Source organism: Sycon ciliatum, chromosome 1, assembly GCF_964019385.1.
Source record: "Sycon ciliatum chromosome 1, ocSycCili1.1, whole genome shotgun sequence".
NCBI classification, from domain to species: Eukaryota; Metazoa; Porifera; class Calcarea; order Leucosolenida; family Sycettidae; genus Sycon; species Sycon ciliatum.
Window position 1 is genome coordinate 81,121,949 of NC_088643.1, and position 129,178 is coordinate 81,251,126.

General features: G+C 46.0%; 9 protein-coding genes across 17 annotated transcripts; 4 read left to right on the top strand and 5 right to left on the bottom strand.

The window, feature by feature from the left end:
* Nucleotides 1-11,373: 11,373 nt before the first annotated feature.
* On the bottom strand, nucleotides 11,374-28,160 carry LOC135805806 (uncharacterized). Its single transcript, XM_065319908.1, has 6 exons — nucleotides 27,545-28,160; nucleotides 17,130-17,282; nucleotides 16,589-16,711; nucleotides 15,125-15,224; nucleotides 13,418-13,485; nucleotides 11,374-13,011 (listed from the first exon to the last, which is right to left on the bottom strand). Exons 1-6 carry the CDS (start codon nucleotides 27,605-27,607, stop codon nucleotides 12,781-12,783), a joined length of 738 nt encoding a protein of 245 aa, XP_065175980.1. The 5' UTR covers nucleotides 27,608-28,160; the 3' UTR covers nucleotides 11,374-12,780.
* A 41-nt stretch (nucleotides 28,161-28,201) lies between these two features.
* Nucleotides 28,202-32,870, top strand: LOC135805805 (protein bicaudal C homolog 1-like). The gene has a single exon (XM_065319907.1). It carries the CDS (start codon nucleotides 28,685-28,687, stop codon nucleotides 32,096-32,098), a length of 3,414 nt encoding a protein of 1,137 aa, XP_065175979.1. The 5' UTR covers nucleotides 28,202-28,684; the 3' UTR covers nucleotides 32,099-32,870.
* A 1,376-nt stretch (nucleotides 32,871-34,246) lies between these two features.
* Nucleotides 34,247-46,755, bottom strand: LOC135805807 (ribosome biogenesis regulatory protein homolog). Its single transcript, XM_065319909.1, has 12 exons — nucleotides 46,587-46,755; nucleotides 46,020-46,092; nucleotides 45,211-45,288; nucleotides 43,979-44,029; nucleotides 43,523-43,573; nucleotides 42,275-42,353; nucleotides 41,896-42,021; nucleotides 41,277-41,335; nucleotides 40,824-40,892; nucleotides 39,682-39,714; nucleotides 38,804-38,902; nucleotides 34,247-34,495 (listed from the first exon to the last, which is right to left on the bottom strand). Exons 1-12 carry the CDS (start codon nucleotides 46,679-46,681, stop codon nucleotides 34,346-34,348), a joined length of 963 nt encoding a protein of 320 aa, XP_065175981.1. The 5' UTR covers nucleotides 46,682-46,755; the 3' UTR covers nucleotides 34,247-34,345.
* Nucleotides 46,756-46,933: 178 nt separating this feature from the next.
* LOC135805808 (endosome-associated-trafficking regulator 1-like) lies at nucleotides 46,934-56,101 on the top strand. The gene is made up of 8 exons (XM_065319910.1): nucleotides 46,934-47,301; nucleotides 48,561-48,655; nucleotides 49,253-49,504; nucleotides 50,629-50,702; nucleotides 51,963-52,074; nucleotides 52,564-52,626; nucleotides 52,790-52,914; nucleotides 55,657-56,101. The coding sequence occupies exons 1-8, from the start codon at nucleotides 47,019-47,021 to the stop codon at nucleotides 55,748-55,750; spliced, it is 1,098 nt and encodes a 365-aa protein (XP_065175982.1). The 5' UTR covers nucleotides 46,934-47,018; the 3' UTR covers nucleotides 55,751-56,101.
* Nucleotides 56,102-58,017: 1,916 nt separating this feature from the next.
* On the bottom strand, nucleotides 58,018-62,348 carry LOC135805810 (small ribosomal subunit protein uS3-like). The gene is made up of 5 exons (XM_065319920.1): nucleotides 62,230-62,348; nucleotides 61,847-62,071; nucleotides 61,678-61,772; nucleotides 59,500-59,687; nucleotides 58,018-58,267 (listed from the first exon to the last, which is right to left on the bottom strand). Exons 1-5 carry the CDS (start codon nucleotides 62,257-62,259, stop codon nucleotides 58,059-58,061), a joined length of 747 nt encoding a protein of 248 aa, XP_065175992.1. The 5' UTR covers nucleotides 62,260-62,348; the 3' UTR covers nucleotides 58,018-58,058.
* A 163-nt stretch (nucleotides 62,349-62,511) lies between these two features.
* Nucleotides 62,512-66,196, top strand: LOC135805811 (uncharacterized). Its single transcript, XM_065319921.1, has 4 exons — nucleotides 62,512-62,835; nucleotides 64,122-64,276; nucleotides 65,029-65,100; nucleotides 65,326-66,196. The coding sequence occupies exons 1-4, from the start codon at nucleotides 62,738-62,740 to the stop codon at nucleotides 65,661-65,663; spliced, it is 663 nt and encodes a 220-aa protein (XP_065175993.1). The 5' UTR covers nucleotides 62,512-62,737; the 3' UTR covers nucleotides 65,664-66,196.
* Nucleotides 66,197-66,456: 260 nt separating this feature from the next.
* Nucleotides 66,457-72,054, bottom strand: LOC135805812 (uncharacterized). The gene is made up of 4 exons (XM_065319922.1): nucleotides 71,805-72,054; nucleotides 69,172-69,320; nucleotides 67,917-68,015; nucleotides 66,457-67,023 (listed from the first exon to the last, which is right to left on the bottom strand). The coding sequence occupies exons 1-4, from the start codon at nucleotides 71,852-71,854 to the stop codon at nucleotides 66,953-66,955; spliced, it is 369 nt and encodes a 122-aa protein (XP_065175994.1). The 5' UTR covers nucleotides 71,855-72,054; the 3' UTR covers nucleotides 66,457-66,952.
* Nucleotides 72,055-79,541: 7,487 nt separating this feature from the next.
* LOC135805809 (unconventional myosin-IXb-like) lies at nucleotides 79,542-128,569 on the bottom strand. Of its 9 annotated transcripts, XM_065319911.1 has the most exons (47): nucleotides 127,725-128,567; nucleotides 126,103-126,197; nucleotides 125,259-125,321; nucleotides 124,882-124,990; nucleotides 124,507-124,613; nucleotides 124,163-124,214; nucleotides 123,735-123,806; nucleotides 123,043-123,132; nucleotides 122,829-122,897; nucleotides 122,245-122,286; nucleotides 121,975-122,109; nucleotides 121,659-121,780; nucleotides 120,774-120,912; nucleotides 120,205-120,295; nucleotides 119,854-119,961; nucleotides 119,612-119,660; nucleotides 118,970-119,009; nucleotides 118,008-118,088; nucleotides 116,749-116,829; nucleotides 116,303-116,413; nucleotides 115,835-115,960; nucleotides 115,469-115,585; nucleotides 114,074-114,142; nucleotides 111,851-111,904; nucleotides 108,134-108,181; nucleotides 107,554-107,628; nucleotides 106,934-106,987; nucleotides 106,505-106,558; nucleotides 104,447-104,539; nucleotides 102,632-102,721; nucleotides 101,468-102,128; nucleotides 100,332-100,468; nucleotides 99,637-99,759; nucleotides 98,087-98,235; nucleotides 93,316-93,355; nucleotides 91,622-91,657; nucleotides 90,522-90,560; nucleotides 89,999-90,107; nucleotides 89,097-89,176; nucleotides 88,196-88,301; nucleotides 87,935-88,021; nucleotides 87,280-87,405; nucleotides 86,695-86,797; nucleotides 86,276-86,407; nucleotides 85,650-86,009; nucleotides 84,958-85,226; nucleotides 79,542-80,637 (listed from the first exon to the last, which is right to left on the bottom strand). In XM_065319911.1, exons 1-47 carry the CDS (start codon nucleotides 128,202-128,204, stop codon nucleotides 80,516-80,518), a joined length of 5,595 nt encoding a protein of 1,864 aa, XP_065175983.1. In that variant the 5' UTR covers nucleotides 128,205-128,567; the 3' UTR covers nucleotides 79,542-80,515. The 9 variants fall into 9 exon arrangements, with proteins under 9 accessions (XP_065175983.1, XP_065175985.1, XP_065175984.1 ...); XM_065319913.1 differs by lacking the exon at nucleotides 114,074-114,142 and having other exon boundaries at nucleotides 127,725-128,569; XM_065319912.1 differs by lacking the exon at nucleotides 106,505-106,558.
* LOC135806754 (uncharacterized) lies at nucleotides 108,866-111,070 on the top strand. The gene is made up of 3 exons (XM_065320978.1): nucleotides 108,866-109,422; nucleotides 109,668-109,900; nucleotides 110,103-111,070. The coding sequence occupies exons 1-3, from the start codon at nucleotides 108,866-108,868 to the stop codon at nucleotides 110,687-110,689; spliced, it is 1,377 nt and encodes a 458-aa protein (XP_065177050.1). The 3' UTR covers nucleotides 110,690-111,070.
* Nucleotides 128,570-129,178: the final 609 nt, after the last annotated feature.

Consider the following 129,178-nt stretch of genomic DNA (forward strand, 5'->3'; position numbering starts at 1 on the left):
CAGCTCAGCTCTAAAATTGTGAGACCATGACTGTATTAGTTTCAACAATAGCACTCATGTACATGTCATTGTTTACTTATCAAAAGACCTTTGGAACTTCTGAGTGTATTTCCAGGCTTGCATGTCTACATGTGCACGTTAGTCGTAACATCAAGACTACAGACTACACCGTCTACAAGTGACTTCTTGCACTTTGTTTCTTCGCTATTAAAAAGAACATGGGATCATATCCGTGGTCAGGTTATTGCGACGTTCCATTCTCCTTTCCGTTTCTTTTTGTCTTTGCACCCCAGGGCAGTTGTGGTACCCACACGCACACACTGAGTTTGATGATCCTAATGAGACTCGTCTCCCGTTATGAAGTACATGTACCAGACTGAGGAATGTACAATCCTACCCAGGACGTGTGCGATTTTGAGATTATTGTTCGATCCAGGCAGTGTGGAATTCCAAAAACGCGTCACCCTTCGTGGTTTCTCTAGCTCGGCACTGTGCTCGTGTGATGTCGATAATAGCAAGAATACTAGTATTACACTCAAGCTGTGTGCGTACACGCTTTAATCTACTTGTCCGTGCACAGGAATGCACACTGTCATGTGCATAGTAACACATGCGGTCACTCTTAGGACTGGCCTTCCTCCCCGGACTTTATTGCTAGAGTAAAATATCTGCGCGAGAATTCCTGAAGGGAATGTGACAAGCTGAGAAATTTGGCCTTGGCAGGCTAGCTTGCTAGCTGGACATGACGAATAACTATGAATGCGTGCTATTTGCCAGAGAGCGATTTGTAGGCTGAACGATGTCATAAGGTGAGCACCGCGGGTCTAAAACAGAGGCTGGCCGAATGGGACTAGCAACACTGCCGTGAATACCAGAAGCAAAACAAGATGGTCTCTGGCGAAAGCAGAGGCTCGACAGCAAGGACAGAAGCAGAACAGTCTCCACATTCATGTAAAGCATTGAAGATAACAGTCTGGCTCTGCCTAAACTCTGGAATCTATCTGGTCCCCAGTGGGCAGTTGATAGCAGAGAGAGGCACATGTATGTAGTCAATACAATGTACATGTGCCAGGTATTAAATATTGCTCTATTCCCTTGTTGAACAAATCTATTGCTGAATATGAAAAGACTGACAGCACCGCGGCTGTAAATCATTTAGCCTGGTCTGCCGCAGCGTGGCCTAGGTAATGGTGGCACAGACATGATTTTTAATCATGTCCAAGGCTAGGCTAGGCTTGGATGGAGCTCGGCGGACCAGGATCGTGGACAGGAGATCTTGGCTTCAAGCTACTGCTTGATCACTCACTGCTCAATCTACATGTACATGACTGTACATGTACATGTACGTGTTGTGTTACCATGCGTGTACGTGTATGTATGCCATGAAAGAACGTGATGAGTGTCTATGACTATTGATATAAAATTGAAGCAGCTTTCTCACTACAGTGCGTTTACGGGTATGAATGTGTTAGCGAGTCATTTTGGTTGGAGTGTTGAACTGATTGTGAAACGCCCGTACAAATGAAGGGGTAAAGTGGTCATACATGTAGTACATAGTCATTATGCAAGGAAATCATTGTCCCATGGAATCAGGGAGCAGAGTATGGAATACTCCCACGTGCTTGTGCCACTGACTACACGCACATGCAAACGTTGCATGCAGAATGTGATTTCATCATTTCCCTTGATCAGTCGTGAAACATCCCAACAGCATCAGCAATAGCCCTTCCCAAAGATGCTAAAATATTTCGCAACTAACTACTTGTGCTTTCGCAACCGTGCCAAAACAAGTGAAAGTTGCTGAAATCGCAACTCAAAATGAGCGAGTTCTTGTGCATAATGATACCAAAAACAAGCAAAAGCTAAGCAGCGGAAATAGACAACACTGCAGGCCACTGTGGCGCTACTGGCGCAGCATAACCATGACAGAGTAAAACATGATAGCTTTGGAAAATGAACAGACTTGGAATGAGTTTTGCTGGCGCTTCGCACACAGCATTCGCCTTTATATCATTGGGCCTAGTTCCCGTTTATTGTGCGAATTAAAATGAACCAACCCACCAACCATTTCATACATGTATTATCATACTTCAGCATTGCTCAGTTCTACCACATAATTTTACTTATGTAATGTTTATACAAAAGAGAAAGGACCAAGGAACTACAAGTTACGCTATACTGTCCACTAACACCACCAGTTGCTAAACAATCAGCTCACGCGATAACATAATGCACGACACTGACCGTCGTGCATTATGTTATCGCGTGAGCTGATTGTTTAGCAACTAACTGGTGGTGTTAGTGGATAGTATAGCGTAACTTGTAGTTCCTTGGTCCTTTCTCTTTTGTATAAATTAATTTGTTTTTTTGCAGATTCTCAACAGTTTATTGACATCATACAAATCCGAGAAGAAAGAAAAAGGCCCAACCCTGCCCTGCCAGTTATTTGGACTTACGGGGGTCGCCAATGACTCGCCATGGCAAATAATAAAAAAGAAAATTAATTTTTGATTACTGCTTGGGCTGGAGTTTCCACAACCCGTGCTGAAAAGCTCGAAATTCAGCACAAAAGAGTTCTAAAAATCCTCCTCCGGAAACTCCGCATGCTCCCATCTTCCACCCTTTATGCCCTTGCTCACACTACCCCTTTGTCTAAGAGACGTAATTCACATCTTGTCACCCTTATCCATTCTCTCAAACTCAATCTGTGTCCACCTCACCTCCACTGTTTCAACTGGTTTCTTCCCGTAGCACGAGAAACTCCCTTTCCCTTCCGAAACCCAAGTCCTCCTTTCTACTTCACTCTCCCCTTTTCACTGCGTACTCTGCGTGGCTGGCACTTCCCCAAGAAGCTAAGGACCTTTCTTCCCTCCGCCTTTTTAAGAGCCTTGTCGCGCCTTGACTTTGATTTTGCGTTTCTCATTTTGTTGCAATCACTACTTATCCATGCCGGTTCCTTTTTTCTTCTCCTCCCCTTCTCCCTTCCTTGCCGTGGTTGGCTAACACCCTCTCTCTTTGTATTGGCCGGTGTTCTCACTGTGCTATGAGATGCTGCAATAAATAAATAAATAAATAAAATAAAATTCTTGGCTCTAAATCCGAGTCCAAATATGTAATGTTACATGTACATGTACATGTTCTTCGAGAAGTACATGTACACTTGACTCTTGATGGGTTGATGCAATGTTTCAGCGCTTCTTGATGAAGCAGAGCATCACGGACACTTCAATGGTCTCCTCCAAGACGTTTCTCTGCTTACGGTTGCGGACGGGGGAGTTGCGATTTCTTCCAAAACAACCAAAAGTTGCGAAAAAAGGGGGCGACTCCCGGGCGAGCATCTTTGGGAAAGGGCTAATCAGCAACGGATCTCTGAAGTCGAGCCCTGCAATGGCGAAGGCAAATAGCTGTTAGTGTTAGGATGCACCCCATTTTTATAACGGGGTACGATCGTGGTTAAACGTGCCTGCTTCCAAAGCGGTATGATCTATCACAGCTCTTTGCCAAGTGGCAACGACTGGAGGTGCAAGGCCTAATATGTGCAATGGCTCATTGGTGCTTACTGCCTTACTCCACGCCACTCCTGTGCCAGCTCTCACCTTGGTAAAGAACAGGTCAATATGGCATATCACAGGCTACTGTGCGCGCTCTTCAGTTCACAACATGAACATATTTGACAAGTGTAGCTGCGATTTGCGCACTGACTGTTGTAGCCACTGGCTAATACATGGCTGCTGACCAATCATGCTGCCAGTGCGCTAGTGATCAATGTCAAAACATGTTGATATCGACTCCACCGATGTCATCTCGCCTATCACCTGGCCTGTCAAAGAGGCATGTGCGAATCCACATCTACATTACCACGTAATGTCGTTGTGGTGCTACGCGCTTACGTGTGCGTGTACATGTACTAGTATGTTCCAGGAAAGTGCCTCAAAAAATAGTAGCAGGAGTCCATTGATAGCTCTACATGTATCTCCAAGACCTACATGTACATTGTACACGTAAGCAGCAGCGCAGGCATGCGGACGACCACAAAGGCACAGTGTTGCAGTGACATGTCAGAGCCACACGTACAGTACACAGGCAGTCCTGCAAAGCAAAGGTACATGATCCAGACATAGGGCTTTCGGCACATCGTCCATCCACGCACCCGCAGTCCCGGACTGACGGACCTTTGCTTTGGACTGATGGACCTTTGCTTTGGACTGATGGACTTTGGTCAATTTGGATAGTATCATCATAATCATACCCATATTACTACCGGTAGTACAGTCATGTATGTAAGGCCAAGCTAGCCGGGCACCGATCGGTCATGACCGTAGAGTCTATGATGCCTTGCCATGTAGATCTACCATCAATACGTTGTAGTAGTAGATACACGTAATCAGAGTAGCCACTACTAGTGCACTGCTAGGCTGACGTCTAGCCAGATCAGCAGATGGTGTTTACCAGTGTGTGGTGGGGACTAGCGCCGTAGTGGGAGTAGATCTACTCTGCTAACTGTTATGTACTACAGTCTACAGTTCAATGACAATGACCAGTGCTGTCATTGAAATGATAATCAGCCGGTAAGGCATAATGGAAGGCTTTCACATTCCCTCGCCTAATTATACCTTTTGTCCTCACTGCTGTCGAGGGTCTTGGGAAACAAAGGAGGTTGAAGAAGGATCTACACGAAAACCATCTGCCAGACAAGCCACTATACTAGCTCTATGCACATGATAATGCACTCTGCACATGATGGTGCACAGTGCTATTAATAATTATTATCACCCGTAAAGCCATTCGTACATGTACAGTCATGTAAAGACGTGACGTGTATTCAGTGGTATGGCATGTGAGAGATGCTTCTTGGTCGTCTTGAACTTGAAGCACTCAGTTAGGCTGGAATGCAAACCTGTGCACCTGTGCTGCTACATGTATGCTCACATCAGACAAATGCGTGGGCCCTGGACATGAGTGCCTATTACGTACGCAAATCATGAAATGATCTCTAAAAATCAATCAATATTCACATTCCTTCTTGCAGAATACCCCATAATGGGCCAGCATGGTTGTCTGGGTCTAGCAATACGTACGAGCAAGAGAAGAAGAAGGCATCATGATCAGTCATAGGGAATGCTATTGATGGAGCGCATTACCGGTAGTCACGCATTGTATTGTGTATTTTCGAGGAACTTTCTTCCCCTATATCCCCTATATCCCTGATAACCTGATAAGCCTCCCCTGGGTGACTGATACAACCGATGGCCAGCGTGTTTCATGTAGATGTAGATCTACATGTACTGAAGTACCTGTACATGTACATGTACATAAAGTCATTGTATGTTACGCAACTTCGCAAGTATGGTTATGTGCTTCAGAAGCAGTTCAAAAGTATTGAGATAGTCAGGACCATGGTAATCATCATCCACCAATTAATATCACTGGTGGAAACCTACAGAGCCACTACCGGTACTGGCAATACCGGCAATAGGAATATTTTGAACTGAGAGTAATACACTGTACATGTACATGTAGGTATCAAAATTAAATTACATTGAACATGTATTTGGGGTTGGGATCTGTGATAATTGCACGGCAGTGCCAGTAGTCCCACACCCTCTTCCCGCCTTGGCATAGTGTTTCATACACATGATTCATTCATTGAGGTGTGGATGGTCATGAGAGCAAGGTGTGGTTGTTGCCCCGCTGCAAATTCTTGCATCTACACTTTTATAATTATTATATTATACTAAGAAAAGAAAAGGACCAAGGAACTACAAGTTACGCTATAATGTCCACTAACACCACCAGCAGCTACTAAACAATCAGCTCATGCGCAACTAATTACTTGTAGTTCCTTGGTCCTTTTCTTTTCTATAAATAAATTTATCCTTGGCTCTCCATCCGAGTCCATACTGGTATGACCATTGTGCTGGTACATTCTGACCTATGCAGCATACAGCATACAGTATTACAGCATACAGTCCTGTAATTGTTCCAACAGCTTGTGCATGCGGTATGTCGACACTGTATAATAGTGTATTCCAAGCAGCATGCCATGGTCTAAACTATTACATGTACAAGCCTGGTTTTGCTGTCACTACACAGTCACAGCATGACACTGACAGGGAAACCTCTCTCCAGCTCCCTCTTTTCACCTTGTCTGAGAGTGTGTGACAGTATGTCGATGTGTTGACAGGCAGCAGTCGACACCCTGTGATTGAGTATCACCACACCCTGACCCAGACCCAGAGGCCCATACATAATCATTGGTTACAAAAAATTAATAATAACATCCCTGGAGTCCGCACTTGCAGTTACTGTTTGCTACTCGAGCCGCTGTACTGTTCTCACTACAAGAAAAAAGATACAGATGTTGTCTGCGCTGGTCAAGCCGTACCCAAAAATTTACCAAGAACCCCTTAGTGGTTATGGACTGTTGAACTGGCTGATAGAAGTTTGTCAAATCGTCATACATGCATGCACATGTACAACACTACTACTACTAGGATCGGGGCAGACGTCGATGCACACAATGGCATCTATTATCATGTACTTCTTGTTCGAAGTACAATCATGTACACGTACACGTAGCTCTGTTGACATTGTGTTACAACTCTTCACATTGTCATTGGTGATAGAGAAAATTGACAGCATTGCCACTGCATGCATCCTAAGGGACCGATTTGGGGTGAAGAAGAAACGAAATCCGTCATTGGTGCCAAGTAATGGCCGCTTCGTATTGTAGTGTTTTCCACACCCCTGCTGATGACCGTGTGATCTCGGGCAGCAACGTTACATCCAACAGAATGCTGGTATCTTTGCAGACTCAGCGAAGTCAATGCGTTCACGTGGACAAGTTGATGCAGGATACAATACTGGATTCCAGGAAGTGCTATCGTTTGTAACTAACTGTCAATTATCGACCTACTGTGGAGAAGTAACAGATGATGTGCAATAGATACATGACTTTGTAGCGTCGGCTCCACCTGCTTCAAAGACAGTCAGTTGTTTGATAAGTTACTCTACGCAAAACATGCGGTGGGTTTCCAAGCCAAGGTGTTGGACTGTAATCAAGTACAATGCAATATCAGAGTGTCGGTGGATTTCGTCTTGCGCAAATGTACCAGTTTCCGAACAGCTGTTTCGGGCGCGAGAACTCTCCCAAAGCCAAGAGCTGCAGGGTGTTAAAATCTCACGCGGAGCTGTAGAGGCCAGGACGGCTGTTGTCGATAATCATCATTGTGCTCAGCATTGATCATATCAATTACCGTGGGGAAAGACTACGCCTTGAAGGCCCTTTTCTCTTCTTCTATACATGTACATGTACAAGGCTGATAAGTGATGTTAGCAAGAGTGCACAACCATGGCCCCAGGGGTTATCATGGTTTTGCACTCTTGATTCTAGTGTAGATAGAGTGGGAATTTCAATTTTGTAATCCACGACTTCTCACCCCAATCTCCAAACCATGGCATTGCCATTGGCATTGGCTCCCGAGTCACCGTGGCATGGCAACGACTTGCAATAACGACGCAAGTTACTTGAAGATCACCATGGAGACCTAGGGTCACTAGTATCCAGTGTCAGTGCCAGTGGGTGAGATGAATGACTGTAGTACCAGGAGTCCATTATGGACTCTTGATAATGATAGTACATTGCCGTGGTCATGACTCATGGGAAGCCTAGCTGGGAAACAGATTTCTCAACCAGTCCTATTTCTGTATTGAGCGTTTGTGGTCAGAGGTATTAGGTGACACATTCGTTGATCTTGTTCTCTGGGATTGTCTCACGAAGAACTTGTGGCTGTGGGTTACAGCTGTCGAGATAGTGAATAACCTCCTGCAGGTTATTCGTAGCGAATCGGGCAGGCATGGTGAAGAAGGGGGCGAGCGTCGCACGATTGGTAAAAAAGAAGAAGAGGTAAACAAGTACTGATTATCATGGGTAACTTGCCAGAGAGCTGTAATACCCTCTAATTACACACGAGTGAACAACTATCCTGTACGAATAGATAAACGTGATAAAAGCTTTCATTCCCCCCGTTGTGTGTGCCAATTGCCAAGGCAATCCTGAGGCAACATCGACAAGAGTGGTAAGTACTAAAGTAGCTGGTAACGTGCCCTTGCAGTTTGTTGACACTGCGCTGAATCAATCTGCCTTGACCGTGCACCACCCCGCGGGCCGTGGTACCTCACCTTGATCGGCGAACAGCGCTGATAGCTGCTGTCTTTTCACCTTCACACGCCCTCTCCTATATTTACAGTCTGCCGTGCAACTTTAGAAAAAGTAATTGTGTTTGTGATAAGTCAGAGCACCTGATATCTGCGTCTGATTATATCCCTCGCTAGCGTTTCCTGGCAGAATACCCGTCGAAACCCAGGCCAGAGGCCAGACTGCTGCCGTGCTGGTTGGACCCACTGCCAATCACATGCCCAGTACAAATCCATCCGTGGAATATGATTCGTCATCGACAAATACTTACGTTGATGGTCTCCTACATGTCAGTTGTATTCGAGGACATGTACAATGTACGTGAGGAAGAAAAGAATGATAATGCCTAGCAGGGACTGGAATGATTCAATCGGCCCCAGGCCTGCACGATCTCAAATTTAAATGTTCATTGGCTACAGTAATACAATGTTAGTCCAGGCCGTCGCGTCGCGGAGGTCTCAGCGATAACCATGATAACGGATTAGAAAATATTATGAATGGTAACTGATAGTACGATGGGGACGGTGAGAACTTTGGCCTGAGACACGTTGCCGCAAGCTAAGGCAGTAAGGGTATTGATAGGGGAACTGGCCACTGGAAACTACAACTAGTAGTACTGGACAAGTACAAGTAGGCACCCCCAGTCTACGGCTGCGTCACCAAATACAGCCACAGACCCGTCCATAGCCGGCCATGGCATATGCGCCTTGTCTTGCTCATATATTTGAGGATTTCCCAAAGACGTAGTCTAAATTGAAGGGAGTTCCATTATAATGGGAGGCTGTAGGGTTGAGATAGCAGACAGTGAAGGGCTAATGATTCGTCATGAACAGCCTAGCTAGAGAAATACATAATACAATTATGCTGAATGTTCCTTGGCCGAAGATAACTCTGCTCCAACATGACCCTGTCTGACATCGACAGCGTCCAACATCATGCATGTCTCCACTTTCCCAGCAGCACTCGAGGGTACTCAGAGACAGAAGTGCAGAGTGCGTGGTGCCGCTTCAGCGTCAACATAATAGTACTGTAGACCATATTGACCCGGGTAGGGGGGTAGAGTTTCCATAGCTCACTGGATTGATATCGGTTCGTTAAAACCAACCTTCACCTTCTTTCTTTTTTTCTCCTCTACTCACCCCCCCCCCCCCCCCCCCCGCTTAATTTATTCCCATTGGGCCCATTGTTATTAGGTGTATGCCTGTTTTGATTCCCACAATAAAGTATACAACAACAACAACAACAACGACAACCCGGGAGGATCTCGGAAAGCTCCATCGTCATGACTACCAGTTGAATATCGATGGTAACGGCAATGACTATGTAGGGTACTCCTGCTACCAGTGATAGACTTTCGTGCATATTGGGAGAACTTCGCAACTACGTAATTAAATAGGATAATCTCGCCGTGCGGTGACTCTACAATACATCCAAGTAAGGCTGTGCAACATGATGTGTATTCAGAATACCTGAACTGAAGCCTCCGTTATCGTTGCTTCAAGCTTGACATCCCCGCCTCAACCGACATGCCACTCCACGAGCCTCCCACTGCGATGGCTGTCTGTGGGCAGGCCTTGGCAGAAGATAATGTTTTGACGTCAACGGTGCAGCATCAGCTGTTCACACGTGCCCTAGGCCTCAATATGACTGTGTCGTGGAGTGTTTTGCTCCGCACCTCCCCTGCCGCGACCGGCACACCAGTAGGTGGCAGTGCATGAAGTGGTGATGTCCATAGACTCAGTGTACATGGTGTACATGGTGTATGAGCCTACTAAATTATACTATGAGGCCAGCCTGCAGGGATTTAGGCAGGGATATAAGCCGGGAATGGCAGGAGGAAAATAATAATAAGGTGTCATGTACATGTACATCAAGTTCAAGCTGTGACTGTACAATAACATCATACAGCTGTCCAGGTCTGGTTTGCAGTCTGGTAGACCAGTGTCCTGAGTGACCATCGACGAAGGACTGCGTTGTTTACCAACTCTGTGTTGTTGGGTGAGGACAGATGTTCGCAGACACACTTGGAACACCTTCTTTTGCGCTGCTTTCAAGTTTGGGTGGAGTTCCTGGGTGTTCAGGAGCAATGCAGATGATAGGCGGATAATCCGATTGCCAGCGTCGATGCACAGGGACGATGCGAAGAAGAACATATAAGGCTCTGCGGGCTCGTCTCCCCCCTCATAGTATCATAGTCATGTTCTGTCCCAATGGTCAACACCGTGCACAACGATTATCTCCGATTCTCGTCTCTCTCGTCTCTTTCTCTCTCTGCTGTCTCCAGACTCCGCACCGACCCTGTCATTCACTGATCGCGCATACAGTACTTTTAGCATTACAAAGGACCATGGTGACGTACCGAGCCGCTTGAAAGACAATTACAATGTATGTCCCAGCCACACTGATCTAGCTATGTCTCTTGTATGCCAGCTAAGGGCCGGATGCTGTGCGCTATCGGCACATTACCGGTCCTGTATGCAGGAATCGTCCACCCACAGGAAAGCCCAGCTTCAAGTGGCACCTTTGCCTGACTGACGGCTACTGTCTGTAGTGCATGTACTTCATGTACAGTACAATGTGCATACTAGTAATGGAAGAGAGAGAGAGGATCCAAGTGGGGAAACATTGTGACTCAAAGTTTCATGCGGAAGCAATCATCAGACAGTGATTTTGGCTGTTCACATCATCAGACAGTGATTTTGGCTGTTCACATCATCAGACAGCTGTTGTGGGTATACAGTATACGGTACAATCATGTAGACCTACTAGTTAATAGTACTAGTATGCCCTGATGATGCCCAATGGGCGAAATATTAGCGAAGTTATTTATTTGGTGCAGCTGAGAGCCTGTTGCCGGAATGGCAGTGTTTCCAAGTGCAAGAAATACGCTGCAATGGAGTTTGGGGAATTCTGAAGAAACGTTAGTATACAGACTTTACAGTATACAGTTTTGTAATGTAGGCCGCAACGCAGAACATGAATCAAGACTGTAGTGTGAATCTGCAAAACCTACAACATACATCTATAAAATAATCCAAGAGGGTAGTGACGGGTGCACTGACAGGGATACATACATGTACATGCACTAGCAAGAGTCCATGAGACCATGATAACACCCCGGGTTATGCCTCATGGACTCTTGATACTACGTTAGTGTCTCCCATTGAATGGATCTGTGACATTTTAAAATGCTTTTTTCTGTCTTCCTGATATCCAGAGAACCCTTATTTTGTTGGTGAACTGATACTGAATTATGCGAAGGATCATTCAAGGATGCATGGAAAATGCACATGAAGGAGCACAATGCATATACAGCAACATTGTGTTCTTGTGCCCACTCAGCGGCATGTTGCGTGTGATTTTTTTATGCAGCATGCATTGATTCAATTTGATTGTCACCGTATCGAAAGTAGGACATAATAATTATTATATTGCAGTCCAGTCATGCATTCAACGGCGGGTATTCATCATACGTGCGCGTGTACTTGTACACGTATCAGCCTTTGCTTGTAAAAAGTAGCTGGCGACGAGCAAGTTTGGCAAAAACATTGAATGCGTCACTGGAACAGTGGGGGGGGGGGGGGGGGGAGGGGGGGGGTGCTGTGAGTGGCGGCAGGGTATGAATGAAAGCCGCGGCTACACCTCTGCACCAAGCAGAATGGAGCAGTGCAGCGTCTCCAATCGCTATTTCATTGTATCAGGGTAGGCTAGGATAATGGTAGCACAGCAACACAATCATACTGCTGTGATGGCCAGTGAAATCTGCACTCACTCGGCCACAGTGTCATGCATACACTGTGCAGCTCACCGTAATCCAATGCAGTAACATGTATGGTGGCTGTGCATGCAAGCCACGTTCTCGTGTTTCATTGGACAGAGCTGTGGTGCTATATACTACTAGAGTAGTCATGTAGCTATGGGCAGCAGAAAGCAGTAAACCCAGTCGCTTGAAGACCCAAGGACGACAGTGCAGAGCATGGCCACCAGCAGCAGTAGAGACACTGTCCCAAATCAAACAAGACTGTGTCCGTGTGTACTGTACATTCCTGAAAGGCCGGTTGTGATCTGTTTGTTGATTCCAGTAACAATACTGTTGTGTTGTAGCGTGCGCTGCTTCACAGCAACATGACACATAATACGCACTGACAACCATAGGCCGGGTTCCTGGCCAGCATAGTATATAGTCCACCACCATTACCACCAACGTGACTTGCACCATGGCATCACCAACGCGACTTGCACCATGGCATCACCAGCGCGACTTGCTCCATCACCTCCAGCTCGACTTCCAGCACACGGAAAAAAAGATGGAAACTAGCCTTGCTCACGCGACTTGGCAACATTGCAGTGCAGAAAACTGATATGCAAATACCCCCTGCGATCAGTACACTGAAAGTGCTGGGGTACCACTGCTGTGCTAACATTACTACCAGTTACTCCATCACTGCAGTAGACTTCTGATGTAGCGGCGAGTGATGGCACCAAAATGCGAGCATAACGGCACATCTGATGATGGGTGATGGAAGATAGAACGCCTAAGTAATAGGCTTATGCTGCTTGGGTAGTGAATGTGAATCAGGACTTCAGGACACTCCTGCTGCTGTTTCAGATTCTGTCTGCAGACGCCGCCATTGTTCGTCTTCCTGCAGAGCGTCATCGCCAGCTGCAGGGCTTGCTTGCTGGAGACGAACGGGCTGAATCATTGGCGGCAGGTCATGTCCGTCGAGTCGTTGCAGTGGGATCTCCTCGGGGCTAGCCGGATGACTGGCTTCTGGCGTCTCTGGTCCCGGCCAGATCATCCACACTGAGCCAGACTGTAAGCGCAAGAAGGAGGAAACCACAATACAACACACGTGTCGGTCCCAACACACGTGTCGGTCCCAAATCACACAACATGTTCCATACTCCTTTTAGTCAGCTGCTTAGTGTGGAGATCCTGATAAAGCTGGAAACTGTAATTGGTAATGGCACCCCCGGAATGAAGACACACATTTTTTCATTTAAATATGATTCAATGTACATCACTGGCATACGGGAATGGTAGATTAGTTACTCGTTCGTTGAATTTGTAATTTTGTATTCAAGAAAACAATCTTTGGAAATTGCAGTATATTATCACTTTTCTGCATACCCGTCAAGACATTTGTGGATCAATAAAAGATTTACACTGTCAGACGCAACCGACAAAAGACAGTCACAGAACCAATCGGAAAACCTCACCGTTGCTATAAAAGCGCTGGCAACATAACCAAAGAACACGCCGGGGACGATGGAATATGTTGTCGGGTCTACACAGAAATGCCAAGCAAGTAACAATACACCACCGACTTTAAAAACCAGACTGACGACGAGACAGCACTCAGTGCAAGCAGCTAGTTCTAAGGCACGGATCTCCATCAAGCAGTCAGTTCTAAGGCACGGATCTCCATCAAGCAGTCAGTTCTAAGGCACGGATCTCCATCAAGCAGTCACAGTGACTGAAAGCTGGACAGCTACACTCATCACTGGCCAAGAGTTAGTAACATCAGTTTGAGTCGTGATTTATGCCAGCAGTTTTCCTTTATTTTAAGCTACAATAAAGCAAAGTATATTATTACGTGTCTTCCTGGCAGGGACTTGCACTGAACAACCAGTCCATCCCAGGCACTGATTAATCTTTTCAGACATCAATCCTGAATGGCATAAGCGAAAGTGGCACCCCCACCACCTTCGCGGATATGCTTTTAATAATAATAATATACTAGTTGAGGGAATGGAAAGCTGAAAAGTCTGAAGAAAAATTGACTGCCACCACCAGGAGTATTAAAATCTTTGCTCCGAATTAGGTCTGCAATATACAGACCTTTTTCATCATGGAGCTTTCGTTTGGCAGATTTGGCAGAAATATGATGGATGAACGGGGGTTCTGGGTTAACAAACATCCAAACGCAATGCCGCCAGTAGGCCCGCCACACATGCCAAGTATACATATACTTGAGCTCTTGCTATCAGAGGGGACTATACTTGGTACTACAGTTCTGCCGGTTGCCATAGAGCTCAGCCTCCTAGCCTAGACCGTTCTTATTTTAATGCATGACAGTTGTTGTCTCTAAACAGTTGAGTCACCGTGTATATATTGGTATGCTGTGCTTGGTAAAATTCTAGCCTGGCCGTTCTTAGACGCTCCGTTCTTCGGCGCCCGACAGTACTGTAGTCTCATACAATGTACATGCTTGAATGACAACAACAACAACAACAACAACAACAACAACAACAACAACAACAACAACAACAACAACAACAACAACAACAACAACAACAACAACAACAACAACAACAACAACAACAACAACAACAACAACAACAACATTTAATACAAACCTTTAATCTAAGTACAAGTACTAGTATACAGTAGTGAGTGCACGGTGGCGCACAGTTCTGAAGTTGGTTGTTCCAACTAGGAATACACGCTTCTTGCCGAACTTGACACTTGACTGCTAAGTTCGGGTGCTTTAACTGTAGACTGTAGTGCACATGTTTTTAACATGCATGGGCGCAGAATAAAAGAGCTTGACGCAACAGTCAACTTTTTGGAGAAATCCTGCCAGAAATCAAGGGTACTGGATTAAAGAAGCTCAGACTAAACTGGCCCTTTTAACAATTTGGAGTCACTAGGAAAACCCAGCAGAATTGAGAGCAGTATTCCATGCATTTTCGTTTGTTGTATTTATTGATGTGACTACGATTACGCCGCGATTTCAGTACAGTTAGATCGCATCAGCAGGGCTCGGAGTGGCCAAACTGATCGTGAATAAGTCTAGGGAACAATTTTTTTTAAAATTGGCATACATTTGACCCTTCTGATATCGAAGGCAATGGGAAGAAATTCAAGAAACTACCCTCATCCCCAAACAAAACGAACTAGAGTGCCAGCGTTGCCTTGCTTACATGAATATTGCCGCAGTTGCATATTGACCAGTGTCGATTTGAGGAGGCAGCCAATGGCAACGGTCAACAGTAGAAGGCCAATGATTGTCATCTCTGGAATCTAAAACCATGATTGTATAAACCAGACGGAGTGCAGAGCGGTTAGAAAAGAAAACTACTGCAGTGTTCCTTACAGCCATTGCCCAGTTCAGGTATGGTCTTGCCATGCTGACAACATCGGCTCTTGCGAGGAGGGAATTTCCACTGACAAATTATTCCCATTCATAAGGAGGAAACAGCAGCTGCAACAAACAGCCTGGCTCATTTTAAAAAAACACTATTCAAAGTTCTCGAGGCCTGTTTTCACAAGGCTCAATCAAACGCACATGGAGCGGAATAGACTGAGCAGATCTGTCATCAGCGAACTGTCCCGACGTCGTCCATTGCTCTGATACGGCCAGCCGTATACCCTGGTGCCACGCGGGGAAAAAACTGGCGGAATTGGAAAGTTGTCGTGGCAAAACTTGATGACCATGCGTTGTTAGCCTTGGCAGCATAGCATGAAAGGTCTTTCATGGCAGTGTGAGTGGCGTTACCGGTCATCAGTCCGACTGAACACGTCCTTACAGGGGGAGCTCGCAGCTTGGATCCTGTTCAATACGCATCCTGTACCAAGCCTTCTACAATTGAGGGGGGAGGGGGGGGGGGGGTATACGAGGAGTAGGGAGGGTGTGTGTGTGTGGGGGGGGGGGGGGTAACAGTTACATGAGGAGTCCGGAGGGTATGTGTGTGTGGTGGAGGGGGGGGGGGGGGGTACATCATGAGTAGGGAGGGTGTGCGTGGGGGGGGGGGTACATGATGAGTAGGGAGGATGTGTGTGGGGGGGGGGGGGTACATGAGGAGCAGGGAGGGTGTATAATTATTATTTATATGTGTATGGGGGGGGGGGGGGGGGAGGGCTGCTCCAGCGGCTGTAGCCCACACCCTATTGCACGTAGACACACTTGCAACAATAGCGCTTACCGGGTGCAAAACAAATCCAGAGGTGTCCACACACCATGGACAACACGAAGGATGGGCATCTCAGATACGCTTTCGGTTTTTCGGCTTGAAACAGAGTCATAACAACTGCCGCATCTTCCGGGGTGTTATCCGCACCGAAGGCTAACCCCCACCCCCTTTTGGGCCCAAACATGGTATTTTTGTTAACATTCAGAGCATAAGCCGCACGTCAGACTTCAAAGTTTTGGTAACCTAACTTAATGGGTACCAGTGCATTCAAGACCTTACCAAAAGCAAAAGTTTCCTAGTTTGTCCTTCACTCAGAACGGACAACATGTAGAAGCTACATGCTAGAGCAATGATGGGTTGCAGCGCATGAAATGTAGTCGAATGACACCATACATGTATGGCGTGCTGTACCGCTGGTTAAGTTAATGCCCGAGTGTACCCTATATTCCAAGCCGACACACCTGTGGTATTTACCTTTTTCGGATTCTTCTTGAAAACCAGCTGTGACAGCAGTGACACAAGAAGCAAGATAGTAGCTGGAAGAGTGATGACCACAGCATCCACCAAGGCAGGATTGAAAACGTCAAATGTCGAGTTCTGTGAATACACTTTGTAAGGAGAATCGACTTTCCAACAAACTCTCAAAGAGAGAACTGTGTGTCTGTGCCTGTTGGATACACTGACTCGCTATTTGAAGTATAATAATGCAGTTAAATCTCACTGGAAGACATGTATGCCCCTCTGGTCTGTGTACCAGTAGAGCATCACAATGAAATAGACTGCAAAGCCGTCTACACGTATAACCAAGAAGAAACTTGTGACACACACACACACACACACACACACACACACACACGCACGCACGCACGCACGCACGCACACACGCTCGCATGCACGCGGCACATACACACAGCCCCCACCACCACCACCACCACCATACACCATGCACCACCACCATACACTGTGCACCACCGCCACCATGCACCACAAGCACAATGCAGCAGAGACAGGATACACATACTGCAGATGTCGCCCAGTTCTTAGCCAGTGTTGACTGGTCGTGCATAGCTGTGTACCAAGGCTCGCCCTGTAACTCTGAACTGTGCGCTGCCTCGGAATAACATGTTTGAAAGAAGATCACAAGACCTGTGGACGCAATCAAGAGAACCTGGCAACAAACAAACAAACAATACAGTCGGTACCGCATTTCTATGCAGGAAATTGTTTTTGACGCACTATGTCATGAGGGGTGTGAGGGTTCTTCCACATGCTGTGGACCGTACGATCGGACGCAGGATGGTTCTGCTGTACACGAATCTCATCGGTCCCTCGATTGAATACAAGGATAACATGGACTCGAGAGTTGTGAAAACGTTTCTCGTGCAAACCCTGAGCGGTGTGAACAACCATGTGTTCTCACAGAGCGACAGACGGATCATGCTTCAAAACGAAAGTGTGCGCCAGATGACCTTCTGGCTCAAATTCAACACCGGTGAGCTCATCACACCAGGCTATCCTATCTACCTGGACATGCGAGTCGAAAAGATTTCCTCCGTACAGTAACAGACGACTGCAGAGATGAAAATGAACTTCATATCAGGCGTTCATCACTCATGACTTTGACGAGGTCCTGATCGGCTCCTTGGCGGAACAGTACTGAGGGGGCAAGCGAGGATTCCACTCCACCTCTTGTCGCACAGCACAGCAAGGCGCCCAGCGCACAGTCATGACCGTGCTCGCTGAAGAGCAGCCAAACGGATGATGACCTGCTCTCCCATTTTCTCATCCAAAATGCTTGCCAAATCTTCCATGGAGTTTGTAGTGGATGGTGTTGTGAAAGGCCTGCAAACCAGGCACAAGTCAAGGGGTAGGACTTACCCTGACCTATCCGCAGGCTCTAGGTTTCATTATTGAAGGCCCAATCGCGTGTATCAAAGTAAAAGGCACGGCTAGAAAAGGGAAGTACGGTCAAGTCGTCGTCAAGCTCACGAGGGAGCTCAGGGATATGGTCGCCGTGCGCTTCTATGAGTATCACCGGCAATAAGGCGAGTGCTCCAGTCAGAAAGAGTGGAGCGCATCGCAACTAACTTTTACCCCACGAAGCTGACGAGTGGCCAGGGTCCTGCTAAGAACGATGGCGACATTTACGTGAAAGGAAGCTCGACAATCCATGACCAAGGGCATTTGGGCATCACTGATGCACCGGGTATCCGATAGTAGTACTGATACCAAGCCTGAGCACCACTTTTGTCCAACTGGAACTGAGAGCTGGTGCAAGTGGCAGCAGGAGCCGTGTGGTGGGGAGATATACTCACCATGATGCTATACCAGACGCCATTTTTTAAAGCGATCAAGCCTATCTACTTGCGCCTCACTGAGCGTAGTCTCCTGGAAAGGTGTTTACGTGGAGCCACGCAGAATAGGAATGGAAGTTTGAACGGACTGGTGTGGCAGATGTGTCCCAAAACAGGCTTCGGCTCACGGCAATGGGCTTGCCAGAGGGCGAATTCACTGCAGCAGCACTCGCCCAGCTTGATGAGGAAAGGCAGAAGGATGCAAAGAGAAATAGATCCATTGGGGCAAAGCCAGCAGCGGAAGGAAGAAGCGAAGAACAGTACGAAAGGGTATACAGGAAGACACATTGGATGATGAAGGTGTCACATGCGAGGCAGGCGGATTCTAAAGTATGTACTCTGTGTTGAGATCAGTGCTCCGGACACCAAAAAGTGAGCTTTTTCTTCCATTTTTTTAGGTGAAAACGGAACTCTTAACCAAGCTACTAGTGCAGGAATGGACTCAGATGGAGAGCCATGGTTTAATTTATACAAAAGAGAAAGACCAAGGAACTACAAGTTACGCTATACTGTCCACTAACACCACCAGTTACTAAACAATCAGCTCATGCGATAACATTGCACGACACTGACCGACGGCAATGTTATCGCATGAGCTGATTGTTTAGTACCTGGTGGTGTTAGTGGACAGTATAGCGTAACTTGTAGTTCCTTGGTCTTTCTCTTTTGTACACGCTACTAGTGTTGTGCTTATTTGTAGACCCCACAAAGTATATCTTTTTGGATTCTGTACTGCATTAGCTACGCATTGAATTAACTTTTGTTCTGCTTACTGGATGTACATGTATATGCGCAGCGTCTCTAAGGTTTTCTAAGGTTTTCTAAGGTTCTCTAAGGTTTTCTAATGCCGTATTGTAAGTATCTCTTTTTCAGTCTGTTAATTGTATACTTCTGTGAATCCTGGTTAAGAGTTGCTCATGCGTTAAATTTGCGCGAAGGTTTCAAATAGATATTTCTGATCTCTTTCTTTAGTTGAAGGGAACCCTCCATCTCTTTGCAACCTTCACAGAAAATTTGAAGTGATTCTGCCAAGGTACAGAAGTGTTACGTTAATTTTAGTTCCGCATTATGCCGGAAGTCTTAGTGTCCGCTGTACAGTACGTGGAAGGGCTGTGTGTGTGGGGGGAGGGGGTGATGTGTGCGCGCGCGCGCGCGCGTGTGTGTGTGTGTGTGTGTGTGTGTGTGTGTGTGTGTGTGTGTGTGTGTGAATAGTGACGGTCAATTCTTCCGCCTTGCAAGCTGTTGAATGGTGCAATCCCAGCACAAGTTGCTATGGCTTCTGCCGTAGCATTGCTATTATCGCCTCCGGCGATGGGCGTCAAAGGTCAGGTCAGGTCAGGTGTGTGTGTGTGTGTGTGTGTGTGTGTGTGTGTGTGATGTATGTTTGTGATGTGTACGCGGAATGCGTATGCATCATCGGTAACTTTATTTTTCAGTGTGTGTGCGTGCGCATGTGTGTGTGTGTGTGTGTGTGTGTGTGTGTGTGTGTGTGTGTGTGTGTGTGTGTGTGTGTGTGTATGGGGCCGAACCTGATAGCCATGAAAAACAGATCTTCCAAAGCCAGATTTAAAGCAGGCCCAAAAGTACCTTGCCAGAGTGCTCAAACTGACAAGTCTGTGAGCTCTGCGTAATGCAAACAGTGAAGGGCCTGAAGGCACTACCTCACACGAGAGTACTCAACTAGTACAAGAGCAGGAGCGAAATACTCAATCTGCGTATGTATTTTTTTTAATTGAATTCGCAAGTACTGTAAAGTCCGCTGCAAACGCCCACCCCATTTTTGCAAGATCTGCTGGCCTGTACACACACTGACACCCCTACTGTACGAAAGTGTATCTCACACCGTAACGTGAAGAGCGCTTTGCTACGGTAAACTATGTCCACTGTCCTGGTTTCAAAATCTCTTTAGGCACTAGCCACGAGCTAGCTCGTAGTGATTTTATGATGATGGTTGTTTTATTTCGCAAATCCAAACGGGAGTTTCTTCTGAATAACAAGGTAGCGAAGAACAGAGTATTGCAGGAACCAAATACACTTCTGACGGTGTTTCAAGCCATCATTTCCAAATCACACAACGCTCAAAGGCAAGTGTTTTTCTCGAGCACTTCAGAGTTTTCAACAAGTTAGCAGCGACTTTGTAGGTGTAGCTTCTGTGACATGCATGTACCCTGTTCGACTTGCAACTGCAATACTGCGACCAGTCAAGTCGTTGAATGACGCTTCGTCAGAACAATCACTGTTCCATTCTGAAAGCGCGACATCGTGGCACTGCAGAAATTTCATGAACACCAGATGGATTCTACGGCATTACCACATGGAGAGCGAACTACCACAAAGACGACTCATTTATCGAATGAAAGGAAATCTCGACAGAAGTTTTTCTTTGCAGCAAGATAATGACAATCGCTTTGGCAGAGCCTCCTGGTAAGACATAGGCAGTTTGTAGGTATTACAGCCGTTTTCGTACGCATTCGACCTTCATGCCAGTTTTCTACAACTATATTGACCTGAAAAAGACGAAAATAGTATGGACCCGCTGGGGTGGGTGTTTGCTGCGAAGTGGGCGTTTGCTGCGAAGTGGGCGTTTGCTGCGAAGTGGGCGTTTGCTGCGAAGTGGGCGTTTGCGGCGGACTTTACGGTACACACGGGCTACAAGCCCAATTACATGGAAGCGAAGGTGAGCGGAATGGAATGAAATAAGAGGGTTAAGGAGGAGGAGGAGAAAGGTCCATGCTGTATTCATCACAGGGTAGTTGTGCAGCACTTGGCTTCCTTGCTACGTTCCGCCATGATCCATTGCTGCTGCTGGGTCCCATGTGTGTCGCACAGATGGTGTCACTCTCACGTATTGCATTTTTTGCCACCTATTACTAGTCACACCTCAGAGTTCTCAGACCCTGCTGCTGTGCGCATCACTATTCCAGTTTTCTAGCACAGCTCACCGATATACATGTACCTAGGTAAGTAAAGTAAAGTTCGCACGTCCGCGTTACAACTGGCTATACAATTGTATTGAGAAACACAACCAGCTTAGGAAGTTTCGCATGTGCCAGGCCACCACCATGCCTGTGAGTGTGACACCAAGGTGGCAGATGCAGCGGCTAACGGCGAGGGTGAGATGGTAAGTCTCACAACCAATGCCCGACAAGGGGGCTAACCTCGTTAGCTGCATCCATGTTACCCTCACTCCGAGTAGTGAGTACCCAGTTGACCGTGGCTGTAGGTACTGTAAGATAATAATAAAATTAATCCCGAGTAGGTACTAGGTATCGGTTATAGCGTGGGTGTTTGAAAACAACTTTCTATTCTTATTTCCGATATTTCTTACACACGATAATTTCGATAAATCAAGTGTGGGAACGGACCACGCTTTTCCGCTCCAAACAGGAGTTGACGCTGATATTCACTGATTTTTTTCATCTCGATATCGAGGAGCTAATTGGCCACGGACAACGACAAAACTCATAAGGATGGTTGCAAGGATTGCACTGAAGGTGTTGGTGATCCCCAAGGTGAAGGAATTCGACGTCGTTTGTGGAGATTACCACTTGACGCTCGAAATGAATTTTGAATTTTCATTCTCCCCACATGTGCAGTGTGATCGCGATTCAAATTCTGGACGCTTTTCTTTTTTCGTCAGGCACTGGAAAGTTGCCGCAGTCTGACCAGGCCCTTAGGGGCCGGTCACACTGAGGGAAAATTTGAAAAAATCCGTGGTTACCATGGATAGTTGCCGCTGAGCGGGAGATTTGAGAGATTTAATCCACTCGGTGAAAATCAGCTCGAGGCCTCGCTTTTCCGCCGAAGATTATAATCATCCGCGGCTTCCACTGGATTTCTTTGAGTTGCCTTGTTTTTTATTGCGTTCTGAAGTGGAGCGATACTATAGAGGCTGTGCTGATGCAGCTCTGGCCCAGGAGCGGAGTTGATAGACTGCCAGAAGCGGACGGTGACAAAAAATGTAGCTCGTGTAGGTACTAGGTGAGATTATTTTCATTGTGCGTATCCAGTGTGACCGTGATGAAAAGCAGAAAAGATTATTCCCGGTTTAGAATCTGAGGATTGTTCCCTCAATGTGACCGGCCCCTTAGTGGTCAATAATAAGTGGTCAATATATGCTGATATTTGACCCAGGGGCGTAGGAGGGGTTTTGGAAGTGGTACGACCAAAGGTCGGCGCGGCCGAAGGCCGTTTTGGAGGGGGGTCCGGGGGAGCTCCCGCGGGAATTTTTTTGTAAAAAAGACACAAAATCCTGCGTTCTGGGAACCTCTGGCACAGTTTATAAGTCATAGAAATATTTCACGGGCAGAAGAGACGTGCATGGACATGCACAGATGCATGGCAGATCTACGAGTAGATCTACGAGTCTAGAAAATGGTCAAAGTCTGATGCGCATAATTATGATATGCATCGATGGATCCTGATTTTTTTATTACGGTTTTGCACGTTCCGGACGGACCACACTTTTCGAAAAGTGGTACGGCCATGGTCGTACCAGTCGTAGCGGGTGCTACGCCCCTGTTTGACCGCTTAGAGATCACAAGTTTCTGTGGGGGTCAATAATAAGAGAGTGATAAGTATATAATACAACCCAGCAGTACGCTTGTACGTGAAATATAAACCGACATACAAACCGAGGCGAAGCCGAGGTTTGTATGATGGTTTATATTTCACGTACAAGCGTACTAGTGGGATGTATTATACTTATGCTGACCTTCATAAAAACTGAGTCAACTTCTTCCTGTTTCTATGGTGGCGGTCTATATGGGGTTTGTATGGGGTTTGTATGAGGTATGAGGCTTATATGCCCAGTATAAGCCGCCAGCATGATGGGCAAGTTGACTGGAAGTTTGTATGAAAGGTCAGCATAAACTGTAATTTAGAAAAGCGATCCTGTCAGCTTTTCTATTATTGTGTTCACATGGCAAGAAAAACGACACCGCTATGCTACGTAACTTTCTACGTAAGGTGCTCGGTATTTCACTTAGGCTACGTAAGTCTCTACGTAAGGTGCTCGGTATTAGATCTACCAACGGTACGGGTGCCGGTTGTAGCCGCGTGCTTGTGCACGTGCACGGCAGACATTGTGTTGCAGTGCAGTCCGTGTTCGGATGTGCATGCGCGAGGAACTTCCTTCTTTGGAACTGCTTCTTGTATGAGCTGTTTCGGATATTTCGTCTCCTGGCCTGGCTTATTTCGTTTCGGCGCTGCTGAGACCTCCTTTCGCGGAATATTACTGACAGGTGAGTTGACCAGTTCCCTTTGATTCATTTGCTTGTGTTCACTCTTTCATTTACGAAAAGTGTGCTGATTTTGGGCGGAATGCAATAAATAATGGAAAAGCTGACAGGATCTCTTTTCTAAATTTAGCTTTTCCGCTGCCGAGGCCTCCTTTTACGGAATACTCGATGACAGGTGATCTCTGAGTTGACCGGTTTCCTTCGATTATTATTTATTATTATTATTAAATTTTGAATAGGGCAGTCCCACAGGCCTAGGGCCTTTTTACAGGGTACCTTATGAATTGTTGAATAGATGAACGGAAGTTTCTGAGCAAGGGGATTGTGCGAATATCAGATTCATTATTTTGCTTATGCTCACCCTTTCATTTACGGAAACGTGTGCTGATTTTATTCGGATTTAGATCCATTTTATCTCTTTGCCCTTGTCTACAGTGTACGAAGAACGCGAGTTCACCTTCTTGACGGTAAGGCTTATGTTAGATGTGTTGTCGAAATACTCATATTCATTGTACATTGGTACGTTACAAATAAGGCACTGGTCAGTGGCATACTATCGTTGGCAGTTCCCAATCTGGAGGGAAAGGTTCAAGGACCCATTGACCGAGTTTGCAAAATAAATTCGCATATCAGGGAAAGTCTCCATTGTGGAGAGGTTCAGTAAACTTGTTTGCTTCATACGAAACAAGGCAATGGGTGCAGTCTCGTCTCGTGAAGATCTCGTACTTGTATGATTGGATTTGTTTACTCGAGTCTGGGCTGTTTGATTTATTATTTGTGAGTACCGCCGAGATTGCACTGCCCCAAATAAAGTTTCGTGCCGCCAAAGCAAGAATTACAATCTGCAATCTGTTTGTAGTACCTGCAAGAAGGTGCTGTACATGTATCGTACTTTCTCTGTTGCTGTTTCAGTTGCCGTCATGTTGCTAAAGAAAGGTTCAGTAGAGAGGTTCTGCAAAACGAAAATTCGAACGAAGTTTCCCGACAGTCCTTGCGAAAGTGTGTACGAATTTTTGCACGAACTTTGCGTTCTGCACATTTTCGTAGTTTGCGCGGGCCAAGTGCACGTAGATCTACGCCATGACCCGATCTCACGAAATGTCCTACGACAGTTCATTTCGCGTTCCCTGCAAGTTTCGCGTCCAAAGTTGCGAAAGTTCGTGCGAAGTTTTGCACTTCATGAAAATGAACGAAAGTTTGTACGCATTTTCGTTTTGCAAAACCGCTCTAGTGACTCATTTGTTTCATACGAGACGAGTCAATGAGTTGGTGTGGCTTAGAATCTTTCGCTGTAGAAGAAATCTATTCGTATGTCTATTGGAGAAATAATTGTATTCACTGGTTATAAAATAGGTTAAGACAAACTCACAGAATAAATACCATTGGTCCCTTGGTGTTCGTCCTAAAGAGGTTCGACTGGATATCATTCATACTCACCAAAAGATGTGTAAGATTTTATTATTATGGAGTGCCTTGTTTATCTCTCAGTACCTCCAACCATAGCCTTGCCTCTTTTATCCTCAGGATCAGTGTAGTTGTTGGAACGAGGTGGCGGACTGCGCAATGTATTTGTTTACATTTTAATACATGTTTATTGTTCCTCCTTTGCTGTGTTGTTTTAGAAAATCGTGGACTTCCAGTTTGAAGTCATTGAACTACTTCCAAAAGTTGTATCGACATCAACAGGATTACGATTTCAGTGCAATATGATGCAGGATGACCTTATCACGATAACCCATGATTATAAACCATTATAAACACAGAATCAACAAAAACATCTGCGACACGCACCTGGTTACATTTCTCAAATAAATCTGATCGAGGGTGGGGAAATCTGAAATATCTGAAAGGCAAGACAATTTTATGACAAAGTCATGAAATTCTGCTACAGCAACATGCACAGATTGACCTCCGTATAAAAAAAGTATCACCACGGTCCATCACTACTCACATGTTTCCCTGCAGAAGAACATGCTAGTGCCATTTTCTGCAAGAAAAGGCTTGCACATCAATGCGTATGATACGGTATAATTGGTATAATGTGAAGGCCATCATTTACATATTGATATACTAGTAGGGCATTCCATTGGTGACAGAAAAAACAAAAGAAATTATAGCAATAAAAACTGCTTAATGTAGGGATGTCAGCGAACGCACTGCGCAGGCCTCTGCGCATGCATTGCGTCATCGATTTTTTGAACGTGATCGCGGCCGACAGAGAAAACATGGCCGCGGTCCGTTTGCACCGCTGGGAGTCGTAAAATTACTGTTCTTCTGTCCCCGCGACCATTCAAATCATACGCGATACAGGAGGACCCACGAGCTCACCACGTTCTCCCCGGTCGATTTCTCTGAAAGTTTGCACATCGTGAAACACCAGTATGAGAGGTGTTCAGGCCAATTTTCAAGGGATTACCCTGGTTGGATCGTTCCAAAATCGGACTTGCATTTCTCGCTCGCGGCCATTTCTTGCGCGATGGAAGCGCCCTGCCCTGGTGAGTAACCAGCGTCGCGCTTGGTAGAGAGTTGCTGCAATCAGCTCCCTGATGTCTTCGCTGACATTGTCAGAAGCGATGGGCCCTGAATTTGTTTGAGAGTCTCTGGATGCTACTTTTCCTCAGCCTAGTTTTCAGCCATTCCGTGCATCTTCTTCGCACGATTTATTTTGCAAAAAAATGAAAGGGTTCATGAGTTTTTTTGTCGGCCACGCGTAGATGGGCCAGGCTGACCTGCGCAGATGGGCTGCGCAGTGCGTTCGCTGATATCCCTACTTAACCCTCTCAGTGCCACGGGCGACTTTAGTCGCCCAGAATGAGTATGTGTGTACAAATAAATTCGTATCTCCACTTCTACACACAGGAGAGTTACAAACGACCACTCTACGTGTTCAGAAAGACCTTGGCTATCGACTCATCACATCGCTTTGTGTCCGTGGGGATAGATATCGCCAGGGCGAAGCCTGAAGTGCGCGCGCTCGGACAAACAATTGTCGCGCGTAGAAAACATGACGTATGCGCATCGCGGGTTTCTCTATTTCTTTCGCGGCAACCCATGCGTATTGGGTATCAAAACATCGAGATTTTCAGTGGCTTTCGGGCCAACTTTGTCCGAATTCCGTGCGTTGAAAGTTGACTGCACTGCGATCGATCGCGCGCGTGAGAAAGTGCAGATGCTACGAAAATGCAGAAAACGGACTTCGCTCAGGCGCCCTCGCGAGAAAGACTATTTTCGCTGTATTTTCTCTTCACAGCTGTCTGCCTGGCCATGATATCTTTCCAGAGAGCCATCGTTTGTAAAGATCCGTGGATATACAGCTGAGCTATGAAAAATTTGAGTTCGGCTCAACTCAGAAAAATTTGAATTTTTCTGACCCCCTTGGCACTGAAAGGGTTAATGGCAGTTTTCTAAAAAAAGTTATTGTGTTCTAGTCCATGGACCCCGTCGAAAAAGTAAGAAATTAACGAAATGTGATAGCCGAAAATTAAAATTTCACACAACCTCACAATAATCACACACAGAATGAAAAGCTACATGCAGAAGACCTTTTCCCCTCGTGATCCTCTTTCCTATGCATGCATGACATGCATGTTGCCAATTGTTGTGCAGTACAAGTTTAGTGTTGAAAGCAGCATTTCAAGTGTTGTGATTATTGTGAGGTTTTGTGTGAAATTTTAATTTTCGGCTAGCACATTTCGTTAATTTCTTACTTTTTCGACGGGGTCCATGGACTAGAACACAATAACTTTTTTTAGAAAACTGCCATTAAAGTTTTTATTGCTATAATAATAATATGTTGCGGCCATGCTTAGCTGTGATCTACATAGCGGCGGACTTACCACTGAAAAGCACCACACCAGCTTGTACTTGGGGGTATAATCAGGCAGCAGCTTTTCCAGCATTGTCAATAAAACGGGCTCCGCCGTCACAGAGTAACTGCGTTGTCGCCGGTTCGCTCGGCTTGTCAACTAAGCGTATCGCTAGCTCGGTAGATTCTACGTAGATCTACGTCAAGGTGCTGCTATTACTAACACAATAATAGAAAAGCTGACAGGATCGCTTTTCTAAATGATGAAAACTCAATCTGCGTTCGGACAGACTCAGTAGATCAACGACTACGGACGTCGGTCTACAAGACGGACTCGGGATCGTAGATTGCGCAAATTCTCACGGAACATATCTACGTGGCATTTCATTGATTTCAATGAAAATTTCAATGAAAATTCAAGTGAACTGTTTATACAATGACTATACATAGTATGTACATGCATTATTAATTTTTTGTGTTCAGATCATGTAGATTTCGCTTTTCTCTTTCTGTTTCTGCACTTCACGTCATGACAACGCTTGCAAGTGATGCACCGACCGGTGGACCGTGACCGTCCCGCTACGTAAAATCCTCCAGAATCCTGACTGGCATTGATGTCGTGGCGACCAGTCCCGGAGCGCGCGAGTCGAGTTGATCTACGACATGTCGACAGTAGAGTGGTGAGCGATCGCATCCAGCAGTGTTCCGAGCATGTCACCTGTCTAGCTCGTATCCATGTCCATGATGCACAGGCGCTGGCAGATTGTAGCTCACACGGCCACGAAGGACAATCAATCCTCGCTACATCGTCCGAACATACCGTATACTGGTATACTGCTGGGCAGTCTGGAAAACGATGACATTTCGAGAACACATTGTAATTTATTCAATGCAAACGACTTGACTGTTTGTTTGTCTTTCGACAATTCTTTCTCCACAGTCCGAATAGCCGGCACGTTGAAGGAAGCTGAAATCCAATCGATCCTCTTCGTTGTGTCCGACTTGCCAGTATTCATTGTGTCCTCGCAAGCGGTGCGTTTCGGTTTATTGATACACGATTTAGAAGTACATGTAGTCCTGCTATCAGTATCACTGCTACCTGCGTGTACTACTAGTAGTAGTACTACCACCAGGCACCACTGTTGTTGTTGTATCTGCTGTGACGACTAGAATGGCGAGTAGCAGCTCGCTACCACCACCACTGCAAGCAGCAGGAGGAAATCGCAGTGAGATAGCTGGTGAACACGGACTGCACACTCACGCATTGGTATCTGGTATGGGTGGTGGTGATGGCGAAGGTGGTGGTGGGCAGGATGGCCAGGCGGAGGAGAGGTTCCGAGTTGACCGCCGCAAACTGGAGATGATGATTGCCAACTCTGCGACCGGTGCGCACGATAGGAGTCGTATGCCTTGGAAAGGAGGAGGCGGTTATGGCGAAGCAGCGGCCACAGTAGCAGCGACGACGGAAGAAAGCGGCGAGCAATTCTTCCAGAGAATAATGAAGCAGACTAACACTATCATCACTTGGCCATGCAAGCTGAAGATCGGGGCAAAGTCCAAGAAAGATCCACATGTGAAGGTGCGAGGCGCTGCCAGCGATGTAGCACGTGCTAAGGAGCTGATTGTAGCAGTGCTAGACACCAAGGCCAGTCGAGTAGCGCTGAAAATGGACGTGCCTCACACGGAGCATTCACATGTTATTGGAAAGGGTGGCGCGAACATCAGGTCAATCATGGAGGAGACCAACTGCCACATTCACTTCCCAGATTGCAGTGGCAGTGAGCGGCGTGCATACGCGGAGAAGAGCAGCCAGGTCTCCATCACCGGTCAGCCAGAGTGTGTGGACATTGCTCGCCAGCGGATACGTGCCATCCTGCCGCTTGTGTTCTCTTTCGAACTGCCGCCGGACACCGACCCGGACTCCACAGCTCCTCACATACAGCAGATTCTGACGGCACACAACGTGAGCATCTCATTTCGCACGCGATCGCGTTCCTCCGTCCTATTCTGCCAGGTACGCGGTTGCCAGTACCAGGAGAGGGACGTGGTGGACGCTACTGAAAAGCTCTGGGAGCAATGGAAAGGGCCGACGGCAGACTGTGCTGGCAAGCCACTGGTGCTGGTCACGTCAACAATGGATGTGGCACCACAGCACCACTCTGCATTGCGTGGCCGATCCAACAGCAACTACAAGCAGATCGAGAAAGAGACCGGTGTCCACGTGGTCTTCCCGTCGTCCGGCACTTCGTCCAGCATCATGCTGAGCGGCAATGCTATGGCTGTGTGCACGGCGCGGCGCATGTTCATTGACCACCTGCCCTTGCTGCTCATGTTTGATGTGCCGGAAGAGAAGGGACTGAGCGCATCCGCTCTGTCCTCCATTGCCGACTCTTTGGCTGAAAACTCCGACGTGCACGTTTCCATAACGCCCAAAGCTAAGCAGACCAGCCACAGTGTCAAGATCAAGGGTAGCGAGGGCAAGGCACAGCAGCTGTATGACGCACGCCGGGCATTGCTACAGCTGGACCGCAAGTCTTCTGCGCAGAGCCCACTGCGCAAGCTCACCAGCAGTCAGCTGCTGCAGAGTCTGCAGGCGCAGCCATTGGCCGACGCAGGCAACTCGGTCGACCTACGGCCGGCCGCAGGATCACTGTCACTGAGCTGGTCTGCTCAGCAACTACAAATGGAAAGTAGCAATCGCAGCAATAGTAGTCAAACGGCGGCTGACCTCCAGCCCTTCCAGTTCCAGAGAGGTTTCAATGAGGACATTTTTAGATCAGACAATGGAGATCGGCTTGCTCTGGGTAGCCTACCCTCGGCTACTAGTTTGAAAATATCGGGGCTGTCGGATAGTTTCGGACATTCGTCGGATAATGGAGAGCATGGTGCTTCATCGTCAGCTCACAGAGGACCTCCGCCGGGCATTCACACACCACCGCGATTTTCACCCCGCCGCACACCATCAGAGTCGCCGGCCAAACCAGCTACTAGTACAGCACTTACTGGAAGTGCCTTGAACAACTCTGCTGGCCGCCGCACTATGATGGATGCCCTGGCGAAGCTACCCCAAGCTAAAGACCAGCACGCCATGGTGAAGAGCTCATCCTTGGATTCACAACTCTCATCCAAGTTCTCAGCGGCGGCCGGTCAAGGCACTCATCCGGCAACGCGACTGCAGGCCGCTGTTGACCGAGGTACCGCACTGAGCCGCCAGAGCCAGCAGCAATCTGTCACTGCCCTCTCATCTTCCAGTACGCAGTCAGCTACTATGCTGGAGACAGTGACCGGATCAAGTAACGTCAACACTGTGCCAGCTGACTACGATGTCCTGAGACAAAAGGCGGCCAAAGCCATACAAGAAGGCAGACACTTGACAACGGAGGTCGTACGAACTCCTACAGACCTATGGACTGGACATGGCTTTAGTAAATCCTCCCCGGAGCATGTGCTGCGTGAACAGCTGGCACAGCAGCCAAAGTTTAACCCCAGCATGGCGACAATGTACGAAACCGAGAATGTCACTGGCATGACAACGATGTACGAGGCTGATGATGGAACTGCAGCTGGTTCTGCTCTTGGGGATGGTAAAGATGGAGGTGGAGACCAGCAGGAGGTAGACGAACTGATGCCGGGATCCATACCGGTGCCTACTGACTCTACAGTCAAGCAGTCTCATTTCCATCCCACAAGTTCAGCACAACAGATTCCGACAAAGACCCAAGCCGCTATGACGGCATCCTTTGGCTCTATTGGCGACTCCCCGTCGAAAAACCGACCTCTTAACCAGACGGAAGTCAACTGGTCATTGTGGCAGACATGGCAGCGAACAGCAGATCAGGCAGAAACAGGAGCAGCCGGCAAGCCTGAAAGCAAAGCACCGGCGGCTGGAAGCACGTTTTGGAGTGCAGAGCAGGTGCGCGACTTGTCCAGTCTGCTAAGCCTCCTTGATCTAAAAAAGTACCAAGCGACGTTTGATGAGCAGGAAGTCGACCTTCCGATATTCTTGACACTTAATGAAGCCGACCTGAAGGACATCGGCATTGGTACATTTGGTGCACGGCGCAGGATGATGCTGGCTATCAATGAACTAAAGCAAGTTTATCAGCAGCAAATGGAGAGCAGGTCAGCCAGTGCCATTGCTACTGCCACTGACGTAACCACCACAACTGCCGCCGCTGCTGCTGCACGTTGGCCCAGCAGCAGGCCAGCCAGTACAACCCAGCAGCACCATCAGCAGCAGCACTATACGCACATTGGCGGCCGACAGTTCATGCAGCATCGCCTGGCCGAGCGGTTGGCTCCACTGCAGCCACCGCACACCAGCAGCTCGGGGACAAGTGGCAGTGGTGCCAGCATCAGTGCGCCAAGCAGTGACTGCAGCAACAGCGAAGGAAGCGCTGGCGGTGTCCTGCAGGACTACCTCAAGTCCTCAACGGGACACATGCCGTTCACCAGTGGCAATACCATTGCACCGACTGGTAGCGGTGGTGGTGGTGGTAAGCCCGCGGAGGTTCATACTGTGTCACTGTCACATAGTGGAGGCGGGAAAAGTTCTTTCCCTGTTTCACAGTCTACTCACTGGTAAGCAGCTGGACTGCTGCTACAGTACTTTGCTGCTGATAGAGTGTGCTAGATTACTGCCACTTTCTCCTTCCTTTCTTCCTTCTGCTCTTCTTTTCCCCTCCTTGATATGCCCGTGCTTTGTTACTGGCATGCCACTGAAGCTAACTCTGTTACGTCAAGATTCATTCCAAAGACATGGGGGGGGGGGGGGTCCAAACAGTATCTCTAGTCTCCCATTTTTATTATTATTGTGTGCGCGTGGCAAATTTAGGCACAGTGTTTCAAATCTCTTATCAATGTTACGATACTTGGTCCAGGTAGAACTAATTTCTTGCTTCTGTGCATACTGCGAGAAGTGCCCTGTGTCGCACTATATACCGGTACTATTACTATATTTTTCACTACTGCACTTTCTTTGCCTGTGACCTTGTGCAATACCTAGTATTGAAGCCCTATTCTTCAGAGCTAAGCATGCACACTACAAATATTCCTTGTAGCCGTGTGTTCTCGTGCCTGCCATCATGTTGTCATGGCAGTGTTCACACTGATATCCTTTTACCTAGCTCAGCCCGGCCTGCATTGCTATACTGAACTGTGAAATGAGCCCCCGTGTACGGGATACTTGCTATCAACCATGCAGCCACAACACGTACTAATTTGAACTTCAATCCCAGCAGAATAGCAAGCGTCCGCTGTGTTTGTGGCACTGTTGCCGAGGTGGAGTATACCCACCCACAGTATGATTGTACAGTTGCGCTCGGTGAAATCTGACCCATACTGGGTCATAGTGCTTATCTTGCACTCTCAACTTGTACGGCCCTTCACGCCCAGGAAGTGGCACGGATGCGGCTGGACGTACACATGCACAAATGCAATGATGTAATCGGAATTAGTCAAGGGCACCAGCTTTGCACTTCGGGTCGGATTTCACTTAGGCTGCGTTTACACGACAACGCTGGGGGCGAAAACGCAACGAAATCCTTTCGGATCCATGGTTCATTTACACGGTACGAAGAGCAAAACGTAAAAGGTGTACACCAAAACGGAAGAAAACCAAACCGCTGGCCAAGGTGGAAGAATTTGAAAACGGAAATGTTCTGTCGGATAAATTTGGGTGTGTAAACAGTCGAAACGGTGTGCTGGCCTCGTTTTCCGTCACGTTTTGTTTTATTTATCAAAAATTTGATAGGGCAATCCCCACAGGCCCATCGTATTATCTACAGGTGCTTTGAGTAAATTAGTTCAGGTTGCAACTGTCCTATCATTTCTTACCTTAGACTCTGACCGTTTCCTATCCACCTTTTCCTTCTCCTATCAGTACTTGGGCTACAATACCTATTCTGTCTGTTGAAGTGTAATGCCGAACCATATGAGGCTTTTCTCTGTGTTTGCAGTCTGATATACTAATACATGTATGTAAATACACTGTAGTATCATGTATCTACTAGCTGCAAATGCAGGTATACATGCATGTATATGTACCTCATTGCTAACATTCGACGTGACATGTAATGTACATGTACAATAGTCAAGTTTCACTGCACTTTGGATATTTTGTTTTGACACTACAAAAGGACAGTACTTGTCGCCGTACTGTATCTACTGCTTATTCTGAGCCAGGGAGTCGTAAAATACCGTATTTTACGACTCCCTGTTCTGAGCAAAATGAGGTGCTACTTGGCCATATACGTGTCAGTAGAAATGGATATAGGAGCAATTCTAGTTAGGGGCCGTCCGTAAATATCGATGTTTTTTTTTAAGACGATATTTGTTCATATCTCCCCAGACCCTCCCCCCTCTAATACGAACATGCATACATTTATGCAGTGGACCGATATTTTTTATATTGAACGGTTTGTGTGTACAGGTACGTACACAATACGTGCTGCAGTACAAGTCACAAGGTTCAAGTGCCTGCATGCTGCATGGTGCACGAGCCGCGACAAGCAAGTACAAGGTGCATACCTAAAAATAGCGTATGTGAAGATCGATATTTTTTCCGCCAAAAACAACGAACAGCGTCAAAACCCCCATACGAACGAATATCGTCTCTAAAAAAAACATCGATATTTACAGACGGTCCCTTAGGTTGCCATGGTAATAACGGCATTTTCTATTTTGATGTTTTTCACTATGTTCGGACACAATTCGGCAATCGAAACCTATGCCATCGTGTTCAGGAGGCAAAAACCATCCAGGAATGATCATAAAATCCATGTTAGCCAACATGTGTCAAGTAAAAGTGGGAAATTTCAAAAGGGCCCTAGGACTACTTCTGCGGGCCTCCCTTCCGCGGGCGGCCCTTCTGTGGGCGGCCCTTCTGTGGGCGTCCCTTTTGTGGGCGCCCTTTCTGTGCTCGTCCCTTCTGCGGGCGCTCTCTCCTCTCCTCTGCCTCGATGAGCTCGAGTCGATTCACCGCCTACAAGTTAAAGGCAACAAAGCAACAACAAACATACTGGTAAGTGCGAGTACAGGATACAAGTGACACATCAGCGTATCTGGTAAAAGGACAGCGATCGATCTTGTGCGCCTTCGCTCTCTTTATTTTCATTTGGGCGCACTTTTCGCCGCGCACCTACTAAAGAATTTCGAGCGGGGCAGTACGGTATGGTAGCTATGAACTAGCGTAGTCGCCAGGTCGTCAGTTCATCCACCTTGACTCGAGTGCCCCATGGTGCACAGCATCAAGAGCATTATGGGTTTCATGTCCTCTTGACGGCATGCACTCTCTGACTGACTGCTGCTTTTAGACCGCGGGCAGGATCGTTGTTTGCCAGTCTACTCCCGGTCAGTTCGCTTTCAGTGAGAGTGCTCTTACTGACCTGCCCAGTCTTGTCGGTCTTTAGTTCGGGCGCATTGATGGTTGCCAACTCTGTCCAGGTATCCACGTTCCTTTCATGGAACGTGGGTAACAGCATCGGCCACGACGTCGAGCGTGCCAGCGGCAAGAACATGGTCACCAAATGGGGTGCAGGCCGTGCGCCAAGTTTTCGGACAAGATCCGAAGCAGCAGTCAGCTTCGTGGGAAGGCACTGGAGGACATGCTGAATTTCGTGGAAGGCACGAACTACGTTACCAAACACGCAGTTACTCGCCATTCAAGTGCCCGCAAAGTAAGTGTTTATTTTCCAGTTGCCCGTAATCACAGAACTAGTCGTAAACGCAAGTGTTGTAATTATTTGTCTGCCGGCTCACGCAGCAGAGCTCTATCAACACCAATTCGCAGCGTTCCGTCAGTGCTACAATGTGCGGTTTGCTCAAAAAGCTGAAGAACACCAACTTCTTCGCAACAGCCAGCTTGTTGAAGAAGATTGTCACCATCTTTGCCGGCTTATCTCTGAAATTGGAAGCAAACACGATCCTTCCATTCGAAGTCGGGCCAGCGATAGAGTTCACCCTGGGGCAACTCTGTGACCTCCTGGACTCGGATGAAGAAGTCGCGGACTCCGGCATTGTGCTAGAGGGTGCTGGTGGACCACTGCGGATGTCGCTGCCCAAGTCCGGACACAACAAACGGCCTGACAACCGAGAGTGATAGCGAGGTCAGTCTCAGCTGCGAGTCAGATGGGGGCAGCGAGGTAGACTCCGACGTCTTCACATAATTCCAAATCTCGGAGGACTCAGAGGACTCCAATGGAGAGGAATCAGAAGACTCGGACATCATCGTCGCTGACCACTTGGGCAGTACTGCAGAGACGCCTTGCAATTCCGAAATGCCAAGCAAGCCCAGGCCTGTCCGAGTACGGTTCGCACGTAAATCTATGAAGAGAAACGTGTACGGTCAAAGATTTGACTTGAAAGTCAACAATGAACCATTGTACGTGGGGCACAATCTCACCAGGGCGCAGCAGTCTCGTCGTACCAAGATGATCCCTCTATATAAGAAGCTTCTCGTGCAGATAACATACGTTGCTCACTGCCATACAATGTTATCCAAAACGAGCTATGTGAGCCCATTAGTGACACGTACAGCAATCAGCTACTCGCACCGAATGCAAGAACGCACGCAGCCCAAGCCTAGGAAACAAACTGCGGGGCACCCTACTGTGTTACCCAGTCAACGCGCAACCCTAAGCCAAGGTGATGGTGCATTCACACAGACAGGTACAGCGACTAGCAAGTTTGTACAGATCATTTCTAAGCAGCTCAACATTGCACAAGTAAATATACGTAGCCTTGGAAATAAACTGCATGATGTTCACCAAATCCTTTTCGACCACAAAATCCATATTCTAGCAGTCAATGAAACGTGGCTAGACTCTACTGTAAACCGTGAAATTATTGCCATGGTCTAATTTCTGCGAAATTCGCGACCGCGTGGAAATCGCGAAATTTAGACAGCGCGAAAAGGAGATCCATGAAAGGTTTAGCAAGAATGCCCTTCTGCAATCGCAAAATTAAAACCTCGCAAACTTGTCCGGATGCTGAAAACGCGAACTAAAAACGCCGCGAAAATTGCACGCTTTACAGTAGCATATCAGACGCCACTGTACACATCCCTGGATATACTATTTATAGGAGTGACCGCAATACCCATGGTGGAGGTGTTTGTTTCTATGTTAATAATCGCCTCTCGCCCTCTGTACACATTGCTACTGCCGATCCCGGCAGCAATCATGAGTTAGAACTACTGTCTCTCCATATTGTACAGTCAACTTCGCTTATGACGACACTCGGCGGGGCATCAAAAAATTGTCCTTATTCCCGAAGTGTCGTTATACCCGAAGTCTCATTATACGTATTACAGTTGGATGGGACTTTGCTCTGGGCATGGAAATTCTGTCGTTATTCGCGAATTGTCGTTATATCCGCAGTCGTTATTAGCGAAGTTGACTGTGCGTGTAGCCAGGAAACCCCGACCTCTTTCACTCATCAGTATTGTGTACAGGCCACCTGCTGCACCGGTGAGCTTCTGGGAAGACCTTAGCAAGCAATTAGAGCTACTGACTCTATCCAGTGAACACCTGCTGTTACTCGCTGATCTTAACATTAATACGCTTTGCACCATGACCCCTGGTTACGCTCATCTCAGAAGGCTGTGCACAGAATACAGTCTCACTAACCAGATTAATGAACCTACCCGCTGGCCGAGCAACACATGCCTTGACCTAATCCTCTGCACTGACCTCCCATCAATGACCTGCGAGATGACACCTCTGCCTGGCATCAGTGACCACTCTTTAGTAGAAAAAACCCAGATTGTATTGTGCTCGCCTTGGGCAGATAAGGAGAGGGTTTTTTAGGGGGGGGGGGCTGCTCTCCCACCACTCTCCTTGAGAGGATAGCGATAGTGATTGTTCACTCTCTTGGATTTTCTTACACGAAGGTCTGCGTATAAGAGTACGCAAGTTCCAATTTACTGTGGGCCGCAGCACGGTTTGAAAATCCACCTCTCGTAATCCTGGTGCCCTATCGCTTTCTGAGCCATGGCCCTAAGACAATCCTACCATGCCTGCCTGCTTGGCCTGGCCCTAAGACAATCCTACCATGCCTGCCTGCTTGGCCTGGCCCAAGACAATCCTACCATGCCTGTTTGCCTGCCTGCTTGGCCTGCCTGCACCAGGGAATAGGGAAAAACCAACGGGATTTCATTGAGCAGCACTGTAGTACGCACTGTATGTATGCGAAAAGGAAATGCCTTCCAGTCATGATCCACAGGTGGCTTTTAGCAGTACATTGTAGGTGGCATGCGCTAACCCCCAAACTCGGGAATCTCCAAGTTTCAACCACCTGTGTCGCTCGGAGAGCTTTGGAGAATCTCCTAAAATTCAGAGCGGAGATAAGAACAGTTCTCCAACTATTCGGAGAGTCTCGGACTTTTCCGAGAGGACTTTAAAACGCACCCTAAGGGCATGTTCGATTGGTTGGATCGGGATCCAGATCAGTCGGATCCACTCAATATGTGCACGTTCGTTTCAACGAATCCAGATCCGGATCCAACGGATTTGGATCCGACCAGCCCTACTCCGGGAGCAGGGTTGACAGGATCCACCGGATTCTTTTTTGCCAAGAAAACGTACTCTGTACGTGATACATGCACAAATGGCGGGAATAAAGGTCATGATGCGGAAATCGTTGCTTTCTCTCATGGAAACCCTAAAAAATCACTAAAATTCCAGATTCGATCAAGTGCAGCGCTTGATTGAACCTTGGTGGATCCAAAGGATCCACTCAATCGATCTGGATCTGGATCCAACCAATCGAACATGCCCTAAGTCTCATGCGAACCGTAAATAAATAATACATGTATTTATGTGAGCTCCACACATTGGAGCATTGCCACGCCGTTGGCTTATGTAAAACAGTAGCATACGCGCCTGTCTGACCACTGACATCCAATGAATGGCAGAATACACTGATGACTGTAACTGTAAACTGTAAACTGGCGCGCTGATAACCTCCCCCCCCCCCCCCAATGGGCTAACGGTGGTAATGAAGTGTGATCAGTCAGGAAAGGTCAAGAAGCACTACATTGTAGACGACGGAGTGGTATGCAACATCTTTTGCCTGACAGGCTGAAACCCATGATTTTAGAAATCACGTCTTGACCTACGGGCCCACGTCGTGGTCACAAGTTCATTCTTCAAAAGGTGGGAGCACTAACCACCTGACCATCGTCATCTTTGCTTTGTGTGCATAAATAAACACTGCATATGCAGGATCACAAAATAAAAATGACACCATTCTCTTATTTTTCTAAAAGAGGCACATGATGTCTGACACTCACCTTGGTCACATTCACGGTCGGCTTATCACTGAATAGCTTCTTAGCCAGCTGCGCATGGCGAGTCCGCTCAGCCTTAAAGTCACCGACGACAGGCTGGAACTAACACCCACACACACCCACACACACACACCCACACACACACATACAAGTACACATCCACACACACACACACCGCACCACATCACAAGGTAGATACAGTCAGACCTCAATTAACCGCACACATCCGTCTTCCACAAAAACATCCGGATAGACGAGGGAACCGGCTAATCGAACACTGGTTATGTTGGATGCATACGTATGCTGTAAATCTGTAACCAGCTATTTTCTTCTGGATGGCGAGGGATCCGGGTAAAAGAGGACCGGATAAGCGAGGTCTGGCTGCATGTCTAATACCCTTCCTGCCTTTCTCACCTAGCCACCAAGCCTGGTTTCCAACACGCCCGCTACACCGTACATGGAATGTCTGCAACTCAGAACATGGAGTAATATACAGTCAACTTCGCTTATAACGACACTCGGCGGGGCATCAAAAAAGTGTCCTTATTCGCGAAGTGTCGTTATACCCGAAGTCTCATTATCGTAAAGTACCGTTGATCTCCCCCCCCCCCCCCCCCGCCATGTCGCCTCCCAGCTGGGTTTTCGGCAGGGGGCGGGACTTAGATCAAGGCTGTCAAGTGCAGTACGATGTACAACAACTTGGAGGATCAGACTCGATGTGCAGGATTGTGCACATTTTGATCCTGGATTGGCACAAATTGTGTACAGCAGTGGGTTGGGGGAAATACTGCCTACGAACCTGCATTGCATGCCGCTTGTACAGCAGCCACGGTATCAATTATTCTTTTCTTTCACGGTGAAACACAGAACATAATACTTACTTTTCTTCGCTGTCCTTTCTCCTTTCTCTTGGCCTACAGCAACAAGGAGGAGAACTCACTTTAGATTATGAATCCCATGAAGCATTGCATGCAGTCAAAAATACTAGGACTTGTGTCATCATCCCAGTTAAGACATCGCAAAAGCGTGTGCTCTCTCTCTCACTCTGTGTGTGTGTGTGTGTGTGTGTGTGTGTGTGTGTGTGTGTGTGTGTGTGTGTGTGTGTGTGTGTGTGTGTGTCTGTCTGTGTGTGTCTGTCTATCTGTCTGTGTGTGTCTGTCTATCTGTCTGTGTGTGTGTGTGTCTGTCTATCTGTCTGTGTGTCTGTCTGTCTGTCTGTCTGTCTGTGTGTGTGTGTGTGTGTGTGTGTGTGTGTCTCTCTCTCTCTCTCTCTCTCTCTCTATCTCTCTCTCTCTCTCTCTCTCTCTCTCTCTCTCTCTCTCTTTGTCTGTGTGTCTGTCTGTCTGTGTGTCTGCCTGTCTGTGTGTCTGCCTGTCGGTGTGTCTCTGTCTGTCTGTCTGTCTCTCTCTCTCTCTCTGTCTCTCTCTCTCTCACACATACACACACACACACGCACACACACACACACACGCACACACACACACACACACACACAAACATAGGCACACACACACACAACTTATGCACATACACACATTTGCAAACAGCCAACAAATGATAACACGGTATCATCGATTGAGAGAGACTCAGCAGGCATCTCTTGGAGGGACACCCCAAGTAGCTATTGAGCAGCACAATGGATCTCCACAAATTATGGGTGGACTTCACACATTATGTCTATGTTCATAGATTACAAAGCAGTAAGACTGTAAAGTGGGTGAGGATAATGTGCAAAATTAGACCAATGGAGACGCGGTATCAGGGTATCCACCCCGACATCCAACTTTACCCTGTGAGTGTGACTGCTAAATCAGCAGAGTGGATCTGATTCAGCACTTCACAAATGAACTTACACACACAAACGCACATACGCACACAAACACACACACACTTGTACGTGTACCTGCACATACACACATACATACACACACGCACACACACGCACGCACACACACGCACGGACACACACACACACCAGGGCAAGGGGAAAGCACCAAAAGCTGCATAGTAGCAAAGTACTGACCACTACATCTGTGTCATGTACACCCATTGATGCGGTTGCTGTTTTCGCCACTGAAAGAGCCTTGGTAACCTGAAGAAACCAATTCACGAAAAAAGTTGAAAAGAGGAGAGAAAGTCACGTTGACGAATAAAATATGAAGAGTAAACTGCACCAATAAGGTTGTAGGAAGACAACAGCTGTTCTACTTTGATACAAAATGAATCAAACGATATTACACATGCATACACACACGCACGCACATGCACACACACACACACACACACACACACACACACACACACACACACACACACACACACACACACACACACACACACACACACACACACACACACACACACACACACACACACACACACACACACACACACACACACACACACACACACACACACACACACACACACACACACAAACATAACGATTCTTCATGAAACTCTCTACGACTCATACCTTTGCTTTCTTGGCATCTCGCTCTGCTTTCCGTATTGCCTGCGCATCGGTAGCCATCGCTGTTCAAACACACAATCACCAAGTAGTGAGGATTAACAAGACTTGAAGATGCAGTGTGTGAAAAGATGCACATCCAGGCAATAATTCCAAAGTGCATACGGATAGGTCCTGCAGCTTCATAACTGTATTGGATTGACAACTTTGTACTTCAATTCAATGTGAGTGAGAGTACACAGTGGAAACATGGCCACGAGAGTCTTCATTCAAGAAGCGTGTGCATGTTACAATATTATAATGACTACAGTGATACTACTCAGTACTAAGTATACTAACCATCCATCACTGTAGTTTACATGTTCTATGCCAAATATGTCTAGAGATGGGAGATAGTACAACTGCGTTCCTCCAGGGAGTACATGTCCAGGACAATGAACTCAAAGCCTTACAGGACTTGGAAGTTCAACACCATAATCGGTTCAGCTGAAGAATTATGCTCTGAGTTGTGTAAACTCAACACCTCTAGCAAACATCATCCTACTGTGGAGAGAATATCGGTCTTTCTACTTTCTACACATCAACATGAAGCTACCTTGCACAGGTCACCATTACGCCTACTCACATTTCTGCACGGCCTTGAGCCCACCCTTTTGCGAGCGAGCAATATTGCGCAAGCGTTGGACTTCATTCTTTGCAACGCGTTCCTTCTTGGCATTCGCTCGCTTCTCAAACTGGTCCTCCATCGGATCTGGGACAGGGGGAAACAAGAAATATGAACATTGCCCCTTGACGAAACAGGAGAATTCTATACATACACTCATACAGGTACAGTCTGTAGAATGAACAACAAACCAAGCTAGAAGAGCTGCATGTGTCTAACAACCAGGTACATTATCATCACAAACATTCTTGAATGGCACATCAGCCTAGCAAACCTGCTGACATTTTCGCAAACCGACGACTCTCGCAAGAAGCATTGGGAGTATATCCTGTTGTCTCACCTCCTTGCTCCGGTACTGGCAGCGCCCATACTGCCTTCTCATCATTGACACGCTTGTATCCATGGCGAGGTTTGTATTCCTATGTCGGAGGAAAATATTACAGGAGAGAGAGCGAGCGAGCGAGAGAGAGAGAGAGAGAGAGAGAGAGAGAGAGAGAGAGAGAGAGAGAGGGGGGGGGGGGGAGGAGAGAGAGAGAGAGAGGGAAGAGAGAGGGAGAGAGAGAGAGAGAGAGAGAGAGAGAGAGAGAGAGAGAGAGAGAGAGAGAGAGAGAGAGAGAGAGAGAGAGAGAGAGAGAGAGAGGAGAGAGAGAGAATACTAAAGAACTCTGGGGGTAAAAAGCATACTGGGTTGGACCGTGTTCGATTTCTTGAAACGTGGTCAGGAGTTGATATATTCGAATCCGTCCAAACACCACATGGTCCAGAATTGCTTGGATTATTTTCGCTACTGATCATCATCTCATTTTTGAACAGGAGCGGATATGTTAGTGAAATGCAGAATGTTTTGCAGTGTTGTTTATCTCCATACTTTGAGCGATTGTCGCTTACAATGAAAAAGTCTCCGTTGTGCTGCTGTAGCTGCCTCCATCATGATTCAACTAAAGCAAGGAAGTACCGCCAGCCTTGTTGGGCAGGGACTGCTTAAATGTGCTGCTCGCTATAAATTTCCTTGAACAATGTCGCCTTGCAGTGCCACACTTTATCGTAAAATGGTATACAGTATTTGTGAAAGAGATAATACAATGTGCCTTGGAGCTTCGCACAGCCAGACGGATTTTATGAACACAGCTCTCTCACTTTCTGTCTCTGTCTCTCTCTCTCTCCTCAAGTCAATGAATCAAGGTGGGCCAAGGTGAATGTGCCTGTGTTACTGCACCACAGTAGCCGCATTGTAACGTATGTGTGATCACAATCCTCGAGCAAAGCCATGCTCCATTGGGTTCTGGAAATGCGTGCAGTCCGACCGATTCGACAATTCAAACACCCCTTGCAATCAGGCGTGTTGCCTTTGGCTGGAAATGTACATGTGTGCACTAATACTTGGGCGATTATGCATGTGCGCACAAATGCAGACATAGATACACACACACCACATGCAAGCACACACACACACACACACACACACACAAACACACACACACAAACACACACACACACACACACACACACACACACACACACACACACACACATACACACACACGAACACACACACGCATGCACACACACAGCGCAACATACAACCTACCTTTGCCTCTTCGTCATAGACCATTTGCAAGCGCTTCCTCTTTACAATACCCTGAAAAGACAGTATCGACAGCATCAACAGCATGATAGCATTGGCTGCGACTGGTTGTTATTGGTGGTGAAGTCATATTCGCAGCAGTATAGCCAACAAAGAAGTACCCCCCCCCCCCCCCCCCCCCCCGCAGGCATGGCCACTCACCACCCTAATAACAATACTGATATCTACGATGGAGAACTGCGATTCCAAGTGGTTTGGCATCTGTGGCCTCATTATTTTGACGTGCCTCGTTATTATATTCTGACAGTAGTGAGGAGAACAACACTCATTCAATAAAATAAATACCTGCAGATAATTGCTATGACCGACAACTCGATCGTAATAATCGATAACCAATTGTCAGTGATCGTTTCATCCCTAGTTTCAGATAAGACAAACTATGTATGCATCCTCACTCACCTTTTGCTTGGCATACTTTTCCCACTTGGTAGGAGGTCTTGGCTTGGGCACCTGCAACAGAGCACCAGGATAACACCAGCATTACTAGAGAATATGGATAGAGATGGCACGCAAGCCATTGTCAATGCACATTGAAATAGCAAAAGTAGATACAACAGTCAATTTGACCAAAATTTAACGAAGGGCAGTATTGCGATACAGCAAAATTAAGGATATTATATAAACTGTGGAAAAGTCAGATCTATAGTTACCGTATGAATGTATTTTCTGGAGTGGCAGTGAGATCAGCTATTCTGCTGTATGTATGTGTGTGTGTGTGTGTGCGCGCGCGGAGCAAACGCTCCGCAAAGAACGAGTTCTATGCGTCGCTCCAGAATGTCATACCATTGCTGCTCAGGCGACTCCTCCGCCGCCGCGTGTGCGGCTCGCCATCTCATGCTGCAAGGCCCACTGTGGGGCCTGTGGTCGGTGCTGCCGCTCTACTCGTGGATTCCAGCTGCCGAAGATGGCTCTCTCGTCGTGCCGATTGAACATGGTCCCTGATCTCTCGGCAAACTGCCGACTTTCTGCCGTCGCTCGTCATTTCCATGTTGTCGGCCCCGCAAGGGGACACGTGACCGTAATGGCAGTGTTTACCAGGACCAGGACAAGGACCAGGTGTGTGTGTGAGCGCGTGTGTGTGTGCGCGCGCGCGCGCGTGTGTGTATGCATGCGTGTGTGTGTGTGTGTGTGTGTGTGTGTGTGTGTCTATATGTGTGTGTGTGTGTGTGTGTGTGTGTGTGTGTGTGTGTGTGTGTGTGTGTGTGTGTGTGTGTGTGTGTGTGTGTGTGTGTGTGTGTGTGTGTGTGTGTGTGTGTGTGTGTGTGTATATATGTGTGTGTGTGTGTGTGTGTGTGTGTGTGTGTGTGTGTGTGTGTGTGTGTGTGTGTGTGTGTGTGTGTGTGTGTGTGTGTGTGTGTGTGTGTGTGTGTGTGTGTGTGTGTGTGTGTGTGACTGTGTGTGTGAGTGTGTTGTCATACACTGTGAAAAGTACCGATCACTGCTAAAATCGGGCTCATTGTACCTCGATTTCTCCTGGGGTATGTTTAAAATATACATGTAGCCTGGTTGCATGTGCGTACGGTCATCTAATGCATAGGTCATGTAATGCATAGGTCATGTAATGCATAGGTCATGTTCCAAACAAGACATCCATGCACTCCATGACATGTGCAAGACAAGTAAACACTTACAGGCTTCTCTCTTGGTAGCAGTGTTGTGCCAGGCGGTAACGCAACGACAACAGCATCCTCTGCACGCTCTGCGGGAAGCTAAACGCACCATGCATACCAAGCGCACACCACACGCACCATACACAGTACATTCAGGTGTTCTCATCGCCGGACCGTAACCGGACAATAAAATACAGTGAAGCTTTGAACACGAATATGATGTGCATCTTCTTGGCGGTGTAAGTGTAACTCTAACACTGGCCAACAACATAGACTCAGTTGATATGGCGAACACCACATCACATGTTGTCCAAGTGTTTGCTGCTTGGCACAGTTACCAATGGAAGTATACGTGTACATCGGAGTGGAGGCTGCCCATCAAAGCGGGGAGACAAGGTGCATGCTAGTACAGTGAAACCTGTCTAAGACGGCCGCTCAAGGGACCTTCAAAGTGTGGTCTCTGTTACCAGGTGGTCTCCTTATCCAGGGTCATTTGACTGAAAATAGCACCCCTTGGTCCTGGTTTCAGTGGTCTTCTATGAGAGGTGGTCGCCTTATTCGAGTGGTCGCCTTGACAGGTTTTACTGTACAATCTACACTGTACCCTGTTAAACCGACCTCTGAGACTGCGAAGGGTACACTACACCAATAAAGATAACAACACGATGTGAAACTGTCCAGATGGACGGAAAAACAACCCAGAGATCCATTGAACCTGCTTGCATTGTCCAAAATACAACTTGACAATTATTCATATATATCCAGTACCATGCAGCCTCCATATCAAGGACTAAGCTGCAGCAAATGTATTCCGTGTGTGCTCGCCTCACCTTCCATACTTCATTGACCAGTAATTGCAGGTTATCCCGGGTGACACTTCTCACATACTCTTCGCGTTCATTCCTGATGAGGGGAAAATTCAGGTGATACATGTGATTATACTGAGTACTGCACTATGTCTGAAGGTGACGGGCGGACGGGGCTGTGCTAAACCCGATACGCAATCAGCTGTTGCTGGTGGCATGTCACTCGCCACAGGTCATGTGTGTACGCAAAGGAAAGCAGGCCAATTCGCCCATGTTCTTTTTTCGTAGCCTGATGCCGTCTCACATGTATAAAATAAAATAACCTACCGGTATGCATTAACAGCAAAATGCACAACAGCAGCATATTGCAAGTAAGTTAGTATCTAGTTTCACAATGTGTTCGTCTACGCAAAACAAGTAGTATGTACATGGCTGTACTCAAGCTCATACCAATGCGACCAAAGGCGAGCACTTCGGATGTGTATGATGTACACGCACGTACCCTCTACTTTGTGGAACACAACAATGATTATAGTTATTTGTATTCGTCAACTCTACTCAACATCGTAAAATGTATCAATAATGTCTTACTGGAGGCGAGCTGTATCCAGCGGCTGCAAATCCACGGCAAGGAGATTCCCCACATCAATAATAGGGTCGATTGACTTCACAACAGTAGTCGACATGGTTAGGTATGGCGAAGAAACGACAGGAAGATCATAATATCAAGGGAAAGGTTCATGTAGTGCAAAGATTCTGTGGGACAATGATTTTTTGTCAATGCTCTGCAGAAAGAAAGCCATTCATTGCCATGGAAGCAGTCGACGCGTCATGCATGTACATATGTGTGACGTCACGTGTGTGTGACCCTCAACGACGACGTCATCGTGTTTCGATTTTCAAAAAAAAATGCTTCTTGTCCTTTGCCAGTTTTGGAGTCGTCCGAGCTAGCTACAGACTGTCGAGTGTCGAGTCTTGTGTAGTTCAGCCCATTTTGGCTACGAAAGTCAGGAGTATCTTACTATGGCCACCAAAGTCAAGAAGGGCGAGAAGGAAGCCAATCCATTCTCGTTCAAAGCTTTTGTTTCCGGCGGACCCCAGCAATCCGGTGACTTTGCATCGGATGAGGAGGATGTGCAACCGATCAGAGAAGTTCCTCCTGTGAAAAAGCCATCGAAGGTCAAGAGTAAAAAGGCAGCAGCCAAGGTAGCAAAGCCTGCCACTCTTCCAGCAGTACCTGATCTGTTTGCACAGGATGATGAACCTCTAGCAGTCCCCGCTCGAAGTGATAGCGCTGCTGGTCCAGGTAGGGAGCTACAGTCCATTTCAAAACTATAGACGCGTACCTACAGTAGAGTCGCGCGCTGAAGAACGCGGAGCCCAAGAACGTCCAGCCTGAAATTCTAAGAACACCACACTGTCCACAGCCTAAAGCTAAGAACGGCGGTGTTGGTTTTCTGGCAGCTTGTGGAATACATGTGATCCAGTACGGATTGTTTCTAAGAACGTGCTATAAGAACGCAGCCAGATTGCAGAAAAAATAAGAACGTCCCAGGCTAACCCCTTGGAAACAACGTTCTTGGGCGCGCGACTCTACTGTAGGCAAAAACCGTTATGCCAGCATCTATACCACATAAAATCTGTGATCACTTTGTGCATAATTTTTTCCAAATTGGGCGTCTGTTATCCAATCGTTTAGAAACTATATGAGAGTAATTGTGGAGCGGTCCTGAGCAATATTCCGAAAACTATTCTCAAAACGTTCCAGCCAAATTTGAAATATTTCAAAAACCCTACGCGTCTATAGTTTTGAAATGGGCTGTAAAGTTGTATTGCTAAAAGAACCAGAATACTGTCTGTGTAGCCTGTACATGAACACATAGTAAAGCAGTTTGGACTGCGATCTACTAGTATGCTTTGTGTCCAGAAAGCATGTCTGGAATACATGGACAGTTCACAACCATGCTAAACAAGCAGTGATAGTGCGTCCTATGCGTTGACCAGGCGACTGGTGTGCGCACAAGCACGTGACCGATTCCTCAACCGTGTTCGATTGGGAATAAGGGCCGAACGCTGCATCGCAGCCTTTTCGGACCAAAACCAGTCGACTCAGTGTCCGAAAGACTACAACACATGGGCAAGAGTACATGTACTCTTGATATGGGCCAATCGCGGTCATCCGTGCTTTTATAAGAATGAAATGACGCTTTTAGTGACATTTCGCATACAAATTCCCATCTACAAAGCAGGACGTAGTCACCCAGTTTCGGTGGAAGTGGCGAGTTCGGTTGGGAATAAATATAGAAGGAAGGGAGCGTCTCAGCCTCCTTGGACCAAAACCGTTTGACTCAGCACCCCAAAGACTACAACTGGTGAAATTTGATTTTAGGGTATACTTCCCCTTGCACGCACTTTTAAAATTGACCCATAACTCTACTGGTAGTGATCACTGTACATAGTAGTACCGAATGCCGCATCAGATGTGTGATGGGTTTGAAATTTGATAATAGCCTAGTACTTTTGGTTTTCTGTGCTGTTTGTGTTTTTCTGCGTGCTCTGTTATAGTGCCGAAGAAAGCAAGCGATGAGAGGGCAAACCCGTTCTCGTTCACATCGTTTGTCAAGCGAGACTCAACGCCGTCTGTTCCTTTTGTGGCTAAAGTATGCGTTGCCTGTTGTGAAACTACTGTAAAAGTCCGTAAATAAGTACCTGCCCGAAAGAAATACCCCCTTCATTCTTTTGGCTCTGTCTGTTGAGGTCAAGTCAAGCCCAATAAACATACTGCCCGAAATAAGTACCGGTACACATGCAGCACGTAGCATGTACATCGACATGAAAATGACTTCTCCACTACACCCAAGTCAGGTCCGAAAGTTAGTTCGTGCCCGAAAGTCAGTACCCGCCCGAAAGTTAGTACGGGTGTGGTCACTAAATTCGAAAGTAAATACGTACTTATTTACGGACTTTTACGGTAGCTCCTGTAGTAGGATTCGGGGATGTGAGACCAGGGTGGGGATGTCTATGTGCTGACGCTGTCCTGCTTTGTGGAGACGTTGGTAACTCAAGGCTCGTTGCATGGTTCACTGTGGCCCACGGCAGTCTCCACCACCGAGTGTTGTGTTGGTATTCCTATGGTGTAACGTCTTTGTTGAGCCGCACCGTTTCATTTCAGCCTTGATTGCAAGATGGAAGTGTGTGCACACGTGTGTGTGTATGCATGTGTGTGTGTGCGTGCGCACATATGTTTGTTTCAACAGGGTGGGGGATCGTCCGATGATGATTGGGCGAATTCCAGTGGCGAGTTGGCATCTGCACCATTGCCCTCGCGCCCAAGTGCTACTACAGGCCTCCCATCCTCACGCGTTATGTTTTCAAGTTCAGATGATAATGATGATGATGACTCGAGTGTTTCGAATGGCGTTGGACTTCCAGCACCTCCCGCTGCAAGACCTTCATCTTCTGGTCGTGGCACAGCAAACTCCGAACACCTGCTGCGGCAACTTGAGAAGGTTGGTACGATCCATCAAGCCCTCTCTCTCCCCATCTCTCTCTCTCTCTCTCTCTCTTTCCATCCATCCCTGCCTCTCTCTCTCTCTTTCCATCCCTCCCTACCTCTCTCACGCACTCTCTTTCCCCCTCTCCCGCTGTGTCTCTCTGGCTTCCACTGCTATCCTCTACCCCAAATTTGTGAGCAGGGCCGGAGGAAGGAGTTTGGGAGTGGTCCGGGGGACCTCCCCCGGTCGAAATATTTAAAATTTACGTGAAATAGAGCGAATTTGGGCATCTCTAAGGCTCCAGAAAATGCAGAAAATTATAGTAAAAGAACACAAACACAACTTTTTTTTATCCATATCAGCCATACAGTGCAAGTGCCGGTCACGGAGTCCTGAGCTACTTCGAAGCACATCACACGTCGGCAATACAGTCGAGTCATGTACCTCTGGATTTTTTTACACCGGTTTTGCACGAATCACATGGACCATCCAGCTGGGAAAGTGGTCCGGCCATGGCCGGACCAGCCTGACCGGTTCCGCCGGTCCTGGTGAGGTACCGCATTCAATGAAGCATGTGTCTGAGAAAGCCACCTTCACTGCTAATAATATTGCTGTACACAGCATTGCATTGACACTAAACAGTTTTTTAACGTTCACAGTCTATGAGGCAAACTTGGTAGTGAGTCAGTAGACTGATATCTGTCAGTGCTGATCTCTACAGGTTCCGGCATAGGAATACTGTTTGTGAGCTTGAGTATCTTGAGTTCTCATTGTGTACAACGTACACATCAGTGTCCGAGTTCAGAAGGCAAGCGTGCACCGTACATTGAACAGTTGGCTTGATCGACCAGCACACGGGCTGGACTTCGTTTTTGACGATGAATGTACGCGTGGAGGTCAAGTCCGGAGTGACGTCACTCGGTACTTCGGGACAATTTTGGGCACCTTCTTTTCAAGTTTTCACCCACTTCCAGTCATCGCAGAGAATAACGAATAACACCATCGTGATTAGGAGCCAAAGAACTACAAGATAAGACAAAGACAATTTTTGGTGACAGTTCCCCTTTAATGGGATACACTTCAAAGTGGATTTGATTGTACTTGTGTTTATGTGTTGTGCTGTTGTTGTGCTGATATAGCTGCAAGAAGAAAACACACGGCTGGTTGCTCAACTGACAGCTGCTGAACAGAAGGCCACAGCCGAGAAAAAGCGGTAAGCTTGTACTTCGAAATAGCACGATGAGTGGGGCCGTCTTCAATGGACACTGTGCAGTGGGTGCGTTCCATTACTCCCATGCATCGATTCATGAATGGAATCTCGTGCGTTAAAGTCGTTCGATTTCATGTCATGAGCCCTGGAATCAGATTCAGCTCGTAATCGATTCATCCTATTCACATGGGGTGATGAGAATAGCCACGGGTAATTCATGAATGCATTCAAAAATCGATTTGTGGGCAAAATCGAACACGCACGCAGTGTAGGTGGGTAATATCTGAAACAGTAGAATTAGCACTCTGCTGTCATTCGGACAACGTTGCAGCCAGCAGATTGTTATCATCATCTTCTGCACCTGCCTAGTACACAGCTTCAGTGTCTGTGTTTGAAATCAGATATAGCGGGTTACTGGTACACAGTTCAAGTACACGTCAAATGGAAAAAAGGTCTTCTACGAGTATTAATAAAGCTGTATTCATAGGTTTTTCATTTGACATAAGGAGGGGAAGGTGAGCGCAACCAAGATAAGCAGGAGCTGAAAGTCTCAGCTGTGAAGGACGTTGGCGGATGTTCATGCATGTCGATGACGATACTGGCAAGACCAGTATGTTATTTCTATAACTTAGAACCTTCCAAGTTGGAAGGCTGTTGGAGTGCGCATCCAAGATGTGCTAGAGCTGTTAGCCAGTTAGTTGTAGAACGCCAGTACCGTCGGTCAGTGTCGTGCAATGTTATCGCATGAGCCGATTGTTTAGTAACTGGTAACTGGTGGTGTTAGTGGACATTATAGCGTAACTTGTAGTTCCTTGGTCCTTTTTCTTGTCTATAAATTCATCCTTGGCTCTCCATCCGAGTACTCACTATTCAAAGAGAATCTCCTCAGCAACGTTTACGGGCAACAGAACACGATGCTCTACATGGAGGTCAATTGAAAATGTTCGTTGTGGAAATTAAACTGTTAAAATGCAATTGTTGTTTAGTGCGTCATGTGTATATCCAGCCGACTTGTCAGGAAGCGTGAGGTTTTAAGTCTGAAGAAATTGATGAACAATCTCTTCTTGGACGATGACTACACCATAGTGGTAGACGAACGCTCACCTATAGCGAAGGTCCCTGGTCCTAATCCTGGTTGTATCAATTTTCTTCGGACTTTATCCCTTTTCGTTTCTTCAAACTGATGTAAATGTTTTATTAGAATAGCGATATCTGTACCATTTACTCCTTTCTTTGTTGCTCTTGCTCACATGTGCATTTTAGGTGTCAGAAGTTAAAGAAGCAACTGGAAGTTCAGCAGAAACGTGAGAAGGAGGAGGCAGCTGTGCTGGAGCAGGCAGTGCAATTAGTGGAAAAGAACCTAGAAACATCGACTGTAAGACATTCTTTTGTTACAGTACTATGACAATGTATTGGAGATGGGATTCATTCTTGAAGATGGGGAAAACATACGGGCACTGTACTCTTTGGTTATCACCTGAGAGAGAAACCAGTAGAACTTCTCTTTTGCTGTCACCTCCTCAACCGAGCATCTGCAGTTGAATATTCGTTGAAGCGTTGTCCTTTCCGTCGGTTTCACAGCATAGGAGACCCAGATCCAGTTTATGTGCCCGTGATGGTATCAGTACTGGTTCTGTAGGCCAAACTGAAGTGAAGCATGCGGCTTGGTAACTGCATTCATGCAAAGTACATGTACTTCCGAAACTAGGGTGTTTCCGAGTTGTGGGCCATTCTGAGTGCATGCACCAGTGCTACAAGTACATTAGCATGACTGTATTATGTCAACATTATTTGCAGTAGTATATTCTCTCTTGTACTCTCTTGTCCTTTCTCTTGGATTCTCATATTTGCAATCCTCTAACAGATACGAGCGGTGAAAGCAGAGCAAACAGTGGAACAGCTGAAGCAGCAGCTCCTTCTAGCTCAGGTAGGCATCAATGCTACAAGTGGACAGGACAACATACTAGTAGATTATCATCGTTTCATTGCTTTCTTCAACAGCAAGAACATAAATTCAGCGAGCCATAGGCTTTTGGCAGCCGCCTGTATAATAATCATATCTGTGTGTGTGTCCCATTTGTGTTTTGCAGGCTCAGCCCGCAAGCGAAAAGCTGCACATGCAACATGCCCAGCAACTGGCTGCAATACGAGAGAAAGGCGAGCAGGCATCTTTAAAGCTCGTCACAACAGCACAGAACGCAGAGAAGTCTATCAAGTAGGTGATAGGGCTTTGTGTGGCAGTACTGTTGTCCCTGTCTTTCTCCCGGCCTGGCCATTCCAGTTGTCCTTGGGGCAGGGCCTATTTATGTGTCCAAGGTGTGATTATTCTCCACATGTTGTAGAGTCAGGCTTGCATCAGCAGGTTGCACCCTTGGTTTCGATTTCGATCGCAGAGTATTGGAGCGCCAGAAGTAGTGCTCAAAGGAGTACACCGAGTACTCGAGTACCCGCTCGTTGAATACTTTTTTTGCACAATACGTATGGATTATCCCATGAGTGCAAGCAAGAATCCTCCCAGGGGTTATGAATAAAAAAACAATGGAAATCACTCACAAAGAGGAAGCTGTCTCAGGGCAAGTTTACGAGGTCAGATGACAGTCATTGACCGCTAGAGCCAACGATTCCGCAACTGTTGCGTCACGAGCACGTTGATCCACAGATCCACCACGGTGGCCTCGGAGGCTATCATTAGCTGAACGTACCAGCGAGAAAGAGAGTTTGGATCAGATCTAGACCATCGTAATGGAGAAGGGCTCCTTCCGCTTGTCGGACAGGAATGCTGACGCAGCAAGACAAGGGGCAAGAAGGAGGCCTGCTCAACCTCTCGCACCCTCTCCTCATATGCCCGTCTCTTCTCTTGCTCATGCTTGGAGTAGGTCGAAGCGAGGGATGAGGCTTGGTTCGAACGAGCATGTGGTTTGAAAACCCAAACATCGAGGAATGTCCGCTCGAACCTACTACCCAAAACCCCGACACCGCTACGTCCAGGTGGGCTCCATCGGTGTATATGGCTGTACCGGAGTTGTTCTCCACCCAACGGTTGTAGAGGGGGTTCAACAATTACGTCAGTGGCAACCTTGCGAAGCATGGCGGCGGTGACATCACGAATCTCGTTGTGGCGTAGTGCAGGATAGCCACTGGTGGGACACGACATGGCATGCACAGCATCAAAGTTCTTGCCACGCACACGATGTAGGGAGGCAGAGCGGAGTCCAGTCATACCGAAGGCATGACGCATCCTGGAAGGCGCCTTTGTGGAGGGTGAATCCATGCTGGCGGAGTGGGCGACAGTTGAGCCAGCTGTAAGCACCTCTTTCCGCAGCAAGCTGGACAGTCCGCTTCAATGATGGGCTGCAGTTACCCAGAAGATTCTCTTGCTCTGCGCTATTATGTGCACGAGAAGCTGCTATGGTTTCACGCTTCCTCTGCCTTGTCGCAGCTTCCATGGAATGACGTTGGTGCAAGAGGGCCCGAGAGGTGAACTGCCAGGAGAGAGTGCACGGGTTGAGAAGGGCCAGGTCTCCATCACGGCAGGTCAACGCCAGGATGTCCCGTTCCAGATCCCCAGGGGACCCCGGCCTGAATACTCGACTCGAATTCAAAAGGGGGCTCGATACTTGATAACACACACGTATAGCACGGGAATGTATGCTGTCCTGATTTTCTTGTGTAGCACAAATTGACAAAGTCCATTGAGGTACTGTAAATATACGAATTTTCGGCAGCTATTTAATTTCGGCTATATTCGGCACCGACCCAAAACGCCTACTGTACAAGCAGAAATATTCGTCTGGAATTTAATTTCGTCTTTTTCGTCCAAGGAGCTTTGGGACTAAATTAAATGCCGGACGAATGTCGATTTGTCCAGCGTTTCAATACACTGGTATAGTCCATGGACGAAATTTACAACCGGACGAACTCCCTTTCTTTGGAGTTGGACGAAATTATTGACCGACGAAATTTTCTGCCCGTACAGTAAATTAAAACGCCGATGAAATTTTTCACAGCATCTGTCGCACTATACCATGCCCTCTGCCCCACGCCGAAAATAAATCGCCGCCGAAATGTCAAAAATCGTGAAGTGCCAAAATCTTGTATATTTACAGCAGTTCTTTTCAACGAAGTAAGAGCTGTGCTTTTGTTACTGGAAGTTTTTAGTTATGTAGATGCAAGTGAGAGAGAGAGAGAACAAAGAGTCCGAGAGATGTCACTGACTTCGGGCGAAACTAAGAAATGCACCTACCCTGTAGTACATGCATGTCATGGTGTGGTGGGGAATGAGCGCATATGAGCGACTCGGTTCCCTGATACTAGTCTCGACACTCGACTCGATAGTGGCACTACTCGTCCGATAGCTTATAGAGTACTCGTTTGAGCACTAGCCAGAATACAGGATATAGACGCACCATGGTTCGGGATACGAGAGAGGTTCCAGGGTACGATTTTCTGTGCCAAGATCCGTACAGGCGCTACAGATGTTTTTGAGGCGTGCTTCATATAATTTTTCGGCACGGAGAAGCCGTGTGGACTGGCTTTCATACGAACCATGTATGTATGTCTTGTATGGAGATTTTGCGTCATCGAGTGTGGAAACGAGAAACATCGATTTTCCGCGGGAAGTTTTGATTTCGGTATGAATTTTCAAAATAAAAAGGCACAGCGCGGGGATGTGACGTTTTGTGATCGTAACCTAGGCAATGACGGCAAACACATACTGTACTCAATAATTTCCGTACTCCGGAACATTTCACTACTCGAAAACGACGTATAAAAAATCTGTAGCATCTCTACTGGTTTTGGCACAGAAAATCGTACTCCGGAACCTCTCTACTATGACGGTGTTGCCAACTGACCGTAACGGCCAGTTCTTTGATGGAAAATGAAGTTTTGTATGCAGCATGAATTTGACTCCTGGACCTCCATGCTCTTTTTCTCGCGTTTCTTTTGCTGCCTGCAGGGAATTGATTGGTGGTGTAGAAAATCTAAAGTTTGTTGCGGAATTGCTCTCAACCATAGACCGATTTGCAGAGGTTCCACCAGGTGTGGATTAGTAGATGCTAGAAGCATTGATATTTATATGTGTGTGTGTATGGATGTTTTACTTATCCGTCTATATTTTCACCATCGAGAAGCTTTTAATTTTTTTATAATTTTCCATAATTATTTCCATAGGGTGCATGGGAAGTTGGGAACAATGGGGGCTTTCTTAACCTTTTTTAATTGCTTTCACTATTCAAGCCTTTTGGCAACTATTCTTCACTTGCTCTTCCCTGGAACTGTTTTGGACATTCCTCACGAAATTTGAAATCATTTTAAAAATTTGGCTTACCCCATAAAATTTACATCTTCACCTTTTACAATCTACAGTCCCTACATGAGAACATAATTCTGTTGACGCGCAAGTTTCAGTGTTGTTGCACTCCGAAATAATTGTACGCATGGACCGCAAAAATACAACTTCCTGGTGTGGACAGATCCGTACTTTGTGTGGTACGTACTGTACGGAGGCTGTGTTTACATGAGGCGTTAAGACCTGGCTCAAGTGTCAACCCGCCATGAACACAGATTGACTGGAGTGTTTACATGACGCAAAAAAAAACAGGACGCATTGCGCCAAGAGTACATAAAAAATGTACTCTTGATTGCGCCAAGAGCAAATTTCGGGCGAAAGCAGTCACCATGGTCACACAACCTTACAAGAAGGCGAAGGACTAAATATAAAAGGGACCCTCACTTAAAAAATTTACCGACTTTCCCGGCAAAAAACACATTTCGACACGCGTGTATGCTGGACGTCTGCGCGTGCACGACAAGACGTGTGAGCTGGCTGACAAGTGAGAGCCAGGGAGTCGTCAAGTACCGGCGTTTGACGACTCCCGGCCTGGTGAGAGCATGCATGTCCAGCTGGCGGGAAAGGGAACCCGCAATTTGACTTTTGTCAGCGTAATTGACCTGGGTCAACTCTCTACGCTGCATGTGCAGGGTACCCTTTAAAAAGGCCGCTATCCATTCTGCATTACAATATGCGTCACGTTTCAGAATTCCACGTACGAGTACTGGCAAACGTCATTTTCATGCAGGTGCATTGACACAGGCACATTCACACTTTTTGGACACAAACTGCCGGGAAGGACAGAACGAATGTCGGTACAGTGTTCTGGATACGTCATCTACGTTTTCGTATCCGGGGTTCCCGCCACACTCCATGTTGGCATGGCTATAATACCTGGACGAAAGGTCACGCACGCCACACGATACCAAGAGTCCATAACCCGGGTTTTGGACTCTTGACGCCACATTTTGGGTATGTGAGAATGGCCCAATACTGGCAATAGGCCTGTGGGGATTGTCCAATTCCAAACTAACAGACCTGTAGTTTTTCCACATACGTCTGTACATGTATGGGTTGAAAATGCTCATACGGTATACATTTTGTATGATTGTACAGTAGTCGCACGCTGAAGAACGTCCAGCCTGAAATACTAAGAACGCCACAGCCTAAAGCTAAGAACGTCGGTGTTGGTTTTCTGGCAGCTTTTGGGATAGATATGATCCAGTATGGATTGGTTCTAAGAACGCAGCCAGATTGCTGAAAAATAAGAATGTACCAGGCCAACAACGTTCTTGGGCACGCGACTCTACTGTACTACTTGTCCAAACCTGCCTTGGGCACACAGCACAGTAGTTGCACGTCCAAGAATCTGGCTAAGTAAGTTCATAGAAACAATTCGTACTGGATCATATCTATCCCAAAAGCTGCTGGAAAACCAAAATAGCCATTCTTAACTTTAGGCGGTGGCGTTCTTAGCATTTCAGGCTGGACGTTCTTCAGCGCGACTCTACTACAATCTACAATCTACAATCGCAATGTGAAAGTTCGCAGCATGCTTACCAACCCCCACCTTTCTTTACAAGAGTTCCAATGCCGGAGAGCCAAGGTTTAATTTATACAAAAGAGGAAGACCAAGGAACTACAAGTGTCTGGTGGTGGTGGTGGTGATGTTAGTGGACAGTATAGCGTAACTTATAGTTCCTTGGTCTTTCTCTTTTGTATAAGTTCCAATGCTATTCAGAGTTAAACTTAAAGCATGCTGCTAGCGCCAGACCTCTTCCAATGCTCATGCAAATTCATCCTGACTGGAAAATTGACTGGAAGTCAGTGGATAATTCTGGTGGTGCTGGCTTACTCTCATCCATGTTTCAAAGTGCAGACGAAAGAGGCAATGCAATGTGGTGTCATGTTTTGTGATAGCCTGTAGCATCCAGACAGAAGTGAACTGGAGCAGACCGCACACTCAGGCAAACAGCAGAACAAGTATTTGTTGGCTTTACATGTCTTTTTGCATTCTTAACGATTGCTTATGCAACAGGCTGCTGCATGGGTGGCTGTTGTTGGGCTGGTGCCTGCTGGTCGGGCTTGCCTCCCTTCTGCTCGGACATAGGCTGGGTGGGCAGGGGCTCGTCCTTGGGTTCCATGATCTGGACGTTGTCGGGCAGAGGCTTGCGTGGGCCGCTCTTGCCAGTTGGGTCATGGGGCAACATGATCTTCACCTTGATACCAATGACACCTAGAGAAAATCAACAAATTAAATACAGGTATTAAACTCAGTATTTTGGTCCTACTGAAAAATCACTCAAGCATAAGCATTTCTAATAGACAGCCCAATAAGCCAACGAAGTAATTTCTATCATAACACCCCACACAGCCACCTGAGCTGTGTAGCAGAGCATTGCTGATCCTAGCGTACTGACATACTGTTAGTCAACAAATATTCGACTCTTATTTTCGGCCTGGTTATATGGCTGATATTTTGTTTTGTAAGTTTCAGTGCGACAGTGACAGTCAGCAGCAGAACGGGCCGAACATTTTATGTGGCCGAAATGTGTCTTTAGCCCCGGGAGGCCGATATTTGAACTGGCCAAAATTTGGAGACTTACAGTACATTGCTGATGCAATCCATATTCGGCAATGCGCTTACTGTAAATCAACTAATTTTCGCTGATTTCGCCCGCTGGGTATCAGCCGGCCAAAGTAAATCGCAGGCCAAAATTTGTCATGGAGGCAAATGATGCGTTATTGAGCTATGGCTGCATGTGAGAGCAACAAATACCAGTCGATTTCTTTTTGAAAAACCCAATCGCGCAAAATTTTCATTTCAGGATCGGACAAAGTTTCTCACCGGCCAAAATTTGTTGATTTACAGTATTTAGAAAAGACAGGGCAACTGCAAGTCCTAAAATTTTCAGTGCATTTAATTATGGCCTCTGAGGGCAAAAATACATTGTGGCCGCATTGCAATTTCAGCCAGTATACGCTCATATAAACCATGCAAACCAAAATTTCAGTCGCAAAGCCCAGACCAAAAATAGCCAAAATAGATATGCGCCGAATATTTTGTTGACGTTCAGTACTTTGCACCAAGAAACAGACATTCGCCCTAGCAGACTTTGCATAGAAGGGAACGTCATGGTGAGATAAAAGGATGCCATGGCCCCGACAACACGTAGTGCATAAGCGCAGCAGGCTTTAAAGAATCAAATGCAAATGACGTTTCCCGTTTGCACAATTCATTATTACGTAGACAGGAATTCCCAGCACACATTCCACTTGATTTCTTTGGGCAAACGTAGATCAGAAAATTTTCATTGCGACGTGCAAAGAACATGATTGGTGACACCTTCCCTCGCGCCTTGTCGTGTACAACAAAACCTGACTAATGTTTATGTGGAGAAGCCAGTGTAGATGTGAAGTTCAGCTGCCCCCAACATGAATGCAAGAACATACGAAACCAAAACATACCTTGACGAAGCATGACGTGACGAATGGCAGTGTCAACATATTCAGAGGCAGGGTGACCACTGTGGACCATGAGTCCGTCAACGAACTTCATGGCCTTGGCACGCTGTCCACGGAGCTTGCCAGAGACTACGACCTCGCAACCACGTGCGCCGCTCTCCATGATGAAACGAAGAACGCCATAGCAGGCCCTAATAGATACAGAAACAGATACGAACGAGAAAAATGTGGACACGTATACAAAGTACAGAGGAGAGCATGTCTCATCATGCGGATGATGAAGGACAGCAAAAGTGCCGACTAGGGGCCATATAAATGTTGAAAATGGAACACCGACCCATTACAATCCGTTTGCTTTAACAACCCAGAATACAGTGATAGTTAGTTTATTCGGCACTGTGGGGGGGGGGGGGGGGGGGGTAGACTTTAACGCCTATACCCGAACGAGGAGGCAAGACTCATAACGGAAACAACTGTCAGGGACCGGCCGTAATTATCACGAAAAAGTCTTTAAGCGCAGAGAAGAGTTTCATTTTGAAAATACCGATAGCTGAGACATCAATCCATTATAGCTGTCACATTCTTCGTTCAGGGGTGGATGGGCGACTGTGCTACCTAAACTTTCAGTGGAAATTATTAACAAAGCCGGATGACCTCTAACAGTGTACCACAGCTGGCGCCAAGGGCAGCAGATGCAGAAACCAGGACATTAACATGGCCTGGGTTACCAGAGCCAACAGTACGTTCCTGTGGCAAAATAGTATGTTGATGCAATATGCTGAGGCACGATACTGTAAGACATGTTATGTTCTCGCGAACCTATGAATTTTTGGAAAATCGTAGGTTCGCGAGAACATAATTATGCTAACGATCTTGCAGTATTCCGCCATATTCACACACGACATACTGTAAAAGCCATTATTCTAACGAGGCGCATATATAACGATTTCCCAAAATTGACTAGTTTACGTGTACCAAAGGTAACGATCCTCACTCATTCTCAAAAGGACAGTTTATCGCCTTCTTAGTATTTGACCCCACTAATTTCCCTGATACCTAAGCGGTCAAATATATCGCGTATTTGACTGCTTAGTCAAATACGCGATATATTTGACTACTTATATTTGACTCCTTAGAACTTCTTGGACTTAGAAATTTTCTCTCCAACTTAGAAAAAGAAATTTTTGAAGAAAGCAGAAATACACAAGATGGGATTAGAACCCACAACCTTGTGAATCTCAGTCACTCTTCCTTACCACCCAGCCACTGTGCTACCGATGCTGAACCTAGTTTAAACAATGATCTTGACTTTCAATGCAGTACAATGCGGTATAGGCTATAGTATAATACTAGAATTACAAGGATATGTCGTATATGAAGAGAAACTATTGTTTGGAGAACACGATAAATAGATTATAGACCTCATAGTTGGTCTATACAGGATATATAGACCTCGTAAAAGACCTCGGGGGACCTCGGTCTTTTACTCGGTCTATATATCCTGTATAGACCTCCTAACCAGTCTATAATCTATACATATGTATCGATTTCTGTATAACGATTTCTATTTTAGCGACAGATTTCTCCTCGTTAACTCGTTAGAGTTAGCACTTCGTTATATATATATATATATGGCTTTTACAGTATATGAAGCCATACGGCTTAAACGGATCTTATTATAACGAAGAAATGTCATCCGTTAAAATGTTAGATTTACTTCCTCGTTACATATACATGTCTTACAGTAAATGAATTCAGATAATCGGAAAATCCCAGAATTTTGTTGAAATTTGACAGATACAAAGTGCATTTGAAAACAGCATCCATACATTTACGAGTCTGCCTGCAGGGTGATCGGTGGACGGAGGTCCGGATGAGAGGTTAAAAAATCGAAGGCTCCTTACATCCAGACAGCTGCACACTTGCAGCTCTTTCTGTCACATGATTTGTGGTTGTTATAATCATGAGACCAGCCTGTATACTGCAGGCTGCATTTTACTAATATTTTACCCATTTGACAATAAAATCCAAATCCGTAAAAAATATTTTCACCAGTTTCGACATTTAAATTTTTCAATTATATTTCCTATGTTTTGCTCGAAAATTGGCTTCACTGGTCTATTCACACGACTGTGAACAAATACTAATACAATTCTCAAGATACGATGGATGGTATCTTACTTGCGGACAGCCAGACCTCCGAGCAACTTGTAACGCAGAGATTCGCACTGAGCGATGGCACAAAGTCCTCTATGTGCGACCTTCTCGGCGTACAGCTGCAGACCAAACAAATACATCACAGTTTTGTGATAGCCCGTCTTCGCATCCTCTACAGAGCAGCGAATCCTACCTCGACGCTACCCTCTGGGAAGTTGAATCGCTTCTGAACGACAGCAGTCAGCTCACGAATACGACGACCCTTCTCGCCCAAAACATTCTGGGTACGGGTAGCCAGGATGATGATTTCAGTCCTGGTTGGGGTCACACGCACTTCCACGCCACTGTAACCATCCTCAGCGAGTTCTCTCATGAGAAACTCATTCAGCTCGGCCTTGAAGACGCCATCGCCGACGAACTACAATACATCAGTCACAACACCAAGCACAAAAATCCCACTCAGATCGGCTATTACGGGAATCCAACACGGCCAGTCCAACGGCAGGGTAAAGGAAGGTCAGCAAGGAGTTCCATGGCGAGGAAAACACTACATGCAGTGAAACAACAAAAGTCTACCTTGCGTTTCTTGTTGATATGGGCCGCCATGGTGGTGCCTTAGATCGCAAGAATGAAGAAAGAGGCCATTTTCCCTCGCGCATGCGCACTTATTGGTCTAGGTCATACCTTGGAGCTACTGCATGCATTCGCGATCGCTGGGTGCACAGACTAGCTCAGTGCACAGGGTGCATGCCCACACATGTACACACACGTAGATGTACAGTGCAAGTGCATGCATGCATGCAGTGCAGTACAGACTCAGCTGAGCAAAAATTTCGTCGTGAAAAAAAGAGGTGGTGCAGTTCAAAATAATTTGAAAAGTACAAGACGTCTACCATGCCATCCATGGTCTACATAGATCTACTGAAATGGCCGTCGATATCATCATGATCCACGAGCTAGCTTACCACAAGTATCGTGTTTGCTAATATTTATAGGTCTTCCTCAGGCGAGGTCGAGATTCGTTTGCAAAGGGAACTGCTGTAACAGTCTTCCACCTGTCTGGCGATAACTCAGCCATTTCTCAATGGAGATGGAATTCACTGGTCATCCCGACGCACCTAATTTCACTCCGTGGGGTTTGTGTGGCGTCCCTGACAACCACAGATCGCATCCTTTCTCAAGGTACGTAGATCTACTTGGTCAATTCCAGTTATTGTCCATTCCCATCAAAGTTCGGAACGACGCTTCACGCAGCTTCTCTGTAACAACAAATTAGTCTATGGCAGCACTGGCCAACACTCAGTTGCACTGCTATTTCACACAGTCAGTCGGACGTTTCTTGCTCAACGTTTCGGTCACTATGACCATCTTCATATTCCATTCCCTTAGTTGTGAATTTCCAATGGTTTTTGTTGTGTGTCTTGTTAATACTTGTATTCAAGATTGTGTCAACGAAGAGCTGTGAAGACCACACGTGGTGGCTACTACTTCCGTACTACACACTAGTACAGTGTAGTTGTTTGGCACGTGGGGTGACTCAGTGCACTATCGCTGACTGGTTTCATTGTTACATGTGGTGGATGCACAAGTATTGTCCCGACCAAGTATTTTCAAAAAGAATACATGACACATACATTATCATTTGACTGAGGCCCAAGTGTCTACTACTATTACCGGTATCAAGAGTCCATAACCCAAGAGTATGCAACTCTGCACATGTGGTCTGGCGTGGAGCGCTGCCTTCATTAGAGAGGTTCCGCACTACGTAAAGTTGAGCAACTATTTTTTAACTTTACGTTAGTGGGCGGGGAAAACCCGTGAATTCGCGAGTTTGCACTCCACTTACGGAAAGTTGTCTACGTAGAGTACGTGGATAGGGCTCTGATAACGTAGCTGGTCCGTAAGTGGATTGGGGTACAAATTTATGACTCTCTCCAGGTCGATCTGGTCGTACACTGCCGCGTTCGGAGTTGCCAAGGGCAGCTACGTGATTTGAAAACTCCGTATGGCGGAACACAGATGCGCATGCAGTTTACGTAAGACTTTCCGTAGATCGACTACATTTTTTACTAACGTAATTACGTTATGCGGAACCTCTCTATTACGTAGCCACGAGCTAGGGAATCAGCTGCTGGGCCATTGCATCACTATTGATCTGCGACAGTTTCCAGATTCCTGGTCTGCTTTTCTCAAGGACTTCGGATGGTTTTGTACGCGATGCATCGCGCACAGACAGCGCCTTTGAATCTACCGTATTACACGTGAAATCGTTGGGAAATTCAAATCCAGGTACATGTAGCTTGATTATCATTGCCCTACGTAATGAAGTCAGCACGCCACACAGAGCACGCATTGCTCGGAGATCACAGTTGCACACTCTTGGGGTAGTAGCTGTCCATGCATGATGCTGAGATAACATTCCGCTAAATTCTCTTGCTACTTGGCATGCTTTTGTATGTTTTGCTCAGGTTAGCTACTGAGAGTCCAGGAAACAGTTTTGCCAGTTGTTTTCACCAACCCCATGGTGCTCCAAGCACATGTACTAGTACTTGCGGGCCAACCTCCTCTTCAGAAGATATCTCATCATGCTCCATGATGTACCACCCTCAGCCTTTTGTCACCAGTAAGTAGCACCGTAAAAGCGCGTGTTGACGCCCGCCCAGTATAACGCCCGTGTACACACCCAGGTGCCCAGTGTCAACACTATTGTCCCAATTTCTAGCCCACTTCCGTGTAAACGCCCGTGGGCGAAAGCACAGGCCCAGTGCACTGCGCAGCTCCACTTGCATGTACGCTATGGTAGTATAGTGTAGTGTAACCTGTGCTAATCCTGTACGTAGGACGGCATGTTGATGTGAAAATCAGTCTGATCTCGCTTATCCGAAATAGCGCCCGGGCCCAATTTGACGCCCGTGTTCTGGAACTTCACTAACGTTTCCGCCCAGTGTGTGTGTGGGTGGGTGTGTGCACGTGCGGGCATGCACACATGTATGTGTGTGTGTCTGTGTGTATGTGTTCTGAGAAGACTCCTCCTGACTTTTCTTTCATTCTCCTGGGTGGCTACCAACAGCCAGTGCATGCCGGCGTATGTGGTGTGATGTGTGTGCGTAAACAAAAAATGAAAAAGACCTAAAAAGTAGGGATTCACTGGCCAGAAAAAGCCACTTCATAGCTGTGTGGTGTAGACCAGGCTGAATAGTGGTGGTCAATTCTTCAGCCTTGCAAGCTGTTGAATGGTGCAATCCCAGCACAAGTTGCTATGGCTTCTGCTGTAGCATCGCTATCATCGCCTCCGGCGATGGGCGTCAAATGGTTTATGTGTTCACTGTTGGGATTTTGACATCTTTTCTATTGCTTATATTCTATTGCTTGTAGGAGTGAAGCGGAAGTATGATGTCCAGCAAGACGACCCAGTGGAATTAGTGAGAAAAAAGGCCCGATATCTTGGTACGTGTCCTTATGCGTATTAGATGGTAATGGTGCGAAATGGACTGATACGGCCTAGATATAACGCCAGCGTATGGTTTTACATTCGACTACCTTGTTGGGGCTGGTGGTTCTGAAAGCCCACATTGATGCGTATTTCGCTTGCCACACCTGTGCTGGGTTTGTTGCATCTCATTTTGTACAATGTTTTGGCTGTTTGCTTCCTCCTTTCATTCTGCTTCTTAGATCTAAAATCACACCCTGCATCACCAGCCATGCCCGTCGGTGACCAGAACTGTGAACTGCAAACCAATGTTAGCTTGCCGATGGAAACCGTAGATGATGATGGCTGTGACCGATCCATTGCAGCCCGTGAACCTCAATCAAACTTTCTGACAGATTCGAACAATGGTTTCTACCACGGCAGGCATTCTCATCTTGTGCATTCTCACCAGTCTCCTCCACGATATACCACTGGTGAAATGATGGCACCATGCAACTCTGGCGGAGACTCGGAGTACATCTGGGCAGTGGAATGCCATGGTGAAAACAGCTATCCATGGGATGATGATGGCACAGCATGAACTAATTTTCCTGAGTGAAACCCATGCTATATTATTATTAGCGAGGCGATAATATTACGATGTTTGTCTGAAGTGATTTTGTATGCCGAATTAACGTTCTGGGCCTTGTTTCATCTTTGTTTGGATAAACATGTGATCCTGCATTTTGTGTCCTGTGTTTGCTTAGCTACAAACAGCTGGTGTTTTTTAGGTAGGTTAGGGACTGCCATTTTTTAGTTTCATACCTTAGGTCGAAATTGTTTAGTGTTTTACTTGTAGGTCTTCAATGTGTTTTTGTGTGTGCTTGGCTCCTGACTTATGAACATGTCTCTTCTCTACCAATCAACTGCTGGATATTGTTCTGTTTGCTATACTAACGTTATTGTGCTGCCCTGTCAAACCAATCTCTGCAATATTAAATTTGCTTGTTTACATCCGAGAATTAATACCATTACCAGTACCCCTCTGCTGTCACCACATTGTACATAGTACACGTACACTCAAGAACGTGCAGCCAAAGAACGAGCGGGTACAATCATTTTATCACATCTGTACCGCAGAGGAGTGTGTGAAAGCTGCGGCTGCGCTTTGCCTGGGCAAATGCCATACAACAAAATACACACTGCATGTACAATGTGTACCAGTACATATGTTGTATGCAGGGACTTATTTTTTTTATGATCGGCTACTGCCATACGCCTCCCTGATTGTTTGACATGCTGGACGAGGTGTTTCACATGCACTGTACTAGCAAGAGTGCTCGTACAACTCGTGGAGCTATGGACTCTTACCGACCAACTGCAACAAATGGATATTAGTGTGCTGCCATCAAGGCAGATGTAAAATTATACTCCCAGGCTATTGCTACTACTATGACAGGAGAGAAGAATACTAAGAAATACACGGGAATGGCATGGACTACCTATACAGAATACAATGAAATTACTATTCTCCGACCGAACGGTGACTAGGAACGCAGCTGGCGGTAAACTAAAACGACGCAAACCTGGTTAAAAAGATGATGTGAAACACTAAAACGCAATATACGGCGTAAGTTAGCACGATGGCACAACTGCAGCAGGCAAGCAGGGAGACAGCAGTGAAGGAACCAAACAAACAAAGCTTGTATGGCTTGTAAAGAGAGTGACCATTGTAAGTCGAGATTCAAAAGTCAACACCAAATTCATAGAAAAGAAAAGAAATGAGGCAGGCAAAAGAGTGCGGATGTGCACGCCTACATTACAAGTGGGCAAAGAAACGCAGTATCCACTGCGGCGCACAACATGTGATCCTCAGTCAAGAACAGGCGCTCAAGGCAGGAGGGGTGCAGTGTCAGAGTACGCTGGCGGCTCAGAAGACGGAGCCGACGGGTATTTCTTGGCTGCAAAACAAAGTCAGAAACACACAGAGACAATTACTTCAAGCAAGTGTCCCCGCCCTGCAAACACACAATGCAACAAGAGATGCTTGAGCACAACATACACTACATACATTTCCAACTGGTGATCCACATGGCTAAGGGTACATAACTGCCAACAGTGTGCAAATCCACACAAATTTTCGTCCAAACTGTCATTTTTGGGATGTATTAAACCTGACCACACAAACTATATTTTTTCTAGTCACAGTTCCAGTACTTTCAGGGCAAGATCTAGATTGCACTAAACATCTTAGTGCACAGTACTACAGCATGTACAAGGCAGCAAGTACTGTTGTTAAGTTAAAGAAGCACCGCTACAAAACTCAAAAGATTTCATATCCAACTCGTGCGTACGCTAGCTTATTTTGAGATGTTGAGATGAATTCCTGTCTCTACAACTTGTCCAAGGTAGCAGTGGCAGTTCTCCAAACATGGGTTTTGCAGCCTTGCCCTATTTTCTGACAAACTGCAATGCACAGTTGTCGTGAAGGATTGCAAAACATTCTGTGCGTGGAATTAATTTAAAAGTCCTTTTCCTCCACATGACCTCCTGTGGTGTCAACACAATTGTACAGTCCTAACGAGGAAGAGATTCAAGACTACACTTAGGACGCGGAGTAAAAACACAGCGAAAGACAAGCTACAGTAGATGACATGGACCAAGTTAGAGAGCATCACAACTTGATATTTCATCAGACCCAATGTGTCATGAAAATGAGCCTTGACAACAATCCAATAGGAGGCGTACACTCTTGGGAGTAATGTACTCTTGCTATGCCTATGTAGTGGGATGTGGATGTAGGCAAACGAATCTAGACCTCGTCACACAAGTGAGTAATGCGTGTGTCACTTACGCTCAGAGCCGTATGCTGGAGGAGCACTGGCACCAACGCCGACAGAGGCTGGAGTGGACGGATAATGGGGATGTGCTGTGACAGGAACACCTCGCACTACTACACACCACCACCACCACCAACAACAACACAGAACACTCAGCTGTCAGCTATGGCAATCATATCGCAGGTGATCCCATAGCTATCAGAACACCGCGCTCAAAATAAAAGCGGTGACTTGATCAGTACTGAATGGAAATACGCACACAGTCAAACACACACCGTAATTCCGTGCATATAAGCCCACGGGCCCATATCCGGATATAAGCCCACGGGCCTATATCCGGATATAAGCCCACGGGCTAATAATACCGGTAAACAGACACAAATGCAACTCGCGTGTCAAGTAGAATTTTTCACAAAATGGACTCTTCCTACCATAGTACAGCAGGTTAGTGCAGTTTACCAGTAGGGTATGGTAGACCCACTATGAGCACGGACTTGCACTTTTTCGTGAACCTTCAAAATTCGAATATTGGCCCATGGGCTAAAAAAACGAACATATTTTACTAGATATTTTATCCACAAACTGCATTATGTCACATATACCGTATTCTCTCTAATAAAAGCCCAGGTCTCCAATAATGACCCGGGGTGAGGGTGGTTTGAAAGGATAAGAGCACGGTCGCTAATAGTAGCGCGGGTCACAATTGGAGTATGCAACAAGTATATTGACTGCATATAAAACAGCAGTACAACATGCCAAGAACATATTTGCAAGGAGGTTTTCGGTCTACTGCTTCCTTCCTGGCGCCAATGCTATTGTGAAACATCTGTTTTGACAATATTCCTGAGTTTAGGGTTGAAAAACCAGTCTTGATATGGTCAGTTTATGCCTGTATAGACTGGAGTTGGCTTGATAGTTGACAATTGAACAAAAATAAGAGCCCAGTTTCCAATAATAGCCCAGTCTCTAATAGTAGAGCGGGTAGAGCTGTCACTGAAAAAATATGAACCCCGGGCTCTTATTAGAGAAAATACGGTAAGCCCATGGGCTTATATGCGCGGAATTACGGTACAGTGACGGAACAGGATAACATCTCCCACTGACAGAGATACGCTGTGCAGGTGCCCATATACAATGTGCAGTTGGTGAAGATATACAAGTATGGAAAAAATGTACACCCTGGAAATGCGGTATCTCTGTAAAAAAACAAAAGAAAGGTCGGGACCAGTTCTGGAGCTAAACTGCCTCCATTATTCAGTATTCATTTACCTGCGGCTTGTCCAGGATGTGTGACGGTGTGTGTTGGCTGGACAACGACCACCGAATGTGTTCGGTAGTAGGTACGACGGCGCCAGCGGTAGCACACAAAGCTCCAGAAGAGGATCTTGATGATGACGCAGACGACAATCACCACAATCCTAAAAGTATGCAAAAGATAGATGCATGAGCAAGCAGCATGACATTGAACAAACATGTACCAACTCTACGAACACAATATATGATGCTGCATTGGAGTCTTCAACAAACCATTCAATATGTACCAAGATAATAGTACTCAATCCAAACCGAAGGGATATCTCTATTCCAAAATTACACTGTGTACAAATGGAAGGCCGTGTCGCTGCTGTAGTTCCATAAAACCTTTCTTATCATGTTATGCTTCGGCCTCATGGAGTTTTAATGTTGTTTCCCCCCACACCATGATCAGTACCTTTGTATCTTTTGAACTGGAACGGCCGTGAGTGGCTTCCCTCAGTAAAGTACTGGTTAGCACCTTAGTCAGCAGTGCGTCTGGATCACCCCATTCGGTGAACTCAAATACCATTAAACTTCAGGTAGCTTCCAAGAAAAGTGTGACATCTCAGAAGCATGAACTAGCACAGGCCGGGCAGGTTTAGAGCGACTTTCAAATTTCAAAGATGGGAGGTCAACTTGAAACACGACACCAGGGTGCTAGCGAGACTAAACTCCTACACGCATTGATTACGCAGCACCATAACGCCTCGCGAGAGAGCCCCACTTTGAATTTACAGCCAGTGAAAGAGAAATCGTATGCTAGAGTGCAACTAAGTTTGTATGGTGTGCATGTGAGAAACTTAGTGTACCAAAGTCACACTTAGCATGTTCTTGTGTGGAGTTCCAAGGTAAACTGCGTACGGATTGACTCCACAGCGTGCCAGGTGTGTACAAGGTACGTGCCGTATAACCTACAAAAGGGCGCTACCTCCACAGCACACCTATGAAAGGACAAGTTGATGGGGCGCTCGTGCGGTACATTACGGTATATTTGTTCAGCAGACCACATTATAACGTTATGAACTACACAAGTACATGTAACTATTGGAGCATGCATGTACACAAGTCACAGCAGACACTGGCCGTGACTGGGAAACAGATTTTCCTACAACATAGGAACAGCTGGATACCACACGCGAAATTGGACCTGTGTAGAGCTTCACCACATTGCAATTTCCTTCCTCAATGTCCACTCAGCTTGAACAGCTGCACGCCGCCTTTCCTTGACGTAGTCCTCTCTGATGGGAAAATCATGAAAGACGAGGTAACAAATGGGAAGTCTGCGGCCATTTTCTGCCTGCTGATGAGCATGTGCAATTTCGATGGTGGATTAGGCAGCAGTCATCACAATCCATAGACACATCGAATAGACGGGTACTGAAGTAGTGAAAACCTGAACCAGTGCCCGCTACCTCGCGAGCTTAGTCGCGAATAGGACTGATACTACTGAACAGATTCCTACATGCACTACCGTACTAGTAAACACACACGCACCATTTCATTACAACTCCATGAGTTTAGAGAAGATCGTGGGAAGAGAGAGAGAGAGAGAGAGAGAGAGAGAAGAGAGAGATTGGTTTTGTTCTACCGTGCCGCAGCTGCTAGCATTTCCGGAAAGGAAAGTCGTTCAGCATCATCATGCCTTCATGGCTATCAATGAACACCAATTATACGGCACATACATAGAACATACGTCGGAGTGCTTGCACAGGAAGTGCTCTACACGAACGTTGGTGGACAGTTAGTCCTACAGTCCATTCAGAAAAAGATGGACTTCTAGCTTTTGGCCATAAATGGGTCAAACTTTGAGTTTTTTTAGAATTTTTTCTGCAATCCCCTATGGAATCCTCTTCCAATTATGTTTCTGAAGTCTATTTGTCCAAAAAGCAAGCCATAACAAGAATAGGATATCGGCCAGGTTTTGCCCCAGAAGCATTGAATTGGAAAAAACCATCAAAATCCAGGCCGTTTGACCCAGCCTGCAACAGTGCATTGTGGGGTTCGAACCCCAGTTCAGGTACCCTTTTTGGACTCTTTTTCAAAGTTCAAATTTCGCAGCACTGCACTAGCGCACTGTGTACAATGAAATCACGAAAAATCGCCAAATACGGGAGCTCGCCAGAGCCAGGGCCCATCTTTTTCTGAATGGACTGTAACTCGTAACATTATGACTATCCACTAGGCAATTGATATTAGTACAGCAGTACATGTACAACACTAAACCGAGCTTTGTGATAGTTGCACCGTGTAAATTGGTGCAGCAGATCTTGGTCACTTCAGAAAGCAGCAACTAACTTTTAAGGTCTTTGCACCACAGCACAAATGCAATCATGCATGCAGTACATGTACAGTATTATTCAGGCATTTCGTAGTAGGCCGAGTAATTAAATTTTTATTTGAGTGCGGCAAGAGCCTGCATGCGGTGCGTGCGACTATCTCTTTATAGGTCCAGGATAAAGATCAGAGAATGAAAGCTCATGCTTGTTTCAAAATAAACGCATGGGAGGACTGACTTCACCGACTAGCCCAACATTTACGAGAACAATCGAGCCAAGAGTTCAGTAGTGATAATAGACTACATGTTGTACTACCTTTTGTTTACTCACCAAGTCACGGAAAGGGAATCGTCGCAGTAGGTATCGTAATCGTCACACATCTTTGCAGGACTGCGTTTTCACTCGATAGCTGAACTTTACAGTAACACACCTGCCTGCACGGCCTCGAAATTCTCGTCCGACGCAACACAACACTCTCACTCAGGACTCCAGACCCACAAAAACCACTACAACCCCGTTTGTTCCAGGCCTACTTGTCTTCGAACTAACTACTTACTTCGAGTTCGAGTATGAACACTGTACCCGTACATCATGCATGGTACATGATGACTCGAGACTAGCTTGTTGTGATCGTGAGTTGTTTGTGGGGAGACAAAAAAATTACCTGGCAGTCTGCCATCTACCACTACACACTGCATGCACTGCTACACTCGTACTGTCGTAGATCTACATGTACTCCGATCCGGCACCCGGGTACCGGATACCCGCAGATCGCGCTAGCTAGCGGCCTAGCGCATGCGGCATGCATGGGCGCTCTACGTGTCCTGGTGACGTCATTACAGATATCCGCGCATGCGGCTTACAATATTTTCGAAATGTCACGTGCGCATTGCATGATCATGACTCATGACAATCATGAGCAAACAAAAATGCATTACACAATGAAGATTTGCGTCATCATTCATAGTAGTAGAATTAGTAGTAGAATTTATTATTTTGATAGGGAAGGCCCTACAGACGTTGCCGTCTTGTTACAGGGAACCCTAAGTGCTCTTTACAGAGCGAAACAAAAACGGATAGATGCTCAACCTGACGACACGAGACAGGCAGAGAATTCCACCATAGCGATAGAGGTAGGCTTGTCCACAAAATGTTTTCAATTATTTTTGAATTTTGGTTGGATTTTCGCACTTTGAATTTTTTGGAATTTTGGCCCCATCAGGATTGAATTTTGGCCGTTTTTGGAGAACGACAGTGATGTCACATAAGGAGAGTAGCACTTAGGGTTCCCTGTAACAAGACGGCAACGTCTGTAGGGCCTTCCCTATCAAAATAATAAATTCTACTACTACTACTACTACTACATGTGCTGCTCAATATATTACCCCAAAGTAATTAGTTTGACATGTGAAAACAGTACTTTCAAATACACACACCTTTGACCTTTGCCCTTTTGACACCCATCCCCGAATTTGGAAGCACACAGACACACATGATAAGCAGTTTGTGGATTTTTTTGTTTTTTTTTGGAACTATTGGGTAGTAGTAGTAGTAGTAGTAGAATTTATTATTTTGATAGGGAAGGGGTACGAGTACTGTAAAAACCATGGCAACGGATCGATTTTTTTCTGCATTTTGGGGGATTTTTTGAATTTTCTTAAAATATTTTGACCGTTTTTTTCGCTTTTTGAATTTCAATTTTGGACAAAATAATTCACATGATGTGGCCACCCTTAGATAGAGGTGACGTCACATGATGATAGCTTGTCAAGTAATATTATTATTATTAAATTTTTGATAGGGCAATCCTAAAGCGGGATTCACAGAAGCTTTTTTGCGATGCGACACGCGATGCGACGCGATCTGCGACGGACGCGTGCGATGCGAACTCGCGAAATACCATTCACAGAACTCAGTCAGAAGAAGTCAGTGATGCGACAAAGTCTTGCTGATTTGGCTACGTCACCATGATATTCGCGCGGTTTGATACAACTTGTACAAATTTATAGGCAACTAGTTAACTCTTGAACCTTTGTACAACTTTGCTGTCGAAAAGGTCAAAATCGTACGCCAAATCGCTTGTCGCATCGCATCGCATCGCAAAAGTTGAGCCAAGCTCAACTTCTGCGATGGCCCAGTTGCGGCAGTTGCGTGGGGTGCGACATGGCTGCGATTTGGGGTTTTCCCGGTTTCGCGTCTGTCGCGTCGCGTGTTTTTGCGATGCGACACGCGCGAAACCGGGAAAACCCCAAATCGCAGCCTTGCCGCACCCCACGCAACTGCCGCAACTGGGCCATCACAGGCCATCGCAGAAGTTGAGCTTGGCTCAACTTTTGCGATGCGATGCGATGCGACAAGCGATTTGGCGTACGATTTTGACCTTTTCTACAGCAAAGTTGTACAAAGGTTCAAGAGTTGCCTAAAAATTTGTACAAGTTGTATCAAACCGCGCGAATATCATGGTGACGTAGCCAAATCAGCAAGATTTTGTCGCATCACTGACTTCTTCTGTGAATGGTATTTTGCGAGTTCGCATCGCATGCGTCCGTCGCAGATCGCGTCGCATCGCAAAAAAGCTTCTGTGAATCCCGCTTTAGCCTAAAGCGGGATTCACAGAAGCTTTTTTGCGATGCGACACGCGATGCGACAGGCGCGAAACCGGGAAAACCCCAAATCGCAGCCTTGTCGCACCCCACGCAACTGCCACAACTGGGCCATCGCAGGCCATCGCAGAAGTTGAGCTTGGCTCAACTTTTGCGATGCGATGCGATGCGACAAGCGATTTGGCGTACGATTTTGACCTTTTCTACAGCAAAGTTGTACAAAGGTTCAAGAGTTGCCTATAAATTTGTACAAGTTGTATCAAACCGCGCGAATATCATGGTGACGTAGCCAAATCAGCAAGATTTTGTCGCATCACTGACTTCTTCTGTGAATGGTATTTCGCGAGTTCGCATCGCACGCGTCCGTCGCATGCGATGGCCCAGTTGCGGCAGTTGCGTGGGGTGCGACAAGGCTGCGATTTGGGGTTTTCCCGGTTTCGCGCCTGTCGCATTGCGTGTCGCATCGCAAAAAAGCTTCTGTGAATCCCGCTTTGAGGGAAAAATGTGTACCTTGCAAAACATGTGTACATGTACCTGGCTAAAAATGTGTACCTGACGGATCCGGAGCGCGCCACGAGTGAAGTGGCTTCCCGGGGGATGATTCGTGAAAACGAGCTCTCGGCAGGGACTCTGACGAATCCTCGAACTCAGGTGACGAATCTGCTTTCGTTTCGTATCCGTATGCGTGGTGCGAAAGGTTCCTACTGTCACCCAGTAGACACCATTGTTAGAGAAGTAAGTTGAAAGGGAAACTGCAAAGCATGACTGAAAGCAACACTTGGGGTACCGGTATGTTTGATTGGTTAATCTGAACTTCAGGGAGCAGTCAGAACCGTGAACAATTCCCAATCAAACAGAACAGTGAATACGCCAGAATCGATTTGAATCAAAACTTTTGATTCAAAGCGTCAATCTTTTTCTCCAGGTCCACCACACGCCTCTGCATGGCAGCCAAGTCTGTCTGGCTAGCATTGCTGACGATGTCCGCTTCGTCGATCCGCAGTTTATAGGTTCACCCTGGAAAGAAGGAGATTCATATCACAAGTATTCTTTTGATACCATTCTCTATATTTCATCACTATTCTCGCTATGTATAGATTATAGACCGGTTAGGAGGTCTACACAGGATATATAGACCGAGTAAAGACCGAGGTCCCCCGAGGTCTTTTACGAGGGTCAATAATATCCTTACCTTTGCATTATGTTTTTGCATACTCACAACGGGCTGGCGTGTGCTCAGCGCATATAAACTCACTGTGGGCTGGCGACCAGCCCGGCCGTGCACATGTAAACACTCTCGGCGGGCTGGCCCGCTTGCTCCAGCCTGGGCTGGAGTTGCACATATAATAGGCCCCTTAGGTATCAGGGAAAATAGTGGGATCAAATACTAAGAAGGTGATAAGGTACAATATTATCAGTGCTTACCTTTGTAACATGTTTTAGCACTCTTCTTCTTCTTTTTCCTTTGCTGCTCGAAGGAGTAGCGTGCCTTCTGTACTCGTTTGAACAACTCTTTTTGCTTTCCACCCTTGATGGTAATCTTGTTTCCCATGGTTTTTCTGAAGAAATCATTCCAATCCCTGTGCTGTGAGCACAGAACACTAAGTGGAACCTCTAGAACAATAGCTCCTTGTCTTGTCTGGGTCCTCTCAATCTCTCCTGACACAAGGGTGTCAGTTGATACAGTGACAGGTTGAGAGGAAGCAATGTTGGGAGAGGGCATGGCACTAAATCATTAGTAAATGACTTGTACTTGTGGCGTGAAGTTGTGGCCAGGGTCAGGGAGCCCTACACATACATGTACACGTATGTGTGGGGCTCCCTGTTTGTAAGTTGTGACACAGTCACACTACAAAAAATCACGCCGGCTGTAGAGCAATTATGTGACTGAAATTCCAACCGGAAGTGCTCTCTAGGATATTGTTGGTCGTTGCCGTTGAGTTCATTTTTCCCGCACTTTTGGGCTACTATAGAGACTGTCTTGTGACTGGTTGAGCCTAGCACATGACTTACATCATGTCGCACAACCATACAATCATGTACTTCAGTATTGTGTGGAATTATATGGCCACCTCAAGCCAGGCCTGGGCCAAGACTGCTCAGTGCACGAGGAGCAGTGCCAGTGCAGTATAGTAGTCTTCAGCCCAAACAATCTGAAAGAAAAAAAACAGTCGTTGGTTGATCCTTCGATGCACATGTAGGAATTGTAGCCAGTCAGTTGCTGTTTGGATCAGAAACGCTGACTTGGACTGTTTACTGCGCGTGCTCATGTACGTACATGTATTGGATGTGGAAAAGCCTCTTGTACGGGCAAGAACAAAGTAATACAGCTAGTGTGTGTTGAAGAAGAAAATGAGCGGAAACTTACTATACTGTGAAACACGCATGAGGCATGATCAGGGCAAATGACAGCTGAAAAGAAAAGGAAAGAAAACAAACACACACACACACACACACACACACACACACGCAACAACAACAACAAGTGCCATACGCATGAATGTTAACGGCCACGCCAAGGCCGACACCATCGCAAATTGCCAGCCCACCGAGACGACGACGTGAACCCCGGAGACGAAGGTCGACAGCCCGGAAAACAGCAAACTGATGGTGGATCCGCACCCAGGACATGACGTTGCTGTAGGACTTGTCCCACCTGGAGGCAAGGCGCATAGCAAGTCGCCGTTGATACGCATGGTACTCTGTGTGCAGTGCACCATCAGGTGAGCAGACCAGCGGGGTGAAGGATGCTCGCAGCTCCTCTGCGGCCGCCTTGTACTTTCTCTTCTTGGAAGAGGCAGCACTGTTGGATACGGCGTTCCAAGAGAGGTTCGAGCGGACATAGCTGGGTGCGTCGGCATCCACGATGCGGTTGTCAAAGTACGCCACCCTGTCTCCTTCCCAAACTCCCCGGACCAGCCAATCCGCCTGCAGTGTGGGACGGTTGTTGCCATCCTGCACAGGTACCATCACCGGCTCGACAGCCACACCTCCCCATGCAACGTCTGCCAGCCGGACATCGAAGTCGCGGACATCGTTGTGCCCGCGCTTGATGAGCCCACCCTTCATGCAATCCAGACCATGCTGTAGAGAGAAAGCAGCTCCACAGCCATCGCAATGCGACGGGAGAGCGTTTGGCTCCTGGCCATAACGAATGGCCAATTGATCGCGGAACTGGACCGCTGACATGTCATAACCTTCCTGCTTGAGAGGAAGCACGGTCAACCAGCCGGAAGTGTTGCCATCAACGATGCGGTTGAGGGTCCGCTGTTGGCGACGCGGAAGCGCAGCTCGGAGGACTTTACTACGTTCTGTCATCTGCAGGTCTCGAGCACGGCTGACCTCGCTGGTGACTTGACGGCACTGGCTGATGTGGTGAGCCATGTCGACCGGTGCACCGGTGCAAATGGCAGCCTGCAGAATCTCAGTGGCGCGCTTCGATGTGGCATGAGCATCAGGGGCTGACGTAACGGGATTGGCCAGGCCGAGACCTCCCACTTTGGCTGGAAGGGCCAACAGATCTTGCTCAACGTCAAGCACCTCACGACCTAGCAAGCTGGGGGCGAATACGTGCCGGATAGTGTCCCGCAGGGGACGTGTATTGGGTTATCTAATACTTTTTGTACACTGTACATGTATCAGCAATTGAACATGAAAAAGACAAAACTGTAAGGCCAAGTAAAAAAAAAAGCTAGATGATCGTCCCCGTCCGCCCCAGTTTTTGTCAGCGCCCCAAGAAATATTTTATTTTTAAATCGTGAGTTTTTGCCGAAATCGTTGGTTTTTTACCGATCGCGGATGCAGGAAACATGTGCACGCTTTGTTTAATACTTTCTTTACTATATGGACCACATACTACTAGTATATCACAACGTCAGTATCGATCTGCTGAAGAAAGAAAAAGAAAAAAAGAAAAAAAAAGAAAAAAAGAGAAAAAAAACCTTGATGTTGTTGTGTACACTGTGTGCATGAGAGGGTAAAAAGTAAAAAAATAAAAATAAAATCCTCCCGCCCTCCCCGATTTTTCCAAAAAAAAGGACGATCATCTAGTAATTTTTTTTACTCGGCCTAATGTATTTTCATATTGGACATTACTCTCATGTTTCTGCTGTCCCTGGTCCCCGCATACGAGGTGATTTGTAAAAATTTTACATGGCATATTATTTTACAAATCGAGTAAAATATCATTGTTGAGGGCGATTGCGTTCTTCCCCTGAAGTGTTCTTGTTAGTTCGACAGACAAGTCAGTTGCCATTGTATTGTAGTTTGTAAGCATCAGCAGCGTTTGGCGGAATTGTTTTCTTCCACGGCCTTGTGAGACATCAGTCATGGATCGAAATTCATGAATTTGTGGTCAATGAGGTAAAATATCCCTCAATGGATGCTTGAAGGACGTCCAAGAGCCAGCGAGCATATTCTACGGCAGGTGGAAACCCTAGGCTGGTCACCGATGCCAGTATTGAGTCTGTCACACCATCAAAGTAGCAGGGCTGAAGAAGAGATTAGCCAAAAAGGTGAAGGTCAGAAACTGCAATTTTGACAAAAGGTGTCTTTCACTCACTTATCATGAAAGGTGATTCAAATCCAAGTCCGAAGCTGCTGATGCTTATGGCATACAGGTAAATAATTAGCCGTTCAGTAGACCTGCGTATGGAACTCAGCTTGCTACCTCAGAAGTGCTGGTAGAGATTCACGATGGCAAACGGTGCAAATGCAGGAAATGCAGCATGAATGTATGTTGGGTGTTGACGGCAGAGCACCCATTGAGGGTGGTCTGCAGTCTTCTTCCAACACAGAAGTATATGAATCAAGTGAAGGAGTCACTGCACTTGTCTTGGAGAGTATGGAAGCCCCGACATTGTCAGTATGTGCCGGTTAAATGCACTGTGGCCCAGATGCACGAAGGCACCCTGTCGTGGGACTGCTGGCGCGCATCATGGATGGTATCTTTGCTTATTATGGTTATTTCACGCATGAGGATGCACTGCAAGTTGAAAGAAATGAAGCAGCAAGATAAGGTCTGCGTGCTCATGCTCCACAATGCCGGCAGGCGCTCAAAGATACCCTATCGTTTTGAACCGCAATTGACGACGTGCAGAAACCAATACGTTGGGCAACCTGCAAAACCAGTCTGCTTTCTCTGCATGTGATTTGCTTCAGATGTATCTTGATTTCCCATTGCAAGCTTATTGACACATTTAGGTCATTTTTGTTGATGTTAGACCCTATTTTACTGACTTGTAAAATTTTGTACACACTTTTTCCGGGTGAAAAAATGCATGCAAAGCAACCCCACACTGTGTCTCTCATGTTTGTGGTGTTCGATCAAGAAGTCCATAGGTGGATAGAGGACATACATAGTGACAGAATGAGACCATGCACACTTCAAAACTCGCCAGGGCAACGGAATGATAGCCTTTTTTACTTTTATGTAAAATTATTACAAATCACCTCGTACATGCGCGTCAAGAAAGAAACACGGTAGCAGGTGTTGCAACGGACGGCGTAGTGCTTCAGTTCCAACAAACATGAGCAATTTGGTGCAGACAATTGTGAGCGAGAAGAACACCGTAAAACTTAAAGACAACGAAGAAATAAATAGAAGTTTGTCTAGATACGATAAGCAGATGGGGGGGGGGGGGGGGGGCTCAAACGAATAAAATAACTCAGCAGGAAGCCGGAAATAAACCTGTGAAATGAAGCTATAGAAGATAAGATACACAATGTCCACTCAAGCAAAACGCGGTGTCCGTCGGTCAGATCTGTACAAAGTACGGCACTGGGTGGGAGAAGATGAGGGAGAAAACCCAGCTGCACACAAAACGTGTCAGTATGTAAAAGTCTGGGCGTACATGCACAGGCAAACAAACATAGAACGGATAACGACTGAATACTATTCTGCAAAATGACCATTTCTTTGAGCTGGTTGGAATGCAGCATCATAGAGGGAATGGTGGCAGCATGGAGGTTATTGTTAGTAACTAAATGGGAGGGGGACAGGGGAACAGCAACTGGAAAATAGGTACAGGTGTATGCGTATGTGTGTGTGTGTGCTCCTACCAAGTGTGCAGGCGTGCATGCAAATGCAGAATAATAATATTAAGAGGGTATGAAGGCAGCACAGGGCTGGGAAAGAAACTCCGAGACTGGCAATTGCTACCAGAGGAAAGTGGCTTCCTGGAGTGTACAGATGACCCAGAGTTGGGAGGACTACACACCAACGTGTGTGAAGCAAACAAAAAGGGTTAGGAAGCGAACGCTGATGGGGTTTGTGTAAGAATTGCCGGTGGACAAGAAGTTCAGTTGAGCAGAAACGGTTACGAAGCCAGCACACAGACACTGTCGTTTCTTCAGGATCTGGCAAGGCAAGCAGATGCACTACAGCGCGTACATATACCCTTGCCAAGCACGGGCATTACAAGAGATGCAGGTGGCCAGCTATTGAGCTTCTGCGTCTGCCTCTGCCTCTGCAGCGACAGCCTGGCGATGAGCTCTGGTTGGCGGCCGCCTTCCTCCGGCACCGCGTGGCCGTCCCTTGTTGACATGGGTGAGGACAGGGGCTGCAAGCAAAGAGACAAGTCAAATAGTGTGAAAAGAATTAGTGTTGAAACGAGCGTATCTATAACAAACGAGCGATCAGTTCCACTAACGAGCAAGCCATCGAGCAAGCTAACGAGTTTCATTGATGCGACAAATAAGGATTTTTTGAATATTTTTTCTATTACAGTTCGATTTTTTTCATCTGGTTCAAATTAGCATCGCCGACATTTGGGGTTCCTGCTGCTTCACTTCGGACTGCTGTTTGGTGTCGAGATATTTTTCAGCGCCGTCGTTGAGCAGCCTTTGTAAGAATTAGGGGTGAAACAATTAGTTCGAATATTCGAGTATTCGTTCGAAAATTTCAAACGAGCGAGTATTCTAAATTTTGCACTCGATCGTTTTTAAAGTTTTGTTTTTACAGTTTTTTTAGTATTGGCATTCTATTTTTCAAAAACTTCTGTTGTACCGCTCGTCGACTGGTATGCATGCGTTATGCATGCCTTTGAGTCAGTATTTTATGACTTGGACGATGCGATCACCACGGCAAGTAACGTTAGTTTGTTATGAGATAATAAAAGCACTGGTGAAAATCGTTACTTTACACTCTGTACAAGACGTTGGCGACTTTTGTTCTATGTTCACAGATAATTTCTTCCGAATTGGTCGAGAACTCACAAATCTAGCGCTTTTGAATTTTGATAAAATACTCGAAATAATCGGATACTCGATCGAATATTATGAATGAGTGATCGATTGGTCACAATAGATACTCGTTTCACCCCTAGTAAGAATAGACTGTTTTGCAAAGATTGCAAGTCGCCCTGTTCTTCGCTGCATCGCGGGAGAAAACTTCCAAACGACTGAGCGTAACTTTCACTCAAATGCAGAGTTGACCGAAGCATGTCCTGCGACAGATTAGGCCAAAACAAATAATGACCTTGTTTCCGGTCGTCCGACCGGGCCCAAATTCTGAAACTTTTTTTGGTCCCAAATGTATACAAACGGTGGCAATGCCATGTGTGCAAGTGCACTCAACGAGTCGTAACTCAGTCAAATCTCAACCGAATTCCACAATCGAAACACCTACAAGGTAGCAGAGATTCTCAGCTGTCGGCTCGAAAACCTCCGGGGTCGATACGAGCTAGAATAACGGAGCTGGAAGGACTCGAACTGTTTGCTTGGTTTCTCAGGATGTACGAAAACAGGAATACACCACATGCTGTACAAGAACAGTGAGTCAGTCAACTTTGACATTGACCCGTGCCATGATATATGTACAATGTGCATGTGTAGGTGCTCTTGTCCATCAATACCACAACGATTGAGGAACCAAAAAAAGTATCCAAAAAAAGTTTCATTCCGGCCGACCGAGTCTCCTTTTTGAGGGGTTGCCGACCGGAAACAAGCCTGTTTTTTGTTTTGGCCTTAGCAGATGCGGAACAAGACATCAGTAGAGTCCACCAAAGCTGCAACGACAACTGAAACAACTCAGTGTCATGCAGGCATACAGTCTCTGTAACTGCGAGTGATTTTCACTTTGCCCGGGACTGGACTCTCGATCGACCAGGGAGTTGTAAAATATTTTACGACTCCCCGATCGACATGTACTGAAATGTGTACGAGTACTCTGTACGGTGTTTGTTAGTGCAAACGAGCTGGCCGCACGAACGAGCCGAGTTTCTGGCGAGCGAGCTAACGAGTACCCGGTGAGATCGTTTCAACACTAAAAAGAATCATTTGCAAAGGCATGGGGTGCATTTCATGTATGTGTACATTCTAGATTATTGTGGATTTCATATGTTCTACTCGAAAGAGTTGTATTCAGAACGGCTCCTCAATCGCAATCCTCAATTGCTGTCAACTATCTCGGCATCATCATCCATTTTGGGATCACTTTTCAGGAAAACTATAATCTTCTGGGACTTTCTTGCTACTTGGTCCGGCTCATCGCAATTGTCGCTTATCTCCCACGCACTTTTTGACAGGTAAAACCCAGTCCAATCACGATATCTAACTTACTTTTGCTTGGGAGGTTGTGATGGCAAGATCAAATGAGGCACCAAAGAAAAAATGATCGCGACTAGCGCTTTGAATCGCGATGTGTTCGACTTTTTTGGGAAGTGGAAATCTGGCCATTCACTGTCTGTGTTGCCAAAAGCCAAGCGCAGCGACCCGAAGACCGGAACTGTAGCAGGGGCAACTGACATCCTGGAGAGCGTGACAGGCACGCGTGCACGGCAGAGGAGTATGAGCATCATGCTGAAGAAGAAAGGTGTTTTCGATGCGATGCGCACATGCGAGGGACATTTTGGTTGTTCCTTTTGTTCCTTCGTGGACCTGGCAGCAGCATTACAAGAGTCGTCGTCAGCGTATCCAGCGGAGCGTATGACAGCTGTCTGGAGAGGCCTGTATTCCTCATTCGAAGGCTCTGTTGAAACACACTGTGGTGACACACAGGTCACACTGCCCACAATTCCTTCAAGCACGGAAGTGACAGACACAACTGTGCCTTTTCCATTGCTGCCATACGACAGGCTGACAAAGCAAGAGATACTCTACCAGTCTACGCCAGCAGCTAGACACCAGCAATTTAATGTAAGCTCATGTAACGGCGGCAGCTCGAGTAACGGAGAGTTGAATGAACCGTCTGGACCTGTAGGAGGGTGAGTGCCAGAACGCGCTCCTTCGCTGATTTATTTCGTGCATTTTGCTTACCTTGCTTCCCTTCTATGACTCGCTTCACCTGATTCCATGGCTGAATTTTGTTTCTTGTGGCGGAGAGTATTCATGTATCATGCTTCCTCACTATGCCTATTGATAATTTCACAGAGCGGCAAGAAAACTCCTGTTCTTAGTGGCGATAGATAAGCGACAATTGCGATGAGCCGGACCAAGTACATGTATGCGATTTGACAACATGGACCTACTACATTACTTTTTACCATGCACATGTTTCATCACTTCACTTGTAAGTTAGCACTACGCAACCGTTTGAACCGAAAATGTTTGAAAAATGGTGAAAGCCGTTTTCGTTTGGTTCAGTTCATTTCGTCGCTGTATAAATCTAGCCTGAGGATGCATGACCCTGCTGCTGCAGATTAGACAGCAGGCATAACAGCAACACCATGGTGATTCTGTGGATGAATCTTTTCCGACAATATCAACTATGATACAACAGATGAACCTCCCGACACGCCGCACTCTTTTCTGTGGCGCAAAGAGATGGCGAATCGATCCCCGCATACTGGCATTGCATCCAGGAGATGCGTGGTTGTTATCTGACAACGGCGGCGTCGGCATCTGCAGTGATTGTTCAGTCTTCACCACACGACATACTGTATAAGCAGAAATATCCGTCTGGAATTTAATTTCGTCTTTCTCGTCCAAGGACTTTTGGACTAAATTAAGTGCCGGACTAATGTTGATTTGTCCAGCTTTTCTATACACTATTATGATCCATGGACGAAATTTTCAACCGGACGAACTCCCTTTCTTAGGAGTTGGACGAAATTTTTGACCAACGAAATTTTCTGCCTCTACAGTAACCGCCCTCACCGATGCAGGAGTAGAGCGGAGACGTCATCTTGACTCCGCGATCCCTGGACCGACAGCTGAGTCGAATGTTGTGATGTCGACACCTGCACCAGTGAAACGCAGACTACCCGCACTGTTTCAGCTGATGCTGCCAATGTCCGGTGCTCTGAGCGCAAGGCAAGGGCTCCCACACACCTCAAACTCTGAATGTTCTCGGTTGACAGGTCGTGTTAACACTTGAATGTCAGAATCAGCCTTCTATTTATTGTATCCTTTTCTTTTTCTCTGGATTCTTGCTTCAACATGCGTGTGTGTTTGTTTTTCTAGTCTCAGACTAGCCTTCTTTGCCGCTGCGGAAAATATTGTGATCACAGGAGTATAACTCCCACATAATTAAACAATGTGACATCATTAAGGGCTGTGTAGAATATGCGTCATGACGCATGTGTGTTTTATTCTGTGTTTCATGCATGTTTGTTTGATAATGTCATCTGATTTTTCATGTGATCTCTTAGTTTTGCATGCTTACTGATGCCCAAGCGCTTAGGCACTGTTTTAGCAAGCTGTTTAGGTTTTTGGACTGGGATTTTCCGAGCTGAGCTTGTTTGGAACAAGAACCGAAACTAAGACCAATGTTGTCTCGTCTGTCCAAACCCAACAATAGGCTGACACGCAACGAAACTCTTTGGGCAGATTCAGGGTTGGACAACATTGTGGACATGTGATAGCTCAAACTCGACCCATCGTAATTTATCTGAAGTCCTATCTACTTTTTAAAATATACATAGACTAGCATCCTAACTTACCTGGGCCAAAATCATCTTCAGTAGCAGGCACATCAAGACCCCCAGCTTTGCCTGCCTTAGTAGTAGCTTTCTTCTGTGGCGGCCTAGGAATTGGTCTGGCACCTGGTTGGGCGAGTGGTGAGGCCACTGGTGCCTTCTGACGAAGCTTTGGTGGGACACCCATCATAGGCAGTTGAAAGCCAGCTTTGAGTCCAATAGGAGTAGCAGCTGGCTTATCTTCATCACCATCATCAATATCCAAAGACTGAACATTGGACGTAAGATTTTTCCTGGAGCGAAGAAGAAGAAATAATCAGAAACCAGCACCTTTAAGTTATCACTATCATACCGAATGGGAAAAGACAATGGAACATAGGATAATCTGGATAGATTCACTGGCATCTAGAACACGTAGCACCTGGAGTGCTACCTGCTTTAGTTCAGCCCCGAAGTGTGTAACTCTGCTCCATTCTTTTTCAGTGGGACTCTCGGGATTTTCTGCACATATCGAAATGTGTAACTACAGATTCCATACAGCTGAATGATGTAGCAAGGACTATCGAACAATACCCTCCTAAGTTGCACACCTTGGGATGTTATGCACTATGGCCTTGTTTGGGTTTACGGCAGGTGCTTCGGTGGATTAGAAAATGCAGTGAGCCCACCGCTACTCGAATAGTACTGGTTAGAGGTACCAGATAGCTATCACTTACTTCTGACTCTCGAGCATTGCCATTTTCTTCTGCAGGTTCTTGATGACGGAGTCGGCACCAATAGCCTCAAGCGCACTGAGGTCAATCTGAGGTGGGCCTGACAAGCGGGGAAGTCTAGAATGGGCAGGTGCCTGCGTCTTCTTGATGTCATCTGTGTCATCTTTCGCTGGAGCTACAGCCGGCTCAGGAGGAGGACTTGAAGCACGACTTGCAACAAGACTGTTCGGCTTGCTTGCTTCTTTTTTAATGTGCTCTTCGATAGTTTGTTGAATAACAGCTTTCTCAGTTTCGATCTCAGTTATTTCGCTGACAGCGCTGACCAAGCGGCTGAGGGTGGCTCCAATGAATGTTTCCATAACGCTGCACGAGTACATGCACACACCCACACCCGCACAAAACACAAATACAGACACACATGCACAAACACACATGTACATGTACATACACACAAACACGCACACACAAATACATACGACAAACACAACATGGGAGGGAGAAGAGAAATTTTTGAATTACGAACACTGCATCGAATCCACATACAGAGTGGCATAGAGCATATAGCATGATACTAAGTAGCATGACATCACATTTCCACACAAAGACAATCACAACGAGAAAATCCTTACGCAGATTGGAGTGAGACTTGCTGAAGAGCTTCCATTGCCCCCATAGAGCGCGGCGGAACAATGACGATGGGAGCGAAAATGATGGCCAAGTTATTTGCATTCATGTTGTTGGCAGATTCATTCTGAGCAACTCTGCAAGAGGACACGCAAGATGTGGGATATGGAGCAAATGCAAAATGCACACAATGAGGAAGTGGCCTCTTCCGAAATGGATGTCCTACGGGTGCGTGCTTTGCTGCGTGGAAAATCTCTCAACTACATAGGCAATTCGATATGCAACAACCTCAATGTGTGGTCGATTATTTCGAGCATAACAGAAAAGCTTCTGCTAGTATCTGCCAAAGCGAACCAGCGAAGTGTGTAAACTCATTGAAACAAACCCACATCAGGGGAGTAGCCAGAGTTCTACTAGCACCTACCTTGCCAAATGGAAACTGAGACGCTCAAGGAAAAACTGATTGGCAGGTGGCAAACTGGGAATGAGTTCAAGAACCAACTTCTTCCGTTCGCTTTCTTCAGCCCCTGTAACAGAAAACAAATCAAACGGACACGATTTTGTCAAAGAAGCTCATCAAGGAAATCCAGGTACAGATATATCATGGATACACAGTACAATTTATAGTAAAGAAAAAGGACCAAGAAACCACAAGTTACACTATTGTCCACTAACACCACCAGTTACTAAACAATCAGCTCATGCGATAACATTGCACGGCACTGACCGACGGTACTGACGTGGTAGGTGCTAGTAGAACTCTGGACATTATAGCATAACTTGTGGTTTCTTGGTCCTTTTTTTCTTTACAATAAATTTATCCTTGGCTCTCCATCCGAGTCCATTCTTACACAGTACAATGATAAAGTTTTAGCCGTGAGTCAAAACTCAAAAACGAAAATTAATAACCTTCGAAGTCTGAAGGAGATGTTGAAGAGTCTCGGCTGGGATAACAACTACTAGTATACCACAGTGCAGGGGCAAACGACTAAACTCAAGACAGACTTACTTGCAGACTCCACAAAACTCTTGTACATGTGCTCTGGGATGGTTGCTTCCTTTAGTTCTCTCAAGAACCCCTTGACGGCTGCACCCATAACGTGTGCGTCAAAGCTGGACAGATCCATGTTCATTCCTATCAACACACAAGAACAATCAAGAGCACAGCGCTAAGAGCAGGGTGATATGTGGCAGGGTTAGCTACTTGCTCAGGGTGGTGGTCAGGTCACCATGCCATCCAGGAACACTGCACAGCAAAACAGTGCTATGTTATATCTAGTAGTGGTGTTTGTAGGACTTCGACTGCGTACTGGGGATCAGACCGCCTCTAGATGCTTAGGGACACGCCATCCGACTGTTTACAGGATTCAGACTGCATACTGGAGTCCCGACTGCCTACTGAGTCCAACAAATAGATTGCAAGGCCAGTACTATCTGGGAGGTCATGTTAACTTTACACAAGATCAAACGACACTATGAGCCCAATCTCAGCCCATACAGGTCCCAGGGAAGTTGGCAATGCCCGAGTGGTGAACGCTACTATTGTAGGGAAATGGTCATTGAAGAATGATGCCTGTCGCAATGTTGTTGCCAGTTGCCTTCTTGAGCAAGCTTTCTTTATCAGCTATTTGAATGTTCAACACTGAAGAGGTGAAATAGCCTACCATTGCGACTACTTGATAGCATGTGACGAAGGCGCTTGAGAGCTGCTGGACTTGTTCCCTTTCTGTACAGTCCAGGGGTGAAGAGCCCTGCACGGGAAACATAACAGAGATACAATGCACATGTAATATGATATTGCCACAACATCAAAACTAGAATACATATCTGCTATGGGATTGTTACACGAGAACACTGGTGTTCTATTCAGGATACGAAGACCGCAATCAGAACATGCAGACGTGAGAAACAGACAAACGACTCACCTCGATTTTCGATTTCATTGAAGATCATTTCCAGGACAGTCGGGATGTGGAGCTTCGTCACGGTGTACATTTGCGTCAAAGTGGCACCATATATGTCACCATTCCACTGTAAAAGAAACAAAAGTCAAGTTTAAAAAATTATCCTGTGCAACTCTTATTCTCCTTAGTATCAGAACTCATTTTTCCCAGACAATGTGACTAGTGATGCTCGACTGCCATTATCTTTGGCTGACATTCATAGTTTGTTAGCTAGAGCTGGAGCCACACTTCTTTCTCTTATATACAGCCATCTTGCAGTTTCTGAGTCAGTCCAGTTCCGTCTTCTAATAAGTTAAATGTATGGGTCACGTATGTTCTCGTTGTTGTTTTTAGCTCTTCTCCTTTGTGCTGTTCTATCACCTCTGTGCTGCACTCATTGTTCTCATTCCTCTGCTCTTGCCTGCACAAAAGCAATCCATACCACGTCCACTTTCTGAACACTCACTGCAGCCCTAGTTCTAACCATTGTAACTCACAAGAGTCTGAAGTCGAGGAGCATGCCTGTTCACTTCAATCCGAAAAGGTAGGTTTGAGCTCTATTCTTGCTTCTTTGACTACAGTCCATTTCAAAACTATAGACGCGTACCTAGGCAAAAACCGTTATGCCAGCATCTATACCACATAACATCTGTGATCACTTTGTGCATAATTTTTTCCAAATTGGGCGTCTGTTATCCAATCGTTTAGAAACTATTATGAGAGTAATTGTGGAGCGGTCCTGAGCAATATTCCGAAAACTATTCTCAAAAATCTCCAGCCAAATTTGAAATATTTCAAAAACCCTACGCGTCTATAGTTTTGAAATGGACTGTAGCATTGGTTGCATGCTACTGAGGAAAATGCAGTGTCCTAGATTACTAACTTGTCCTAAAGATTCTCCCTTGTGTTTGCAGTCAGACTTGATCTTCTTGATACACAATGGATGGACAGTCGTCTTGCACACTGCACACAGAAAACAAACATGCAAACAAACATGCATACACACGTACACACACACACGCACGCACGCACGCCCGCACATACACATACACACACCCATACACATGTGCAAACATTTCATATCTGTGTCACTGTGCATGTGACTATACACTCATACCTCGGTTATCCGGACTTCGAAGTTACGGGCACTTCGGTCTACCGGGCACTATTTGGGCGAGTTTCAGGGGAAATATTACAACTCTTTTGTCACTTTTCGTAGAAATATTGACGTCATATGCCATATCGATGGCCTTTTCCCCATCAAGATGTATATGATTCGGAGTTACGGGCACCCTCGAAGTTACGGGCAGTGTCCGGTCCCGAAGCGCCCGGATAAGAGAGGTATGAGTGTATGTGGTTAGCTGGGATAGTTCATCTGTTCACACCATCAACGGATAAGACATGTAAGCAGGTGCTGCTATGATGAGTGAAGAGAAAAAAACCATCCTATCAAATTATTTTGTCAAGTTACTTTCATTGAGCATCACCATGAAAGAAAGAGAAAAATAGATACCGTATAGCAGGACATTTTCGGACGGAAATATTTTCGGACAAAGCCGAATTTCGACCTTTCGTACGGATTATATTTTCGTACAGTGCTGCATGCTAAATGCACGTGTTCGCATGCGGTATGCATGTATAGTGCACATAACTTCACAGGAACAAATTTTAGTACGGAATTAATTTTAGTACAAAAGAGGCCGTGTACGAAATCGTACGAAAATAAATTCCGTCCGAAAATTTCCTGCTATACAGTACTATGGAAGTCTATGTTAGTGCTCTGACCTTGGCAAACAGCGCCTTCCTCCATAGCCATCAACGTTTTCTTGCACTGCTCACAAGTAGTCGGTACGGTGAAATTCTCCATCTGGAATCGATGTCCGTTATGCTCAATCTTCAAAGAAAAAGGAAGGAACAGCAATAGCACGAGCGGCTTGTTCAATAAAGATAGCAACTGAATTGGTGCATGTGTGTGTGTGTGTGTGTGTGTGTGTGTGTGTGTGTGTGTGTGTGTGTGTGTGTGTGTTTTGCAGCCTGGCCGAGGACCACCGTGCACGGAGACTGGCCTGTAACAACACTGCCAAGCCACCTGAACCGGTCTTGGGACATTGTTCGCCACTAAGGCCGAAGTATTCGCCATCGACAATAACTGTTTTGCCAACCAAAGGTCTGCTCTACGTGGAACACTGCCGGTCCATGCAGGACCTGGCATCATCTGCAGATGGACATTATTGTTTACTTGTAATGTGTGCACACGTGTGAGACAGAACATACACATGACATGACACAGCATACTTGTACAACGTACCATCTTCTCCTCCTTCCTGTCCCGGGATGACTTGTTGCTCTAATGTAGTGAGATCGAGGAGACAGAAAACCAGCAGATATGATGTGTACATAGTTACATACGTTAACAAGTTGATGCATAGGCTAAGGTGGTGTTTTCTCCATTACCAAACATGCACCCATAGTACGTACTATTATCCGAGCACATGTGCAATCATGCTTACATGGTACAATTGCTACGACTGACCAGAGCCATGCACACCGCATTATGAGCATGCATATGGGACAGGGAAACAATCCGGGGGGGGGGGGGGGGGGTACATGTAATGGCATGAAGAGGTCAGGTGGTGAATACGCGGAAGTGGCACACGATGAAAAGTATGGGCGTGACAACGACACGTTATGATGTTTCTATTGTGGAGAATTGTGGAGAATTGTACTTTAACTTAGCTTGGAGCAAGGTGTAGAAATCGACATGGTACTGAAGTAGCACTCACAGCAGGTACCGTATTAGACTAGCTCACTCCATACACACACACACACACACACACACACACACACACACACACACACACACACACACACACACACACACACACACACACACACACACACACACACACACACACACACACACACACACACACACACACACACACACACACACACACACACACACACACACACACACACACACACACACACACACACACACACACACACACACACACACACACACACACACACACACACACACACACACACACACACACACACACACACACACACACACACACACACACACACACACACACACACACACACACACACACACACACACACACACACACACACACACACACACACACACACACACACACACACACAGGGACCGCTCATGAACATGAAGCATGTAAGTTGAACGCAAAGTGCAATCCCACACCTGACCACTGGCCAGGAATACTGTCGTTGCAACAGGTGATTTCTCATTTGAAACCGGTGCATATATACAATATGCACACAGGAGCAAGACAAGAAAGTCTGTGCTTGCAAATAGCAGTAGCAGGCCGGTGGCAAAACGGGGGAATTCTGCCGGTGCCACCTGCAGTAAGAGCTACACACCTCTTCCTTGCGCGACTTGGACGACATCGGTGCAAGCTGAACGGCACACAAGCACAACCACCAGAACAACGAACAAACTCAGCAGCTGCGCACATTAAATAGTAAGTTTGTCTCTTTGTGTCAGACTGTGCGAAAACTGTCATTTTCTATTTCAAAGTACATATTTTGAAAGCGGTGTTTGGGGCACTTGTAGACTACTTTTCTGCCCTGTATCACCTTCAAGAGGTCAAGTAAGGTCCCAAGAACTGTTTTCTGGAGGAAAACAAAATTTGAAAAATTTCACTCTAAGACATGTTTTAGCTGGTTGTGGCCCACATCATGCCAGTAAGACAAAATCTGAACAAAACCAGTGTCATCCAATGTTCATTCAATGTTATTCCCCCTAGCCTTTCCATGTATGGCATATTGTGACTTGACACTCGCGGGACGAAAGTTCACATGGTTCGTACGGTAGTGCATTTTTGTACGGACACTCCAGTCACTTCATTTGTTGTGCCAGATTCCCGTATGTAAGTCGTTCCGTTTGTAAGTCGACCCTCAGCTTTTGGCGAAATTTCTGGCGCACAGAAGGTCAACTTATATTCGGGAAAATACGGTATTCTACTATTCCACAAGAAAATTCATTATTGACAATTATCAAAAACTATAGCGAATGCTAAGTGTACATGTAGCAAACACACAACACAAGCCCTCAGACCCGAGTAGAGTCTACCAGGGTCTACTGCGCGTAGTCTAGTCGTTGTCTGCAACACAGCACAGAGTTTATGCTTTCAAGTCCAGAGATCCAGAGTCGCGCGCGCGGTATGCCCGCCCGCGAATTTTCGAACCTTCGACCTAGATTCTATCCGATCGATTACAATACTATCGGGCGCCGAAGAACGGCCAGGCTAAAACCTCACCAATTTTTAGTTTAGGCTGCATTTTGCGAAGATAAAAACGGAAACTAGGATGTACGCTCAGAAGCATAACTCTGCATAACTCTGCATAGGTTTGGATGGCACATTTTCGTAGTTTCATGATAAAGAGTTAGTCAAAACATTTGAACTGGCAGGTGTTCATTTATTATCAACAGCCACGTACCAGTGCTAATACATGCATGTACAGTCCACAATGTCACGTAGACTTTCGAAGTTTCGTACATACAATGACATGTATGTACCCCCTAGTTCTTTGGCGCCCGATAGTACGTTCGTTGAGGTCCAAGAGATCGAGGAAATTCGAATAATCGATTATTCGCTACTATATCACTAGTTTTTACCATTTTATCTCTATTCTTAGGCTGCGTTCGTATTTAGCTACCTGGTAGAGTAGAGTAGAGCCACTCTACCGATAGAGGTAGATGGTAGAGGTAAGTGCACGGACGCTTTTCTACCGGATTTAGAAGTTTACACGATGTTACTTTTTTGTATGGAGTTGTGTACAAATCCATGATCTTGCTGGAAATCCCGTAGCTCTACCAACTTCTACCGGCTTCTACCAACTTTTTCCTGGTAGAGCCGGTAGAGGAAAGTAGAATCTACCCTTTTGAGTAGATTTTTCTTTCTTTCAAAAAACGAACACCTCTACTGAAAGAAGTAGTTTCTACCCAAACCTGTAGATCAAAAACGAACGCCCCCTTAATCTCGTGGACGCCGAGTTTTTTTACACTTAAATCCGACGACTGGTAAAGGGTTAATCCCCAGTGTGAAACTTACATCATAGAGACTGCCAGAAGATGAGTGTGATGAGTTTCCGCTGCACACATAACAACAGATGCATAAAGATTTCAGAGCTGGGAAGGCGCAGCTAGCCAAGGAAACGGAAAGCATTGCGTCGCACATCACTGACAACGCATCAATGGACAATTTAATTAATCCATGTGTGATAGTTGACTGACATATTAACCCTTTCAGTGCCAAGGACAAGGTAACTCGTCCTACAGACCCCCACGCGATTGGCCAAGGACGAGATATCTCGTCCTCGTAGTGCGCACTACTACCGTAAAATCCCGCCAGAGCGCCCCTACCTCCTCGACGCTTCAGGTGGGGAGGGGCGGATGGGCGAGTCCGACTTGCCGCATTCAGTGCTACATGAAAAAGTGCTCACCCTACGAAAACTGTTCGTGCATCTCGTACACCGACCAAAGGTCAAGAGCCAGGAGTCGAACAGACCCGACAAAACGCAGGGTTTGTGCGATCCCTGGTCAGGAGGGTGGGCACTGTTGCATACATTTCCAACGGGGTCGAGCACGCGTCTGCAGTGCAGTACGGCATCACAGACTGCGACAGAGTCATGCGAGGATACAACCAATCACGTCCCTGACAAGAAGTCAGGGAGGGGCGGATGGGAGAGATGGGGCGCTCTGGCGGGATTTTACGGTATATCTCACCGGCCATGCACTACAATCTAGCTTGGCCGATTGTGGCTCTTCGAGGGGGAACTAGGGGTTTCCCCCTACTGAATAAGACCTCACTCGCCGTGTTTGAGTAAGTAAGGGCGCGGGAGCATACATTCAGAACGCTGAGGCGAAAAACATATTTCGATTCAGAAACAATTAGATTGACGGAACGTACTTTAGGTCTCTCTAGCTTTCACTCAGACACGGCGAGTCGCCGCATGTCGGTTGAAGAGGTGCTCCAGTCCATCATGGACTCGGACATTGATGACTGGAGCTGCGATAGTGAAGGCGATGACTCGGATGCGGACATAGCCGTCCGCGATCGTGACGGAACAAATTTCACGGACGAGTCCGCCGTGGTCGATGTCGTACCTACTGCTGTGGTCGCCTTGGACGGCCCTGAGGATATCGGAGATGTCGATGTCGAGTTTGAGCAGGGCGCAGCAGCACAAGCTACGCCAGCGAGGGACAACAAGTGGGTTTGAGTTGATACGACTAATTTGAAAAAAAAATCAGATTTTTTATGAAAATGCCCTGCCAACAGCGTACATCTGGCCTGGCACTGAAAGGGTTAAAGGGGAAGCAGGGACTAATTTACTTCAAAAAAATTGCATAGCAATAATTGCTACACACCTCGATGTTTGCATAGCAACGCAACAATTTTGCATAGCAGTTTTTTTCCGTCGACAATGCAGTCTTCAGTGCACTTCCACTTATACCGTCAACAAACGCCATGCTGCCTCAAACCACGAAGCGAGGACGCCTTCTCCCTGCACATCTTGCAAAATATCTTGGTCACAGCTCCACCACTCGACTCTGCGCGAATCCATTCTTTTTTGGGATCAAATTCAGCAATCCACTTGTCCACAGTACCTTGCTTCACAGACATGCCGGCAGTGAAGAGGCTTCATCAATAAGGCTAGCAGAATTTTACAAAGATAAGTCCTGAACGGTCGAGACGCCTACTGCTAGTGAAGCAACGCGGTCTAAATCTCAAAAGCAGGTGAAGTACTTGTCGACACTCGCCTCGCGCTTCCTGGGCTGCACTTCAAGTAAGTATTAGTTAGTTAGTTTCCAAGACCAAGTGCACGTGCTGCGGTGCGCGTGCGGAGATAGTGTGACATATGGCCATGGTCCCGCGGCCCGCGCGTGGGTATGGTGTAAAATCTACCTGCAGTGCAGGCTGGACAACCACACACACACACAGTCTAATCTAGTCACAGTGCATGGCGCGCCATCTCGTGGCGCCAAACCAGCCACACACACTGTAAAGCTACACATGTGCATGCGCTACGCGTGCACTGCAAGTCTATGTCCAGGGCCATACTTAGCTGTATGTTGTGTCGCAGTTTACCGCGACTCACTACGAACTTCGAATCGCAGACACTGTGTTTTGCGTCGCAAATTGCGATGCGATACCGGTTAAATTAGTCCCTGGGAAGTATACCCTAAAATCAAATTTTCACCAGTCGTAGTCTTTGGGGTGCTGAGTCGAATGGTCTTGGTCCAAGGAAGCTGAGATGCTCCCTTCCTCCTTTATTTATTCCTAATCGAACTCGCCACTTCCACCGAAACTGGGTGACTGCGCCCTACTAGATGGGGATTTGTATGATTTGATTTGTATGCAAAATGTCAGTAAAAGCTCCATTTCGTTCTTATGAAAACACGGATGACCGCGATTGGCCCATATGTTGTAGTCTTTTAGTCCGTTTTGGACACTGAGTCGACTGGTTTTGGTCTGAAAGGCTGTCCGACGGCGCTTCAGCAATGTCGGAAGGTACGAGGCAGCCATTGATACTGCCATATCGGCATCCAGTATCTGACCTCATCATTGCCAATGAGGATCGCAAAACTCACCATGCCGTCGCCAAATCATCTGTGGGCCAACCTGACAACTTCGTATTGGCTGATCAAAGGCAAACAAGCGATCAAATCGCACCGCCTACAATGTAATGGCAGTGGAGGAAGCCTGCAGACCAGCTCATGAGCCAACTTCCTGCCGCTCGAGTTGCTATGACCAAGCAGGCCTTCCAGCATGTTGGAGTAGACTTTGCAGGCCCACTCCTAACCCGTCAAGGTCGTGGACGCTCACAGTTAAAGCGCTATCTCTGCCTCTTCACATGTCAGGAGACGCGAGCATGCCATTTAGAGATGGCCTATGACCTTTCCACTGAAGGCTTCCTGATGTGTTTCGGCCGGTTTTGTAAGCGCCGCGGAGCACCACGTCAAGTAGTGTCAGATACTGGCAGAAATTTTGTGGGTGCAAAACGTGAGCTGCGTGATGCCATTGAAGCTATTGGCCGAGGACAAGTGGTCACCCGTACAGTGACACAGCACACATCGTGGACGTTCAACCCACCGCGGGCACCACACCATGGCTCGAAGCACTTGTCCGGTCAGCTAAGCGAGCATCATTCGCTATACTACATTCTGCCAACTTCACTGATGAAGAATTGCAAACTGCCTTCATTCAGGCTGAGGCCCTGTTGAACAGCCGGCCACTGACCACCGTTGGATCAGATGCTGATGATCTCACCCCGTTGACACCTCAGCAGTTTCTCATTGGCCATCTTCAGGTAGAAACGGCCATAGAAGTGGCACACGCTTCTACGACACCCGCACACCCGCAGAGACGGTGGAAAGCTGTGCAGGTTGCTGTGGATCACATCTGGCAACGTTGGTTGAAGGAATTTGTGCCCACGCTTAACATCCGACAACGTTGGAGAACGCGAAGTCGGAATATAACGATTGGTGACATGGTCTTGTACATAGCCCAGGACACGCCCCGTGGAATGTGGCCTCTCGGCAAAGTGGTGGACGTTTTCCCCGGAGCAGACGGTCTCGTGCGTGTGGTGGGCATCCTTGTCAAATGCAGAACGTATCGGTGTCCGACCAACTTGCTGGTTCCACTTGAGGTAGAGCCGGAGGTGCCTGCCAAGTGAACTCTCTCTCTCTCTCTCTCTCTCTCTCTCTTTTTTCTTCTCTTTCTCCCTTTTCTCTTTCTCCTGTTTACATCAATAATCTTTCTAATCTTAGTTCTGCTCTCATTGATCAATCTCCTTCCACCATGCCATTCGAGCAGGAAGGGGGATATGTACAGTTTATATCCAGCCCGCTAATTATGGTGCAGAGGTGGTGCAGAGCCACTCTGTTTTATGTATGTCTATCAGCACTGCTTGTTGTACTGCTGTGCATTATCATACTACTATGCATTCGTTCCTTATGTTGTATTCACGTCAGCTGACGTCTGATGCGCGTAGTTGCGTACATTGCTTTCGCGCGATCTTGTGATTTTAATGTTTTTTGAATCCCCGCTTCTGCTTCGAGAGAAGCAGAACATCCTTTGTACTGGAAGATGATTTCGAGTCAGAGTAAAACATTATAATACAGTCTTCTAAAACCAAGTCAGGTGCTATCCGGAGGAATGTTCGAGTAGAACATGGGCCAATCGCGGTCATCCATGCTTTTATAAGAACGAAATGGTGCGTTTAGTGATATTTTGTGTACAAATCCCCATCTAGTAGGACGCAGTCACCCAGCTTCGGTGGAAGTGGCGAGTTCAATTGGGAATAAAGGAGGAAGGGGGCGTCTCCACTTCCTCGGACAAAGACCATTCGACTGAGCACCCCGAAGACTACAACTGGTGAAAATTTGATTTTAGGGTATACTTCCCCTTTAAAGAGAGCTCGCCCGGGTCAGGTTTCAATGTCAGCAGGTGTAGGTTTGACGACCAGAGTTACCAATGCTTTACGGCATGTATGCACTATAACCACCATCACCTACATGTATGTGTCACTCAGCTGTACCTGGCCATTGCACAACTTCAACACCTAATGTCACACTCTGTAACAGGCACTGTTAACTCCATCAGCTCTGTGAACTGGAGTGCATACCTGTACAATGTACTACTGTATTACAGAGCACCATGTGAACACACACCATTATAATCATCATTGTCATGATCCTGCCGAAACTACTCATGTTGCAACGAGCATGGGCATATGAGGCCTTACACAACAACAACCATGGGGTCTCATAAAATGCTTTTCAGTCTATGATGCAGTTCAGTGTTAGCTCTGCATACTTACGCGGCCTCAAAGTCATCCAGCAGCTGAGCAAACGTCTTCTTACAGAGGACAAAGTTGGCCTTGGAATGACTGGGCAGGAGTGCAGTCATCAAGATTTCAAAATTGTCTTCAAGTAGCTGCCGCGACAAGCTGAACTTATTCCAGCCCGACTGTAGAAAGAACATGCAAACAGAGAGCGGTTTTCAATACATTGGGCCGGTGGCACAGACAAATGCTAAGGACTAAAGGAAACTTCACTGTTATATTTAAATATTCGACGAGGAGACAACAATTTTAATATGGCAATAAGGAAGATGTTTTCTGCACACCTTTGTGAGAAATCGCACCTCGATATTTTAGTGCTGTCATGGTATCCTGCTACCCTCCCTACCTTGATTGCTATAGTATTTCCTTTGCTCTTATTTTGTTCTATAGTACAACGGTGATTCCTGAAGAGTGCTGTACGAAAACTTGTTCGAATCATCTTCTTTCCATCGCATTTTTCTTCTTACATGTATTTTCCTTACCTTTTAGATTGTTTTTGCATCGTCTCCATCGCTTACATCGTTTAATAAAGTAATCCAAATGTCACTTCAGCTCGTTCTCCTTATTGCCATATTAAAACCGTTATATTTTATCAACTTTTCAGACGCGCATATGCTGAGACGTGTGACCTAGACATGTGAGAGTCAGACAACATCGACAGCCCAAGACGAGACGTCTAGATTCCGGGAAATCCTCGCGGCTGAGTTTGAAACTACTTGAATAGGGTACAGTCATCCCTCTTTAATCCGGCACCTTTTGCAACGGCATTTTCTGCTGGATAAACAAGGGTGCTGGATTATCAAATCCTGCCCTCCAACTAACATACATGTTTGTGTCGTATATCAAAACGCAGGGATTTTCTGTCTCAATCCAAGTACTTTGTGGAATGCATGTCTATACAGTGCATAGGATATTCCCAAGTGTATGTTACATGTGTAGAATGCTCCCTGATTATAGTGATAAGTAGTTCATGCACTGACCAAACTGACATAGCTGTGCACCGGTACGGTATGAGATGTACAACTGCTGGATTAGAAAACCGAAATAAGTACAGTTTGAGTGATTTGTTGCAGAAAATCGCTGCTGGAACCGGAATTCAAGTGCCAGATTAAAGCGTACAAAATGAACTGAAAAAATCCGTTTTGCCAGAAAGTGTGCTGGTTTGCAAGGGTGCTGGATAAACAAGGGCCGGATTAGAGAGGGACGACTGTATGTACATCCTCACTGCACATGAAAGAACTAGACTATGGGTCTAATTTGTTTGGCAGGTAAACTTTAGCGATTTATAAACCAGCACATATTTGTTTAGCAATCAGCGCTTCATGTCAGAAAAGAGCAGAGAGAAGATTCATGCAAATTTTCGATTGGCATGACTTTAGTCAACATCCCTTTCATTAAAACCACTATAATTCGACTTGACTTTGTACAGTATACGCTGTCAATAGACTCAATACCACGATATCAACAAGTCCGCAATCAATATACAAGTGCTTTTTCTGTACACAATGCGACAGAATCAAACTTACAGCAGCACCTGTCTTCACTCCAACCGAAAACTGAAGAATGAAGCCACTGTGATACTCTTTCAGGGTATCACGGAAGAGACGGTCATCGCGTGAGAGCTTCTTCATCGTTTTTAGACGGGCCAACTGCAATAGAAGAGGAAAATTCAAGGCAATCAGACCTGGGTGTGCTGTTTAAAATACAAATTTCAGAGAAAGAGAAACCGCTGTGCCATTTACTAAGCGTTCATCGCCAAGTTGAGGTGCAATACCAGAGCCATCTCTCACCGCACATCAAGACAACGAACCTACACTGCTAGTCCTTGTATACAAGGCGGGAGTATTCGCATGTTTTGAGTCATGACTCCAAACAAAACCAATCAACATGTATTATAAGTGTTTCTCAACACAATTATATAGCAGGTGGTAACGCAAACGTGTGAACTTTACTTTTTTTTATTATACATGTAAATAGAAACACAGGAGCACGCTGCTGAAGGCTGCACATACACGTAAATAGATATTCCCCTAGCTGTATCTCATGTTTGGCATTAAGTGGTCTTTGTAAAAAAAAACAAAAAAAAAAACAAAAAAACAAGAGCATGCAGCTAAAGGCTGCACACAAAAGAATACTACATAGCTAGGTAGGTAAGCTAAGACAGTGGAGACGTCACAAAAAGACTGGACAAGCGATTACACCGACTACACAGGACCCTTACCCGTGACACGAGACATGTACCAAATCGATCGCAGTCGCCAAGCGATGCGATTATGATTCTCTTCTGGCCGCTGTGCTCACTCTTGTTGCAGATACCATCAAGTGGCATGCAGTCGGGATGATAATTGGTATTACATGCTGAGGCCAAGATGGAGAATCAAAGAAGAAAACATGACAAAAAGACGGTGAGCAAAGCCACAAAGCGGTGTACAGTCATTGAATACCAACAAGAATACAAAACCAAGAGTGAGCAAGTCAATGCTCCCTGAGCCCATGACGGAATTATCTTATGAGTCACAGCATCAGTTTTTCGCGGCCATTTGGCTTACTGATGCCATCATGCAAAGCCAGAGATGCAAACGTGTGCATCGCAGCTACGGTAGTCGAAGCAGAACAGCGGACAGCATATCCATGCGTCCTGAACCTGATGAACTGATAGTGTATGTACTCGTACAGGACAACGTGGATAGGCATATGCACTTCATCATACTTCTGTCAAAAACGATGCATTTATCAATACGCGAAGACTGCACTGTAGCCTTCCATTACAACCATACATCCTCTAAACTCTCTCCCCACGGTATCTGAGCTACATCAATCTCTGAAAAAGAATAAAATAAAATCATCCGAATTTTCGGGCCATCTTCAGGAATTTAGTCACTGCAGACAAAACAGAGATTATACATGTGTATGCGACAAATACGAAAATTTGGATGATTCTATTTTATTCTTTTTCAGAGACTTGGTGTAGCTCAGAGACCGTTTGGAGAATGTTGTAAGGATGTATGGTTAAACACGATGCATTAAAACATTCCGCTGTGGGTGAGCCCGGCGCAGCTCAAGATAGGAGCTGCAAACTCTTGGTTATACATTCTAAGTATTCTTGATGCCGGTATACTACGAGCATCAACTTCGTCACTCCAATGCCTTAGTATGTTCAATTGGTGGAGTTGCGGGGCAGGAGTGGATTAAAATCACAGGTACACTAAATAAACCCCTTGAATAGCCTGGCGCTTGATAAGTAGCTAATACAAGACTAGCCCTATTGCCAACGAGCAGTGCACAAGACTTAGCAGATAACCCAATACAAAAAGAGCAGTATCGCTGGCAAATGCATTGTCCGAGCTGTAATCTTACCAGTGCAAGTCACGGATTTCTTCACTTGTGAGCCAAGCTGCTTTCCACAGTATCCACACATCAACGACTTCTTGCTAGCTGATGTCAACTTGTGGTAGAAGTCTGGTGGAATTTCTTTCTTTTCTTCTTTGACTGGTGTCGAAGGCTCAGCTTTGGTTTGTGCCTTAGGCACTTCCTTTGGCTCTTGGGGTGATGTTTTTGGTTGGGGTGCTGTTTTTGATTCGGGTGCTGTCTTTGGTTCTTCCGCTGCAGGTACTCGTGGTGTTTCATGGGCTGGGGGAATTGGCTGTTTTGGTGGCGACACTGGTTGTGCGGGTGGTGAGCACGGTCGATCGCCGGGAGGTGACATTGGTTCTTGGGCGGAAGATGTTTCAGATTTCTCGGCAGCCTGTTCTGGCTGATCTTCGGTCAGTACGTCAAGTTCATCTGACTTCTTCGTACTCGCCTCTGACGATTCCAACTCTCTCTCTTCCACCAGCATAGGTGATGGAGGTTCAGAGATTGTACGCTTCCCTGATGAAGCCCCCCGATACTTGGCTGGGGGCTTTGGCTGCCTACTTGGACTGGAGTCTGTTGTGAGAGAAGACGGTCTCTCTGGCTCCTGCGCTAGCGATGTTCTTTTCTTTGGTATGGGTACTGGCTTTGCCTTGCTTGCTGGTTTCTATGATACAAACAAGTAGTACATTCAACAGATTAGGCAATCTATTGGCAGCAGATTAAAGTGGCCTTGACTTCACAAGTACTGAAGAGTAGAGGTATAACGGCAATATTGCATGTTCATGCTACAATACACTTGGTCTGAACGGTCTTCATTAGTTAGAAATTACAAGTTCAGATTTAGACAAGCTGCTTATTACACCAGATCAGAGACCAAATTCGGCATCATGTAAACTAGAGCATTGGTCAACGAAATCTAGACTCACGATGAAAACAAGCTGTACGCTCTGCATTCAGGCACATATGTGTCCCATAGCTGTTCAAAAATTCCGAAACATCACCGCTCTGTGCACGACAGGTTGCCTCTGCACTTCAAATGCCGCTATTGTAGCTATAGGCACGCATTACACATTACCATAATTAGATTGTCAGGGATTAGCTATGACATGTAAGCGTTATTCACATCAATGCAGCTTCCCTCCTGTTTTAGCTTTTTATGCTACTTACAAACAATCTAGTGTCCGACTGAGATCTCAATCCAACCATGGACTTGGCTCTTTCGAAGTTTCGACTAGGTGCACTTGCAGAAGGTGATGACTGTATAGTATACAAGCATTAGATTAGGACACAGTTGTTATTATTAGTGTTCAACAGTGTCAAACAGACGAAGAAAAAAATTCAGGTTTAGTTTCAAAAAAAGAATTCTCAAAATTCAAGAATCTGCATGCATGCACATTCCACCTCTGAAATGATACGTTTACGCGGCCGACACCACGTGTTTTTGGCGTGTTCTGAACACCGTTTTACAGATTACGGTTTAGTTCAATTTAGAATGGCCGGACGTTTTTCGTTCAAGCTCATACATGCATGCGTATAGCACTGCTGCGTGCATCCAGTGACTGAGTCGGGTTGAACATAAGAACGTTTCTATGAATTGAATGTCATGAGCTAGCGTCTGGTTATTCTGCCACCCGAGACCATATACGGGGAAGCCGGCAAAGTCTGGCCAATAGGCATACGGAAGGGCGATGAAGCAACTAAAACAGCGCACTTGACAGTGAAGAGACAATTCAGGGCCATTGTTGAGGGAGCGTTCTATTGTGACTATACTGCTGATGAACAGCGCTAATGGAATATTCAAGTACATGTACATGTATGTTTTTTGTTTTTCCATAATTATGCATGATTGTACTCATTTTGACCATGATAATGTGAGAATTCATGGTAGGCTATCATCAAAAAATCATTTTTTAAATAATGTGAAAATTATGTGAGTTCAGGCATTATAGAATGCAGACTAAGCGATTATATCAATACATTTTACCATACAACTGCTCATTTGTGTAGACAGTCAATGGTGACTGTGCATCCACTGTGTCACTGTCATCATCATCATCATCATCACTTCACATGCTACGTGAGTTGGCAATGGTGGAGGGTCGGGTTTCCTTGCCATGATTGTGCCGCATCGTTCCTACTTACAGGGTCTCTACAGTGAAAACCGGCTGCTGACGGTAGGTGGTTGTCCACAGCAGAAGCCAATTGCTTCAGATTAGACTACTAGTACTAGTTTAGGCGGACACACAAGGCTGCGGATATAAAACTCTGGGTACCGTATTTTCCCCACTTAACTTCTGACATGTCACATAACTGTAGGCATGGAAACAACCAATCGCATTGCACCTAGCAGGGCCTAGATGAGGCGATCAAAGCACGCTAGAACTTCACACTGGCTGAGTGGGCTTTGATTATCCCATCAAAGCCCGCTCCATGAGGGCTTTGATTTACCGATCAAGCTCGCTTTCTTTTCACAGCTGTGTTCATGTTCTGTCAGCCAATCACAGCCCATTGCGAAATATTATTTTAAAGTACGATACGAGTTTACAAGTGTGGGTACATGCCAGAAATGTGATCAAAACATGCGTACTAAGTGTTCGAGCAGCCTACATCACAGCCCTTCGCGCTTCACGCGGCGGGCTGTGATTAGCTAATCTCACACTCGTGCTCTTGTTTGATTTCATACTTCAAGAGCAAAGAAGGAGGACTTACAATCGAGCGTGACATCTTACCTACGTGACTATATTGAAACAATATTGCTCTCCTGAAAAGGGGTGTGCGACTTACAATCAAGTGCGACCTATAATCGGGGAAATACGGTACTGTTCATAACTGCAACGATACAAGTGATACTAAGCATCCACACTGTCCCAAGAGTATAGCTGATGTGAAATTGTGCACTACAACTGCACAAGATTTGCAGAGCTTCACAGGCTCTACCGTGTTCTGTTCCAATATTATTTTATCATGATCACATAAACTCACTGGAATTTCGTCGCCCAGCGTGGGTGGAGTGTCTTCAGGTGGCGAGGTCGGACTTTCTTCAGTTTGCACTGCGCTATCTGAGTCGGCTGATGCCTGTACCATGAGTTCAAGGAAACAGAAATAGAGACCAACAGCGGATATAGTCAGATTAGTGTTACGTTGTCCGCAGGCAGTGGCACTCATATGCAGTGCTGGCCAGTGTAGTCTCTCCTTGTGTGTACTACCAGGGCGGCCAAGCGGAGCAGGGTCACAGCACTGTTGCTGCTGGGGCTCAACATTCACATCTGGCACTTCTTTGCACACAAAGGCGAGTTGCACTGGCAGTTCCAAAAGAGAGGGCAAATTGTTGACCTTCGTGCGATCTGATTTCTGAGCAAGGGCAATCTCGTGGCGGTCTTAATAGGTGTTTAATAGCTCAGAAACTACCAAGGTATCTTACAGATTTAATAAAAATCAATAGACACCATGCACCCTAAGTAGAGATCTCAGCGCGTGCAATGCGCAGGGTGTTTGCGCATACATTGCGCCATCGAGTTTTGAGTGCAGCTTGCGGACACAGCTACAAAATGGCGACGGTTGATTTTAGGCACGACAGTAGAAAAAGTTACGATCGACACTAGCGGAATCGTCGTTCGAACACACGGTAATTCCAGCCAATGCAAAGGACAGCGTGACCAAGGCGAAATCGCCCCAGTTGATCTTCCTATAATTTGCCATGCGACAAGAACCCACTTCAGAGAAGATTCAGTGAAAAATTCAGATGTTTTCTCCGGTCAGATTGTCCTAACTTCAATTTTCAGCGTATCAGCCATCGTGAACATCGCCGCCATTATCACTCAGAAAGAAGACATCGCGCTCAGAAGAAGAGGTGTTCATGCTGCGCCCAAGCGTGAAATATTGCGTTCTTTGACCCTCCATAGTTCCTCTGAGTGAGTGTCAGGGAGATAGGTAGCTTGGAGATTGCCGTAGAATTTCTTTCCTGGATGCAACATTCAGCCATTTCTACTGTCTTCTTCAACTTGATTTATTTTGAAAAAAATGTTCTTTTTCACGGTTTCTGCAGTGGACGCGTTTGGGATCGAAAATCTCACCTGCGCAAACTGTCTGCGCAGTTCACGCGCTGAGATCCCTACCCTAAGTAAATGAACACTGTTGCAGCAAAATTCACATAGATGCACAAAACATTTGACTGCTTGCAGAAGTGATATCTGTAGCATCCTCCCTTTTTATAGAGTTGAAAGACCACACTCAGTGATCTCGGCACGGCACCTAAGCAGGTTCCGTCCGTTATCCTTCCCAGTACACTCTGAAGTATATCACCGCAACTTGTGAGATGACAACAACCAAGTTAGCACTGTATAGATTATACTGGAACCCATGCTGACAAAAAAATTGATCGATCGACTGTTCACCCTCAAAGGGCGAACAGTGATTATTGATTTATGCACGGCCAAAAACATCCGCATACTAGTAAACCATCAAGTAGCAGCAGATCGCGCAGCGCATAGAGAACGAAACATAACGGAAGATGTCCAATCTCCTGGGAACATACACTAAGACCTGAATCGTGGCACAATTTTTTTGCTAGAGCAAATACGAGCAACACAAAATCTACAGGCGGTTCAAACATCAATGTGAAGTCCGGTCAGTTCAGCTATTTGGGGTAGCACACATTCATTATACTTTGCCACAGACCTCTCCACGCCTGATCATGGGGTGGTGTCGTCCCACGGAAGCGGAAAGGTGGTTCTTGACCTGCCCTGTACACGAACCGTCCATTTTTTCTCCACAGAGTGCAGTCGTGCGCAAACAAAAGACTTAAACGCTGAAAATATTTCCCTCGAATGACTATTATGTGCATCGCGGCGGTTGAGTGTGTCAGTGCTGCTTAAATTCTTGTTTATATCAGTGAAGCTGCGCAAAAAAAGCGTCATGTATTAGCAAAACTAAAGTACATTCAAAGCCTCTCACGTAAGCAGTCTAGTCAGGGATTAGACAATTATTATTGATGCTTAGTAAGACAATATTAGCTGTTATTTATCAAAGAGCTTCTCTTACAATGTCCTGCATTGATTTGGAGGCATCGAGTTTCCCAAACCCATGGTGTGACATCTGAAAAAGTATGCGGAGGAAGCGGAACAGTGATTAGCAACTTAACTTCAGATCATTTAATAGACGTTATATTACCAATCAGGATTAAAGATACACATTAGATTTAGCATAAACCCTAAAACTAGCAAACTGACATTAGAGTTTAGATAACGATGAATTTCATGATCACATTAGCCATACGACATTATCATGCTGTGGTGCACTTAATATCTGTTCGGGGAATGGATGTGTTTACAAGTGGAAATATTAATTCCTACCAATTAAGGTTAGGCATCTAGGCAAACTGAGATTACAATTTTACTTTGAAGGAAATATTCAAGAACTCAGTTGCCCTGCAAGATATTTTAAGATTAGTATTTTTATTGAGTTTCTTACTGAACGCTGCATTGCTTTTGCAGGTGTGAATTGCTCGTAGTGATGGCTTGAAGCCTGATAAAGGAGAAGCAGGAGCAGGAGCAGGAGAAAAGCTGTTATCAAGATGAAAGTTTAATTTCATCAAACTTAGGAAGCTGTCGTTAGAAAGAGTCAAGGATTCAGTTCTCAACTATTATATATTTTATTGTATTACAGATTTAACTCGGCCAGTAAATATAATTGAAATAGAAGTTTCCATGAGATTTCTTCTATTTCAATTGTATTACAAATTGAGTATTTTATTGTAGAATGTATTACACCATTGGCATTACTCACTCAAAATTAAGCTCAATGAACAGGGCGTAGAGCCGAAACCAAACAACTCTAGCCTTGTGGCTTAGTAGCCTCCCTTCCTAATGCAGGATGCATCTTCAAGAGACGATCACGCCTACATCCATGATCTGTTCTCATTCCACTTGAAGTAGTAAGCGAACGGGATTTCAACACAGAACACTGGGAAATTGAGCATCCGTGAATTTGCTACACAGAACAGCAAAGTTTACTGGGTGGGGATTAGGCACTTGCTTGTCATTATTAGTGTTAGTGATTAACTGGATCATTAGTTTTATGTGATTCCTTACAGAACGAGGAGAAGCAGGAAGAGCAGCAGGAAGATCATCATCCAACTCATCCAACTCATCCATATCAAGAGATATCTGGATACGCAATAAACGCAAGAGAAGCATCATCCCACCTAGTGTACTCTTTTTATTTATTTTTATTTGGTTAATTGATCAGTTCAAAGTTAATGCGCTGTCTCCAAAACGATTGTTCAAAGTTAGCCACAGCCATTACAATAAAATTAGAATTGGATTAAATAGGACTATAAAGTGCCCCACCACTGCTATGGATTGCCAATGATGACTACAAATCTTTGGATCCACTTGCATCCTATCATTTGTACGGCTCCATGCACATGCGGAGCAGTCTCCTCTATACCAGGGTAACACATCCACCGGAAGCGGCTGGACCCCGAGGGTAGGATAGGAGTCAATGCTGGTAAAGAAAAAAATCACTCGCCATACACCAAAGAGTGTATCCATTTTAACCTGTAAAAAGTAGTAATCTTACGTGAAATTTATTATGTAGTTATTCACATTAGTCATAGATTGAGCAGACATCACTGTTAGGATAACATCTTTAAAAGTATATAATGCTTACATCTGTCAGAGCAGAGGCAGATGTTTCTTGATTGGTACCTAATATCAGCTGTAAAACCAGGAACAGCGAAAGTCAAGTTCTCATTGGTGTATGATATCAATGAATGATGCAATAAACTATCCGAGCAGGACTGTTACCGCCATGCGTCCACAAAGAATAAACTGTGCTGCATTATTACAAGGGGCTATATCAGTAGCGTAGAATTCAGCACATGCGGCCACATACATGGTCAAGTTAACACTCCATCTCCGGTCAAGTTAACATTACAAAGCAGATCAGCAAAATGTCTCGCATGTTAAGGTGTCTGGTTTAAAGCAAACATAATGTTACGGCATGGACAGGACAAACCCACTCCTTGCATGTGTTATACTGCAGTAAAACTTGTGGTTAATCCACTTCTAAACCCCTAATATTACTTTACTCCCCCCCCCCCTCACTCTCTCTCAAAATACCAAATCATTAAAACTGATAAGGCAGTTGTAACTTCTATCACATACTACAGTCAGTTTCAAAAAGAAATGCAATCCCGGGGAGCGCTCGCCGAGTTTACGGTTTTACCGTAGGAGCTGCCAGAAAAAACTCGTTCTGAAATCGAAGAAATATTGCGCGGCAAGTACGAAAAATCCGCGCGCCACGCGAGTTTGCATAAACGTGCCAGCCACGTTGTGCACTTTCTCTTGTTTCATTTATCAAATTTTGGTAAACATTGTGATTGCTCGATTATCTTCTGCCATGCCTCGTCTTGGAGAGGGAGAAAAGTCGATAGTTCGCAATGTTTACGCCTTCTTTCAGTTGGAGAAGTCAGGTGGTCGTCGTGATCGTGGTGTTGCGAAATCACTGGCCGTCCGAACAGCCATGGCGTGCAAGATTACAACGTCGACTGTCAACAATCTTCGTCGAGTATCTGGTACGAAGCAGGGTAAAGCTACGAAGCGTGGCCGCCCTAAAGTTGTTGTGGACGAGTTCACGAGGAGCGTCATCCGGGGGAAAGTCCATGGATTCTACTCCAGGCGCGATCACCCCACTGTGGACAAAGTGTTTGCTCTGTGCAAGGAAGACGAAGACTTTCCAAAAATGTCACGGACGACATTCTGGAGAGTTCTGAAGTCGATTGGCTTTCACTATGTGCAGACGAAGGGGAACACTCAGATAATGATGGAGCGGACTGATATTGTTGCTTGGCGTCATCGCTTCCTGCGTCGGATCAGGGAAATTCGTCGGGAAGGCAGACCAATTGTTTACCTGGATGAAACCTGGATCAATGCCCATCATACTGTTTCTAGGAAATGGTGAGTCTTCCCAAATTTATAAAATCATGGCACTGATGTAGTGTTTGTAACAGTGTAATTTGTTATTGCTGTATGTATCTTTGGATATAAGTGGTGATGAGAACTATTGAAGATGGCTTGGTTTTATAGGTGTTGCATGTATGTTTTCAGCAGTGGATATTTTCTCAATTTGTTCTGGTTCTGTAAGAAGTTACATGTATTAAAATGTTACTGAGAGAACATTTGTGTTGTACAATTTACTGTAGGTATCTGAAAGGTGCAGGAGGTGACAAGCAACCCCATGAAGCTCCGTCTGGGAAGGGCAAGCGTCTCATAATCTTGCACGCTGGTTGGAAAGGTGGCTTTCTACCAGGGTGTGAGTTGGTGTTTGTGGGAAACACCAAGTCTCATGATTATCATGATGAGATGAACGCGAAGCACTTCGAAGAGTGGTGGACGCAGAAGCTACTGCCTTCGATTCAACAACATCTACCGGCAGGTGAGCCAACTGTTCCCTTCTTTTTTGTTGTGTTTGTTACATGTGTGCGTTTCATTTCAAAATTATTTTAGGGAAAACTGCCGATTGCAATTTCCATATATCATAATAGTGGTTGTGTTTCAGCATTGGAACCTTTTCTTATTAAAATAGGGCCATAGTGTTTGATTAGTGTTTTTTGTCCATCTTCATTGTTCTACTGCAGGTGCGGTCATTGTCATGGACAATGCACCGTACCATACGGCGAAGACGCAGGCATCCAAGTGCCCCACCACATCGTCGCGGAAAGCGGAGATCCAAGAGTGGTTGAGCCAGCGTGCTATCCATTGGACTCCGGACATGGTGAAGAAGGAGCTTCTTGATTTAGTTAAGTTGAATAAGCCTAGTCCTAAATATGTGTGCGATGAGGAAGCTGAAAAGCAAGGGATTGAAGTCCTTCGCCTTCCTCCTTATCATTGCATTTTCAATCCTATTGAGTTGGTATGGGCTCGGCTTAAGGCGAAAGTAGCCAATATCAACACTACGTACAAGATAGGTGACGTACAGGAGCATGTTCATAGTGTGTTTGCAAGTCTGAAACCTGAATTGTGGTCGGGTTGTTGTACACATTGCGACAAACTTGTTGATCAAGCATGGGTTAATGACGGTTTGCAAGATGAGATGATAGATCAGATCATCATTGAACTAGGTGATAGTGACGATAGTGATGACGACGACGGTGATGACGACGAAGACCTTGTCCATGAAGATAACGACGATGATGATGATGCTAATGATGATGCAGGTAATTAAATTTTGTGGTTCTTTTTCCTGTTCTGTGCTTGAGTTTTTGTGATTTTACAGGTATTCATCCCAAGTGGTGATGGGTTTTCACCACAATTCAACCGGCGGTCCTGAGGTCCCTTGCGTGAGGAACTCCCGCCATTTTCCTAATCGACATTCCAATCACCTCTATCTTCTGGAAGGACGCTCTCTCTACTCACTGTCAATCCCTTATTACAAAGGATATCAGTGTGGACAGTGGCATATACCGTAAAACAGCATACATCTTACGACACTTCTTTCTTGCAATATGATGATTTCTTTTGACCTTTATGACAACCCCATTTCATTATTGTTATTACTATTGCCATGTCTTATTGTTCTACTATCAATGTATGCGTGCCCTTATACCACTTTCAAACAAGTTAAAAAAAACTGGAAACCGAGCACGAGACGTGTGTATGTGTCTGTGCGTGTGTTTATGTGTTCATGGACAAGGAAGCAAGATTGTGGGTGGGTGGCTATGACAGACGGATTATATTGAGTCCCACTCTACTTTACTTTGGTCTTATCTATGATAGTATTGTGCGTCACAAGAAGACATCTCGGATCTCCATACAGTAATTATTATGCTGGTATGGTCACGGTCACGGTACTTCTCCTCTGTGCTTTTATAGTGCCACAAAATCAATGGAAAAAGAAAAAGAAATACAATTGAAGATAGGCTGGGGTTTGAACCCACAACTTCATGGTCCAAAGACAGCAAAACAATAGAAAAAAAGGTTACGAGTTGAAGATAGGCTGGGGTTTGAACCTACAACTTTACGGTCGGCAGACAGCATGCATAACCACAAGGCCAAGAAGACAAACGTAAATCGCGGGTTTTTGATAAAAATCGCTACTGGCTTCCTGGGCAAAGTCTAAACCATTGGAAAAGGCATGAAACCTGGCCGAAATTCTAACTCCTTAACGGTTGGTCCAATTGTTCCGAAACCTTCACAGAACAATTTGCCGTGCCCTAACAAGCCCTTCTATGTACTTTGTTGTTCAGAATTCCCTTATCTTCATACTTTTTAAGACCCAAACCTGATTGCTAATCTTTTTGAAACAGACTATAGTACCAGTACACATTCAAGTTCAACTCGTAACAACCATACAGTAGAGAACTTCCTGTACAACTGCCATGCTTACGTCACTCTCCGAGCAAATAGACTGCCTTGACACCATTCCGTGCTCATATGGCGCCTATAAATAGGAGAGGGAGAGAGAAGCAAGACAGAACCTCAAGAGCGAAGATGAAGAACGGAATGCCAGAAGTGTGGTTTATAGGAGCAATCAGGTTATAAATCCCAATCTACAACTCACATTTCCTGTCTGCCCCGTTGGTCATATTTTGATGGGGAATGTCATGGGAACAGTGTATCAACAGTAATTCATGTAAACAGTAACTCTCTTTTTCTAGCCTGTGTTCAGTCGTTCAAAAGGCACGCAAAAAAGGATTTTCCCCAAAAATGGTGATGAGTATCGATCGAAAATTGGAATTCGAAGAGATAAGAATACAGCATGTGATATCTCTGGAGTCCAACATCGCAGCTCTTCGGCGATTGTTGCATTGGAGAGGGTGGAGTTCTATGAAGGGAAAACTGGAAAGTCCTGCCGTGGAACTGATATTTAGGGGATAGTTTACTGTTAGAGGGGTAATGTACGCTGTGCAGGCTCTTTGAAGTGTCTGCTCCAGCGCCGGGTGAGCCGGGTAATCCACCCGGTTGGGCGGCGCTTGGACCCGGTTGAAAATATTACCGGGTCACCTGTGACCCGGTTGGTACTTTACACTTTCGAACTTTGAAAGGACTGACTACATGGCTTGTATGTGTTAGATACTTCTTCTTTCGTAATTTTCTAATTCCTGTCCTCTCTTTTCTAAATGCGGCTTATCCATTCGCCTTTATATCATTGGGCATAGTTTCCGTTTATTGTCCGAATTAAAATAAACCAACCAACCAGTTAAAGCATGTGACTCGGCTCGGACAGCGCCAGGTACATGTGTACCCGGCTCCGACCCGGTTGAAATGGTTGCGCCAGGCACAGGTGTACCCGGCTGTCCTACAATCCTAGAGCAGACACTGCTTTGCCCAGAGAAAAATCATGTAGGCTCCAGTAGAGAATGTTATTCATCCAAAAAAAAAGAGAACTGTTTGTTTTAGTAGAGTTATGCCCAAATGATCAGGAATCTAGCAGCATTAGACAAGGATCTGCTTAACATTAGCTTCTCATCAAGAACATGGTTCAAATACATTCGCTGAGTCGGGCTAAATTTTCACCTGGAATTCCGCCAGGATGGAGTTAAAATTCAACTAAAGATGAATATCAGTAATTCAGTATGTCCGCAATTCTCCAACTAAATGACTTTTAAGAACTCGTACCAGGTTAGCCTATACAAGAACTCAATGGTGAGACCCGACGAAAACGTGGGGTTGTTGCAGATGAATATCAAATTAACCTTAACAAGGATGACCCATTAAAAACGCTCGCTACAGAAATAAAGAATAGTTTCAAAGCCTGAAGAAAATGTTGAACGGTCTTTGTTGGGATGACGACTACACCATAGCTCAGTGGTTAAAGCATCACCGACCTATAGGGCTTAAAAGTGATGACGCCAGAAGTCAAATCTAACAACAAATACCAACTTTTGGATCCACTCTGCCCATGGTAAAGTACTGTATAGCGGGAAGTTTTCGGACGCAGCCGAATTTCGACCTTTCGAACGGATTTTATTTTCGTGCAGTGCTGCATGCTAAAGGCACGTGTTCGCATGCAGTACGCGTGTGCCAAGGCGCATTGCATGCGTGCTATGCATATACGGCTAGCTAGCTGTACTACGCACTAGTCCTGAACAGGAGCCAGTCATTGTACTTGCAGTCCTCTCATGATGAAACTTGAACAAATTTTAGTGCGGAATTAATTTTAGTTCAAAAGAGGCCGCGTACGAAATCGTACGAAAATAAATTCCGTCCGAAAATTTCCCGCTATACAGTATGTGATATGGGTGGGTGGACCCCTCGTGTCACACGTAGGTGTGATTTTTCTGTACCAGGAGTGGGTCCCTGACAGGGAGGTTCCAGTCCAGTCACTACCGGTGGATGTGTCACTATACTGTGGAGGAGAGTCACCCAACCGTGCATGGACCCATTAAAAAAAAACTGGACATGAGGAGATCCAAAAGTCGGCGCTGTCATGACCGCGGGCTGGCTGTGACATAGCACGTCAAGCACTATATTATAGCAAAGGTCCCTGGTTAGAGTCCTGGTACTGACAGTCAATTTTTTCTTCAGACTTCCTCCCTTTCATTCAAACGAAATTAATGATGAATTAAAAATAATGTTAAGTTATGTTAAAAAGATCATAGTTGCTTACAATATCCACACTGTCAACTCTGGATGATCGACTGACACTACTGCGGTCCACATTCTGAAGTGCTCTTGCCTTCGCGGAAAAGCAACACAATACCGGTACGAAATATTATGAACGGGTATGCACACCACAGGACGCTCTTGGTTGGGAAATAGAATGGCTGAGAGGCTCAGAGCAGACACCCGGTCCTGCTAAAATTCCACCATGCACAGTGACACACTCACACTGAAGGTTCGGGAAACAGGCGACAGATTCCACTTTCCACCGCCGTACGAGACAATGGAAATGTCCCCAATATGCGGCACAAGTGTGCCACAAGCATAGTCATTATTTTTAGGGAAAAAATGATTTCATTATTGAACTGTATGCATTAGATTATTCCTCTGGCAATATTCCAGACTGTATTTTAAGTTTAAAAACAAGCTATGCATTCAGGACAATTCTGCAAGCAGTTCACATACATTATTATCAACAAAGGATCAATCCAGCATAAAGACTAATTAGATTGAGCGAGTTTAAAGGGAATGAAAATGCACTGATAGAATCAAAGTACCCGGCACATAGTAAAGTTACAAAGGTACCAAATAAAGTCCAGCACCGATTTCGCAAACACGGCGTGTCTGCCCCTGCATGGTGAAAAGCATGTAGACCTACGGACCGGCATGTAAAGAGCAGGCATGCACGTGCTCACAAAACCAGGGGCTGGATATCAATTGCCGTCACAGCAGGTCAGCGTTAGAAATGATGGAAATAAGGCCTCGGTTATATAAAGGCTGCTTATGCCCTCTAAACCTTTAACTCTGGATGTTTGCCTGGCTACACGAGCCTCTGTCAGTAACTGCCTTAGCTTTGTGACAAAGCAGAACACAGAACAATGTGTGTAGGAAGCATTCACATAGCTATTCATATAGCTATCATAACAACCATGCTTAAAGCCGTATTTCTGTGTGCCGCAATGCTCACAGGAGGATTACTTACATGCCCCTGCCGTTACAAACACCTCACTGGTATTTGATGATCAATGGAACAACCCGTCAACTCCAGGGAGTAGCACTTCAGTTAACGTCGGGTAAAGAATCACGAGAGTGACCCACCACCTGGACCCCTTTGTAATCGGGTTTTGGAGGCGAGGTGGATGAGCAAGTCCAGACTGTAGGCCATACTACGTGTACATTCGACACACATAACATTGTGCTGCAAACAGTGACCTGCTACAGGGACATGTGCGGCCCCAGTACACTCGGGTTCTTACATCATATGACCTTAATTGCACTTCATCATACAATTGTCCTTTTCCCGGCTGTAAATCAAGGTGGGACTCTCCCACAGTGCTTCACCGTAATGGGAAACAAACAAAAAAAACACAAAAAAACACCTCATATCAGAAGCACAACTAACCTTTCGCTGGCGGGCAAGGAAGCGGCGGAAACAACGTTGAATGACAACAGCTACATGCGTGAGGCGGGCCTGGACTGCAGTTTGCAAGTTGCGCTCAATGTAAGACTTCATGAACACCTAACAAACAAAGGAACCAAAAACAAACCACTGGTAAAAACACACGCACAAAGCACACAGGTCTAGGAGTGGACGAAAAGCACTGTAAGTGAATATGAAGAACTTGTCTTCAAGTCGTTTGCAACTCCCTCAAACTAATGAATATCTCATGAACTGCATACAACAGCACGGGGACTTCAGGTGTAGATGAAGAGGAAAGGAAGACTTAGTAAAATGACCCGGACATTCCACAGGCTCTTCTTTGCATACCTTGCAAGATCCAACTTGCGCCTGGTCTTTGCTGATTGCTCGATCTTCCAAAAGAGCCTCTACCAACTGCTGTGTGTTACCGATCGCAGAGCTGGGCACGAGGATTCCAAAGAGATCCAAGAATTCCTGGCAGCAAAGAGAAAGACAGCAAAAAGAATACGGTCAGTACCAACAGGAAAGTGCTCTCACGACCTGCTGAGGGGGTCATCATTGTTTCCTATTCAACCCGTGCAGACTATTTCTGTAGGAACACGTGGCTGCCATGGATGAATCATTTTATGATGTCAACCATCTATGCAGTACAAGTAATGCGAAGGAAGACCGAACACGGCTGAAAAACAAAAGAAAATGCCCAACATGACTCTTGTTCTTTATACTGCTACTAGTAGTTGAGGCCACAGTCACCCACCACCATGGTCAGGAGAATGCAAATGTCTCGAGGTATCTACTATCCAGCAGTACACTTACTCCGATCGGCATACGGATGTTATAACCGAGTTGACGAATGCGCACTGTTTCCAGCATACCACAGTACCGGAGCTGCGTGATGATTTTCTTTTCATCGAACGCCAGCGGTTGCTATGCACATCAGAAGCAAGCAAATGAAGGTGACATGCACAGTACAACTTAGTACAATGCTGTACGCGGCATTAGAAAATGTGCACTAAAGACAACAAGGCGGCAATCTGCAGTAATAAAGTCGAAAGACTGGAGACCACACTGAATGGAGAACACCCGATGTATTAGAAGCTCGGCACAACACTTAGTATTGAATGATGCATACCAAAATGCAAAGGTTAAGATATAGGACACTGACAACATGCAGTCAGCCTAGCAAAAGGAATCAACATATCAACATGCTTCCTCCATGCCATGGTTATCATGAGTGGGATCTACAAGCTCTTAGCTCATACCTGTGTAGGATTGGACTTGATACAGCGCACAAAGTAGGGGCTAGACTGTCCGAGCGACTCCATGAGCACATTGAGAGATGTCTGAGAAACACAAACATACAGATGCAAGCAAGGTGTACAACATGTATGCTGTGTACCATCCTGCCGAACACATGGCAATGTACTGATATAAGCGGAACGTTGTGCCCTATGGTAGACCCATGAAGGTTTCAGCTACAGCTGCCAATCTCCCATGTCCGTCGTAGGGCGAAGACAGTTTGCAGCAAAAATCCCCGAGTGTGAAGAGTTATTTTCTCCGATGGACATTTGAGAATTTAACCATTACTCACAACCTGCATATCAACCTCTACTCGTCGCAGAATCTGAAACTGCTAAATTCTGCAGTATGTACATGCGTGATATATGAACGAGCACATCTACTCTGATTTACTATATGTACGAGTACTTTGATTTACTACACTGAGTATGAGTACATGTACTCTGATTTACTACACTGAGTACGAGTATGAGTACTCTGATTTACTACACTGAGTATGAGTGCTCTGATTTACTACACGAGTACGGCTAGAAAAAACACCGAGCAAATACTCGAGACACAAGTATAATTGTTTCACCTCTAGTTTGTCAATACTCTAAGTCTACAAATGGTCGGCCCATTCAAATGTCGGCCTCCCGGGCTAAAACACATTTCGACTGCATTATATTTTCAGCATGTACTGCTGCTGACTGTATACTGTGTAAAGTGAGAAACTTTCGCTATTTTCGTGACCATCAAACATTCGCGAATGCAATTACTTCAAGTAATTAATCGCGAAAGTTTCTCATCGTGAACCAGCGCAATTCTTGAAAATGCAAATTTGGCTGCCATGAAAGTTTATTCCTTTGCAGTACACTGTCACACTGAGCCTCGCAAAACAAAACTTCGGCCAAATATGACCAGGCCAAAAATAAAATGAATATGCACCGAATATATGTGGACCTACAGTATGCTGATAATAACACTGACCAGTGCGCAGTAAAGTCAAGCCAACCAGACCCCAGTTATATGTGCCCCTAGACTGGATAGGGTTGTTTGTGAACCTTGCAGTAAGTGTAGCATTACTAGTATCTTGTGTACGCAACTCACAGCACTGTACAGGTGTTTATATTGTGATACGTCGTAATGGTGATAACTGCGTAATGTAGACACTTGCATGGTCACAAGTGCCATATTATTATTATTATTATTATTATTATTATTCAAGAGAGGTGCTCCTTACCATGAACTGCCCACCGACCGTGGGACTCTTGTTAGACTTTTTAGCTGTCTCCTTCTCAGGCGCAGGCTTCTGAATCTTGGCCTAGGAGCAAAGAATGAGAGCACCAAATAAGCATGCCGTCAAACCGACCCCAGTGGAATGCAGCCAGGTGAGGAACGTGCTGCAAGCCTCACCTCACCGAGAGAATATCTACACAAAGTGACTGTAACTACACTCTACAGATGACCTAACATCTCAAACAAACTGCATGTTACCAGCAGCAAGGAAATCATCGGGATCCTATTACAGTCGTCCCTCTCTAATCCGGAACCCTTGCCAACCGGCGCACTTTCTGACGAAACCGATTTTTTTCGTTCAATTCCTACACCTTAATCCGGCACTTGAATTCCGCCTCCGGCAATGACTTTTTGAAACGAATCGCTCAAACTGCACGTAGTTTGATTTCCTAATCCGGCAGTCGTAAATCGCGTACCGTACAGGTGCACTCCTTGCTAGGCCAGGCTAGGCCAGTCTGGTCAATGTTGTCCAGGAGACAACGGCAGTCAACCATACTTTCTTATTTTAGCAAGGAGTAGTGTCCTGCCAATTTTCAGGTGTGTGTGTGTGTGCGTGTGCAAGAGTACATGTGAACATGTTCTCTGTTTTACTTTATTACTTTATCACTGTGTATATTCCTGGAGAACAATTGAGAATATAAAGCCGTGCACCAAATACTTGGGTCGACACGGAAAAACCCTGCGTTTTGACGTACATATGATACATGCATGCAATTGGGTAGGGCCGGGTCAGAGGGCAGGATTTCTTAATCCAGCAGAAAACGCCGTAGCAAAAGGTGCCGGATTAGAGAGGGACGACTGTACTAATGATTGGTAACGGAGTGGGTAGCTCATCTCTCGTGAAAATATAATTATAGCTACAGCGGTATGACACGTGAGATAAGCATACCCTTGCAGAATACTTACAACTTGTGCCATATCAACACTGGCGCGCTTGTGCAGATGCCTGCAATACGTAACAGGCAAGGAGCATAACAGCACATAACAGCACAGAGCATCATGTGTAAGTCCGTGGGCATGCAAAGCCCATGGCCAAAGCAACAGATACAGGTACCACAGTATAAGCGCATGCATGAACCTAGAGCCATGTTCTTACACAAGTCCACCAAAAGTGCAGTAGTGGCATGTGAAAACTGGGGGGTTCCCAGTTTCACTGTTGTCGCCATTGCAACAATCCTTTTTGTGAATCCCACGTTGCACTTTGTGCAGCGCACCGTGTAAGCCCTTGTTGTAGAAGATGAACCACCAGCCTGCTAATAGTGCCTTCAAATATGCCTGTGGACTTTTGCGCAGGACTCTACGCTATACCATTGCAACTTAGCAAAGACCAAATATACTCCCATGGTTGTTCCTGAATGAAAGTAGAGCCAGGGATGAAGAAAGCCCAGAGCTAAGTAAAGGGGAAAGGATGAGGTCGAGTTCAGAGACTGACTATACTGGATACTGACTATATATACGGTGTACAGACTACATACTGCATACTAACTACATACTGCATATTGACTGCATAGTTGACACAAGGCAGAAAGTCATAGTGACAGTGCTTACCATGACTTTCTCTTCTTACGGAGATCGATAGGACACAGCTGATTGGTATCTGCATTCACAAAGCACAAATGAAAGTAAACATCACATAACAATATCACAAAGGAATTCCCAACGAATAATAACCTAAGGAAAACAGAAAAATGACACTAATTTACGATGCCTTAGACGAGAGGAGATAAAGCACTGTACCAGTATTTGGAAAATGAACACAAGAGTGGTTCTTCAAATTGATCTTGACCTACCATCATCCTGCACGTCCTCCTCCGATGCTGAAATCAACTTCCAGTACTGAATGCTGGAAATGATGTCAAATGCCTTGCGCCATCTCCGGAGAGCAGAGGATTCTTTGACTGGATAGACAACACGAAGGAAATAGAATATCAAGCAACTATGTTGAAGAGCTTCAATCGAACCAGTTCTGAATCATAATCAGCCCGTTCTTTGAGGCTAACTCTCCACATCCCACAATCAGGGGCACGTGTGTGAACTACTGCTAGGTACAAGCAGAACCCCGCTGGCTGTTTACTAAAGCAAAGATCAAGCAGTAAACAGCAACATTGACAGCTGTTTTCAGATAGCCACACAACTCTTACAGATAAGCTCGCGGATAAACGGCGTGCGGCTGTTTTGCAGCACGTGGATGATGTCCTGGCGCATCAAGTCTCTGTTTTTGTCACGGAAACCCTGCAGTTCAACAAAAGGCAAAGTGTACATATTAACCCTTTATCAGCAGCCCGATACTCTAATGCATCGTAAACAAACCATTTGACATGCATACAAGACCATGCCAGGCATGGCAGGAAGCATCAGTCCAAGAGGATATCCCGTGGCCCTCACACAGTCCAGGTAGGATACTCGCGGTGGCTGAAGAGATCCACATGAGTCCTACTTGATTTCATTGACAACTGCGCGACCAAAAGCTAATGTTAATGGAGGTACATATGCGCCGGCAGAGTCGTCCGCCTCCGCCAAAACTTTGTGAGGTGTATTTTCTCTTGTGCACAGATGATTTCTCGGGGGAGGACCCAGCATTCCTTTGCTCTGAGACTGACTGCAGATAGAATACTTCTTTCCAGCCGCAGTCACAAGCAAAGTTCAGTTGTGGAGTGGAACGTGTGCCAAGTAAATTCCCACGCTAATACACACACCCACACACACTTACATCAACAGTGTACGTCACATGACCGGCGTAATGCTGCACAATGAAAACACCGCGTTGATGTGGCACTTCGAAGCAAGAATGTGACTTGTGCGTGTGGGAACATTTCTCAAAGAGTGACTTGTCATTTCCCTGTGCCAATCTGATGGAGAAAAGCAAACCATTGCAAAAGCATCACAGCAGAGGTAGTAATTATGGTTGTGCTAGAAGAAAAGAAATGAATGCATGGATCCTGGAACCAGAAAACTCATCACATGTTACAACTGTATCGAGGTGATGTGGAGATCATGAAAATTATACTGAAACTTCAGTACAGCTGTATGAAGTAACCTGGATTCAACACGCCTTCTCTTTGTATCCGGGATATAACGTACTTATTTGAATACACAGCATGTCGGTTTCCGTCATTTTGCCCTCGGATATAAAGTATTGATGCACGTCCTTGGAGGTATGTTGTACTGAATTGTCACTGCACACTAGATCTGTGAACCGGGACATCCTCTGTACTTGTGCAGGAGGACATGTATGCACTCGGGTTGGGCTTGCAGAAACAATGCATAACCCAATGGAGAATGCTGGCAACCATTTACTGCTGCAGCAACAACTACATGTAGCTTACACAACATGCACTTACACATTAGCCTTGCCTGCATAGGTGAAACCAAACTCGGTTTAGTTTCTGCATTCAGAGACTGCCAGCTAGGCAAAGTGAACCATTCACCTCCTGCAATGAGCACTTCAGGCCCACGCAAAGTCACACGTGCACCTGGTGATCAACTCTACTATACAAAACCAGCAGCTGGATTTTAGTAGCCATCGTTTCAAAGCATGTGTCCTACATTATATAAGTGGTACAGACATTGCCAGGCAACAGTTGCATCACCATACCTGCTCTCCTCATCTATAAGATGGAAAAGACCGGTTGGTCGCTTTGTCAGCAGCTCCAAACACGCATGGTTGTCCACATACTGCACAGAGCTCCAATTGATCCCCTCGCGCTCATACTCAGTCTGCAGCAAACACAAACCACAATGAACTTAAGCTGGCCGCACTGGACCCCCTTTCTACAGTCATCATGGTGGCATTTACGGACCACTGACATACTTCAAAGTCATGCAATTTCAAAGACGACAGGCAGAATTCACTGTGCCATGCCTCGCAAAAACATATTTGAGTAATTATAGGAACAGGACCGAGTTCTCACCTGCTCCAACTGGAAGATGTGCTTGATGAAGTACTGCTGGAGCTGCTCGTTGGCATAATTGATGCAGAACTGCTCAAAGCTGTTGCGCTGGAAGTCTTCAAAGCCAAAGATATCCAGGATACCGATTGACACGGTCTACGTAGGCAGAAAGAAGAAATGAAGACCAGCAGATTTGCTTACATATGCAAGAGGTAAAAAATGAAGCAGATGCACAACCGGAATTCACAATCATTATTGTGAGAAAGCAAAATAGAGGGCTGTGCTGCTTACATCTTTGGTCTTTGTGTGGGAATTGCCGAGCTTATTGTTGAGCTGAAAAAAAAGAAGAAGCAAAGGAAAATGTACTTGATGAACACAAATGTGAAGGATAGACCTGGAGGAATACATAAACGTGGTGATCTTCTGGTGCATAATTCTGGGTATAAACCATCGAGCAACAAACAGAATCCTTACAGAGCAAGACTGGAGCAAGGGACACCACGACACTACACAAGTGGGATCATCAATACCGCTAACTATGCAGCAGATTTTAATCGTTTAACAACCTCTGCTTATGACTTAAGTCTTGCTAGGCTTAGGACAAGCGTGTTTTCTGAGATTGTGGCAAAGACGTCACTGTGTCGCATATGTATGTTGGGACATCGCAATGTAACTGGTGGCATAAGAGCTGAGTAGACGTACATTCAGGAACAAGCTGCCTACAACTTGTATAGGCGTCAGCACGCACACATCCGCTGAACAACCTGAAGCTCGGCTCATGTGTGGGGGTGAACGCGATGTACTCTTGCTAAATTGTAAGTACATGGAAATAAATAAACTGGGTGTCCAATATAGAATCAGGCACAATCACTTACCTTCGCCACAATCCAATCAAAGAGAGCTTCATACAGGCACTTGCCCATGGCCCACTTGTTGTCTTCAGCCTAGGCACACAAATCACAGCCGGAAGAGACATATTTAGTGGGGTTTATCTAGGTATATTATTTGTCAGCGTCATCAAGGGCTGTGTGGGCCCTGAATAGAAATAATTCCAGTGAAGCTGGTATTTGATTCTTGGAGTACGCTCACCTCTTGCACATTGAAGCGGCAGGAGAATTCCTGGCCACGAATGACGGTCTTCTTAGTAACCAGAGCGACACCTAGTGTTTCACGGTGAACCTAGGATCAGAAAGAAGCCAGCAGAACACGCACACACACGCACGCACACACAGAGACGCTATTACAGCACTGCATTGAGAAGTACATATCCCATAATGTAAGAACAGTGTGTCAACGTAAATGTGAGTTAACAGCTGATCGGTCATACCTCTACCACTCTTGCTCTCTCTCTCTATACTTATTCACAGTGTCACATCCATATGAATGTCACCCAGTTGATGTCCAAGCACCTGAAGTGAACTTCTCTGGGATATGCTGTGCGTAGCTGGGCTTAACTCTCAAAACTGGCTCATGTCTTTTCGGCCATCAATAGGTCTCGGGCCTTACACATCCACCCCCGCCCCAGCTAACCATACCGGTAAGCATTTTGCTTTACATAAATTGCCCCGTCATCAGATGGTCTCGGGTTTATACATAGATGTGTGTAGTAAAGCCCATGGCACTACAAGCTCGACTTTCCCAGCAATCCGGTTTCCTACTTAGCACCAGTTGCTCGGCAACAGTCCATACACCTCCCAGCTCTAACTCACTTGCTGCATTTTGCAAAGCATGTTTGGATTGGACCTCCCTTTAAAGTAGTGCAGCAGGCTATCCTCCCTTACCCGCAAAAGATTGCTGACAACACGCAGCGAGTCATTAGTGTTGACCACTGACCCTTCTCCAGACTCGTCATCCTGTAATATAACGGCAGAACAAAAAGATTATCAGGCTCAACTCTATGTAGCACCATCCACTAACCTGCCTTAGGGCGACTGGCATAACAATATGCTGTCATCAATCAGCATGAGCCACGAGGCATGATACGTGCCAGACAACACAAATGCTGGATGCCACTATATACAGTCGACCTACCCTTATAACGATATGTGCGTCAAACCAAGAGATATTGTTATAAGGGTAATATCGTTATAGGGGTTATCGTTATAAGGGTAGGTCGCCTGTAAACAAACACATGCGGCAACTGAGCACACAAGCACTGGGACGTGTACAAAAAGCTGAACGGGGGCAGCAGCTTTATTAATCAACTTACAGTGAAGCCAATGTTTCCCAGATTAAGTAGGGTTGCGATCAACTGGAACACCCTATGACACAAAAGAGCAACAAAAAAAAGCACCGGGAATGCATACATTACATCGATGGAAAGGATCCTTTCGTGCAAAATTGAAGGTACGGATTTTCTGTGCAATTTCTATTTAGTGCTTTGCCGAGTTCAGGCAGGTCAACATGTTTACAATTTACACTGTGAAGCATGATCGACAAGCTAGTCAAAGCCTACAACTTGGCAGAGCAGTACCACTGCAAACACTGGGAGTCTGGTCCTGGTCAGGCCACAATGACAAGTTATGCATTATACAGTATATGCACTGCACTTACTGCTGAATTTGGTTGGGCGTGAAAAACACGCGCATGTTCTCGTTGAGAGCTTCAAACTCCTTGGCATCATCAACGTCGGGTACGGTGTAGCACTTTCCGGCAGGATCCTAAGAAGATGGAAATACGTAGAAGAGAAAAATGTTCAAGTTGCACCAAAGCTCAATGGCAAAATCTCTAAGGAACCCTTTAAACAGACACAAGTATAGGCATGAGACCACAAGAAGATGTCGTCCAATATAGTCATTCTTTAGCACCAAACATACACACATGAAAGTCTCAGACAGACAATGCACATGCAGGTACAGTACATTGTCAAAGCTACAGAGCACATTCTCCAAAGGAGACTGAACATCAAAACCAGGTGTTGGCACTTGCCTCCGTGCCAGAGAGAATCTGATACTTCGTCGTGTCCGTAGACAGAAAGAACCTTGTCCGCAACTTCTTGTCAGCACCAGCAAGCAAGAGGTAGAAGATATGGTAATTCCTAAACAATGGGTGAAAAGAAAGAGGGAGAGAGGGAGAGAGAGAGAGAGAGAGAGAGAGAGAGAGAGAGAGAGAGAGAGAGAGAGAGAGAGAGAAAGAGAGAGGCAAAACAAAAATTGTGAACTCACACCAAGCTAACAGTACTATGACATTTGACAGCAAACAATATGTTTCAGGAGTAACATGGACGAATAATAGGTATAAGGAAATACTACGTAGGAGACAGAAGCCAACGAGACACGTAGTCCGTGAATTATGAATAAGCTAACCTTTCCATCTGGCTTTGCTGGATGAGACGGGACTTCTCAAGCAAATACTTCTCAATGGAGGCACTGTGCAAGAACAAGAAAATACCAAACAAGATCATGTGACAGTAGAAAATGAAGGGTACCAACTAACAACTTTAGAGTGGGCAGTCCCATTTTGGGGTGAAGTAGCACGAAGAAAAAAATCTGTGACCATCATCACATAATGGCTAGGCTACCGTTTTCCATACCACGTCTTCCTTTGAAAATGAAGAAAGGGCTATAGACAATAGAGCTTCCAGGTCCCACACATCTTAGTCTACCCTTGTTAATGAGCATCACAGATTCTCACTGATCACATCCCTTAGCTAGCTATAACCTTTTGTCAAGTTTGGTCATTGGGCATCTGCAATGTACACACTCCTGTACACTCCTGTGCATGCTGGCCGGGACACCCAAGATACAACCTGGGACGCCCAGCGGCGTACTGGGTGCTGCATGCACGCATAAGGTATGCACAGCTGTACGTGCATTGCCTGCAAGTTGTACTCAGTTCCCATGGCTACTGGAGACTCTGTAGTCATTCGTGGTCTACTTGTAGCATGCACTTGGCTAGAGCGCAGCGAAGCCTTCCTGTCGGGATTGTTTGATGTCTCTACACAGGTTTTTTTAAACATTAAACATATTCAACGCAACCCTACCAATGAATTACGGAAGAAAAGAAGCAGGGACAACTAATGGTACAGGCACCATGCAAACAGCTCGCCGACTTTGCACGTACTGTATTATACTGTAGTTTGGAGAGCTCAAGTTGGGCCAATGGGTAGGAATGGAGCGGTTTTAGGAGTAGAGTGGAGTGAAGACTTACCCTTGGTACGAGCCATTGGACCTGAAGTTGAGAATGACAAATTTTCCAAAGCGGCTGGAATTGTTGTTTGAAACGGTCTTGGCATTTCCAAACGCCTGTTGCACACATTGAAATTTACACAAATAAGCACAGCACATACCATAGACACACAGAGAGACACACACACACACACGCACGCACATAAGCGCACACACGTATACTAGTAGATGGGCAGCTCTGAATAATTCCGATCATCCGAAAGCCTGCGTGCAACAGGCAAACCTTCATGAAGAATCCACTCGTTGGTACACACTACGTGTTTTGCATAAACTGAGAAGGGGTTGCACCCAGTACTGCGAGTTGATGAACACTAAAATGGAGTACATCTGGACTAAGTCAGGGGCATGATAACCAAGAATATGTGCTCAGCGACCACTTTCACAGGAGACAGCCTGGCATTAGTCTCTTGAGATTGGTCATCTCGGGACTGACACTATCACCAAGCACACATGTTATCTGTGTAGAAAGGACACCGGACCATGAAGACCGATTTTCGTTCTAATACGGGAGGGCGCAACACACCAAGTGGTTGACTCTAACGAAATCAAGTGGAAAGGCGGAGGAGTTCGGCATTCACCAGTTCATACAGCAATGACCTACATTACAAAGCCATTTCTGAAGCATCAAATAATTCATGATCTGCCCCACTATATGTTGGAGAATGCAGGACTGGCCGGGTATGGCAGTAGCTAACAATTTGCAACGACAGAGCTGCCAGTTCAGAACCCTCGCTATGCTCGCTCTTTCCCTAGGTCGCCATACAAACAACGTATTCTGCAGAGCTGGGCCAGTGATTGATCAATCACTTGGTTGATCCACATGTAATCGCCCGCTGTGCTGCTGCTACGGCACCCACAGCTCTTGATCAGTCACAGATCAGTCATGCGATCAGTCACGTGATCAGTCACGTAATCAGCCACGTGATCCGTCACGTGGTTCGCACCGTCCTACGCCACAACGTAACGTCTTTTGTACAGCTTTGGGGATTTTGCGCGTCTGATCAGTTCTGCCCCGTAGTATGGTCCTTATGAACATTGTACAGATGTACGAATTTCTGTACTAGGGTTGTAGGTGTGTACATACCCGGTTGAGTGTTCATTGTGTGCTATACATGAACGTTTGAACAATTTATCTGCATAATTCAGGGCAAACGATGGCTTTTCCAGCTTCTTCACTTTGTGATTGAACTAACGCCTAGCTAGATCTCTGTCGGAAAACCTTTTCGTATGAAATGCCTTCAGGGCCCACTTCGTAGTGGAAATAGCAGTAAACACAATAGGGTCCTGCACATTCAACACCCAACCGCGCCAACAGGATTCTACGAGATTCTACGGGATTTTGTGCATCTGTACAACGTGCATAAGGCCTATTCGAGCACTCTCAGCGCACTGTGTGCATCCACTGTAAAGGCATCCATGTACATCAGGACGACTCCTTGATGTACATGACTGTAGCCAGTGTAGGTCTACATTTACAGTGTACCATGCATGGTGTAGATCTACTGTGTAGCAGACAAGAAGCATGACTACATAAGTAGGATTTGATGAAAACATACATCACACTGTCACTGATGTGTCACTTACTTCCAAGACGGGGGCAGTACCGAGAATCCTGCGAAGTTCCTCGCTGGTGGGCACTTTGGCACTGACTTGCATAACATGGTGCAAGAGTAGCTTTGTGGCTTCAGTTTTTCCACTGCCACTCTCTCCACTAATCACGATACATTGATTTTTCTTGTTACGGACCATCGACGTGAACGAATCATCTGCAATGGCGAACACGTGAGGCCGGAGGCTCGGATCATCTAGACGACGCCCACGGTACAGCTCTCCAAACTTGGGGTTGTAAATAGGAAGGTACTTGAAGGGGTTGACGGAAACCAAGATTGTACCCACATATGTGTAGATGATGCCTTCGGCGAAGCGCCGTTGAAGATTTTTGAGGAGGGTGTCCTCCGAAAGCTCACTGAGACTACATAAATCATCTGGCCTGTCTTTCACTTCGTCTTGTGTCTCTGGTCCTTGAAAAAAGCGGTCCTGAACAGCATCAAGGTCGAGATCCATGGTTGGGTCGCAACTCCAGATCAAACGTATACTATAACTTACAAAGGTTGTCGGCTCACATTACATACAGATCATACCATGTCATGCCTCGAAAGCTTAGGCTGTGCGTAAGAAGCACCCAGAAGATGAAGGTGGCTTGGAAAGCAACACTGCCTTCACAGCCACACAACACATTGACTCTGGCCTCTACAGAACAGTAGCAAAAATCTGTTACCTCCTAAAACCTTGCCATCCGTGTTTTTTCACTTGCCGAAGCCTTCAGTAAGTTCACCGCCTTCCAGCCTTCGGTGCAGTGACATGCATGCAAGATGCAGGCAGTGTGCACTGTGAAGTGCGCTTGGCCCATGCCATGGTACAGAAAGCCGATCTTGTTTGTGCATCGCATCCGCACGCAAAGCTGCACGGAGTCTACGCAGCACAGACGGTAGATCGGCTGCTTCCGATCCACTGCATGCTACACAGATATGCAGTGCAAGAGCGCGACTTGAAGACAGGTCGATGTGTAGCCGCAAAGGTCACCTGGTCGTGCACTCGATCGAGTGCTCCCAACGCAGATCCCGTACCGTATACGCGGCCCGCATATATCGCGCGCGCCGCGCGCAGTCGATCGAGTCCGCGAGACTGCGACCTCCCGGCCCCACGTACAAAAAAGTCAAAGGAACGACGTAGAGATCGCGTTATGTCGAACGCGAGTCGCTGACTGGCGCATGGCGGGCTAGCTAGCTGCGCATACGAGTCGTACCGGAAATAATTTTGTGGATATCTGCAGCAACCGACCAGTCAGTACGAACTCGTAGACCAGTCTCGTACAGACTAAGTGCCAGTGCCAGTGGCCACTACAGCTACAGCACTAGTACTGTAGTCACTACTGACACTGACTCTGACAATACTCAATAAAAGATGCGAAATGTGGGCATGTACCGGAACGAGCACACGAGTACGAGTACAATGTCATAATGTTTCAAAAGATTCTC

Excerpts from the sequence above, each read along its gene's own strand:
- LOC135805806 (XM_065319908.1), bottom strand. The coding sequence starts at position 27,607 with ATGCTGGAAAAGCTGCTGCCTGATTATACCCCCAAGTACAAGCTGGTG. Across the intron at positions 17,283-27,544 it reads TGGTGTGGTGCTTTTCAGTG|GTTCTCTTGATTGCGTCCAC; the intron begins GTAAGTCCGCCG and ends GTTTGTTGCCAG. Across the intron at positions 13,486-15,124 it reads GCAACTGCGGCAATATTCAT|ACCCGACAACATATTCCATC; the intron begins GTAAGCAAGGCA and ends ATTTCTGTGTAG.
- LOC135805805 (XM_065319907.1), top strand. The coding sequence starts at position 28,685 with ATGGCGAGTAGCAGCTCGCTACCACCACCACTGCAAGCAGCAGGAGGA.
- LOC135805807 (XM_065319909.1), bottom strand. The coding sequence starts at position 46,681 with ATGTCGACTACTGTTGTGAAGTCAATCGACCCTATTATTGATGTGGGG. Across the intron at positions 45,289-46,019 it reads TGGTCAATGAAGTATGGAAG|CTTCCCGCAGAGCGTGCAGA; the intron begins GTGAGGCGAGCA and ends TGGTGCGTTTAG. Across the intron at positions 34,496-38,803 it reads CGACCGTGAATGTGACCAAG|GCGGTGAATCGACTCGAGCT; the intron begins GTGAGTGTCAGA and ends TTTAACTTGTAG.
- LOC135805808 (XM_065319910.1), top strand. The coding sequence starts at position 47,019 with ATGGCCACCAAAGTCAAGAAGGGCGAGAAGGAAGCCAATCCATTCTCG. Across the intron at positions 50,703-51,962 it reads GCCACAGCCGAGAAAAAGCG|GTGTCAGAAGTTAAAGAAGC; the intron begins GTAAGCTTGTAC and ends TGTGCATTTTAG. Across the intron at positions 52,627-52,789 it reads AGCAGCTCCTTCTAGCTCAG|GCTCAGCCCGCAAGCGAAAA; the intron begins GTAGGCATCAAT and ends TGTGTTTTGCAG.
- LOC135805810 (XM_065319920.1), bottom strand. The coding sequence starts at position 62,259 with ATGGCGGCCCATATCAACAAGAAACGCAAG. Across the intron at positions 62,072-62,229 it reads ATATCAACAAGAAACGCAAG|TTCGTCGGCGATGGCGTCTT; the intron begins GTAGACTTTTGT and ends GATGTATTGTAG. Across the intron at positions 58,268-59,499 it reads TCACGTCATGCTTCGTCAAG|GTGTCATTGGTATCAAGGTG; the intron begins GTATGTTTTGGT and ends GATTTTCTCTAG.
- LOC135805811 (XM_065319921.1), top strand. The coding sequence starts at position 62,738 with ATGGAGATGGAATTCACTGGTCATCCCGACGCACCTAATTTCACTCCG. Across the intron at positions 64,277-65,028 it reads CCCTCAGCCTTTTGTCACCA|GAGTGAAGCGGAAGTATGAT; the intron begins GTAAGTAGCACC and ends TATTGCTTGTAG. Across the intron at positions 65,101-65,325 it reads AAAAAAGGCCCGATATCTTG|ATCTAAAATCACACCCTGCA; the intron begins GTACGTGTCCTT and ends TCTGCTTCTTAG.
- LOC135805812 (XM_065319922.1), bottom strand. The coding sequence starts at position 71,854 with ATGTGTGACGATTACGATACCTACTGCGACGATTCCCTTTCCGTGACT. Across the intron at positions 69,321-71,804 it reads GATTCCCTTTCCGTGACTTG|GATTGTGGTGATTGTCGTCT; the intron begins GTGAGTAAACAA and ends GCATACTTTTAG. Across the intron at positions 67,024-67,916 it reads TCCAGCATACGGCTCTGAGC|CCAAGAAATACCCGTCGGCT; the intron begins GTAAGTGACACA and ends TTTGTTTTGCAG.
- LOC135806754 (XM_065320978.1), top strand. The coding sequence starts at position 108,866 with ATGCCTCGTCTTGGAGAGGGAGAAAAGTCGATAGTTCGCAATGTTTAC. Across the intron at positions 109,423-109,667 it reads CATACTGTTTCTAGGAAATG|GTATCTGAAAGGTGCAGGAG; the intron begins GTGAGTCTTCCC and ends AATTTACTGTAG. Across the intron at positions 109,901-110,102 it reads TCAACAACATCTACCGGCAG|GTGCGGTCATTGTCATGGAC; the intron begins GTGAGCCAACTG and ends GTTCTACTGCAG.
- LOC135805809 (XM_065319911.1), bottom strand. The coding sequence starts at position 128,204 with ATGGATCTCGACCTTGATGCTGTTCAGGACCGCTTTTTTCAAGGACCA. Across the intron at positions 102,722-104,446 it reads CGCTGGGCGACGAAATTCCA|TCATCACCTTCTGCAAGTGC; the intron begins GTGAGTTTATGT and ends TATACTATACAG. Across the intron at positions 88,302-89,096 it reads AGGGAGAATCTTTAGGACAA|TGGAATGGTGACATATATGG; the intron begins GTTAGTAATCTA and ends TTTCTTTTACAG.